Source organism: Equus asinus, unplaced genomic scaffold, assembly GCF_041296235.1.
Source record: "Equus asinus isolate D_3611 breed Donkey unplaced genomic scaffold, EquAss-T2T_v2 contig_307, whole genome shotgun sequence".
Lineage (NCBI taxonomy): Eukaryota > Metazoa > Chordata > Mammalia > Perissodactyla > Equidae > Equus > Equus asinus.
This window is the reverse complement of record NW_027224969.1, coordinates 240,559-384,737: the sequence shown is the minus strand read 5'-3', so window position 1 is coordinate 384,737 and position 144,179 is coordinate 240,559. Positions and strand designations below refer to the sequence as shown.

Here is a 144,179-nt window from a genome sequence, read left to right as displayed (position 1 = left end):
AGGACTCCATGGCTTTCCTGGTGAATTCTACCAAACATTTAAAGAAGAACTAATACCTATCCTTCTCAAACTCTTCCAAAAATTGAAGAGGAGGGGAACCTTCTCAACTCATTCTAAGAAGCCAACATCACCCTGATACCAAAACCAGACAAGGACAACACAAAAAAAGAAAATTACAGGACACTATCACTGATGAGCATCGATGCAAAAATCCTCAACAAAATACTAGCAAATCAAATACAGCAATACATTAAAAAGATCATACACCATGATCAAGTGGGATTTAGTCCAGGGATGCAGGGATGGTTCAACATGTGCAAGTCAATGTGATACACCACGCTTAACAAAATGAATAAAAATCATGTGATCATCTCAATAGACGCAGAGAATGCATTTGACAAGTTACAACATCCATTTATGATAAAAACTTTGAATAAAATGGGTATAAAAGGAAACTACTTCAATATAATAAAGGCCATGTATGACCAGCCCACAGCTAATATCATTCTCAATAGATAAAAGCTGAAATCTATCCCTCTAAGAACAGGAACCAGACAAGGATGTCCACTTTCACCCTCTTACTTAACATCATATTGGAAGACTTACCTAAGGCAATCAGGCAAGAAAAAGAAATCAAAGGGATCCACATTGGAAAGGAAGAAGTAAAACTGTCACTATTTGTTGGTGACATGATTTTTATATATAGAAAACCCTAAAGCACTCACTAAAAAACTTTCAGAAATAATAAATGAATATAATTTACAGGATATAAAATCAACAAAGAAAAATCGGTTGCAATTCTATACACTAACCATAAAGTAGCAGAAAGAGAAATTAAGAATATAATCCCATTTCCAATTATGACAAGAAGAATTAAATATCTAGGAACAAATTTAAGAAAAAGGGGAATGATCTGTACACTGAAAACTAGAAAACATTGTTGAAAGAAGTTGAAGAAGACACAAAGAAACGGAAAGATATTCCATGCTCTTGAATTGGAAGAATTAATATAGTTAAAATGTCCATACTTCCTAAAGCAATCTACTGATTCAATACAATCCCTATCAAAGTTCCAGCAACATTTTTCATAGAAATAGATCAAAGAATCCTAAAAGTTATATGGAACAACAAAAGACCCCAAAGCAATTGGAATCCTGAGAAAAAAAAGAACGAAGCTGGAAATATCACACTCCCTGATTTCAAAGTATACTCCAAAGCTCTAGTAACCAAAACAGCGTGGTACTGGCACAAACAGACACACAGATCAATGGAACAGAATCAGGAGATCATAAATATACCCAGACATCTATGGATTATATCAGCTAATTTTCAACAAGGGAGACAAGAACCTACAATGGAGAAAGGAAAGTCTAATAAACGATGTTGGGAAAACATGCAAAAGAATGAAACTAGACCACTATCTTAAACCATACACAGAAATCAACTCAAAATGGACTAAAGACTTGAACATAAGACCTGGAAATATTAAAATTCTGGAAAAAAACAGTCAGTATGCTCTTCAACATGGGTCTTAGAAGCATATTTTCAAGTATCATGCATGATCAGGCAAGGGAAACAATAGAAAAAATGAGCAAATGGGACTACATCAAACTAAAAAGCTTCTGAAAAGCAAAGAAGACCATCACCAAACAAAAAGACAACCTAACAACTGGGAGAAGATATTTGCAAACCATATATCTGATAAGGGGTTAATATCCAAAAAATATAAAGAATTCGTACATCTGAACAACAAAAAAACTATCAACCCAACTAAAAACTGGGCAAAAGATCTGAACAGACATTTCTCCAAAGAAAATATACAGATGGGCAACAGGCACATGAAAAGATGTTCAATATCATTAGCTATCAGGGAAATGCAAATCAAAACTACAAGATATCACCTTACTCCTGTCAGAATGGCTATAATTAACAAGACAGGAAACAAGTGTTGAAGAAGATATGGAGAGAAGGGGACCCTCATACACTGCTGGTGGGAGTGCAAACTGGTGCAGCCACTATGGAAAACAGTATGGAGATGCCTCAAAAAATTAAAACTATATCTACTATATGATCCAGCTATTCCACTGCTGGATATTTATCCAAAAACTTGAAAATACAAAGGCATAAAGATACACACACCCCTACGTTCATCACAGAATTATACACAACAGACAAGATTTGGAAGAAACCTAGTTGCCCATCAAGGGACGAATGGATAAAGAAGAGGTGGTATATATACAGAATGGAATACTACTCAGCCATAAGAAATGATGAAGTCCGGCCATTTGTGACAACATGGATGGACCTTGAGGGCATTATGCTGAGTGAAATATCAGAGGGAGAAATTCAAATACCATGTGATCTCACTTATAAGTACAAGATTTTAAAAAACGACAGACAAAAGCATAGAGACAGAGATTGGATTGGTGGTTACCAGAGGGAAAGTGGGGAAGGAGAAAGGCAAGTGGGGTCATTAGACACATGTGTGTGGTGATGAATTGTAATTACTCTTTGGGTGGTGAACATGATGTAATCTACACAGAAATAAAAATATATAACAACGTACACCTGAAATATGTATGATGCTATAAACCACTGTTACCACAATAAAATAAATAAATAAATAAATAATAAAAAAAAGAGAAGAATGTTCCTGCTGAACTCTGATTCCTGGTAGGTGTTAAAGGTTTTGTTTCTAGAAGAGATTTAAAATTTTCTTTTAAAATTGCCACTACAGCTGGGACACATTATCTGTAACATCCAGTACAGTGCTGAGAAAAAACTCCTGCTTATAGTTCTTTAGGATGATCTCATAGTGACTTTTGATAAGTTCCTGTTCAAGTTTACACACAGGCTCTCATTTTTATGTGAGGAAGAAAGACTATTGCTGAACTCAGCCTGCCAGGAGCAGGAAGTGAAATTTCCCAGGAGAGTTTTTTCTTTTTAAAGATTGGCACCTGAGCTAACAGCTGTTGTGTTGACAAAAATAATCCATAACCAATCTATAAGTAAAAATTTGACACAGTGTATTCTGAGCTGAAATCTGAGGACCATGGCCCGGGGCCTTTCTTCCCGAAGGAAGAAAGGGCACCAAAGAAGTGGGGTGCCCAGAGTGGTTATATACCCACAGAGAGGATGTTTCACATAGGATTGAAATGTCCCTTTTACAGTAGTCGCGAGACTGCTCTGTCCGCACAGCGATTGATGGAAACAGCAGGTAGGTCTGCTGTCTCAGTGAACGCAGCAGGGTGACAGTCTGTTGTCTGTAGCTGGGTTGTCACAGGTGAGCTGGTGGTCCAAGGTGAGTGCAGCAATCAGTTCCTAGCCTAAGGAAAGATGCTTATCCCTAAGGAAATGCCAATGTGGGGGGAAGTTGCACCTTTATCTCAAGGGCCTTTGTTCTTGCCACAGGAAATGTCTAAGCAGATATGCAATGCGTGCTCAACAGCCACAGTCAGGCCCTTTTGGAAAAAACAAGGTCAGGCCGAATTAGGTTTATACCAAATGGCTTGCTCATATACTCCAATATATCCTATTGCTTGCCATTTTTATTTGTCAGTTGCCAATCTTTTCTTTTTCTTCTGCTTTTTCTCCCCAAATCCTCCCAGTAAATAGCTGTATGTTTTAGTTGTGGGTCCTTCTAGTTGTGGCACATGGGACGCCGCCTCAATGTGGCCTGATTAGCAGTGCCATGTCTGCGTCCAGGATCCGAACCAACAAAACCCTGGGCCACCGTAGCAGAGCACGTGAACTTAACCACTCGGCCGCGGGGTTGGCGCTCCCAGGAGAGTTTTTAACCATTTCTCTACAGCTGGGAGAGAATATCTATAAGCTCCATTAGAGGAAAGTGCACTCTGCAGAATCGCCATGGCTTCTAGCTGCTTCAGATCGCCTAGGTAAGGCTCACACAGTGCAGTTCACCGCTTTCACTCAGGCTCTCCCATGTCATGGAAGCATCTCCCTGCTGATCTCAGTTGCCTGTAGCTGTGAGGGGACTTCTTCCAAGGAGAGATTTAAAAGCACTCACTGCCCCTGGGACAGATGAACTGTCTGTTCATTCAATGAGGGTACATGGTGGAGAAAATCTCCTGCTTGTGGCTTCTTAACATCTATTGAAAAGTGACTTCTAACACATTGCAGTTCAGTCTACGCACAGGCTGTCACTTGTATGTAGTGAAGGAAAACTGTTGAGAAGCTCAGCTTGCCAGGAGCTGGGATTGACATGTTCCTAGGAGAGCTACCAAAAGTTTCACTACAGCTGGGAGAGAATAGCTATCATATCCATTCAAGGAAAGGACACTGTGCAGAAAATCTCTGGCCTGTAGCTTTTTTGGATCACCTGGTTAAGTGCCTTCTCACACATGGAAGGACAGGGGCTTCACTCAGGCTCCCTCTCCTCTGTCATGAAAGCACGCTCCTGGTGAACTCAGCTTTCTGTAGCTGTGAAAAGTCTACTCCCAAGGAGAGGTTTAAAACCATTCACTACAGCTGAGACAGATTATCTGTATATTCATTCTATGAGGTCACATGGTCAAGGAACTCTCCTGCTTGTGGCTCTTTAGGATTTTCTTGATAAGTGACTTTTAATTCAGTGCCAAGCAGTTTACACCCAGGCTCAAGGACATGTGATGAATGAAAACTATTGCTGAGCTCAGCTTGCCAGGAGCTGGAAGGGACACTTTACTAGGAGAGCTTTTAAACATTTCACCAGAGGTGGGAGTGAATACCTATAACATCCATTCAAGGAAAGCACAGTGTGCAGAAACGCTCTGACCCGTAGCTGTTTAGGATCATCCTGGTACGCTCCTTTACACACATTGCACTTCACGGCCTTCACCCAGCCTGCCTCTCCCCTGTCACGAAATCATATACTGGCTGAACTCAGCAGCCATGTAGCTGTGAAGGGACTTCCAAGCAGATATACAATGCGTGCTCAACAGCCACAGTCAGGCCCTTTTGGAAAAAACAAAGTCAGGCCGAATTAGGTTTATACCAAACGGCTTCCTCGTTTACTCCAATATATCCTATTGCTTGCCATTTTTATTTGTCAACATTTTATCAATACAATGAAACACTACGTAGCCAGTAAAAAGAGTGATATAGCTCCTATGTGTACTTTAGAAAAGCATCCCAGATGTTTTATTAGCTGAAAGAAACCCAAGGTGCAGAATTGTATGCACGGTAGGGTCGTATTTGATATTTTCAAAGGACATTTATATGTCTTGATAAGCATACATGATTTCTGGAAAGATACACATAATATGCCTAGTTACTTTGGAGAGTTTGATAATGGATCAATCTTTTATTGTATAGCAGTCTCCCCTTATCCGTGGTTTTGCTGTCTGTGATTTCAGTTACTTAAGGTCTCTCACGATCTGAAAATATTAAATGGAAAATTCCAGAAATAAACAATTAATGAGTCTTAAATTGTATGCCATGCTGAGTGTTGTGATGAAATCTCACGCCATCCTGCTCTGTCCCTCCCCCCGAAAATGAGCCATCCCTTTGTCTAGCGGGTCCACACTGTACCCACCACCTGCCCACTAGTCACATTAGCAATCTTGGTTATCAGATCAGCTGTCAGTATTGCAGTGCTTGTGTTCAAGTAACCCTTATTTTGCTTAATAATAGCAAAAAAGTGCAAGAGTAATGATGCTGGCAATTTGGAAATGCCAAAGAGAAGCCATAAATTGTTTCCTTTAAGTGGAAAGGTGAAAGTTCTTTACTTAATAAGAAAAAAAGTCATATGCTGAGGTTGCTAAGGTCAATAGTAAGTTTCATTACAATATGTTGTTATCATTATTCTATTTTATTATTAATTATTGTTGTTAATTTCTTACTGTGCCTAACTTGTAAATTAAACTTTATCATAGGTATGTATGTATGGGAAAAATCATAGTATATTTAGGGTTTGGTACCATCCGTGATTTCAGGCATCCACTGGAGGTATTGGAATGTGTCCCCTGCAGATAAGGAGGGACTACAGTATACTATTTTATAATGATTAATATTTTAACTATGCAAATATTAAGTAGTTTCATTCAACTTAAAGAAACTAGTTAATAGAAAAAAACAATAAATATAAACGAGTTTGCTAGTTCAAGAAGTGTTTTGGTTAACAAACTGTGAGCTAGTATGGACTACAATTTTAGTTGCTAAACTGTGAAAATATTTGGCTATGTCTAATAGAATATAAGGTTAAAAAAAGTGTGTTTTAACTGGTTTTTTAAAAATAGTGGGAAAACTTTGCACATACTTAGCTGAAAGGAAGCAGCCTGAGAAGAGGAGGAAGGGATGTGCAGTTAATGAAAGAAAGTCTCTGATGACCCGAAAGGAATCTGTTCAAGAGCACAGAGGAGGATCAGCCTTCCACAACTGTGCTCATGGTTGTTGACATGGTTGTCTATGTTGTCATTGTAGCCACTCACGTTTACTGAAGATTTACTATGTGCCAGGCACTCTGTTATATGCTCTACATATGTTTTTTCACTTAATTTTCCAATTATGTTCATCAAGAAATATTTAATGAGCACGTACTATGTGCCAGATGTGATTTTAGGCTCAGGAGGCACCTGGTCAATAGAATAGAAAAGCACCTGCTCTCATAGAACTATGATTCTCTGAGGGCGATGGATAGTGCACAAATCTCTCTCTCTAGTCCTATCTCTATCTCTGTCTCTATCAGGTGGTGGTGAGAAGAGGAAAAGCCAGATCAGAGGAGAGAGAGAGTGATAAGGTGGAGGTGGGGTGAGGGTGATAGTTTCTTATGAAACACATTCTTGTGGGAAGAAGCAGACAATACAGAATAAACATGTAAGTAAAATAACATGATGAGAAGAGAGGCCACTTTAGATGGGGTATTCAAGAAAGGCTGAGGGAGGGGACCTTTGAGGTGAGACCTATATGATAAGAATTAGCCAAACTTAGCAGGTGGGAGAGAGGGCTTACCAGACAGAGGGACAAGTAAGTCAAAGAACCCAAGCTTGTAAGTTTGCCATGTGTCTGAGGCACTGAAGGAAGAAGGCCCCCATAGCTGGAACATTTTGGGCAGTGGAGAGAGGTAGATGGCGCCAGGTCCTGTGGGGCCTTGTGGGCCATGATGAAATGTTTGTATGTTATTCTATTGGTGAAGGGAAGCCTATGGAAGATTTTAAGCAAGGGAGTGAAAATGGATTCACTAATTCCTTCCAACAAGATTTTCCTTTCTATTTCACTATGAAAGTAGAAGCAGCCAGAAGAAACTTTGCACTGACTCCTGTCAGCCTGTCTACCCACCCACTTGTCTGTGCCCATTTCCCTCATCTTCTAGCTTGCAATAAGTTGAACAGCCGTCTTCCACTCTGACAGTCTCCCCACCGGTGCACTGGATCCTACCCCTTCCTGCATACTCTTCTCTCTCTTGCATCATCATTTCCCCTGTTCAATTAAACCAGTCACATCAGCAAACAGGTCTTAATTTCTCCCTTCTTGGATACCTAATAGATACTGTGAACTAAAAATGTCTGATACTAAATTCATGATCTTCCCCTCAAATCCACAGTTTTCCCCTGCTCAATCCACAGTTCTCTACATCTTAATTGATGGCAAGTCCAACCTTCTGGTTACCCAGGCCACAAACGATGGAGTCCTGTTGCTTAACTTCTTTCTCTCCAAGTTCACCTTCAAAGCACCTGAGAATTCTGTTGTGGCTACCTTGAGAATATTCCAGAATATGACCAGTTATCACAACTTCTGCTATCCATCTGATCTCAAACAGCATCATCTCTCTCTGAACTCACCTCCATGTTTCCATCTTTGCCCACCCCCACTGCCAGTCTATTCTCACCACACCAGTTTGAATGATCCTTTAACAATGAAAGTTAGGTCATGTTAATCCTCTCTCAAGATGCCCAGGACCACCCATCCCAATTTTTCTCAGAATAAACCCACAGTCTCACTGTCGCCCGAGCCTCACCATAACCCTGCCTCTTGTTACCCCCTGGCCTTACCTCCACTCTCCCTTTTGTTCTCTCCACTCCAGCCACATCAGGTCTCTTGGCACTTTCTTGAATACTAGTCAGTCTCCTTCTCTTTTTGCTGAGGAAGATTCACCCTGAACTAACATCTGTTGCCAATCTTCCTCTTTTTTTATATGAGCCACCGCCAAACATGGCCACTGACAGATGACTGGTGTGGTTCCACACCTAGGAACCGAACCCAGGCTGCTGAAGTGGAGCATGCTGAACTTTAACCACTAGGCCATCAGGGCTGGCCCGACAGGCTCCCTCTTAATTAAAGGATTTGCACTGGCTATTCTCTGCCTGTTAGGCCCTTACCTGAGATAGCCATAATTTTTTTCTTCCATTTAATTCTGGTATCTACTCAGATGTCACCTTCTCAGAACTCAGTACAAAATAGCAACTCTCTTGTCTGCCACTTCTGTTTTTTTACTCTTCTTTTTCTTTTAAAAAATTATAACTTTCAGACATAATATCTATGTATTTATTTGTGTATATATTATCTGTCTCCTCCCACTAGAGTGTCACCTGTATGAGGTTAAAGACATAGTTTTTGTTTACTCCTTATTCCATGCACTTAGAAAGACTCTTGGGGTATGGTAAACATTCAATTAAAAATTTTGCTTATTCAATCACTCAATAAATTTGTATTGATGTAATTTCTGGAAAGATACATAGAATACACCTAGTTTCCTTTGGAGAGGAGGACTGAGTTAGAAAATAGACCTACCCTTGGTGGTGGCACCTGTGACCCCAGCCCACTTGAAGTGGCGATGATGCCTGCAAACCCAGAACCCCCAGTAGTGGTGGTGCCAGCACCCCTAGAAAACCCAGGAACAGCAGTAGAGGCAGCACGAGTGACTCCAGCCCCCCTAGTCACAGTGGCACATGAATCTGCAAAGAGCCAGGTAGAAATGGCAGTGGAGCCTGTGACTCCAGTCCCCTCCAGCTAGAGCAGTGCCTGAACCCTGGCCCCTCACCTGTGGCAGTAGCACCTCTGGACCCAACAACTTCAGATGTGGCAGAAGTGCCCATGTCCCCAGCTCCTGCCTCATTCTCTCCCTGCCCCCATTGCAGGGGAGAACCCACAAACCAGGTAACACTGGAAGCAGCAGAGGGACACGCCAGCCTGGACCTTGGTGGTGATGCCTGCTACTGCTAAGACACCAGCAGCAGCAAGCCACCAGCAACATCGGAGGCACAAGCAGCACAACAAGGGCACCAAGGACACTGCTAACAGAGGCAGTGGAGGGTGAAAGTACCGGTTCTCAAATACAACCAGAAGCAGCTCAGAATCAAAGTGAACAAAGCATTACCTGAATAAGCAAGATACTCACTATTACAAATGCACCAGCAGAGGAAAAACTCCTCAAGCACCATGAAAAATTATGGTGACAAGTTATTACAAAAAGAAAATGACAATTCTCCAGAAAGCAAACTTGAAGTTATGGAAGATTGTAATTTAACCAACAGAGAATTCTGAATAGCTGTCATAAAGAAACTCAGTGAACTAGAAGAAAACTCAGAAAGACAGTTCAATGAACTCAGAAATAAAATTAATAAACAGAAGGAGTACTTCATCAAAGAGATTGAAATTCTAAAAAGGAACCAAGCAGAAATTCTGGAGTGGAAGAACTCAAAAAATGAGATGAAAAAGACAGTAGACAACACTGGAAATAGAGCAGACCATGTGGAAGGGAAAATTAGAGACGTTGAAAATAGAACTTAGAAATGATGCAGGTAGAAGAGGAGAGAGAACTAAGATTTTTTAAAAGTGAAGAAATTCTATGAGAAATATCCAACTCTATTAGAAAAAGCAACATAAGGATAAGGGGTATCCCAGAAGGAGAAGAGAGGGAGAAGGGAGCAGAAAGCCTACTTAAAGAAATAATAGCTGAAGGGCCAGCCCCATGGCTGAGTGGTTGTGTTCACGCACTCTGCTTCAGCAACCTGGGGTTTTGCTGGTTCGGATCCTGGGCACGGACATTGTGCCACACATTGGGCCACGCTGGGGCGACATCCCACATGCCACAGCTGGAAGGACCTACAACTAGAAATACACAACTATGTACCACGTGGCTTTGGAGAGAAAAAGGATAAAAAGTAAAACCTTTGAAAAAAAAAAAGAAGTAATAGCTGAGAACTTCCCAAACCTAGGGAAAGAACTGGATATATAAGTATGTGAAGCTAATAGAACACTTAAATATCTCAACACAAAAGGACTGTCTCCAAGACATGTTATATTAAAACTATCAAAAGACAGGGACAAAGAAAGAATTTTAAAGACAGCCAAGGAAAAGACAGTAACCTACAGAGGAACCCCCATTAGGCTATCAGATTTCTCAGCAGAAACTCTACAGGCCAAGAAAGAGTGGAACAATATATTCAAAATATTGAAAGATAAAAACTGTCAGCTAAGAATACTCTATCCAGAAAAATTATCCTTCAGGTATAAAGAAGAAATAAAGACTTTCCCAGACAAATGAAAGCTGAAAGAGTTCACCACCACTAGACCTGCCTTACAAGAACTGTTGAAAGGAGCTTTACTACCAGAAATGAAAAGGCAAAGGTAAAACTTTGAGTAAGGTGATAAATAGAGATAACCAGGTAATTTCAAAGCTATTACAGAATAGGGTGTTAAACACTTAATTGTAGCATAAAAGTTAAAGGAGAAAAAACCATTAAAAATAACTAAAGCAACTTCAATATGGTAATGAACTCACAACATAAAAAGAGATAATTTGAGACAACAAAAACATAAAAGGGGAGGAGGAAAACCTGTATAGGCAAATCAAGATATGATGTTATCAACAGATAAAAGACTATTTTATCTCTGAGACATTGTATACAACCTCATGGTAACCACAAAACAAAAATCTAGAGCAGAAACACAAATACAAACAAAAGGAGAAACTGAGAAACACATCACAAAAAAACCACCAAACTAAAATGGCAAGCAGAAACATAAGGGAAAAGAAACAATGGAAATATAGAACAACCAGAACACAAAAGATAAAATAGCAGTAGTAAGTCCTCATATAACAATAATCACCCTAAATGTAAATAGATTGAATTCACAATCAAAAGGCAAAGAGTGGCTAGATGGATTAAAAAACAAGACCCAACAATATGCTGCCTCCAGGAGACCCATCTCAGCTCTAAAGACAAGCATAAACTCAAAATGAAGGAATGGAAGAAGATACTCCAAGCAAATTGCAACCAAAAGAAAGCAGGTGTAGCCATACTTATTTCAGACAAAATAGACTTGAAGCTAAAAAAGGTAACAAGAGACAAAGATGGACATTACATAGTGATAAAGGAGACTCCTTCAAGAAGATATAACGTTAATTAATATTTATGCACTCAATGGGAGAGCACCAAAATATATAAAACAACTATTGACAGAACTAAAGGGAGAAATTGAAAGCAATATAATAGTAGGGTTCTTTAATACCCCACTAGCATCAATGGATAGGTCATCCAGGTAGCGAGTCAACAAGGAAACATTGGCCTTAAATGACACATTGGACCAGATAGACTTAATAAATATATACAGAACATTGCATCCAAAAGGAACAGAATATGCATCCTTCTCAAGTGCACATGGAAAATTCTCAAGGATAAAACATATGTTGGGAGACAAAACAAGTCTCAATAAATTTTAAAAGATTGAAATAATACCAAGCCACAGTTTTTCTGACCACAACAGTATGAAACTAGAAATCAACTACAAGAAGAAAACTGAAAAAAATCACAAAAATGAGGAGACCAAACATCCTACTGAACAACTATTGGGTCAATGATGAAATCAAAGGAGAAATAAAAAAATACAGAGAGACAAGTGAAAATGAAAATAAGACATACCAAATTTAAGGGATGCAGCAAAAGCAGTACTAAGAGGGTAGGTTACAGCAAAAAGGGACCTACCTCAAGAAACAAGAAAAATCTCAAATAAACAGTCTAACCTTACACCTAAAGGAAGTAGAAAAAGAAGAACAAGTCAAGTCCAAAATCAGCAGAAGGAAGGAAATAATAACAATCACAGGGGAAATAAATGAAATAGAGACTAAAAAAATCAGTGAAATTAAGAGTTGGTTCTCTGAAAATATAAACTAAACTGACAAACTTTTAGCTAGACTCACTAAGAAGAAAAGAAGACTCAAATACATAAAAACAGAAATAAGAGAAGCCGTAACTGATACCACAGAAATAGAAGTGATCATAAGAGACTACTACAAATGGCTATACACCAACAAATTAGAAAATCTAGAAGAAATGGATAAATTCTTGGACCATACAACCTTCTGTGACTGAACTATGAAAAAAATAGAAAATCTGAATAAACAGAACACCAGTAAGGAAACTGAAACGGTAATGAAAAACTTCACAAAAAATAAAAGTCCAGGACCAGATGGCTTCACTGGTAAATTCTACCAAACATTCATGGAAGATTTAATGCTTATCCTTCTCAAACTCTTCCAAAAAATTGAGGAGGAGGGAATGCTTCCTAACTCATTTTAAAGGCCAACATTACCCTGAAACCAAAACCAGACAGGGACACCACCAAAAAAGAATATTACAGGCCAGTATCTCTGATGAACATACATGCAAAAAAACTTACCAAAATATTAGCAAACTGAATACAACAATACATTAAAAGGATCATACAGCTCAATCAAGTGGGATTTATTCCAGGAATGCAGGGATGGTTCAAAATCTGCAGATCAATCAACATGAAAGACCACATTAATAAATTAAGGGATAAAAGTCCTTGATCATCTCAACAGATGCAGAGAAAACATTTGACAAGATTCAGCATCCATTTATGATAAAAAAAATTCTGAATAAAATGGGTACAGAAGGAAGTACCTCAACATAATAAAGACCATATATGACAAACCCACAGCTAACATCATACCCAATGGTGAAAACTGAAAGATATCCTTTTAAGAAAAGGAACAAGACAAGGATGCCCACTCTCACCACTTTTATTCTTTTTTATTGCGATAACATTGGTTTATAACATTGTATAGGTTTCAGGTGTACAACATAATAATTTCACATCTGTATATACTACAGCGTGCTCACCACCAAAAGTGTAGTTTCCATTCATCACCATATAATTGACCCCCTTTGCCCATTTTGCCCCCACATCCTTCCCCTCTGATAATCACTAATCTGTTGTCTGCTTCTAAGAGTTTGTTTCTGTGTCATTTGTTTTGTTTTGGTTAATCAGCTGTGGGCTAATATAGACAAATTTTTCATAGCTAAATTGTGAAGATACTATGCTGTATCTAATGAGATAATACAGAGTTCAGGAAGCTATACTTTAATTTAAATTGAGTGGTCAGGGAAGGCAAAGATATTTGTTAAAAGATAAACTGAGGCACATTAACATTTTTTAGTTTATTTGTGCAAAAATTGATTTGAATCCAGCATCATCTAATTTAGACTGGATTGCAATATCTTCAAGAGTTAAGGAGAGCTTCCTGAACATAGCCTCATTTGCACTTACTCCTAGCCAGGGGAGTAGAGATCTGCTGAAGGAAGTGAACTTTTTAAATCATGGATGCCTCCTGGCAATTCCAATTTTTGTCTGTGGCTCAGGACTGGAAAGTTGACAGCCATGGAGGTGAGTAAAACTTAAGGGACTGTAGACTGCATGGGTGGTTTTATTCTGGTTGCCTTTATCTTGTGTCCCTTTCTTTGTACAGAGCCTAGAAGCAAGGTCCCCTGGGTTTGGAGCTGTTAACCAGAAGCGGGGAAATGGACCCCCAGGTTTGGAGAGTCTGGCATGATAGAGAAAGGAGTCAGATTGTCCCGAGAAATGGAGGCATTGGAAATCAGGGAGAAGTTTGTGAGGGCAGGGTCAACACCACTGTGGCAAATCCAACAGCCATGTTGAGGTGGGAGTACCCTCCTCTGCAGTGGCCTGAGATGTGTGAACAATGATATTATTTTTCCAGGCCAGAGCAAGACAAAATGTGAACAACCGCAACAACAAAAATAAAGACATTCATGGTGTAAAAATTAGGAAAAGGAAGGTCAGAGAGGGGAGGAGGACTGGAAAGAGACGTTCTCGATCTGACATCTTGGGAGGAAGCATCTACCTCGATGTTGGCCACTGCTCTTCCTACTTAGTTTGATTTCGATGTCTCCAGCATTTGCACAGGACCAGATGTCAGGTGGAGCTTTCTTCGGTTGTGAAATGTGCACCCAAGTTTTGACACTTTGTAATTTGGCAGCAGAGTCATGGTCCAAGAGTACTTGGTAGGGTCCTTTCCATGAATCTTCCTTTTGCAAAAGCATTAGAGTAAAATAATATCTGTTTGGAAATGACAAAAGACTTAAAAATCCCCATGGTTAAAGATCTGATCAGAGTTCATTATAATGGAATTGACAAGGAAATTTTGTTATGTCTGTGACCTACGACATTTTAAGACAATTAGTGGAATTACAACTGATAACATTATACCAGGACATATCAGATTTTTAGGAATTTCATATGGCTTCTAGAACACATATTAATAACATGTGTCATACGAATATAATCCAAGAGTGTTTATCATCTGTTATTTGACAATGCTTCTGCTGTAATTTTTTTTTTTTAAAGATTTTATTATTTCCTTTTTCTCCCCAAAGCCCCCCGGTACATAGTTGTATATTCTTCGTTGTGGGTTCTTCTAGTTGTGGCATGTGGGACACTGCCTCAGCGTGGTCTGATGAGCAGTGCCATGTCCGCGCCCAGGATTCGAACCAACGAAACACTGGGCTGCCTGCAGCAGAGTGCGCGAACTTAACCACTCGGCCATGGGGCCAGCCCCTCTTCTGCTGTAATTTAACATACCAAATAAGCCTATTAGTTTAATATCTCTCTTTTACAAAGTGAAAGACAAATCTTTTGAGATTTTTCCAGGGGCCATCTGAGAAATTTCAAAGTTATGTTGCATTCAAAAAGATTCCACTTAGAGTCTGATTTGGGGAAGTTGTCAAAACATCTAAAAGTTTGAACCATTGACTTGGGATCACAAACCATTATGAAATAACACTTCATTATCCATTTAACCAAAGTGACAATAGAAAAATTTAAAGTCTAATACAGAAGGTTACATAGTTGTAAACAAAACTTAGCTTTTTTAATATTGAGAAGATTGGGTTTTCTTAAGTAATCAAAAACCTAATAAAGACAATGTGAAGCACAGTAAATCATTTTGGTAAGACACAAAATCTTTGCTTTCAAGCTTTCCAGTTAGATTTAACCAAAAGGTAAAACAAACAAACAAAAAAAACCCAAAAAACAAAAACTTTCACAACCTCTTATCAAGGGCAGACCATAGTCTAAGAAAACTTTGTTCTCTTAACAGAGTGAAACCAAATTCTAGTTTTGCACCAGTGCACTTTTGATATTAAAATTCATTGTTAAAAAACTTAAATAAATCCATGCTGAACACATAAAATTTCTTTCCCAAGATTCCTTTTTCTACAAACCTATAGCTTTTGATATCCATTCAGATTTTATCCTATGCTGTTTCCTCTTTCTCGTTCTGGAACAATCAGTCATTTTGCTTTCCTTACCTACTTTTCATATGCATTGTTTTCTTCCACTCTTGTTATTTCTAAATAGTTTTAATTAAATGTATTTATTAGAATTCTTGGCCCTTAGAATCCTTTATTCCTAGTGATAACTTAGAAGTAAGCAATTGTGGACTATTACACAAGCATTCTGTGAGTCGGCAAATTTGTAAACACATTTCATAATTTCTGGAAGTTTATCTTCCTCACAATGAATTTTTCAATGTGGCACAAAACATTGTGACACATTCCTTGCTAATAGACCACAATATCTTTAGTTACTTTGTAAAAGGAAGCCAAAAGTGGATAAACCTATGTTCAGTAATTAATGTTTCAGTATTTTATTTCATTTGGAAATGATCTAGACGTTCAATTAATACCCATTATTTAACATATTTCAGTATAACTTTAAGGTTTCAAGTTACCAAAAAAGATTTTGGAAACTATTTTTAAATAGATATACTATAAAGAATAATTATTGTTGAAAAGTTCACTTATAAACTTTTATCTTATTACATTTATTTAATTCATTTGCTTCCTAAAAATTATGCTTAGATTAGTCATTAAAACTTCACAAGATATTACACAGCTAATCATCATCTTAAGTTATCTTTCTTGCTGACAAATTCTGTAACAGAGAGCACATGAGCTTATTTGACTTTTGCTAAACCTAGGTAGAATAAAAGTTTTATATTTAATGCTGATAACTCTCAAGACATGCCTGTTTTAATTAAACCAAAAAACTTAAACTAGCTTTTATTTACTGAAGATTATTCTAGATCACATGAAATTGAAAAACATTTGGGTTAGTTTCTATATTTTTGAGAGTACACTTGATTTATATAAACTCTTGTTTGCCTTTAAGCCAACTAAATAGAGCTCTTTACAAATTAATTTTGGCAATACCGATGCGGGGTTGGTGAGCCGAGGAGTCGAAAGAAAGATTTCTTGGATTCTCAAGGTCTGGCAGTAGTGTTCTTTTATTTAGAGAATAGTGTGGAATAGCATGGGGACAGGATCCATGGGCAGTCAGAGCTGCTGTGTGGGGACAGGACCCATGGGCAAGAGGAGCTGCTGCTGCCACTTCTGCTACAAACATGGGTGGAGAGTAAGGCTAAATTTAAGGCATAGGTATGTGAGCCATCTCTTTACAAGACAAAGGAAAGAACATGTAAAAAAGTTAAAATGTTATCAGTGCAGGTGGGGTCTGGCCATTGGGTGGTCCCACAACTTTTAGATAAGAATCAAATCGGATTCAGTAAAGGCCAGAAGCCACCACCTTAAATCAGTTACATGAGGTTGTCAAACAGTAACCAACTTAAGTCCTTGCCTTCCCCATTAAGAGTTCCCAGAGATAAGGCCATCCTGCCTTCTTCCTGACACAGAGAGGAGGCATCTTTACAGATGGAGGTTTCCCTTACAAATGTAAATGTTTCCCAACAAAGGGCAAGCAAACTCCTCTCCTGCTCCTAGGAGCCTCCTTCTCATCTTCAGTTTTAAAATTAACCAGCCTAAAACCCTCATTAATACCATCTGGAGGTAGAAAAAAATACAGATTTATAACATACATACATAGACAAGCATAAACACGCAAACAGATCAAACAAAGATCTCCTAGCTTTTATCTTAAAATTTTAGCTGAGAGACAGGTATGGTAATGCAAGACTCACTAGTTTATAAAAAAATCAGTTTCATCCAAGTTGTGTTTCTGGCAGAGGGAGTAAATTAACTGCTCAGATGGCTAAAGCTTTTTACTATTATTTGTGGAAGAGATTTTCAATAAGCCTAGTTTTCAAAATTGCCTTTTCTTTTTCTTTCTTCTGATATGAATGACCTTGGTTCCTAGAGAAGACCAGGTAGAATATTTACATTTCAAAAGGCACAGAGAAAGAATACAAGTTCCACTTAGAAGGACTTTTGTTTCTGAAGCCCAGATCCTTTAGAATATCTGCAAGCCTTCTGAGATGAATATCGGAGGTTTTGGATTGGTAAAAAAGAGAGATGGGCTTTGAATTGTTTCTAGATCCACATTTCTGTTCTTGTAAAGACTCAATTTGTAAGACAAGTATGGTTGTTTTTAATTTCTCAGAGAATGGGATTGCAACCAGATTAATATCAAGGAGGGACCCCATCTACCAAGCACATTATCCTCAGTTTGCTTCTTTATATCAGGGAGAAGATCATCAACTAAGATGGAAAACAAAAGATCCCTATGTTCTAGAGTTAGAGCTGTGTGTCTTTGGAATATTTTAGTAAATTCTTCCACAAAGATTTCAGAATGTTCTTCTTTCCCTCTGGGTATATAGTTTCATTCTAGCTTAGGGGAGAAGGCCTAAAAAAATTGTTTTCTATCAGGCTCTAAATATCAGCTTCTTATTGGGCCAACTTTTGACCATAGAGATACTTAAAAAAATCCTTTTGAATATCTTGTCAGATTTCAGCCAGGGCAAATAGTAAATATTCCTGGCAGTACTGAACAACTCCATGGACACAAGAGGTGTCCTCAAAGAGGAAAAAAAGATACTACCTTCTCAGGATCCAGAGCCACTCTCCAAGATAATCAAAGCAAGAAAGAAATAATTCCCCTGAGAGCTGGCAACAGTGGGTAGAATCCCAGCTGCAAGTGGAGTGCAACCCACATTTCTGTCCAGCCATGTCCAGCTGCAGATGGGGTGCAACCCACATTTCTGTCCAGCCATATCTAGCTGCAGATGGGGTGCAACCCATATTTCTATCCAGCCATATCTAGCTGCAGATGGAGTGCAACCTACATTTCTGTCTTGCCTTATTGTAGGGGTCCACAACCCGGTGATTGCCAGGCCAATTTCTCTGGCCACTAAAGGAGACAAACAATAAGGCAATAGTTATCCCTAGGAGGGAAAGGATCAACAACCAATGGGTACCTGAAAGCAGATTCATACTTTCAGTCAAGATCTAATTCTTACAAATGTTTTGTCCTGCCAATCTGAGTTTGGAATAGAAGGAATAATGTGAAATTTTACCTTCCTCTCTCAACCAGGCACCACAGATAGAGATCTGGAGGGTGACTTTGGTAAGAATTCTCACCCTTTGGCAGCTTCTACCAGTTTTCCTGGATCCTGTCTGCAGGCTCTGGAGCGAGTGGGGTGTCCCAGCAGGCCTCATCCTGGTACCAGACACAGTAGAGGAGGAAAAATAATTTTCCCTCTTCGTGTTTTGTGTTTGGCTGAGACCCCTTTTTCACCAGGGCATCTTCTAAATGGATAATCTTAGCTAGGTTAAAAGTTCTCCACCATGGCCACTATAATTCAAGACTGTCTTTGGCAAGGTTAACTTACTTGCCCATCCTTGAAAGAAAATTTTATCCACTCAAGGCCTCACACTGGACCCAGTCCAGCTTAAGTCACGTCCAGTCCAGACCCAGACCCAGCCCAGGTTTTTTTTTTTTTAGATTTTATTTTCCCTTTTTCTTCCCAAAGCCCCCCGGTACATACTTGTATACCTTCAGCTGCAGGTCCCTCCAGCTGTGGCATGTGGGACGCCACCTCAGCATGGCCCTACCAGCAGTGCCACCGCCGTGCCCAGGATCAGAACCGAGAAACCCTGGGCTGCCAAAGCGGAGGCGTGAACCCAACCACTGGACAACAGGGCCAGCCACCCCCTCCCCCGCCCCTGTACCGCCCAGCTTGTAAGTCGGACCCAATCTGACTCCCGTCAGTTTCCAGACCCAGTCTGGAAAAAGAAATGTTCAAATAAAGTTTGAAAACTCATAATGCAAGAGCTGCAGAGCTAGGATCCCAGAAGGACTTAACAACCACCTCCAGAGGCAGCGAGAAAGCAGTGAGCTCAAGGGGCTCCACACACACCCACCTGGTTGCTCATTTCTCGGGGGCAGGCACCTTCAGGGTCTCCCTCAGTTCCCTCATTTAACACCAGGACTGTCAACAGGTACAGAACTGTTAAAAGACAAACTTAGGGATACTTAAAAATTTTAAGAGTTTATTTGAGCAAAAATCAATTTGAATTGGGCAGCATCCAATGTAGCAGATAGAAAGGAGCCCCGAGGGGCTGTACAAGATGAAAAACCTTTATAGGCTGAAGGGAGTGGGGACAAGGAAGTTATACTAGGCAAGCAAATTAGTTATTGAAAAGTCACTTTCCTTTAGAGGATGGAAGGGGCCTATCAGGCAGATTACCTAACTAGTGCTGGTGGGGTGATTCCTGGTTGACTGGTGTAAAGTTCCTTCTCTGGGAAAGCTGAACCTGTAATTAAGTTAAGTCTTGGTTTGATGACGTGGGGCTTAGTATAAGTGACTCCATTTTGGGCCTGTTGTCTTGTTTTGAACAGATTAAAGAACTTCAGTTATGGAACTTCTGGAGAGGGAGGCTTGAAATTTGGATGCAAGCTATTGCTCTAAGTGGTAATTAAAATTTTTGTTGATTAACTTTTTTCTTGCCTGAAAGATTAATACATGCATATGATAAAAAATTTAAGTAGTACAAGAAGAAGCACAGTGAAAAGTAAATATTCCCACATCTGATCCCTGAGTGCCAGTTTGTCTCGCCAAAGGCAACTGTGCCATTTCCTAGAGTGTTACCCTCAAATTAATCTGTAGATATGGACCTATATGTATCTTTTTCTGTATTGCATATCTTTTTATATAAATAGGTACCTGCTATACAGGCTGTAGTATACTTTGCTTAAAATATGATCTTTACATAAATATCTTCATTCAATTCAAGAAGGTAAAGTGAATTTCTGAGGCATGTTAATTGCACATACTTGCATGTTGGTGTTCTCATTATTTTTTCCCCCAAACTGTATTCATTTCTGCTAAAGCTGCAGAGGGCACCGTGGTCCTTCCAGAGGGAGGCATGGCCTCACATAGTGTTTGGCAGTTCTTGATTATGGTGCAAATTTTAGGGGTCAGAGAGCTCCTGGTATTACAAATATACATGAATTTGAAATACTTACCTGTGCTCACTTACTTTATGAATTTCATATAAAATTAATTGCAATGTATATTTATATCATTCCATCCCCTTCAACAGGAGTAATTTTTGTTTAATAGATAAACAGTGTTTAATTTCAAAAGCACAAGTCTTTAATCTTGCAACAATTATCTGCAATGATTACAGACATAGTGTCCCTTTCCTTTTAGTCATGGTTACACAGGAGTTCAGTGGCAGATGGAAACTGTACTGGCTTGGGTCAGTCCAACTCCACCATTTATAAGCTATGCCACACTAGAAAATCATTTATCTTGTAATTCACCATTGTCCCATCCACAAAATGAGAAAATTGTATGAGAATATTTCTAAGGTTCCTTTCAGCTTCAATAAGTCTATGACATCTTCATAAAAAAAGAAACTTGCTAAAATTGAGTATGGATGAGTGTCAAATAGAATACAGATGTATGAGAGGAAGGGAAAAGCAACCTAGGTTACAGAGAAAATCTAAGGTAGTCAGAGTGTTGCAGAGGCTGATGGCAGTCCACCAAAATCCACTCTCCTCTTTCCAACCAGAAAGCGAGACTACATTCCCAGCTTGTGTTTGACAAATAAAAATGGCAAGCAATAGGATATATTGGAGTATATGAGCAAGCCATTTGGTATAAACCTAATTCGGCCTGACCTTGTTTTTTCCAAAAGGGCCTGACTGTGGCTATTGAGCACGCATTGCATATCTGCTTAGACATTTCCTGTGGCAAGAACAAAGGCCCTCGAGATAAAGGTGCAACTTCCCCCCACATTGGCATTTCCTTAGGGATAAGCATCTTTCCTTAGGCTAGGAACTGATTGCTGCACTCACCTTTGACCACCCAGCTCACCTGTGACCACTCAGCTGGAGACAACAGACTGCCACCCTGCTGCGTTCACTGAGACAGAAGACCTACCTGCTGTTTCCATCAATCGCTGTGCGGACAGAGCAGTCTCGCGACTACGGTAAAAGGGACATTTCAATCCTATGTGAAACATCCTCTCTGGGGGTATATAACCACTCTGTGCACCCCACTTCTTTGGTGCCCTTTCTTCCTTTGGGAAGAAAGGCCCTGGGTTATAATCCTCAGATTTAAGCTCAGAATAAACTCACCCAAATTTTCATTTATAGATTGATTATGGATTATTTTCCTTGACAATGTCAACCACTTAACATATTTATTGGCATTTAATGTGTTTTCAGTCATTTGCTACTGTCAACAATGCTGCAACTGATAGCCTGATATACATGTCCTTGCACAGTCATTCAAATATATGTATACATTCTTAAAAGCAGAATTGCTCGCATAAAGGGTACATGCGCCTTCCAATTTTTGATATTGCCGAATTACCTTCCAAAATAGTTTTATTAAATCAATAGTGTTTTCTACTCCTAAACAACGAACAATTATTAGCAACTGCAGGTCATGTTTTTGGTGAGAGAAAGGAGATAATTCTTGATGCTTCTTAAATCAACTAAGAAAAGGACTGAAAGGAAATGAAATTGCCTAAAGAAAATGTTAATACTTTACTGGGATACATATTTAAAACAAAGGAAAACCAAGCACTATTTCTGGGAAAGAATTCAGAATCACATTTCCACTTTCGCTAATAAAAGTTTGAGCTCATTACTAAGTGAGTTTTTCCACTCTTCAATAATTCTTTTCCTAAGTCAACCTTTTAGGAACTTACAGCCAATGGGAACAGGAGTTCAAACAAAAAGAAAGAGGAAAAACCTAAAACTCACAGTTTCTAAGGAGCACAAGATTCTTTTGTTTCTGGGCTGGGTAGTAACTTTCAACTCTTGTCGTTTTAAGGGTTTTAGATTAAAACAGGAAAAAGTATGACTGCTTAAAGGTGGTAATTCTCTTTTGATTGTGGAAAAAATTTCTCTGCCGTGTTTTCCCACCGATTGCGAAGTCTTCAAGGATGGGCGACGGACGGCGTTCGTACCGGCTGCCCGCCCTCCAGAGGCTTCCAGCAGACGGCCGTCGTCTCCGCTGCCGCCAGGACAGCCGCCCTCCGCGCCCCGTGGCCGCCTCTGCTCCAGACGCTGGAAACGCGCCTCCCCCGCGGCGAGCGTCCGGGGACGCAGGGGACGACGCGTGACGCCACGGGGCCGCCGCCCAATCAGACGCGGCGTCGCGGAAATTTTGACCTTTAAGGCTGCGCCGGCGTCGAGCCGGCCGGCGCTCGGCGGGATGGAGGAGGAGGCGGCGGTGGCCGTGTGCGTGCGCCTGAGGCCGCTCAACAGCAGGTAGGCCGTCGGCAGCTCGGCCGCTCGCCCTTGGTGCGCTGTCCCGGCCCGGGCGAGAGACGGGCCGGCCGGGGCTTCTCTCGACGCTGCGCAGCCGGCTCCCTGCGCGCTGGCCGCTGGCCCGGCCGCCCGGTGTCCCGGGGCGCGAGGCCCAGGCTGCTCGCTGCGCCCAGGCTTCGCTCCGGCGGCGGCTGGCTCAGCGTTCAGGACGCTGCGAGCCTGATATTCGCCCATTTGGAATTCTTTCCTTTTGGTACAGTGTAGACACTACCGTCGTTGCCCCGTGGATCTTACATTCTAGAGGAGGAGACACAGAGGTCATGAACCCTATAGAGAGAGCAGGAAGGGCAAGAAATGATGTCTGTTTGCTTCTCTAGTCTCTGCCCCTCCCTCAGAATACTAACACATTTTTGCATTTGAGAAATATGTGTTAAATGTTACTGTGTTAAATAAAGGGGAATATCAAGACGAGGACTTCCCTCTTGTCTAGGAGCTCATTATCTAATGCGTTAGAAGACAGCTCCGGAACAAAACCATCACGACACTGTGACAGGTGCTGTGACGGGCAGGTGGGGAGTGTGCCGGAGGGGTCATTAGCCCCACAGCGAGATGACGGCGTGGGAGACGGGCAGGGCTGGTGTCAGGAAAGTCCTGACACTTTTCAGGGAGAAAGAATAGTTACGTTACTTGATGGAAACGGAAGTCGGGGTATTCCAGGCACAGAGGGATTAAATCTCTTCTCTTGGGGGAACCTTCAGATAGTTGATTTGTCTTGAGTTAGGGTGTATATAGGAAGTCAGAGGAAGCAAAGGTTGAAGAGAGAAATAAACATGATCGAAGTCTCACGTGCCGTGTGTTGAGGATTTCGGATGGTTTTGAAAGATGTTAAGCAAGAAGGATAATCGGAGTTGCGTTTGAATGTATCTTTTCAGCATACAGTGCTGGGTGGGGGAAGGGCGTGAAGACCTTCCCAGGGACGCTCCGGTGAGAGGGCAGGAGGTCAGGGAAGCCCCATTGAAGAGTGGTGACCCCTTAAAGGTGGACTTTCCACATTTCTCCCAATTATAGTATAGGTCATTACCATCCTTTAAAATATTCTTCAGAAGACGAAATCTTTTAAATTATCTTTCATATAACAGACTTCAAAACTAGTTATAAAATGCACTGTTTTTATTCTTTTAGAGAAGAAGCTCTTGGAGAAGATACGCAAGTTTACTGGAAAACTGACAATAATGCTATTTATCAAGTTGATGGAAGTAAATCCTTCAATTTTGGTAAGCTTATAATAGCATCAAAAGTAAACATATTATCCTTTTCCTTTTAAGAGTACAAAAGGCTTATCCAGAATACTGGATTTGACATTAAAGATAAGACTAAGCCGTCTGTAAACTGCTTCAGTGGAAGATTTGAAAAATTGCTCATCCATCCTTTATGATAAGTAAGATAATGAATTGATGTTTAAAACACAGTTATAGTCATAATGCCTTATGACTGAAACTAACATTTTTCCTCTTATTCATTAGTGTATTTGTGGCCTAAGACTCCGTAAGCCCAAAATATGTTGCTTAATGTCAAGTCATCTTTAAGATCTTTCAGTTAGGTATATTCTTTCCACAATTATTTTCAAGAAAACTCTTTAAAGAATAAATAGTGAAGATATTCCTTCTTGGCTAGAATACAGCGGGTACCTACTGCCCCTTTTGTGGAGCTTGTCATATGGTGGGAAGAAAGACTTTAGACTACTAATTACACTTATGATGACATGGCTTTGTGGGAGTTTCTAGCAGGGGATCTAACTAGCTTAGGTACCCGGCACCTGTAGGATGAGCGAGAGCTAGCTAGGGCAAAAGGACTTGGAGGCCCTCAAGGTTGGCCAGGCTGATTTGTGTATTGATTTAGCACATTCTGTATAGTGCTGACCATGTGCCGGACACTGTTCTAAGCACCTCATATATATTAACTCATTTAATCCTCCTAACAAGCCCATGTGATAGGTACCTTCCCATTTTAATGAGGAACTGAAACGCAAATCACACAGCCAGCAAATGGAGGAGTCAGATCTGTGTTCCAGCCACACTGCCATGCTGCCACGTAGGCACCACAAAGCACAGTAAGGTCCCCTCAACAACCTTAGGAGTGAGAGTGATTAGGTTGTTGACTTAGTGTTATGCTAGAAAGCCAATATCTAAGCCTTTAGAGTAAAGATGTATAGAATAGAAAATGATTCCTGGTAAAGGACTATTTGATAGTATCAACATAAATTTTTAAAAGGTAGAACAGTATGTTCCAGAGATGATAAAACCAAGAACAAGGGATACACAGGCATTCTGACTCAAGTGCTGCAGGTTCTCAGTAGCTGTGTATGCTCACAAGGGGTTTGGACTCACCTACCTGTCTGAAGCAGCTGGTATTAAGATTTGAATCATCCTGCCATCTCTCCTTGCCCTGAACTCCTGACCCCTGGCAGCATTCAGATGGCACTTTGGTTTCCCATAGGGTTCTACCTGCAAGTGCAGATGTTGGTCATGGTGCAAGCCGTGTGAGCACTGAATTTCTCAAGACAGTTGATACATTTCCCTCCTGACTGACAAATCCATTTCTTGGGGGCTTTCTAATGTGAGCCCATCACTGAGAGAGTGGTCCATTTTTGATGCACCAACAAAGGAGAGACCACATCCTGGACTGGTGGATTCATCATGGCAAGTGCTACCTAACCCCAGCCCTCAGCAGCCAGCCAACAAGCTGTTCTCTGTAACACTTCAGCTTGGCTCGGTGCTTTTCTTCCAATTGTCTGTGTTTCTTGGTTTAGTTTGAGCCAGGCCTTCTTGCTAGATATGTTATAAACACTAAAATTTCTCAAAGAATAGTAATAGTTTGCATTTCCTAAGTATTAACCATATGTTCACAGTAATTCTCTAAGGAAGATAATATATATTCACTTTACAGGTTAGGGAAGTGAGGCACAGAGACATCATCCACGTTGCCCGAGGTCACATAGCTTGTAAGTGACAGAACCAGGATTTGCAGGCAGTCTGATTCCAGATCCCCAGGTTCAGCCACTATGCCTCACTGCCTCTTGAAAGCACATAAGATAGCTGACTTGTGTTTTTTTGTGTGAGAACCAGCACATTTTACTTTATAGAGAAGTGTATTTTCAGAGGACCAATAAGTTGAAGAAAATATTGTGAGTTAAATATTTTATCATACCATATCCTGACAATTTTATTTCTTTGGGCAGCTACTAATTCAAAGTGAAAACACAGTTGATTTGTTTAGTTTAACTTGTGTGGTTTTTTTTTTAGATCGTGTCTTTGACAGTGATGAATCTACTAAAAATGTGTATGAGGAAATCGCAGTACCAATCATAGATTCTGCCATACAAGGCTACAATGGTTTGTATCCACTGCAGAAACGTTTTATTTAGTCTTGGGTGTGTGTTCAACAGTATTGATAGTTTTACATACTCTCGATGCTTTTTCAATCTTTGTGTGTGTGTGTTTTTGTGTCCCCAGGTACTGTATTTGCCTATGGGCAGACTGCTTCAGGAAAAACATATACCATGATGGGTTCAAAAGATTATTTGGGAGTAATACCCAGGGCAATTCATGACATTTTCCAAAAAATTAAGAAGGTAAATAGCCAAATTTCCGGTACATACGGGTAAAAGCAGTCACCTCTTGTCATGGTGGAAGGAAGCAGGTTTACAGTTCTCTTTCGATTATCCACGGGGAAGGAAGAAAGGCATAGCGTACATTTGCTTTCCCCACAGCCTTGCTTTAGAGCTTAGAGTCCTTTCATTCTTTCCCTTGAATCCTGAAGCAGTGCTGCTCCTGTCACAAAGCAGGCATTGAGGAACAAGAAATCTTAACCCTGCCTTTGAGGAGCTGTCCGTGATCGTTCAGGAGCAGGAGAGGGTAGATGTGGTGAGAAGACCAGGATAGGCAACCTAATCAGTTAAGGCGGGTTTTCAATTTGTTTTTTCCTTACTGTTTTAATGATTTTTAATGTTCTTATTTGAACATCTGTTTGTAGGGTTTTATTTTAAGCTTAGAGAGTTGGACTGGGCACCCTCTTCTTCGAATTTTATGATGCCATACTTTTCATTATTTCTGAAACAATGCTTTTATATTTCTTTTTTTTTTTTTAAAGATTTTATTTTTTCCTTTTTCTCCCCAAAGCCCCCCGGTACATAGTTGTGTATTCTTCGTTGTGGGTTCTTCTAGTTGTGGCATGTGGGATGCTGCCTCAGCGTGGTCTGATGAGCAGTGCCATGTCCGCGCCCAGGATTCGAACTAACGAAACACTGGGCCGCCTGCAGCGGAGCACGCGAACTTAACCACTCAGCCACGGGGCCAGCCCCAATGCTTTTATATTTTTGTGTTTACTTTTGTCAATATAGAACCATAGGATTTTTTTTGTTTGTTTTACAAAGATAACTTCTCAAAGAATATTTTAATGTTTATTATGAGCACATCAACATTCAGTATTAGGTTTTCATAACTGGGTGATCTCTGATGTTTTTACATATGTTTTCCCCTAGTTTCCTGATAGGGAATTTCTCTTACGTGTGTCCTACATGGAGATATACAATGAAACCATTACAGACTTACTCTGTGACACTCAAAAAATGAAGCCTTTGATAATTCGGGAAGACTTCAATGTGAGTAACAGTGGCTCAAACAATACAGTTACTTATTGGGATTATAGTTCATGAACATTAACCTTTACTTTCCATTATTTTTTAAAATGTCTCCTGTTTCTGTGATTTGTTTTTTGTTTTCTTTCTTAAATGTTTATGAGATCATCTTTTAAGTGATGTGTATCATTTTGAAATGTTGACAGTTGTAATATTTTTGTGTAAGGGCCTCAAAAGAACAAGATGGAAGTATCAGGTTAGAATTTGGTGTGCTTTGGTATAGGATATAAATTGTAAATATCATAGATTTACTTCTTATTTTTATACAGAGTAATATTCTCCATTTTCTACTTTTAACTTCTACAAATTAATTCTGTAATAGTTTGCACCTTCTCTTGAGATGCACACTTTTAAGTGACTTCTATTTCTCTACTCTTCCCATCATTAACCTTGTTTCAGAGGAATGTATATGTGGCTGATCTCACAGAAGAAGTTGTTTATACACCAGAAATGGCTTTGAAGTGGATCACAAAGGGAGAAAGTAAGACTTTATGCTGTATTTCCTCAAAACACTTGTAGAATAGTAAAAACTATTCACTTGAATGTATTTAGGCTTCAAATCACACTTTTCACTTTTAAGCTACAGTAAAAGTTAATGTTTTTCTTTGGATTTTAATATATGCCGCTGAAATATGACTCATTTTTACAGAGAACAGACACTATGGAATCACAAAGATGAATCAAAGGAGCAGTCGTTCTCATACCATTTTTAGGATGGTGGGTAATTCTCTCTCTACTTGGTCTTTCCAATTAAGAAGACACTAATTTTTCTACAAGTTGCCTTTTCTGTCTAGATTTTGGAAAGTAGAGAGAAAGGTGAACCCTCTAATTGTGAAGGATCTGTCAAGGTGTCCCATTTGGTGAGTATTGGTAAACCCTGCTAATGTACTCTATGGGCCAAAGCAAAATTTAATTCAGCTGCTGGATGTTTGGTTTCATAAGAACTGTTAACTAAATAGGGAAAAACATCTATAAATTGGTAGTTTATTCTTATCGGTAGCATGAGATAACTAGTTAAAATATAGGAAAAATTCGGGGGTCTTTCTTCCTGTTATGTTATGGCTGCCATCTCCTAAAATTTAGATGTAATGGTTGTAGGAGTTGAGGCCTTTCCTAACCAGTAACGAAAGAGGATTTGGGTTTTTTTTTCCAATCTACATTTAAAACTTAAAGTAATCTTGGAATTTGGTGATTTTTTTTTAACTTAGTCTCAGCCAGTAGAATTGAGACTTGTGAGATCAACAGAAACCTAGATGGGATGGTTAAAAAATAAATCACATATTCAAGTTCGTTCTTAAGTACAATAAAAAAATACGTTTTATATTATGAGCACAATGTTTTATGGTTTTTATTTTTTTTAATGAAAAAAAATTACATTTATTTAACCGATGGAAATGTTGCCACTGTTGACGATGTATTCAAAGTATGCATTCTGTAGATGGCACTCTCTTTGGTTTACAGCACAGGCCTTCCCATGCATCCTCCAAGTTGTGTTGGATCATATGCTGATTCACCCAGAGTTTCTTTTTGTTTTCAAATGGAGTGTTTCTTCCAATAAACTTTATTTTTCCCCCAAGGTAGTTTCTTTCTTTCTTTTTCTTTTTTCTTACTGTTCTGTTGGACATGCGTGTCAGTGAAAGCAAATTAAAATGAATTGAGGGGGTTTGCGGCATTCTACAGATCTGAAGAATTTATTGCAACAGGAGAAACCATTGTGGTCTTTCTTATCATTTAATTTTAACAGTCCGTAGATACTGGGACTTTTTGTTCCCCCTTAATTGCAATTTTTCTCCCAAATGGTGGGTTGAATTTATTTATTTATTTATTTATTTTTTATTGAGTTAATGATAGGTTACAATCTTGTGAAATTTCAGTTGTACATTACTGTTTGTCATTCGTGTTGTAGGTGCACCACTTCACCCTTTGTGCCCACCCCCCACCCCACCTTTCCCCTGGTGGCCACTAATCTGGTCTCTTTGTCTACATTTTTAAATTCCTCATGTGAGTGGAGTGAATCAGAGATTATCCTTCTCTAACTGGCTTATTTCACTTAACATAATTCCCTCAAGGTCCATCCATGTTGTTGCAAATGGGATGATTTTGTTCTGTTTTGCATCTGAGTAGTATTCCATTGTATATATATATACCACATCTTCTTTATCCATTCATCTGTTGATGGGCACTTAGGTTGCTTCCATATCTTGGCTATTGTAAATAATGCTGCAGTGAACATTGGGGTGCATAGGACTTTTGGAATTGCTGACTTCAAGCTCTTTGGATAGATATCCAGTAGTGGAATGGCTGGATCGTATGGTAGTTCTATTTTTAATTTTTTGAGGAATCTCCATACTGTTTTCCATAGTGGCTGCACTAGTTTGCATTCCCACCAGCAGTGTATGAGGGTTCCATTCTCTCCACAACCTCTCCAACATTTGTTAATATTAGATTTAGATATTTTTGTCATTCTAATGGGTGTAAGGTGATATCTTAGTGTAGTTTTGATTTGCATTTCCCTGATGATCAGTGATGATGAGCATCTTTTCATGTGCCTATTGGCCATCCGTATATCTTCTTTGGAGAAATGTCTGTTCATGTCTCCAGCCCATTTTTTGATCGGGTTGTTTGATTTTTTGTTGTTGAGTTGTGAGAGTTCTTTATATATTATGGATATTAAGCCTTTGTCAGGTATATGACTTGCAAATATTTTTTCCCAGTTAGTGGGTTGTTTTTTTGTTTCAATCCTGTTTTCATTTGCCTTGAAGAAGCTCTTTAGTCTAATGAAGTCCCATTTGTTTATTCTTTCTATTGTTTCCCTTCTCTGAGTAGACATGGTGTCCGAAAAGATCCTTTTAATACTGATGTCAAAGAGCGTACTGCCTACGTTTTCTTCCAGAAGCCTTCTGGTTTCAGGTGTCACCTTTAGGTCTTTGATCCATTTTGAGTTTATTTTGGTGAATGGTGAAAAAGAATGGTCAATTTTCATTCTTTTACATATGGCTTTCCAGTTTTCCCAGCACCATTTGTTGAAAAGACTTTCTTTTCTCCATTGTATGCACTCTGCTCCTTTGTCGAAGATAAGCTGTCCATAGGTGTATGGTTTTATTTCTGGGCTTTCAATTCTGTTCCATTGATCTGTGCACCTGTTTTTGTACCAGTACCATGCTGTTTTGATTACTGTAGCTTTGTGGTAAGTTTTGAAGTCAGGGATTGTAATGCCTCCCGTTTTGTTCTTTTTTCTCAGGATTGCTTGAGCAATTTGGGGTCTTTTGTTGCCCCATATAAATTTTAGGATTCTTTGTTCTAATTCTGTAAAGAATGTCATTGGGATTCTGATTGGGATGGTGTTGAATCTGTAGATTGCTTTAGGTAGAACGGACATTCTAACGATGTTTATTCTTCCAATCCATGTACATGGAATGTCTTTCCATCTCCTTATGTCGTCATCCAATTCTCTCAAAAAGGCCTTGTAATTTTCATTATATAGGTCCTTCACTTCCTTAGTTAAATTTACCCTAAGGTATTTTATTCTTTTTGTTGCTTTTGTGAATGGTATTGTGTTCTTGAGTTCTTTTTCTGTTAGTTCGTTGTTAGAATATGGAAATGCTACTGATTTATGCAAATTGGTTTTATACCCTGCAACTTTGCTGTAGTTGTTGATTACTTCTAAGAGTTTTCCAATGGATTCTTTGGGGTTTTCTATATATAAGATCATGTCATCTGCAAACAGCGAGAGTTTCACTTCTTCCCTCCCTATTTGGATTCCTTTTATTCCTTTGTCTTGCCTGATTGCTCTGGCCAGGACTTCCAGTACTGTGTTAAATAAGTGTGTACAGTACTGTGTTAAATAAGTGATGATACATGTCTTGGCCTGTTTTCATGGGGATGGTGCTCAGTTTTTGCCCATTGAGTATGATGTTGGCTGTGGGTTTGTCATATATGGCCTTTATTATGTTGAGATAGTTCCCTTCTATGCCCATTTTGTTCAGAGTTTTTATCATAAATGGCTGTTGGATCTTGTCAAATGCCTTCTCTGCATCTATTGAGATGATCATGTGGTTTTTATTCCTCAGTTTGTTGATGTGGTGTATCACGTTGATTGATTTGCGGATGTTGAACCATCCCTGTGTCCCTGGTATGAATCCCACCTGATCATGATGTATGATCCTTTTGATGAATTGCTGAATTCGGGTTGCCAAAATTTTGTTTAGAATTTTTGCATCTATGTTCATCAGTGATATTGGCCTGCAGTTCTCTTTTTTCGTGGTGTCCTTGTCAGGCTTTGGTATCAGCGTGATATTGGCCTCATAGAATGTGTTAGGAAGTGTTCCATCCTCCCTAATTTTTTGGAATAGCTTGAAAAGGATAGGTATTAAATCCTCTCTGAAAGTTTGGTAGAATTCCCCAGGAAAGCCATCTGGTCCTGGGGTTTTATTCTTTGGGATGTTTTTGATTGCTGTTTCAATCTCTTGCTTTGTGATTGGTCTGTTCAAATTGTCTGCTTCTTCTTGAGTGAGCTTTGGGAGATTGTAGGAGTCTAAGAATTTATCCATTTCCTCTAGGTTATCCATTCTGTTAGCATAGAGTTTTTCATAGTATTCTCTTATAATCCGTTGTATTTCTGCAGAGTCTGTTGTTATTTCTCCTCTTTCATTTCTGCTTTTGTTTATTTGAGCTTTCTCCCGTTTTTTATTTGTAAGTCTGGCTAGGGGTTTGTCAATTTTATTTATCTTCTCAAAGAACCAACTCTTTGTTTCGTTGATCCTTTCTACTGCCTTTTTTGTTTCAATAGTATTTATTTCTGCTCTGATTTTTATTATTTCTCTCCTTCTGCTGACTTTGGGCTTTGTTTGTTCTTCTTTCTCTAGTTCAGTTAGGTGTAGTTTAAGATTGCTTATTTGGGATTTTTCTTGTTTGTTAAGATGTGCCTGTATTGCAGTGAATTTTCCTCTTAACACAGCTTTTGCTGTATCCCATATGAGTTTGTATGGCATGTTATCATTTTCATTTGTTTCTAGGTATTTTTTCTTCTTTAATTTCTTCAACGATCCATTGCTTGTTCAGTAGTGTATTGTTTAGGCTCCACATCTTTGTGCCTTTCTCAGCTTTTTTCTTCTAATTAATTTCTAGCCTTATAGCATTATGATCGGAGAAGATGCTTGTTATTATTTCAATTTTTTTTAAATTTGTAGAGGCTTGCCTTGTTTGGCAACATATGGTCTATCCTTGAGAATATTCCATTTGCACTTGAGAAGAATGTGTATTCTGCTGTTTTAGGATGAAGTGATCTATATATGTCTATTAAGCCCAATTGTTTTTTCATTTAGCTCCACTATTTCCTTGTTGATTTTCTGTCTGGATGATCTGTCCATTGATGTGAGTGGGGTGTTGAGGTCCCCTACTATTATTGTGTTGTTTTTAACATCTTCCTTTAGGTCTGTTAATAGTTGCTTTATGAATCTTGGTGCTCCTGTGTTGGGTGCATAGATATTTATAAGTGTTATTTCTTCTTCATGAAGTGTCCCTTTGATCATTATATATTGTCCCTCTGTGTCTCTCTTTACCTGTCTTATTTTGAAATCTGCTTTGTCTGATATAGGAATTGCAACACCTGGTTTTTTTTTGCTTGCTATTAGCTTGAAGTATTGTCCTCCACCCTTTCACTCTGAACCTGTGTTTGTCCTTGAGGCTGAGGTGTGTTTCCTGGAGGCAACAAATTGTTGGATCTTGTTCTTTAATTCATTTTGCCACTCTGTGTCTTTTTATTGGAGAGTTCAGTCCATTTACATTGAGAGTGATTATTGATTCATGTGGACTTAATGCTGTCAATCTGTTGCTCGTTATCTGGTTTTCCTGTGTTTGTCTTCCTGTGTGCTTTAGCCTACCCATTTAATACTGCACTTTCTTATGCTGGGTTTCTTAGCTTTTTCCTTATTTATGTTTTGTGGCTTTGTTGTGTTTTTTAGTTTAGTGTCTACCCTGAAGTTTGTATTTTGAATCTCGTGTATAATATAGTCTATTCTCTGGTGGTCTCTTACTTACTTGGCCTAGACTAATTTAGTCCCTTTGCTCTTCCCCTCCTAAATTATTATTTTCATTTCTTTTTTTTTTAAGATTTTATTTTTTTCCTTTTTCTCCCCAAAGCCCCCCAGTACATAGTTGTATATTCTTCGTTGTGGGTCCTTCTAGTTGTGGCATGTGGGACGCTGCCTCAGCGTGATTTGATGAGCAGTGCCATGTCTGCGCCCAGAATTTGAACCAACAAAACACTGGGCCGCCTGCAGCAGAGCGCGCGAACTTAACCACTTGGCCATAGGGCCAGCCCCGTTATTTTCATTTCTTATTCCAACTCGTGTTATGAGTTTGTAGTTAGAGTGATAAGATCCACTTTGCTTTGGTAGTTTCCTTACCTTTGTCCTAATGCTATAGGTGAATATTTGCTATCCTATTCTGGTTCTATTTATCTGTCTCCCTACTCTGTGGATTGTGTCCCCTTTCTCCCTTTTTTCTTTTTTCAGGTATGAGAGCCTTCTTGAGGATTTCTTGTAGTGGAGGACTTTTGGTTACAAATTCCCTTAACTTTTGTTTGTCTGGAAAAGATTTAATTTCTCCCTCACATCTGAAGGATATTCTTGCTGGATAGAGTATTCTTGGCTAAAGATTTTTATCTTTTAAAGTTTTGAATATGTCACTCCATTCTCTCCTAGCTTGTAAAGTTTCTGCAGAGAAATCTGCTGAAAGTCTGATAGGAGTTCCTTTGTAGGTTATTTACTTCTGTCTTGCTGCCCTGAGTATTCTTTCTTTGTCTTTCATTTTTGCCATTTGTACTACTATATGCCTTGCAGTAGGTCTTTTCACATTGACAAATCTAGGAGATCTGAAAGCTTCCTCTACACACATTTCTCCCTCAATCCCTAGATTTGGGTAGTTCTCTTCTATAATTTCATTAAGAACACTTTCTGCTCCATTTTCCTTTTCCACGTTCTTGGGAATTCCTATTATCCATAAATTCTTTCTTCTCATTGAATCCGCTATCTCTCAGAGATTTTCCTCATTTTTTTTAACTCTTAGTTCTCTTTCTTCCTCTGTCTGGAGCCATTCGGCCTGTATATCTTCAATTATGCTAATTTGCTCCTCTCTGGTGTCTACACAGGCATTCAGGGAGTCCGTATTCTGTTTTATCTGGTCCATTGTGTTTTTCATCTCTAGTTATTCTGTTTGATTCTTCTTTATAATTTCAATCTCTTTTGTGAAGTAACTCCAGAACTCGTTGGCTTGTTTCTCTATCTTTCTCTCTATCTCATTGGGTTTTTTGATTATAGCTGCTCTGAACTCATTTTCACTTAGTTTACCTATTTCTAAGTTCTCAGGACTTAATTCTGTGTTTTTATTGTTTTCCTTCTGGTCTGGAGCTTTTATAAATTGCTGGATGGTAGAGGAGCGGTTTTTTCACATGGTGGTAGAATTGAGTTGCAGTTACAGCCTGTTGCCACTATATGGGGGTTGAGAGCCACGTGTTTTGAGCTCTCCGCCTTCGGACAAGATGGCAGCACCCAGCATTGTTTGCCAGGGGGAGGGGCTGTTTTTCTGGCTCGCCGATCTGGATTTGGATCAGTTCTGTTTTCTGGTCTCCTGAGGCCCTGGGTTTATGGGGTCCCCACACACGGAAGCTTTCCCCCATCAGCGGGTTTCCACTATACCGGCGGCAGGAGTCCTGGGCAATCCCCCGGTCACGTGGCCCCTCCCCGACTCCTTCCCTCACCTGCGGCAGTGATCCCAGACTCTAGGGGAGGGAGCGAAGTTCTCTCCTACCCTGTTCCAGCTCCTCTGAGGCCAGCAGCAGGGTCTCTGTCCTCCGTCTTTTTGATACTCTAGGTCTCTGATCTCCTGGCATTAGGTTTATTAGCTGAAATTCAGTTTTTTTTCAGTCCTTTGTTGTAGTTTGGAGGGGAGCGAGTCCCAGGTCACCTCACCCCGCCATTTTGCTCCACCCACCCCGTCCATGAGCACAATGTTTTAGACTGTAAATCGCTTGAAGGGAAGAGTAATGTCTAATTCATCTTTATAGCCCCAACACATCGTATGTAGTTTATATTCAATACCTGTTTGTTGAATGAGTGAACATAAGCATTATGCAAACACTCCTTACCACATAAGTAAACCTCCCATTTCCTTCTTGCTGCGCTGTATCAATTCTCTCTGTTTTTGTGCTTCCTTCCTATTCCTTACCATTATTACTTTATTCTCTGTCTTCAGGACCTAAATTCTTTAGCTTGATGTGGGATACGATTTAAGATTATTCTGTTTGGGAGCTGGCCCCGTGGCCAAGAGGTTGAGTTCTCATGCTGCTTTGGAGGCCTGGGGTTTCGCCACTTTGGATCCTGGGTGCGGACCCAGCACCGCTCATCAGGCCACGCTGAGGTGGTGTCCCACATAGCACAGCCAGAAGGACCTACTACAACTAGAATATACAACTGTGTGCTGGGGGGCTTTGGGGAAAAGAAGAAGTGGGGGGGAAGATTGGTAACAGATGTTAGCTCAGATGCCAATCTTTAAAAAATAAAGATTATTTTATTTGAAAACTTCAGGGAAAAAACGAGTAAATCTATAATATGTTTATTCACTTTGAGATTTTGAAAAATCACTCAAGTATCTAATTCTAGTTCACCCCAGTTATTTTACTACACAGTATAATGTCTATTATAATAGCCTATTCTTTCTTCAGTTTAACAATAAAAAACCCCACAAAACCTAACTTCTGTTTTGTTTTCCAAACCTGGCCTGTGATATTTCACTGCAATTTTTAACTTTTCTCTTAATAATGTAGCTTTAATACTCTTGACATATTCAGTGATCCATTTGGTGACTTTTCTTGTGTTCTTTGATGTTCTATTATCTGGCGACCTTAGATATCATCAAGTCCAGCCCTCCAGCCTCCCGCTCACTCTAAGTATCTTCTTGGAAAGAAGTCTTCCCCAGAGTCATTTTCTGGCTCTTTGGAGGGAGTCTCTGAGTGTCTCCTGGCCTTTCTGGGAGAATAATATCCAGGTTCTCTTAGCTCTGCTCCGTCTCTGTTCCCTTCTGTGGCTTCTTTTCCCTACCTTTCTAACAAAAACTCAGGCGTGTTCTGTGGCCTTTCTTACTTCCCCGTTGCCCTCTGACATTTGGTTCACATTTGTCTTTTGATGACAGCCATATATTTATTTTGTCTAGAGCTCTGAGTTCTAATTCATATCTTCCTAAAGATTGTTATAATGGTGTGTCTCACTGATATCTCAAATTTTAGTGTGTCTAAAACCAAGTTATTTCTTCCTACCATGGTGAATATTCCTTTTTTCCAGTATTATCAGTGTTATCCTGGTCACCTAGGCTGGAAACCCAAGTCAGTTTCACCTCATCTTTTTCTGCCTTCTCTTTTGTCCCGTCATCCCCGTTTTTTATTGATGCTACCCTTTAGCATTCCATGGGTGTCATACTCAAGTCCTCATCTCTTGAATTACTGTATCATTCCCCTGGACCTGGCCCCCATGACCTGGTTTTGCTTCTTCAGTCTGTTATGCAGATTTCTGATGTCACTAAGCTTGTGTCGTGTCACTTCCTTGGACAAGATCTGGCCACTCTTAACCAGTCTAACTTGACGTCCTTCTGCTCCATGTGCACTCCTCTCTTAAGGATAGGTTGGGCCACTTGGTATCTTTGAACACTAATGCTTATTCCCATCTTTATACCTAAGTTCATGCTGCCTTCACCACCACTTCACCCCTTTATTATGTATCTAGGCCATCTGTGGTAGATACTACACAGGAAAGGTGAGACTTCTTTGAATGTTTTAAAGAAAGAAGTATCTGAGACAGGACTCCAAAGCAGAAGTGTGTAATCACCTGCTCATCACTGGAGGTCTCCACAGAGACAAATAATTTAAATCTTTGACTTTCTTTTAATGCATTAAGAATATTTGCGGAGGCTTTACAGTGTTCTGAGCCCAGGACTGGGCTCTGAGATTACAAGAGTAAAGAAGACATCCCTCCATACTTACTGTCTCCATGGCAACCTCCCTAGTCCAGGCCGCCTTGTCTCCATTCACATTCCTGCCCCAGCCTCCTAACTGGGCTCCTGGCTACGGTCTTGCCCCTCTCCAATCTGTTTGCCCCCCAGGGGCCCAGGTGACCCTTGAGGAAGTTCAGTCAAGCATGTCACTCTTGTCAAAGCCGTCCAATGGCTTCCCATTGCATCCCAAAAACCCGCTTCTGTACCCTATCTTGTCCCATCTCTCCTTCACCAACTCTGCCACACTGCCCTTTCCATTTCTTGAACACACCAAGCTCATTTCTGCTTTGTGACTGGTGTGCTGGTTGTTCTTTAATCTGGAGTATGGTTCCCTTGGTCTTTGCAGGGCTGGCTCCCTCTTCTCCGTCCTTCCAGATCTTAGCTGAATTGGGGGACTTCCCCTGCCATCCTGCCCAAAGAGCCTGTCCTGTCCTTTCCTCTTCCCACTTCTAACACTCTGTTTAAATTGTCTGTATTACGCTTAACATGCTATGTTTCTTATTTGTTTGTCTTTTTCTCTCCTCTCACTAACTTCCTCCTCCCCGAGTCCCACCCTGTGCAGAACATAAGCTGAGAGCAGGGTCCTCATTTGCCTGTTGCGCTGCCATATCCCTAGCACCTAACGTGCTGCCTGCAGCACGACAGGCAGTCAGTTCTTTCCAACAATATTTGTGAAATGGAAGAGAGGCCCATGGTTTTAAAGATGCTACAGTGTGGTCAGAGACGCAAATAACTAGCTCAACACAGTAAGTGCTATAATAACCAGTCATATCTATAAAGACCTCTGGGTACACCGTTGAAAGGTCAATTCATTCACGGTATAGGGAAGGAAGGATCAAGTTGACAAAGCTACACTGGGAAGGTGGCAGTTGCCTTTGGTCGTGAAGGAAGAGTAGGGGCAGACTAGAACATCAGAATCAGCGAAACACAGGGAATGGCAAAGGGTAGCTGTGCATGGTGTGGAGGGCATAGTCCGTAGTTCAGCCAGAGTTAAGAGTAACTGATGGACAGAAATGAGGCTAGAGCAACACAAGTGCCGGATTATAAAGAATCGTATTCACCATGGTAAGATTTCGAACTTTGTGTAGGAAAGTGAACCTATTCTGGCAGCATTATGGAGGAGGTATTATAAAGAAGGAACAAGATGTTGAGCTCAGTTTGACTCAGACAAGGGAAGGCTTAAATAGTGAGGTGAGAAACAAGGAAACAGATGGGGTGTTCAGATAAACCATGGGTTAAAAATGTTCTTCCAGTACTTTGGATTTTATTATTTCAAGTTACACTTCCTAAAGGTTTATTTTCATCTCCTGCAGAATTTGGTTGATCTTGCAGGCAGTGAAAGAGCTGCTCAAACAGGTGCTGAAGGTAATGAAAACTCATGAAATATTTTGGTCTGAAAGTCCTCCTGTTCTTTAACAGAGTAAAAGTGCCACCATGCATTTTAGAGACTAATAAAGTAATGATAATTTTGTGATAAAAGTCTTTAACAGAAAAAGCAGCTTCCTTATCTGGCTTATTATCTGCTTTGTGCTGCTGTAGCGTTAGTTAAAAAGATGAAACTCTGTCGTTGACAGGATTTATAGTTGGAAAGCTCCTGAGAGTCCCATGAACACCATAATCAGTAAGGAAATTCAGAAAAGTGGCAGGATACAAAATTAATCTATAGACATGAGCACCTCCTAACACAACAGCCGGTTGGAATATTTAATGTACGAAAAGACCCCCTTTGCAATAATGACTTAAAAGGAATAATACCTAGGAAGAAACTCAACAAAAATTGTATAAGACCAAAATAAGGAAAACATTAAAACAGACCTGAAAGAGGTAACCAAACACTGAGACAAATGAAAACGCATACTTAGATGGGAAGTTTCAGAACCATAAAGATGTCAGGCCTCTCTCTGTGTTAGTTTCCTGCAGCCTGACATAGAGACACTCAGCTGAGTGTGGCCTGTACCCACCACACCAGTGGATCCTCAGACCTGTGAACAAGAAATAAATGCCTGTTGCTTTAAGCTGGCTTGTTAAACAGCAGTATTCCAGCAATAGCTGAATAACGCACCTGTGCAATAACTGCTGTTCAGAAGGATTTGTTGCAGTATTTTTTGTGTACATGGCAGATTGAACACCTGCATGTCCCTCAGCAGGGTGCTAGGTAAATAAATTCTGATACATCCATACAATGGAATTCTATGCTGTAAAAAAGAGTGAAAAAGACCAATGTTTACCAATAAGATAGATGATATATTGCCAAGTGAAAAAAGCAAAGTGCAAAATAGTGTGTATAGTATGTTACTATTTATGTAAAGAAGAAAGGGGAAAAATTAATACGTATGAACTTGTATTTCTAAAAATCTCTAGAAGAATAAACTAATAATAGTTCTTGGTTAGAGCGATAGGAACTGGTTGAAAGGAGAATAAAGTGAGAGAAACCTTTTTCAGTAGACTTCCGTTTAAGACATGTGAGCATATTAACAGTTTAAAAATAAGGACTTTTGGTTGTGAACCTCTAGGAACTAACTTGGTTGCACGTCATTAGTTGCCTGTATTGGAGGTTTGGAAAAATAGATTTGAATTGAGGAGTTCGAGGAGCTCTTTTAGGACGTGGTGCAGACATGGGCTTTCCTGCATTCTTATTCTTTTCTTAGTCGTCTTTTTCGAGCTGTTTCTCTTGGGTGAGAGCCTTTCTGCTTCACGTGATGGGTGGGAGGAAGGGAAGGGCGCCTGTCAGCAGTGGGAGGAAAGGTGGGCGCAGATCTAATTTGAAGCACAGACTGTAGCATCTGACCCTGCAATTTCTAATTTCTCCCATAAATTACTGATAAATAAGTTCATCATCTAGTACAGGGGCCAATTTGTTTTCTTATTTATTTAATAAATGCAGGTGTGCGACTCAAGGAAGGCTGTAATATAAATCGTAGCTTATTTATTTTGGGACAAGTGATCAAGAAACTTAGTGATGGACAAGTTGGGTAAGTTTGTCCCATTGTACATTTACCTATTAATGCTTACGTTTTTCATTAGGTTGAAAATTATGATATTTCAGTGACACTCAAATAAATGTACTGATACCCCTGTATGTTCAAAAGCTTCTGTGATTCTATGAGCATGCGTTGCTTCTTATATGTATGACCGTGACCTACTAAATTTACTTTATATTTTAAATATTTTCTAGTTAGTAGTTTTGCTCTGCCTCAAGTAACCAGTAAAGAATGAATTTTTTAAACTGTAGCAAATTTAAGGTTCTGCGTTAAAAATAAACCACTTTTGTTATATAAAAAGTTTTACTCTTTTTCTCCCCAAACTCATCTCTCACTAAGTGGTTTCATAAATTATCGAGATAGCAAATTAACACGAATTCTCCAGAATTCCTTGGGAGGAAATGCAAAAACACGCATTATCTGCACAATTACTCCAGTGTCTTTGGATGAAACCCTGACTACTCTCCAGGTGAGTTTGATTTTTATCTCGAATCAATATGGGGGAAATCATCTTTCAGAAGGAAAAATTAGCTACTAAAATTAGGTGTAATTTTTTGTAATTGACATAACATACCTGTTAAAATAAAATTGGTGTGTCTACTAAATAGCATTCCTTAATCTTCCCAAACTTCAATCATTCATATCCTGCCTCCCCAATTTTTGCCACATCCAACAATATTTTATTGAAATTGACTTGATTTTTTCTTAAATAACTCACTTTTTAAATTTAACTTATTATAAAAGGAAACTTTCTATCAGTCCCATAAATGAAAAACTGGTTATCACTTGGAACAAACAGAAGGTGACCCAAAAAATGGGTGTGCGTGTTTATAACAAAATAATTCTTAAGTTCCTGCTAACAAATTGTTGCCTGCCTTTGCTCTGAGCCTAAGGCCTGTATTTTCTGTTTTCAAAAGAAAAGAAGAATGAGAACTGTCAGTAGAATAGCTGTCTCAATGAAGGGTTCAGTGTTATTTAATGGGCACCCTCACGTACCCAGTTAAAGTTACTTTTGACACTCATGCTCTAAGAAACATCACTTTAAGTAGCTATTGAGCGCTGGATCAAGGTTCTGTCAGAGAAACAAAGGTAGGAGATAGCGTTCCTGGCTTCACAGAATTTATAGTCTTATAGTGAAGATAAGACCTGTCTTCCAGCGTGATTTCCTTGGATTAAAAGTTAAGTGGCTAATAAGTAGGACAGAGTTCAAAGGAAGGAGAGGTGCTTTTGACTGGAAGTGAAGCTTCAGCGCAGAGGGAGCATTTGCCCTGGACTTTGAGGAGTAGATGGATTCCAGTGAGCCAGGGTGTGTAGGCTCTCTGTTGGCATCTGTCTTCAAGATATTTCTCTGACCCTCCTGAAGACTAGTGGCAAAGGTAAGTTATGGACATTGTTACAGGGACGTAGAATGCTGTGTGTTCAGAAGCTGTAAGCCACCTGGGAAGCTTTTACTGATGTTTCTTTACAAAAGAAAATTACAAGAAACCTAAATATTAATTAAACTAATCTTTTGGTGTCAACGTTTAACACTCTTGTATTTTTTCCCAGTTTGCCAGCACTGCTAAATATATGAAGAATACTCCTTATGTCAATGAGGTGTCTAGTGATGAAGCTCTCCTGAAAAGATATAGAAAAGAAATAATGGATCTTAAAAAACAATTAGAGGAGGTATGTATGAACTGTGTATTTCAGTAAAGAATAGAGATGGATTTAGAATTGAGATCTGCCTACATGCCCAGAGACTCTTAAATCCTCAATATCTGAGTTCTACAATCTAAATTTAAAACAAATAGTTTTTAACTAAGGAGAAATCAACCCGTAAAAACTTTACTATAAACTGCAAGATTTGGTTTCTTGAAATTATTTTAGATTTTGTTTTTCATTTCCAAAGGGCAAAATTTGAGATTTTCAAATGGGCCAAGTAGAGATACGTTTTTTTAAGAGATAAAAACTGTCACAAATACAGAGAATTAGGTTAAAAAGAGAGACCATGAATAGTGTTTAAAACTACTTTGTTTCATTTTACATTATCTTGAATTCCTCTTCTAGCCCTAAGATAGCAATCTAATAAGATAGCATAATTGCTTGTCATTACCATTTGTTTGTTTAAACCATCATGGTCCCCAGTCTGTAAAAAACTTACATTTTACTGATCTTTTTAAAAATGACCTAAAATGTCAAATGGCGGTCTTAGAAGGATCTCTCTTCCTTTGCTATAGGTATTCAAGTCTCTGCTTTATGATTTCTCTGCCTATTTATATATTTTTAGTCAATTAATAGAATTGCTTTAACAGCATTGATATAATCTTATACATGGCATATAGAATAGTGACAGGAGAAATGTATATTTTACCCTATTATAAGTTTGAGAAATTATTGATTATGGTAACTGCATATTGGTGTTCTGCAGGTAGGGCATATTTTATTTCAATAAAATTAAAATTCTCAGGCCAGCCCTGTGGCCTAGTGGTTAAGTTTGTTGCACTCCACTTTGGCAGCCCGGGTTCAGTTGCCATCCGCAGACCTACACCACTTGGCGGCCATGCTGTCCTGTTGTCCCATGTACAAAATGGAGGAAGATAGGCACAGATGTTAGCTCAGGGCAAATCCCTTTCAAGCAGAAAGAGAAAGATAGGTACAGATGTTAGCTCAAGGTGAATCTTCTTCAACAAAAAAAAAAGAAAAGAAAAATTCTCAAAACTCACATACAAATTTATATTTTTTTAAACTATACTTTCAAGGTTTTAAAACCTACCTACATTTATTAACGTAACCCAATATTACATTCTTTAGGTTTCTTTAGAGACTCGGGCCCAGGCAATGGAAAAAGACCAATTGGCCCAACTTTTGGAAGAAAAAGATTTGCTTCAAAAAGTGCAGATTGAGAAAATTCAAAACTTAACACGAATGCTAGTGACCTCTTCTTCCCTCACATCACAACAGGAATTAAAAGTAAAATTTAAAAGACAACAGCTTCTTTTCTTCTTCTTTTTTATTATTGTTTTTTTTAATTGCAGTAACTTTGGTTTATAACAGTATATAAATTTCAGGTGTATATCGTTATATTTCAATTCCTATGTAGATTATATCATGCTGACCACCAAAAGACTAATTACCATCACCACACATGTGCCTAATCATGCCTTTCAACCTCTTCTCTCCCCCTTTCCCCTCTGGTAACCACCAATCCAATCTCTGTTGCTATGTGATTGTCTTTTGTTGTTTTTATCTTCTATTTGTGAGTGAGATCATACAATGTTTGACTTTCTCCCTCTGACTTTTTACTCTCAGCAGCAATACCCTCAAGGTCCATCCTTGTTGTCACAATTAGCCAGATTTCATCCTTTTTTATGGCTGAGTAGTATTCCCTTGTGTATATATACCACATCTTCTTCATCCATTCATCCCTTGACGGGCACCTAAGTTGCTTCCAAGTCTTGGCTATTGTGAATAAGCCTACAGTGAACATAGGAGTGCATGTATCTTTACGCATTCACGTTTTGACGTTCTTTGGATAAATATCCAAGAGTGGAATAGCTGGATCATATGGTAGGTCTAGTCTTAATTTTTTGAGCCATCTCCACACTGTTTTCCATAGTGACTGCACCAGTTTGCACTCCCACCAGCAGTGTATGAGGGTTCCCTTCTCTCTACATCCTCTCCAACACTTATTGTTTCCAGTCTTTTTAATTATAGCCATTCTGACAAGAGTGAGGTGATATCTCATTATAGCTTTGATTTGCATTTCTCTGATAGTGATGTTGAACATCTTTTCATGTGCCTGTTGGCCATCCGTATATCTTCTTTGGAGAAATCTCCATTCAGATCTTTTGCACATTTTTGAACTGGGTTTTTGGTTTTTTTGTTGTTGAGATGTATGAGTTCTTTGTATATTTTGGATATTCACCCCTTTTTTGATATATGGTTTACAAACATCTTCTCCCAATTGTTAGGCTGTCTTTTCCTTTTCTTGATGGCTTCCTTTGCTGTGCAGAAGCTTTTTAGTTTGATGTAGTCCCATTTGTTTATTTTTTATATTGTTTCTCTTGCCCAGTCAGGCATGGTATTTGAAAATATGCTGCTAAGACCGATGTCAAAGAGTGTACTGCCTATGTTTTCTACTAGAAGTTTCGTGGTTTCAGGTCTTAGATTCAAGTCTTAAATCCATTTTGAGTTGATTTTTGTGCATGGTGTAAGGTAATGGTCTACTTTCATTCTTGGGCATGTGGCTGTCCAGGTTTCCCAACACCATTTATTGAAGAGACTCTACTTTCTCCATTGTATGCTCTTGGCTCCCCTGTCAAAAATTAGCTGTCCATAGATGTGTGGGTTGATTTCTGGACTCCTGGACTCTGGATTCTGTTCCATTGATCTGTGTGTCTGTTTTTATGCCATACCATGCTGTTTTGGTTACTATAGCTTTGTAGTATATTTTGAAATCAGGGAGTGTGACGCCTCCAGCTTTGTTCTTTTTTCTCAGGGTTCCTTTGGCTATTCTGCGTCTTTTGTTGTTCCATATAAATTGTAGGATTCTTTGTTCTATTTCTGTGAAAAATGTTGTTGGAAATTTGATTGGGATTGCACTGAATCTGTAGATTACTTTAGGAAGTATGGACATTTTAACTATGTTTATTCTTCCAATCCAAGAGCATGGAATAGCCTTCCATTTCTTTACATCTTCTTCAATTTCTTTCAACAATGTTTTATAGTTTTCAGTGTACAAACCTTTCACCTCCTTGGTTAAGTTTATTCCTAGATATTTTATTCTTTTTTGTTGCAACTGTAAATGGGATTATATTCTTAATTTCTCTTTCTGCCACTTCCTTGTTAGTGTATAGAAACGCAACTGATTTTTGTATGTTGATTTTGCATCCTGAAACTTTGCCGTATTTGTTTATTAGTTCGAGAAGTTTTTGGTGGGTTCTTAAGGGTCTTCTATATATAAAATCATGTCATCTGCAGCTAGTGACAGTTTCACTTCTTCCTTTCCAATCTGACCGCTGTTTATTTCGTTTTCTTTCCTGATTGCTCTGGCTAGGACTTCCAATACTATGTTAAATAAGAGTGGTGACAGTGGGCATCCTTGTCTGGTTTCTGTTCTTAGAGGGATAGCTTTCAGTTTTTCTCCATTGAGAATGATATTAGCTGTGGGTTTGTCATATATCAGCTTTATTATGTTGAGGTACTTTCCTTCTATACCCAATTTATTTAGAGTTTTTATCATAAATGGATGCTATATCTTGTCAAACGCTGTCTCTGCATCTATTGAGATGATCATGGGATTTTTATTTTTCATTTTTGTTAATGTGGTGTATCACGTTAATAGATTTGCATATGTTGAACCATCCCTGCATCCCTGGAATAAATCCCACTTGATCATGGTGTATGAAATTTTTAATGTATTGTTGTAGTTGATTTGCTAGTATTTTGTTGAGGATTTTTGCATCGATGTTCATCAGTGATATGAGCCTGTAATTTTCTTCTTTTGTGTTGTCCTTGTCTGCTTTTGGTATCAGGATGATGTTGACTTCGTAAAATGAATTTGGAAGCTTCCTCTCTTCTTCAATTTTTTGGAAGAGTTTGAGAAGGATAGGATTAAGTCTTTGAATGTTTGGTATAATTCACCAGGGAAGCCGTCTGGTCCTGGACTTTTATCTTTTGGGAGGTTTTTGATAACTGTTTCAATCTCCTTACTGGTGATCGGTCTATTCACATTCTCTACTTCTTCTTGATTCAGTTTTGGAAGGTTGTATTAGTCTAAGAATTTATCCATTTCTTCTAGATTATCCAGTTTGTTAGCGTATAGCTTTTCATAGTATTCTTTTATAATCTTTTGTATTTCTGAGGTATCTGTTGTAATTTCTCCTCTTTGATTTCTGATTTTATTTATCTGAGCCTTCTCTTTTTTTCTTGGTGAGTCTAGCTAAAGGTTCGTCGATGTTGTTTATCTTTTCAAAGAATCAGCGCTGAGTTTCATTGATTTTTTTTCCTGGTTTTTTTTAGTCTCTATTTCATTTATTTCTGCTCTGATTTTTATTACTTCCTTCCTTCTACTGATTTTGGGCTTTGTTCTTCTTTTTCCAGTTCCTTTAGGTGCACTGTTAGACTGTTTATTTGGGATTTTTCTTCTTTGTTGAGGTAGGCCTGTATTGATATAAACTTCCCTCTTAAAACCGCTTTTGCTGTATCACATAGACTTTGGCCTGTCGTAGTTTCATTTTCATTTGTCTCCAGATATTCTTGATTTCTCATTTGATTTCTTCTTTGACTCAATTGTTGTTCAATAGCATTTTGTTTAAGCTCCATCCATTTGTGGCTTTTCTGATTTTCTTCCTGTAGTTGATTTCTAGTTTCATACCATTGTGGTCAGAAAAGATGCTGGGTATTTTTTCAGTCTTCTTAAATTTATTGAGACTTGTTTTGTGGTCTAATATGTGATCTGTCCTGGAGAATGTTCCATGTCCGTTTGAAAAGAATGTGTATTCTGCAGGTTTGGGATGGAATGTTCTATACATGTGTACTAAGTCCATCTGGTCTAATATGTCATTTAAGGCCAACGTTTCCTTATTGATCTTTTGTTTTGATGATCTCTCCTTTGGTGTAAGTGGATTGTTAAAGTCCTCTACTATTATTGTGTTGCTATTTCTCCTTTTATGTCTGTTAATAATTGCTTTATATGTCGAGGTGCTGTTATGTTGGGTGCATAGATATTTGTAAATGTTAAATATTCTTGTTGGATCATTCCCTTTATCATTATGTAGTGCGCTTTGTCTGTTGTTACAGTTTTTATTTTAAAGTCTATGTTTTCTGATATGAATATTGCTACCTCAGCTTTCTTTTCATTGCCATTTTCATGGAGTATCTTTTTCCATTCCTTCTCTTTCAGTTTGTGAGTGTCTTTAAGTCTGAAATGCATCTCTTGTATGCAGCACATATATGGGTCTTATTTTTTTTATGAAAGATGACAGCTTAAACTTGATATATAGGGAATAGAATTGGTATTCTTATATGCTTATTATATAGCTATGTGTTTCTTATCCTTTGATACAGTATATTTTAGGAAAGAACCTTTTGTGTATTTGCCTATACCTCAACAACACCTAGAACGTTCATTAAAAATACTTAACCCTGATTCCCATATGAAGAGATCCTAATTCAGAAAGTCTGGGATGTAGTCAAGGAATCTATTTGCACTATACTTCTTATGAAATTCTAATGAAATTGATTAGGTGATTGGAAACCACAGGTGTCTAGAGTATGTGGTAATATTTTCTATTTAATGAAACAGAAATAGTAATCTCAGGAAAATTTATCTAGACTATAAATCAACATAGTAATCAAAATTCTGGCTTCCAGTCTGTGTGCTTTTGTTTTTACCAGAGTAGGGGTTTATTTATCCAGCAGATGTTTTGGGGAGTGATAGTGTCATGGTTAAGAGAATGGCCTCTGGAGCTGGACTTTCTGGATTTGAATCCCAGTTCTGTCAATTCCTAACTCTCGACCTTGGGCCCTTTCTTAAATACTTTTTGCTGCAGTTTCCTTATCTGTGAGAAAGCTTGATCCTCACCTCATAGGACTGATGTGACAATTAAGTGAAGTGATATATAGAATGTGCTTAACACTATACTCTCCATACAGCAAATCCTCAATAAGTGTATGCTGTTAAGATTATTATTAATAGACGCTACCTTTAAGTCCACCATACCAGGTAAATGGAAGGCATCAAAACCATCTGTTGGCTCAGCCATGAGTAGGAAACAGCCCAAGGAAAGGGGTAGGGAAAAGTATGCCGGTTAGACATCTACATGTACAAAAGCTTGGAGTCGTGAGAAAACATATTTCTTGGACTTAAAATATTCTGGTGGCAGGGGCATTTAAACCACATTGTAGGATTCGAACATTGCATTATGCTAAGGATATGGGAAAGCCTTGTAGGTAACATGATTGGAATTGCTGTTTAGAAAGATGTGGCTACTGTGTACCTACAATTGATTGGGCCTCCACAAGGCTTGTGGCTCTGGAGATGGAAAAAAAATGGGTAAATTGGAGAGCTATTTGGGAGACAGACTCGACAGAACTTTGTGATTGTTTCAACATGGGGACATGGAAAGGGAGAAGGAAGCATCTAGAATGACATGCACACATTACTGGGCTTGCTGGATAGCTGGTAGCAGTATTTGTTGAGTTAAGGAACATTGAGTGAAGAGCAGTGGAGCTGTCCAGTGTTTTATTTGGGTCAGCTCTAGTTTAAGGTGTCAGGCAGTTGAAAATGCAAATATATGAAAATCAAGTGAAAGATCTGGGATGGAGATATCAATTTGGGCATTAACTACTGCAAATCCAAATTAAAGTCGTGAGAATGGATGAGCTTGCTCTGGGAGCATGTTGAGAATGAAAAGAACAGAGGGCCAAAGATAAGATCCTCCCAAACAACTTTTTAGGTAAAAGCAAAAAAGAGGAATGCCTAAAGGAGCCCAGGTTTAGCTCTAGAGTTAAGAAAGAAACCAGGTGAACGTGGTAAACTAAAAGAAGAGAATGTTGCATAGAGAGGTCACATTCTATGTCAGTGATGTCACGTTCTGCTGAGAAGTTAAATAAGACAAATATAGACTAAAACTTTTTGGATTTAGAAACAAGAAGCTCCTTTGCAAAAACAATTTGAGTTATGTATTGGGAATGAAAGCCACCTTGCAGTAGGCTGAGATGGCCCAAAGGCGTAGGATCTTGAATACAGTAGAAGGGTCTGGCCTTAGATAGAAGGAGAAACACTCCTTCATTATAACAAGGACAGAGGAAAAGGGTAGGAATCAATGCAAGTAATGCTTTTGTAAGTTTAGGCTTGTATTTTCTTTGTGAAATAGGAGGTTTAATTTTTCTTCTGTGGTGGCTGGAGATGGTAGAGACACAGTTTGTAGACCTGCTAAGGGTTTGAAATAGTCTCGCCTTTGTAGGGAATGGAAAAGAAAGCCAACGAGGGGGCAAGGAGTCTTGCCAGGCAGCCTTAAGGGCCCAGGTGATGTTGGTAGCCAGTCTTCTGGCTGTCCACACAGTGTTCAGGAGGCTAATAAAAGCTCAGATGGCAGTGTAATTCATCTGAGTGTACATTGTGATAGGATAGGTGTGGGGAACACAGAATGGGTCTAATAGTTTGAGACCATTGACCCCAAAATGTGATTGAACTGGTGATCTATAGAATCTAAGATGATGGGATGAGAGCCCAAAGGTAGCTGGCAGAAAGAAAACAGTGGATCAAGAGACTAGATGTCCCTCTTAAGCTAACTAGCTATAATGGGATTAACTGAATCACTGGGGTGGAAGGAGTTCTAGGTTTATGAGTTTCAGATGACAGGGTCCAGTGGCTTTGGGAGCGAATGGAGTTGAGCTGAAGGTCATGGGAATCAAGGATTTATATATGAATGTGCTTTTGCAGAGCAGGCTGTGGAAAGGGCTGGCCATTTCAAGCAGAAGCCATATATTCTGGGGACAACAGATAATCTTGACAGGCAACGCAGTGGAATGGGTGGTGGATAAGGTCTGAAGTTACAAGCATGGGCTCAGCCACCAATTGGCTGTATGACTGTACACAACTCATGTAAACTTTTTGGACACTCAGGCATCTATAAAGTGGATGTAGTAAGAGAGGATTGTTGAGAGGATCAAAAAAGATGAGATAATGCTTGTTCTAGTAAAGGGACAAGAGAGGAATATACCTGTAAAATATGGAAAAACACTTAGGCGGTAGTCAGAGAAAGAGAAAGCAGTAAAGCCAAGTGAGTGATGAGGACAGCTAGCTGGGTGGGACAAGAACCAGGAGACAGAGGTATCCCAGGAGGGATGAGGAAGAAGTAGAGAGACGAGGAAGAAGAGAACATAGAAACTAAAAGAAAATGTTGGCTAGAGAGAAGGAAGGAGTGAAGGGTTTGTTTTTGAAAAAATCAAAAGCAGAAAACAGAGGCTTGAGCATTCTTAAAGCCCAGTGGAAGAAGGTAGTGAAGACGACAGATGAACAGATACCTGAGGGAACAGAGTCCCAAGGGAGAACGGAAGGAACAAGATTAGGAGCGCTGGTTGGATCGTGAGCTTTATAAACTGGCAAAGAATTGGCATGGGAATGGCCCTGTGGAAGATTTACTTGCTGAGGGAAGTTCAAATGGGCTGCCTGTCTGTTCCTTCCCAGTTAAGGCTGGGTTCCCAGAAGTGCTTTTGGTCACTATGTTGGTGGCTGTGCTGTCTTCTGTAACACCAGATTACTTGAAGGATTGATACTTAACTAATTCCTTTCAGTAAATTTGCAGAAATTCTTGTAAGTAAGCCTTCAAATACAAAATGAAATTTAAATAATAGTTTCATCAAATTTATTATGAAGTTAACACTAATTTGAAAAGTTTGAATATGTTTTCTTATCTCAGGATGTCCTTAGACTGATAAGATATTAAACTAGGCTGAATAAGAATTCTACCAAGTCAATGGTTGTTAAAAATGGAAACTAGTTCCCTTGTTTTATGATGTTTGAGCCAGATGTGTGTGAGGTAATTTTGATTTCTTCTTCTTTAGGCTAAAAAAAAACGAAGAGTCACTTGGTGTGTTGGCAAAATTAACAAAATGAAGGATTCAAACTATGTAAATGAGTTTAATGTACCAGAGAATGTAACAACAAAGACACATAAGTCTGCTCTAACTTTAGGAGGAGAAATTGATGAATGTGAGTTCTTCTTCAACTACTTTTAATTATAAAAGTATCCCCATAAAGAGAGACTTTATTTATAACTCAGTTAATGTGATAAACACAGTTAAATAAAATGTATGTATTTTAGATGTGATTACGATGATAAAAATAAGTAATTTTAAGAAAGTGAACATTGATGAAGTTCTCTATTTTTTCCAGATCTCTTAAGAATGATGTGCTGTAGTTGAAACATTTGAGACAGATATTTTTATTTTTTGTTTTTGTTTTAATCACTGCTCATTAAGTTAGTACCCATATAATGTCTGGCTTAAACTTTGCTAATCTTGAAAGGGTAGCATTTACACAGGAATCTGTTGCAAAGTTTGTCTCTAACATTATAAGTATTTTTTAGGGGCATTTAAAAATCTGCTTACAATGATTAAATCTCAAATTTAGAATTTGTCCTTTTAACCTATACAGTCGCACGTTGATTAATGATGGGACGTGTTCTGAGAAGTGCATCTTTAGGCAATTTTGTTGTTGTGTGAACATCACAGAGTGCACTTACACAAACCTAGGTGGTACAGCCTGCTACACACCTGGGCTCTGTGGTACTAATCTTGTGGGACGCCTGTTGTATATGCAGTCCGTCCTTGACTGAAACGTCCTTATGCCGTGCATGAATGTGTTGTACTAAGGATCCTACATTTTATCACTAATTCTAACCAGTGATCTTAATTCGCACGAGTATATAAATGATCACATCTGTTTATATATTCTTGGCATTCATACTGTGAGCACATATTAACTAATTTGAGCTTATTACCTCAGATCAGAATTTTTTTAATCTTTAATTTGAGTTTTAGGAAACTTAATAACATGTTTATGGATAAATTTCTTTTCCCCCTAATTATAGCTCTCTATTCAGAGTCTGATATTTTCAGTAACACTCTTGATACATTAACTGAGACAGAGTGGAATCCAGCAACAAAACTACTAAGTCAGGTAACTTAAATGTATTTTACAGAACATTATCCTTTTACTCTTCTTTAAATTCATTTGTTATTGATGTTTGCTGTTGTGGCACATTTCTAGCTCTGACTGTTTCAGTAGTAGTTGAGGTTCTTATTAAGGCTTCCCCAACTTGTTACACTCCTCGTTGGTAACTGTGGCATACAGAGAGAGGCTAAACATTTCCTAAAGTATGGTAATAGGTAAACCTTTGCTTCTAGTTTTTACCAGCAGATCTTGGTATCTATGATTTTTTGGTAAGTTTCTGTTTTGCCTTGGGCCATCCCTTGAAGGTAAAAAGGGCTGATTTTAAAAGTATCAAAATTCTCAGGCATAAAGTAGAATGGTGTATCAGGGAAGGGTAATATTGCCAAATAATGCTGAAAAATGAAAGTAAATAAAATTATATAGTCTTATGAAAACTTTAAGAAATAAGGAATACTGTAGTGAATACTTTAGTATGTTTAGATTCCATGTTTGCTTTCTAGGCTGCTAATATTCAAAGAAATATAACATAGTCATATAAATGTATTTGTTAAAGAAAATTTCATTTTAATTTTGAAATAAAATTGCAGTGATTCTTGGGAATTGTTATTATCATTAGCTAACCATTATAATTAGTTGTAATGGTTCTTATAATTAATTATTATGGGGAATTATATGCTTTTGTGTCCCTAAAACACTCTGGAAGGTTTGTTGTTTTTTTCAAATCCCTAGTGTTGGTTTAGTTTCTTTTAACTCATGGCTTACTCTTCCTCATGATGGAACAGAAAGCAGAAACAGGCCTCTGCTCAGCACGGTGAGGCCTGGCAGCCGTTGGAGTTTTAGAAGTCAATAAATAATGGCTCCATGTCACTTCCTAAATTCAGAGCTGTCTGAGAAATTAAACAGGAGTCAAGCAGGTGGAGAATTACATTATTAGCTTTATTACCAAGGAGCTTAAGGATCTGTGGTCAGATGACTTCCCATTATGTGCCCTACTCCTACTCCCGACTGAATTTTAAGTCAGGCACAGGCAGAGCATTTGTTTATATGATCTTTCTTTCTTTCTTTCTTTCTTTCTTTCTTTCTTTTTTAATTCTATCTCTTTGAAAATAGTCTTCCTCTATTCTATGTTAGCTAGTTTACCAAAAGGCAGACCTTCTGTTATGCTGTGGATCAAGCTAGACCATTGGGAAGATATTGGAGAATGGCCCAAACTACCAAATGATTCAAGGTTAAATGAATTATTTGACTAATCCAGATTTTAGTTAACAAAACAAAGAACTTGAATCCTCTCTGACTTGAAAATCTGGTTTTGTTTATAATAGGAAAACTTAGAAAGTGAGTTGAATTCACTTCGTGCTAACTATGATAGTCTGGTACTAGACTATGAACAACTAAGAAGAGAAAATGAAGAAATGGAATCGAAATTAAAAGAAAAGAATGGTTTGCATGAATTTGAGGCTCTAGAAAGAAAAGCAGAAAAAGATCAAGAGGTAAAAGATGAAAAGATGTGGAAACACAAAACTAAACTAAAACTACACTTTGTGTGTGTGTGAGGAAGATTGGCCCTGAGCTAACATCTGCTGCTAATCTTCCTCTTTTTTTTGCTTGAGGAAGATTGTCCCTGAGCTAACATCTGTGCTGGTCTCCCTCTATTTTGTATGTGGGACACCATCACAGCATGGCTTGATGAGTGCTATGTAGGTCTGCACCTGGCATCCAAACCCATGGAGTGCACAAACTTAACCACTACACCACCAGGCTGGACCCTAAAACCACACTTTTAAAAGTATCATTTTCTTAAAGATGTTTATTTCTAAGGTTGATATATTGAAAACCCAACCATTTTCCATTTGTACACACAATTTAGAGAATTTAAGAAATAATCAGTTCATTTATATTGCTTTAAAAATAGTTAAATCATAATTGTTTCACTTGTGCTTGTGTGCAAGAAGAGGAAGGAATCAAAAACATCTTTGAGCAGGTTTGGTGAATCTGCCTATTGATGAATTAATCTTGAAGAAATTATTTCCTGATAATTTGTATGTTATCAATAATTTATTGAGTATACCAGAATTGCTGCCTAGAGCATAGCTGTTTCCTTCTGAGACCAATATGAATTTTAATATCTAGTGAATGTTTTATGTATGGATACTACATATTAATGGACTTCATTTTCTTTAGAAAGTATGTACCTAAGTAGTTAGAACATTATTAGAATAGCTGGGAAAGCTGATTTTGCATGTTTCTTTTTCCATAAGAGAGTTATTGTAAAAATTAGTATAACTAATATGAAGTAGTTTTAATGGAATTTTTAGAAATGAAACAGATTAGTTAAATTTTCTCAGTGTATAATGTTAGGCTACATGTTAAGAGAACCTAATCCCCAAATCATCAGACTTTGGAGACAGAAATTGTCCAAAAGATTCAAGAGATTTCTTAGTGCAGAGAGTCGTTAACTTAGAGTTTATAGACACGATGAAATTATTTTGCAGAAGTTTTGAACTCACTCATTTTTTGGGAACGAGAATCCATAGCTGTTATCATACTTGTGAAGTGATCTGTGATTCCCTCCAAAATTAAGAGCCAGTGTTTGGTGTGGTTAAAGTATGAGTTAATTTGCAGCTGCTTCTCAGATTTCTGTATGAATAGCCCAAAGGGACACAATCATTTTTCCTCTGTGTCATTGTTTAGTTTCTCACCCTCTTTTCCTTTTTAAAAGGAAAAAAAGAATCCTGTGCCAAATATGTTATTTCCATTCTACCTACAAATTAGTTAATCCTACATTTCATAGGTATTATATCCTAAGACGCAAAAGTTTGTAAGTTCTCCAGAGTTTCATTTACCTTTTTTAATATTCTCATATTGACAAAATGCAAAATGTCATGAAAAAAACAGTGGACTTCAGTCAGTAAAACTGGATTTTATTGAGAGGAGGTGGTCTGGCGTCGTGGTTAAGAACAGGTTCTCTGGGGCCAGACTCCATGGATTTAAGCCCCAGTTTTGCTGCTCCCGACCTCACTGCGGATTCAAGCCTGGCACGCATTATTGACAAGGCCTTGAGCAAGCACCGAATTTCATAGGGCTTCCTTCCTGCGTGTCTCCACCCCTGAGGTTAGATCAGGTGCTTGCCAAGGCCCCTTCGAACTCCAAAATTTCATCTAAGTTTTTGTGTATTTCTTATTATAAATAATATGATGTAAAATTAACTTCGGGCATAAGTGTAGCAGTAATTTCTCTAATTTTTTATTACGTCATTTATATGTTCAATTAGTAAAAACTGAAGCTCACTGAATTGTCACACTCAAAAAGATTACAAAATAACAGAATGTATGACTTGAATCTCACATCTGGATTTTTTTTTCTTTTTTAACCACAGTCAAAGGGGAAAATAATCCTATTCTCTTCAGTTTTTCTTGGACATAAATTGAAATTCTAGGTTCTGTAAGGTAACATAAAAGATTAAGTAATAAAAACTTATTCTTTTCAAAGACAGTTTTACAATATCCATTCCATTTTAAACTGAAAATATTGTAAGTTTATGTGTATGCAGTAAAATATGTTCCAAAACATATATTTTGGGGAAAAGTTTAACCAAAAAAGAGTAAAAGTCAAATTATGGCTTTAGGACCTATGTCATTGCTCTGGTTTGCCAAAGGGTTTCACCAAAAATCACCAAAGCTGTGGATAATTCTCAAGTGGGAATATCATAATATAGGATGTTTAAATAGTGATTTTAGAGGGAGAAATAAGGTCAGTATCATCAAGCTCAGGGAACAAGAGAAATTACAGTCCTGCTGCTTAAGAAAACAATGCAGATTTCAGCTCTAAGTTTCAGCAGGTGAAATGAAATACTTAAGTTCTTAAGACAAAAACTTGATTTATTTAATTTTATAATTTTCACAACTTGGAGATTTTTGTCTTAAGAACTTAAGTATTTCATTTCACCTGCGGAAAATTACAGCTGAAATCTACATTGTTTTCTTAAGCAGCAACAGATTAACTTTTGATCGTATTGTACACTTTATGCTCAGCATCTTAAACAATATGTTATTGGAAGGTTACACTCAGATCTTTACAAAAGTTGCTTCATCTTTTTCTGTTTATGAGAACCAATACTTCAAATGAAGTGCTATTTCAAATGAGAAGTGGGAGAATTTTTCCTTCTAAATCTTTATTTTCTAAATATTTTCCAAAATTAAGAATGATCATTTAGTTCTTTCTTTTTGGTAAATGTGCTTTTCTTGCACAAAAATTAGAAATAGGCAGCTTTCTTGCACGAAAGTTAGAAACAGAGAAGAAGAGGTAAAAGATGAAGCCAGTTTAAATTACAACCTATACAAATGTCTAAAACTTTGCCAAACAATTGGGCAGCCACTCACCACATGTGGCAGCTGGGCACTTGAATTGGGGCCAGTCTGAATTGACTTCAGTATGAAAAAAGAATGTAAAATATTTCATTTTTTTTATATTGATTACATGAAGAAATGACAATATTTTGGATATATTAGGTTAAATAAAATGTATTATTAAAATTAATTCTACCTGTTTTATTTTTTAATGTGGCTACTAGTAAATTTTAAATTACAAATTTGGCTCACATTATATTTCTGTTGGATGATACTGCCCTAAAATAAGAACGTCAACACTAGTCTGAAATCTGAAACTAGTTTAGGATGGAAACAGCCAGTCGCTTGCATTCTACTAGAATTTGCTTTTACTCTTTAAGGACTCATCTGATTATTAAGATTAAATAATTCTAAGGAAAAATATGTTTATCTTAGGAAATTGTAGTTTACTTGTTTTGAACACAAAAGTTTATGGTACTGAGATAGTTAATGCTATAGCTATTTTGATAGAAAGGAAACTTTAATAGAAATACTTATATCTTTAAGTATTCCTTATACTTTTAGACAGTTGGACAATGTAAAGCGATAACATCATCTTTCCAATATTCCCTGTGGAATAAACCAACAGGGTAGATAGTTGGTAATGCTGTGCATACCTCTGTAGCTTTGGTGAGCACCACATGGAACCAGCCTAATCCAAACCTGCATTCCAGATCACAACGCATTAACAAGCACGCCAGTGTAAAGCTAAATGGCTAATTCATGGGAAGAAAAAATCTTACGGGGTAAATACATTTATGCATTTAACTTACCCAAAACAAAAATCTATTCAGAGAATGTTTTTTAAAAGTTTGATTACAGTTCATCTCCTCCAAGTGATGCCTACTAATGTACTTTTGATGTTATTGTAACTTTATTAACAGATGATGTAACTGTTATTTGGGTTATGCTGAGGTTTTCTTCTTTGTTTTGTGGGGTTTTGGGATTTTTCGTTTGGTTAGTTGGGTTTGGTCTTTTGGGAGAGTTTTTGTATTTTTAAATAATGAGGTGCTCTGCTGCAGTAGCTTGAACAGTTATCTCTCAGCCCTTCTTACTGTGTTAGGTGATTCTGAAGCAGTGAATGAATGCTGTCTTTTTTTTTTTTTTGCTCTGTTTAACTATTGGTTTGCTCTGTTGCCTGTTCACATGCTCTTACAGATGCAACTAATTCATGAAATTTCCAACTTAAATAAAGAATTTAGTTAAGCATGCAGAAGTGTATAATCAAGATCTTGAGGTGAGCTTTTAGGTTGATATTTCTGTTGATAAGGGACTAGAGCTATAAAATATACATCATATGTAATTGAACATGATTTCAGAAAAGAGAAGGAATTATATTTAAGTATCAACTTTTAAATTTTACTGTCTAAACTATTAAATGTAAATTCTTTTTAATCCCTTAGAATTTAGATCCAATTAAATTGTGTTTCACTCTCCTTTGATTCTTTTAGAATGAACTAAGTTCAAAAGTAGAGCTGCTTAGAGAAAAGGAAGACCAGATTAAAAAGCTACAGAAATACATAGACACTCAAAAATCAGAAAATGTGAACATGGACTTGTCATACTCATCGGTAAAAATCAGGTTTATTTTGTTGTGTAATCATGTTGGCATTTATAGTGTACCATCACCATCATCATAGCAAATGCTTACGTTGAGCCTACTGTGTGCCGAGCATTGTTGTAGTTGTTTTACATTTAGTATTTTATTTAATCCTATCACTAACCCTATGGGAAAGGGACTGTTGGTATCATTGCCATTCTACAGATAAAGAATCGCTCAGAGAGTTGAGGACATCATTCTTTGAGTGCATGTAAGTAAGTTAGGAGTGAGCTTCCATTAAAAACCAGTAATTCAAAAAACATTTTAATTTTTTTCAATTGTTTTATACAAATGCATGAAGAAGTATGTAGTTGATCTCAGCCAAGATATCAGATCTTGGCATTAAGTAACATTTGAATCTCATGGTGAAATTGTTAAATTTTTTTATTTGCTTTCAATCCACCTGATTACTTCAAGAAAGTATCTGTTTGATTCTAGTTTTTAACACCCTTTTTTAAAAGGCAACAGTTTCTAGCTAGAATTTTTTTATTTTTTTAAAGATTGGCACTTGAGCTCACATCTGTTGCCACTCGTCGTCATCATTTTTTTTTTCTTCTTCTTCTCCCCAAAGCCCCCTAGTACATAGTTGTATGTTCTAGTTGTGGGTCCTTCTGTCTGTGGCATGTGTGATGCTGCCTCAGCATGGCCTGATGAGTGATGCCATGTCCGCACCCAGGGTCCGAACCAGCAAAACCCCGGGCCACTGAAGTGGAGCTCGTGAACTTAACCACTCGGCCACAGGGCTGTCCACTAGCTAGAATTTTTTTAATCTTAGTTTCTGTTGTTCTTTTGTTTTCATTTGAACTTGTCAGAGTACTTTTTGTTACCTTCTATTAATCACAAATGATTCTTTTTAAAAGTGTTGTTACTGTTTGGAGGCCCTGGGAAGAAAGGTACTTTCATATAATCTTCGAGTGTCTACTGACAGAGTGGCAAGCAGAATTGCCCACTTTTTAAAAGTTGTTCTTTATTTCTTTCTCTTTATTCATTCATTCATTCATTCATGCATTAATGTTTTCCCAAGGACATATGGTTGAATTCATGTCAGCTAAAGTCATGTTAAAATGCTACTTCTCTTTAAAAATGACACAGTGGATCTTTTTATGTATTTATCAGTTATATTTTCTCTTCTGTGAGTTGCCTGTTCGTATCTTTTCTCTCTTTTTCTTTTGGATTGTTTGTCTTTTTTTTTTCAGTTTGTGATTTAATATTCTTAATTTTAACTATTAATTGCTCACCTGTCATGTTTTGGAGAGAATAATTTAAAAATACGTAGGAAACTTTAACAGGCTAGCTGAGCAACAATTGTGTTAATCTTTTTTAAACAATAACAGATTTCTTAAATTACAGTACTTCTATATATATAGTGCTTTTATAATTTGGAAAAAGATAACCAGAATTTTTAAAAATATTTTTATTTTCGAAAATGTCATTTCTTTTCATCTATCCTAAAAAAAATTTGGTGATTAACGTATTTTCACCATTTTTGATTTGTTAGGAATGACATCTGTGTGTGTGTTCTCTAAAGTCTTTTCCAACTCTAAGAAAGTTAGCTTTCAGGAAATCCTTTTTGTTGTGTGTATAGGAAAACATTCAAGACCTCAAACAGATGAAACAGACTCTGTTCGATGCTGAGGCTGTAGCCCTCGATGCCAAGAGAGAAGCAGCCTGTCTCAGGAGTGAAAATCTGGAGCTGAAAGAGAAAATGGTAAGTGATTTTTGTTATATTTATAATAAAGCAGTTGTAATGATCACTACATTTTTGTGAATTTGTATTGTTTCTCTCATAGAAAGAACTTGCAAGTGCATGCAAGCAAATGGAAAATGATATTCAGTTATATCAAAGGCAGTTGGAGGCAAAGAAGAAAATGCAAGTTGATCTGGAGAAAGAATTACAATCTTCTTTTAATGAAATAGCAAAACTCACCTGCCTTATAGATGGAAAAGTTCCAAAAGGTATTTTATAATTTCAGACTTACCTCTTTGCAAATCCAACTGCCTAAAGGATTTTGCACCTCCATTCCAATGATTAAAAGTCCATTGTTCTCTGATGTTTGTAAGTAGCCTAATATTAAATTTCAATATCATTTGGTGTCAGTATTTATAAGTGTTTCCATGGACTTCAAATTATAAAGGTTTAAGAATTATTTTTCAAATGAATTGGACCCGATCTTGAAAAAGGCGATTCAAGAACTTTTAACAATTGGATTACCTGTTGACCAACACTGGTTCTTTCTTTAATAAATTTTATATAATCTGATTAAGTAATCTAAGTTTGTATGTAATTTAAATTGTCCCAATAACTGCAAACTGTTTAATTTACCAAAAATATCCTAGATTTGCTCTGTAATTTGGAATCAGGAAGAAAGATTACTGATCTCCAGAAAGAACTGAATAAAGAAGTTGAAGAAAATGAAGCTTTGCATAAAGAAGTTAATTTGCTCTCAGAGTTGAAATCTTTACCCTCAGAAGTAGAAATGCTAAGGAAAGAGGTAAATATGTTTTTAAGCAAATAACTCTTACTTTGAAATAAAAACCCTTGCAATATTGCCTTAAATATTTTGCCATAGTTTGTTTTAAAGTAACAGTGAAGAGACTGTAAACATTTGACCCTGCTTGTTAGGAACATTTTCAAAGAATATGTAACAGTATACTTAGTAATGAGATCCATGTAGGGGCCATTTCTATAGTCCTCAGATGTAGTGCTTTTCAACAGAGATTGATGGCCCACCCTTAGTCTTTATCTTTTTTGGTGCTGTTGCTGTGGTCATATCACTATGTTGAATAAAGGAGAGTAAGGAGGTAAAGAGGGTGGCATTGATGAAGTTTTAGAGGTTGACGTAAATATTGCAGCCTAGTGAGCAATTCCGGAAACCTTCTGCCAGCCTTTCCTTTTTCTGCCTTTCTGAAAGAAATAAAAAGGACAAGAATTTGAGTACTTACTACATGGTGAGCATCATGCTAAACAACTTTAGCAACGTTATTTAGTCATCCTAAAAACTCTTTAAAGTACATGCTGTTTTTTAGCCCAACACATAGTTATGGATCTAAAAGCTGAGTTACACAGACCTGCCTCCTACCCTGAGCCTGTGGTTACAAGAGCTCTACTGTCTCGCTCCCTCTCCTTTGTCTCAACTTTGGCTCTCCTCTCTTTTTCCCACTTCCTTCTCCTTTATCTTTCACAATGATTAAACTATTTATAAGCTGGATATTGTTGGTTTAAATTAATTACTTAAATAATAGTTTCAATTTAAGTTATTTAAAATTTAAATTATTCATGGATTAAGTTTTTGGAAATCTGAGCTGCATTCAAAGCCTTTAGAAAGAAAATAATAAGTCAAATTCTAAGAAAAACCATAAGATGCCTGAAACACCATAAAGTTAGAAAACACTTTAGAATGATAGATAAGGAAATAAAGACATCCTAATTAAGTGTTTCTTCTCCACTCAATCCTTACTAGAACCCAAACAAAACTTTGATGGTAAAGTTAAGCAGGATAATATATTGTTATAAAGATGTGACAATAAAAATATTACCTTTCCTCAGTCAAATCTGTGCTTAATTTCAATGTCTTTTTTCTTTTTTGCAGATAAAGCTTTTCTTTTCCTGATAACTGCTGTAGTGGATCTTATATTGCTAACATAGCTAAATTTTATTTCTTTTCCGTAGATAAATGACAAATCTGAAGAGCTCTGTAAAATAACATCAGAAAAAGACAAATTGTTTTCTGAAGTAGTTCATAAAGAGAGTAGAATTCAAGATTTACTTGAAGAAGTTGGGAAAACTAAAAGTGACCTAGCAGCTAGCCAGTTGAATTATAAAAGAACTGATCAAGAATTCCAAGATTTTAAAAATCAACATGTTGAAACTGAGCAAAAGTATAAGATGGTCCTTGAGGAGAATGCAAGAATGAGTCAGAACATAGGAAATCTCTCTAAAGAAGCTCAAACACTTGGTTTAAGCTTGGATGCTTTGAACATGGAGGTTGGTACAACACACCCTCTATGGAAATGGTCTTTAGTTTTCTGGGGTTTGGCTTCTATATAGATGCCACAGAATGCTCTGCTTCTCACAGTAACTTTTTCTTATTTTAAAGCTTTCTTACAAAACCCAGGAACTTCAGCAGAAAACAGCTGAGAGTCAAGAAAGGTTAAATGAAGTGAAAGAGCTGAAGCAACAATTAGAAAGTAGAGATTCTAGGCTGCAAACTGTCGAAAGGGAGAAAGCACTGATTACTGAGAAACTTCAACAAACCTTAGCAGAAGTAAGAACCTTAACCCAAGAAAAAGATGGCCTGAAACAGCTCCAAGAGAGCCTGCAGATTGAGAGGGACCAGCTCAGAAGTGACATTCAGGACACCGTGACCATGGTGAGGCTTTGACAGAGTAAACTGAAAACTCAGAGCCTCTTCAAGACGTTCAGGAGCCATCAGTTATTATTTATGATCAAGCAGTAACTATAAAGTTATTTTCATTGTTTCACATTATTCTAATTGAAATTGTGTTCCCTTTCTCTGACAAAGAACATAGATACCCAAGAACAATTACAAAATGCTCTTGAGTCTTTAAAACAACACCAAGAAACAGTTAACACACTGAAAATGAAAATTTCTGAGGAAACTTCCAGGAATTTGCGTATAGAGGAAAACATAGGAGAAAATTCGGATGAATTTCAGGAAAAGGTAAAGGGTATTTCTGTTCGAGTTTTCATATACTATATGTGAGCTTTCTCCTTAACTTCAGACACTTAAGTACATAATGGTGACCTCAATCTTATTGATTATTCACAGTGAATAACTAACAACAGTTTACAAGATTAGCCCTAGTGTCTTTGAAATAACTTCAGATATAACTGCTTACAATCAGTTGGAAAAGGAAAAGGCAAAAATGTTAGTTCAAACTTTGAGCTGATATTTTCCGAGGCCTGGTGTATTTTAAACATCTTTAAAAGCCCCTCTGAATTCTAAGAATGTAAGAAAGATTGAGTGCTTATTATTACTTATGGGTAAAATATTTGTTTTATATCAGATTTTGTGTACTAGTTGAGAGTTCACTATCGATGTGTGTGTCGTGTTCATGTCTGTTTCTAGAGCTGTGCTGTGCTTAAATCTCAGCTTATTCTAGGCAGCATGGTTCGTTTTGTCCTGAAACCTGGGGAGAAGAGCTGCTTTGTTATTTAATTATATACAAGAAAGGCTAGGATGCTAATGATGATTTTTTAAAAGGGAGGTATATTAGTCTGCCATCACAAAATATCATAGACTAAGTAGCTTAAACAACAGAAATTTACTTTTTCCCAGTTGTAGAAGCTAGAGGTCCAAGGTTAAGGAGCTAGAAAATTCAGTTTCTTGTGAGCCCTCTTCCTATCATGCAGATGGCACCTCTCCTCACATGGCCCTTCTGTGTGTGAGCCGAGAGAGCTCTGGTTCTCTTCTGCTTCTGGAGTGGACACCAGTTCTATGGGGTTAGGGCCCCAGCCATATGATCTCATTTAACCCTAATTACTCTCCTTAAAGGCCCTCTCTCCAAATACAGTCATTTTGGGGCTTAGAGCTTCAACATGTGGATTTTGGGAGGACATAATTCAGTCCATAACGGGATTGCCTGTAATTTTATATAACTGATTTATTTACAATGCATTTCTACTTTTCAAAAATGCCTTTTATATGTCAGAATTTTTTATACTATTTTTCATTGTTATTATACTTAATACTATTTAATCCAGAATAATTACTACTGGGAATTTAAAACGTTCACCAATAGGAGAATGGTGAAATAATCTTTCATACATCCATAGCTTGGAGTAGTAGTCATTCATATATATATATATATATATATACGTATAAATTTATTTTTGTTTGTTTTGTATCTTTAATTGTGGTAAAATATACATAGCATAAAATTTACCATCTTTATCATTTTTAAGCAAACAGTTCAGTAGTGTTAGGTACGTTCACGTTGTTGTGCCACCAATCTCCAGAATTCTTTTTATCTTGTGAAGCTGAAACTCTATACCCACTAAACAATTCCTCATTCCCTCCCTCCTCTAGCCCCTAGCAACCACTTTTCCACTTTCTATCTCTCTTAATTTGGCTACTCTAGGTACCTCACATAAGCGGAATCATGCAGTATGTTGTCTTTTTTTGACTGGCTTATTTCATTTAGCATAGCGTCCTCAAGGTTCCTCTATGTTGCAGCATACATCAGAAATTCCTTCCTTTTTAGGGCTGAATAATATTCCATTGTATGTATATACTACATTTTGTTTAACCATTCACCCATTAATGGGCAGTGAAGATTGCTTTCACCTTTTTGCTGTTGGGAATAATGCTGCTATGAACATGGTGTACAAATATCTCTCTGAGTCCCTGCTTTCAATTCTTTTGGATGTCAGATTTACTGGATCATGTTTTTTATCTTTTGAGGAACTGTCATACTGTTTTCCATCATGGCTGTACCATTTTACATTCCCACCAGCAGTGCATAAGGGTTCCAATTTCTCCAAGTTCTCACCAACACGTATTATTTTCTCCTTTTTTCACAGTAGCTATCCTAATAAGTGTGAGATGATATCTCATTGTGGTTTTTATTTGCATTTCCCTAATGACTAGTAATGTTGAGCATCTTTTCATGTGCTTGTAGGCTATTTGTATATCTTTACAGAAATGTCTGTTCAAGTCTTTACTCATTTTTAAATTGGATTGTTTGGTTTTTGTTGTTGAATTTTAGACATTCTTTATATAGTCTGGATATTAACCCTTTATCAATTGTGTGACTTGCATATATTTTCTCCCATTCCTAGGTTGCCTTTTCACTCTGTTGATTGTGTCCTTTGGTGCACAGAAATTTGTAGTTTTTATGTAGTCCAGTTTATCTCTTTTTGCTTTTGTTGTCTGTGCTTTTGGTGTCATATCCAAGAAATCATTGGCAAGATCCACTTTATGAAGTTTTTCTCCCATGTTTTCTTCTAAGCATCTTACAGTTTTAGTTCTTATGGTTAGGTCTTTGATCTACTTTGAGTTAACTTTTTTATATGATGTAAAGTAAGGGCCCAACTTCTTTCTTCTGCATGAGATATCCAGTTTTCCCAACACCATTTGTTGAAGATACCATCCTTTATGATTGAATGGTCTTGACATCCTTGTTAAAGATCATTTGACCATATGCAAAGGTTTATTTCTGGGCTCTGTTTTCTATTTCATTGGTCTATATATCTGTCTTTATGCCAGTACTGAGCTGTTTTGATTACTATAACTTTGTAGTAAGTTTTGAAATCAGGGTGTGTGAGACCCTCAGCTCTGTTCTTTTTTCAAGATTGTTTTGCCTGTTTGGAGTCCCTTGAGATTCCATATGAATTTCAGGGTGGATTTTTCTATTTCTGCAAAACACTATTAGGATTTTATAGGGATTGCATTAAATTTGTAGATCGCTTTGGGTAGCATTGACTTCTTAACAATATTAAGTCTTCCAATCTGTGAACATGAGACGTCTTTCCATTTATTTGTGTCTTTAATGTATTTCAGATACATTTTGTAGTTTTCATTGTACAAGCCTTTGCCATCTTGGTTAAGTTTATTCCTTAATATTTTATTCTTTTTGATGCTTTTGTAAATGGATTGTTTTCTCTATTTCCTTTTTTAATTGTTTATTGTTAATGTATAGAAATGTAATAGAGTTTTGTATAGTCATGGAATTTCTTTAAAGTAGACATTATCTACAATTGGAAAATTTCCAGGATACATTATTAAATAAAAACAGATACATACTAAAGAACAATTCAGTAAGATCCAACTTATGTAAAGAAACCTCTATATACCTTTATATACTATTACTCTATATAATGAGCTTCTTTTTTCCCATTTACTCTGGGGTACAATATTCCTGCCTTGGAAAAGGAGCTTTCTCTTCCTCTCTCCCTATGCTTCAGTCATTCTTTCCTAGAAAGCATTTTCACTTGCTCTGTATCTTGTATTCTCAGTTTATCTATATTTTGGGTCAACTATGGGCCAAAGGCACTTGACCTTGATTTAAAATTTATGACTTCCACTTTTATAAGGGGAAAGGTTTTTCAATAGTTTTTTGAAAATAAATGCACAGTCAGTAGCCGCTTTTAAACAAATGCAAAATGCAGTCACAGGGCCCCATGAGAAGGAGCAGTAGAGGCGGAGTGAGGGAAAAGGAGAGTTACACTCACCGGACCAGCCAGTCTGTGGTATTAAGTTCATGCTGGAATCATCTGTGTTGATAAAAGGGTCTAACTGGAAATTCTCCTGGGCCATTCTGTTCATCAGGGTTTCTGAAATCTGGGATGCAATGCTGAGGTGAGCTTGGTCTTGTGAAATCGTGTTCATGCTGGAATCACCCATGAGGATAAAGCAGTGGGTCTAGGGATTTCCAGATAAACCTGTTTATCAGAGCACCAGAGGGCAGCCTATGATAGCCTAGTAGGTCTATCATGAAGCCTCTAGGAGTGCCCGTTTTCAATCCTGCTTGATGTGTCTCTCTCTGGAAATGAGTTTCTCTAGTGTGTCTCAACAGAAATTTTAAACTTTGTGATTAGTAGGCTTATTCTCATATAAAGGACACAATTTTTTTCCTTATTTAATAATTAGACCTATTAGATTTGCTCATAACCATGGTAGCTGGAATACTTTCTAGGCTGAGTTCAGTTTTGCACTTTGTCTCAATCTGCTTTGTTTTGTGTACATTTCCATATTTAGGAGTAAAGATGCAAGATTCTGAATTATAGTAGCTGACTGACTAATCCCAAAGACTCTGTGTTCCTGCCTTAATTTCTCCTGTAGTTGTAGTTAGCTCTCTGCTCATCCTTGTAGAAGCTCATGCAGATTGCCAAAAAGAAGGGGCTAACCAAATGAAATATGGTTTGTCTGTATCCACTCTAGAGAATTGAGCAACTACTAAAAATTATAATTTGGAGATTATGTAACAGCATGGGAAAATGCATATCATCTAATCTAAGTGGGAAAGAAAAACTAAAAAGGATCTTATATGTAAAGTAGTCATAATTGCAATGTTAAAAAAATTCTTTTAATAGAAGAAACTCTGGAAGGAAATATTCCCAAATTCTAATAGTGGTTGTGTGAAGTTGGTGTCATTGGATGATTTTTTTTCTTTTTCTTTTTTTTCTAATTAAATATAGATTATTATAAAAACTTTTTAAACATCTGTGACCAATATTCAGCTGAGTGTTTTTACTGGGCTAGTATAGGATTATATGGTGATACCCTAATTTCATACTGGTAACATCAATCTTTGTCTCCTTTTACCAAGGAGTCCATGTATCAGGTTACCTTTGGTTAAGACTTATTTATGGATAAATGGATTTATATAACATGCTTTTCTTAAGCAGTATATGAAAAATATGAAAAGGTGAATTATGCTACTATAATATGAAATATGTTTCTAACAAAACTCTTTTGCCCTCTTATCTATAATAAAACTCTGAAAATAAAGATTTGTTAGTAGTAGGGCATAAGTTATGGTTTCCAGCTTTTGAAGGAAAGAAATAAAGAGGGAGAGTTTAAGCTGGCTTACTCCTTCATAAAGCCAGGTTAACCCATCGTACATGAAGATAGTTGTGAATTATCTATAGCTGTCCACATAGCTCTTACCAGTGAACAGGCACAAGAGCACGAGCTCTGGAACCAGACCACTTGGATTCAAAGTCTGATAACTTCTCTGAGTGACCTTGGGCAAGTGACCTACCCTCTCTGGGATTCAGTTTCCTTGCCTGTCAAACGGAGATAGTAATAGTGCCTACCTTGTAAGGTTATGGGGAAGATTAAATGTGTCACTGTGTGAAAATAGTGCCTGGTACATAATAAGTAATAGAAGTTTGGCTATTTTTATTATTAAAACTGTTACTAAGAAATTCTTCTCTAATGTATTAATATTTTAGATGGTTGGCATAGATAAAAAGCAGAGTTTGGAAGCCAAAAAAACCCAAGTGCTGATTGCAGATGTTGATAATGAGCTAACTGAACAACAGAGAAAGATATTTTCTTTAATACAGGAGAAAACAGCACTGCGACAAATGTTAGAGAGGGTTACTGCAGAAAAGGAGCAACTGAAGACTGACCTGAGGGACAGTATTGGAATGGTGAGATTCAGCAATGTGTTTTTGTCTTTGTATGTTTTAGATTTTTACAACTTTATTGAGGTATAATTTACATGCAATAAATGTATCTGATGTGAGTGTCCAGTGTGATGACTTTTGACAAATGTCTCTACTTGTGTTCTCTCCACCCCAGCAAGTTCCCTCCCACCTCCACCCAGGCAATCCTGATCTCATCCTCTGCCCCACATAGTCACTGTCCTGATGTTTTCCACCTCAGCTCACTGTCTCTTCTAGAACTTCACACAAATAGAATCACACTGCATGTGCTCTTTTGTCTCACTTCTTTCTACACTCCTTTTTACTGCTTGGTAGTCTTCCGGTGTATGAATAGGCCACAATTTGTTTAGCCTTTCTCCTATATTGATGGAAATTTGAGTTATCTCTACTATTTGGGTATTTTGAATAAAGCTGCTATAAACATTCTCATACAAATGTTTTTATGAACATATATTTTTTATTTCTCTAGAGTATGGATCTAAGTGAAATAGCTGGGTCATAGGGAGATGTATGTTTAGCTTGGTAAGAATTTACTAGGCTGATTTCCAAAGTATAGTTGCACCGTTTTACATTCTCATCAGCACATTAAGAGAATTCTGATGGCTCCACATCCCCACCAACACTTCATATTATTGGTGTTTTTAATTTTAGCCATTTCTATTGGGTGTAACCTTGTTTTGATTTGCCTTTCCCTAATGACTAAAGATGTTGAGCATCTTTTTATGTGCTTATTGTGTATCTTTCTATAAACTGTTCTCTCAGTGATGTGTTGTATAGATTTCAATGTACAGATCTTGGACATATTTTGTTAATTGGTTCCTAAGTGTTTCTATTTTATTTATGCTGTTGTAATTTTTCTTAAATTTCATGTTTAATTGTTGTTAATGTTTGCCAATATTTTCAAACCTACTTTAGTTTTTGTTTCTATATGTGGGGGCAATCTAATGTGTAATAGATTGAAATTAATATTTTCAGAAGTTTGCTATGGATCACAGTAGACCCTGACCTTTTGTGTAATTTTCCATGTTTCTTAGGATTGTCTGTTTGGTCAAAGAGCTGAATGTAAATAAGAGTACAGACAAAAGTTGTATTTTCTTCTCGGTATCTGTCTTGTAATGTTTTTTGGTCTTGATACTTGAGAATGTCACTCTTTAAGCATAATAACTAAGATTAGTCCAATTCATGCTAGCAAAGGACGGCTGCTGTTTTGAGCTTGCTCAAAATCAAAGCCATCCCAGCATATGAAAAGCCTATAACCTGCAGTCTCATCGTCTATCGATGAAAGCTTAGAAACAGTCTCTTTTGGCTTCAGGGTAGAAAACAAGCAAACCTCTTATGATGGAATACTAAATCCAGTTCTAATTCTCGTGGTAGGAATGTAAGTTGAGCAATAAAGAAACAGCATAAGAAAGCAGATTCTTGGCATTTACATGATCAAAATAGACTCACTTTCTTTTTAAGTTAGTCTTTTCCAATATAGTTTGCCATGATTTCTCCATTTTCAGGCTGAGGTAAATGCTGATTTTTACCTGATTTCCTAAATGTAAGCTAGTGTCATTTAATCTCAACTTTTTAAAAATTCTAGACCATTGAAAACCAGGAAGAATTAAGAATTCTTAGAGGTGAACTTAAAAAGCAACAAGAGATAGTTGCACAAGAAAAGAACTGTACCATAAAGAAAGAGAAAGAGCTTTCTAGGACCTGTGAGAAACTGGCAGAAGTTGAAGAAAAGCTAAAGGAAAAGGTGAATTTTTAAAGTTATCTTCCTGGCCATATTTCCTGACTAAACTTTTTTTTTTTGGTGATAAATTTTGGTTCTAATAGACCTAAATTCCAGAAATAGAATGTACCTCCCAAATGAACAGCTCTCAATGCTAATATTTTGGACAGTTTGAACTCACACTAGGATCTTAGCTAACCTCTTTTGTGTGTATTATATTATCCTAGAGTCTTTCAATGAGAGGGGGCCTTGGTTCATCTAAACTACTCATGATGTATTCATTCATTCATCAAATATTTATTGAGCATTACCGTGGGCCAGGCACTGTTCTGGGCACTTGATATACATTAGTCAGTAAAACAAAGCTCCTGCCCTTATATAGAGCTATATTAGTCATTCTCTAAACTCTAAGATTTGTCACTATTACCATCTCTTAGATGTTTGCAAGTTCCTGAATTATTTCTTTTTTAGAAGTAAGGTGCTGTTGTAATATAATTGTGTAAGAGCTAAGACTGTTAGAACAATTGTACTGCTCTAGTAATTCTAAAATGGACCCACTGATATCTTTCTGTTTATCCTAAGAACAGTGCTACATGCATTATAAATAGCGTAGTGTTTCCATTGTGCTTCTGTGGAATGTTTTTTTCCTAATATATGTTCTCTTAATTCTCATCCCTTTCACTATAACCTAATTGAATTTACTAAAACCTCCTGTCTATTTCATACTCCTCCCAAAGAGGTGATATCAATAGGCTTATGTAAAAGTTAATGCCTCAGTGTTTGTGTGGGCCATCCCCTAAAGACCTTATTGGAACTAAAAATAAATTATCCAAAAAGGTTTTAAGAGATGAGGAATTACAGTTTATTTGCCAGGTACATCTATATATTTAGTCAGTCTCTTTTCTTTTTAAATTTTTCGCATTTTTACTTTGCCTCCTTGATTAACCAAGTGACACTATGTTAGTTTCTTAGGACTTCTGTGTCAAATTATCATAAACTTGCTGGCATAAAAACAATGGAAATTTATTCTGTCACATTTCTAGATTCTCGAATTCCAAAATCATGGTGTCGGAGGACCATGCTTCTTCTGAAGGCTCTAGAGAAGAGTCCTTCCTTGCCTTGTGCTATCCGTGGCTCCCGCTGTCCTCGATAGTCCTTGTTCTGTAGCTGCATCACTTCAATCTCTGTCTCCATCTTCACAGGATCTTCTCTGTGTCTCTGTGCGTCCTTTCCCGTCTCTTATGAGGACATTCTCATTGGATTTAGGGCCCAACCCTAGTCCAGTAGGGTATCTTCTCAATCCTTAACTAATTACATCTGCAAAAACCCTCTTTCCAAATCGGATCACATTGAGGTTCTGGGTAGACTTGAATTTTGGGTGGGACCCTCTTCAGACCAGTACAGACACTATGCCTAGAAGCTGCTTTACTTTCAGTGCTGCTTGTCTGTTTCCACTAGGGTAGTGTGCAGGGCTGTGATAATGATTCTCTCAGTTTGGCAAAGTACATTTTACATAAGAATTTTAAGATAATATGGCAAAATGGTAATAATAAAAACTTTATTTCTTAAGAGCCAACAACTCCAAGAAAAACAGCAACAACTTCTTAGTGTACAAGAAGAGATGAGTAAGATGCAGGAAAAGATGAATGACGTGGAGAATATAAAGAATGAATTAAGGAACCGAGAATTAACGTTGGAACGTATGAAAATGGAGAGGCTAGAGTTGGCTCAGAAACTCCGTGAAAATTATGAGGACATAAAATCCATAACCAAAGAAAGAAATGATCTACAGAAATTACAAGAGTCCTTTGAAGTAGAGAGAGAGAAACTTAAAGAATACATAAGAAGAATTGAAGTTAAGGTCAGTTAGACCCTTTTCTTCATCTGTTGTGTTTCCTTAAAACTGAGCCAATTGGGAAGGGGGGCAGTGTTGAGATGATGTTGTTAAAATATTCTTTAAACTTCACATGCTAATAAAGGGTCTGGAAACAAAAGAAGAACTCAAAATTGCTCACATGCATCTGAAAGAACACCAAGAAACTATTGATAAACTCAGAGAAGTTGTTTCAGAGAAGACAGATGAAATATTAAATATGCAAATACATTTAGAAAACACAAATACTGCCTTAAAAGCACAGGTATTTTTTTAAAGTTGTTATCTGAGTAGCTGAGAGTTTGAATCAGGTCTTTTGTGTAAAGAAACAAGATATGAGTTAGCCTAAAATTGGAGACAAGTAAAGATTTGCCTATTAATTTAGAAACTATTATTTAGCTTTTTATCAAATCTATCTATATCATAATTTATTGTATGCTTATCTCAAGATCCAAGAACTTCAGGAGAAAGAACATCAACTTCTTAAGGCAAAAAATGATCTCAAGGAAAATATGCATCAAACAGAGCAATTGAAGAAGCAATTAGAGGCCCAGAATTCAACTCTGGAAACTATAGAAACAGAGAAGTTCAAATTGACTCAGAAACATCTTGAGAACCTTGAAGAAATAAAACTTGTTGCTAAGGAAAGAGATGGCCTCAGAAGAGTGGAGGAAACCCTCAGAACGGAGCGAGAGCAGCTCAGGGAAAGCCTGCGAGAGACGGAAGCTACAGTAAGCGATACTCCTTCCCTCCCTCGTGAGGAAGCGTGGGCTTTGCTGACAGCAGTGAGCCCTGCTTTCACATGATGGTGCTGCTGGTGTGAGTGAACTGATAGAAACTTTTAGGCACGTAACTTGGTATTGTTCTTGAAAATTGTAAATTCTGTAAGCAATATTTTCTTCATAGACTTTATCCTACATGTATACTTAATCAATTGTTAAGATAAAGAAATATATATATATACATACACATATATACACCACAGTGTTGTTCATTGTAGCAATTTGTAATAAAAAATGGGATACAATCTGAATGTCCATCAGAAGGAAACTGGGTAAACAAGAGCAATATGTCAGAATACTATGCAACACCTAATAAAAAAATGGAATAGATTTGACCGTCCTAATATGGAAAGCCCAGAATGACTCTTAGGAGGAAAAGCAAGCTGTAGAATAGTGCACATATAACATGTTTGCCTCTGGAAAGTGGGAGCAGGCTGTGGGAGGTGGGGACGGGGAGGAAAAGCTTATCACTTTCTAACAACAAAAATACAGAGTAAGAAGTAATAGTTTTATTATTTTTACTAAGAAAATATGTTATTTTCATTAAAAAAATACTAACATTTTAACATTAAGATATGTCACTGTTCTCAAAATTTCTCTAATGATGAAGAATCTGGAAAAACAAGAGGAACTAAGAATTGCTCACATGCATCTGAAGGAGCACCAGGAAATTATTGATAAACTCAGAGGGATTGTTTCTGAGAAGACAGATGAAATATCAAATATGCAGATGGATTTAGAAAATTCAAACACTAAATTACAAGAAAAGGTATGGGGGGAGGGGAGGGTTATTTGATTGGCTGTCTGACTTATTTGTGCCTATAATCCTCTGGGGATATGAAATAGTTTAGCCACATTGGAAGACACGTTGGCAGTGTTTACTGACACTGAACATGTACATGCCTGTGGCCCAGCGATTATAGGTATGTACCTGAGAGAAAAGAACGCATACTTCCACATAAAGATATGTACAAGAATGTTCATAGCAGCTCTAATCATAATAGTGAAAAACTGAAAACAACTCAGATGCCTTTCACTGGGAGAATGGATTTACACCTTGTGGTTTATAAGTTCAAAAACAGGCAAAGTCACCTAAGATGACCAAGGTCATGATAGTGGTTGGCTGTAGTAAGGGGGCACACAGGAACTTTTTGGGGTGCTAGAAATGTTCTATATTTTAATCTGGGTTGTTATTACATAGATGTAAACATATGTCAAGAATAATTGAACTATACACTTAAGATTAGTGCACTTATGTGTATATGTACATGAGTGCATCTATATACATGTGTATATATGCACAAGTATATATATGTATCTATATGTACACTTGTGTGTATATGTACATATGTACACACTTGTGTGTATATTATATATACACTTACGTATATAATCTCAAAAGAAAATAAATTCTGTGTGGAATTATGCAGAATATTAATGAGTGACATTAGAAGCCTATTGTCTTAATCAATTTAGAAACTATTCTTTATACTTGTCTTAAAAACCATCTGTATCCTGACATGTTATTTTATGATTATCTTGATAAGATCCAAGAACTTAAGGCAAATGAACATCAGCTTTTTAAGTTAAAAGAAGATGTCAGTGAGACACAGAAAAAAATGTCCGAGATAGAGCGATTGAAGAAACAATTCAAGGCCCAAAGTTTAACTCTGGATAAAATAGAAACGGAAAACTTAAACTTGGCTCAGAAACTTCATGAAAATCTTGAAGAAATGAAATCTGTAATGAAAGAAAGAGATAATCTAAGAAAAGTGGAAGAGGCACTCAAACTGGAGAGAGACCAACTGAAGGCAAACCTACAAGAAACCATAGCTAGAGTGAGTTATACTCTTTCTTCCTGTCCAGCACACATATTTTTAATACAAGAAGCTTCCTTCTCTTTTAAATAAATGATACTGTTGGTGAAAAAGTAAATGTTAGAGCCTTTTAGGGAGACAGTTTGACAATATCTTATTAAAAATTTATCAGCATATACGTTTGTTACAGCAATTCCATTCCTAGGAATTTATCCAACCAATACATTCACACATTTGGGCAGAAATACAACAGCATTCACTGCAGCATTGTTTGTGGTAAACAAAAGCTAAAAGCAATCCAAGTGTCCGCCATAAGGCACTGGCTAAGTGGGGTTTGTCTGTATAAGGGAACACTAAGCATAAGAATGGGACACTTTTTCTGTGACGTTGATCTAGAAGGGTGTCCAAGGGGTCTGAAAGGAGAAGAGCAAGCAGCCAGTTCAACAAGGAGCAGGACTAGGATGGGCGAGGTGAGGGACAGGGTCTGTACTCTCTATCCTTCCATACTGTTCTGATTTGGGGGTGGTGTGTTGGTGGTTTTTAACTGTGAGAATGCATTTTTTTACTTTAACTAGTTCATCATTAAGAAAAGATAATGTGCCTTTATATTATCATATTTCTCAATTTCTTCTAATAATAAAGGATCTGGAAACACAACAAGAACTGAAAATTGCTCGTATGCATTTGAAAGAACACCAGGAAACTATTGATAAATTCAGAGAGAGAGTTTCAGAAAAGACAACCCAGATTTCAAATATTCAAAAGGATTTAAATAAGGCAAAAGATGAATTACAGGAAAAGGTATTGTTGTTTTATTCTTTTGGGAGTAGTTGTGTCCAAAATTATTTGTAGACTCAGCAAGGAGATAGAAATAGATATATAGACATAGATATGTGCTTGTATGTAACAAATAGACTATTTTCCGTCCTTGAAGGAGTTCTGTTTGCATTCTAACTTGTTTTATAATTATCTCAAGATCCGAGAACTTCAGAAAAAAGAGCTTCAACTTCTTAAAGTGAAAGAAGATGTCAGTAAAACTCATTAAAAAATGAATGAAACGGAAGGATTGAAGAAGCAGTTTGAGGCCCAAAATTTATCTATGCAAAATGTGGAAATGGATAACTTACACTTGACTAAGAAACTTTATGAAAGCCTTGAAGAAATAAGAATTGTAGCTGAGGAGAGAGATGAGCTAAGGAGCATAAAAGTCTCTCAAAAATGGAAAGAGACCAATTCAGAGAAACCTTAAGAGAAATGATAGCTAGAGCGAGTTCAGAATCTACCCCTATCTAGTAACTATTTATAAGAAACAAGCTTTTTTGAAAAGGGTAGCAATGTTTTTACTTTTTTTTTCCGGGAAATTTCTACAAACGGAGGATAATGGGAAAACTATTACTATAACTTTTCACACAAACAGGCAAGTACAGTTTTAAAAGAAGCTAAAATCTATTTCAGAAAATACCATTTTAATTCTTTATTTTTAAGAAAAAATTTGTTAAATAAGCAGACTATTTTCTTTAATGAAATTTTAAAAGAGTTTTTAAACCAAGAAATAGCATTATTCTCAATGGAGAAATAGTTGAAGGATTCGATTTACAAAAGATTAAATAGCCCATCTCTCTATCTCTACCTGATAGGGTTAGACGTGGGCTCTTGTTAGTGACATTAGAAGGGAAGAAGGCAAGATGAATACAAAAAAAGAAATTGAACTGAATCCTCTAAAAAGTAATGTAAACTTCAGATCAATAAGAAAGTTTATGAAATCTATAAAAATCTTTTTCATTCTCATATTTCAATAGTGAAGAAAGAATAAAGTGGAAAACAGTATCATTTGCAATCTCAATAGAAACATCAGACACTTGGGAATCATATTTATGTGGACCCTAACTAAATTTATAAAGAGATTTAATTCATTCAACAAATATTCATTGAACAATTAGTCTTCTGGGTACTGCAGTAAATAAGATAAACAAATGGGAGAAAATGTTTTGTTTTGTACTTGTAGTCAGAAATACAAAATGTAGGCAGGGTATGAATTTTCTGGTCCAAGGTGCTGGGAAGAATATATGAATGGAGCTTGGAGCACCATGGACAGTACAGACAGTCGTGCTAGCATGTTTAGTTGGCAATAATTATTCTACTGCAGAGATCTGGAAGAGTAGGAACCAGAGATAAATCTAAAACCTAATTTGCAGCTATGAACGTTACAGGAACAGATTCTGTCTCCAAAAAATATGTGGTTCTCCCACTTTTTTCCCCAATGAGTTGAGGTTACTCACTAAAAGACTTCATGATACTATTATTCATTTTCTGACCATTTTTTACATTTTTTTGTGTTACAAGTATAATATTTGATTCCATTATTGAAATAATGTACAATGTGTAATTGAAAAAGTAAATGATTAGACATTATATATGAATGGAGTTATAGCTGAAGCCTTGTTTATTTCTTTCCATCCAAGCAGGACCAACAGAACATCAAAGAGGTATTAAAATATGAAAAAATGTTGCTATGTGATGGAAAACAGCACCTTACAGAAAGCCTGAGAGAAAAGTGCTTTAGGATAAAAGTAAGTGCCCCTGTTCAAATTACAAATAAATATTGGGGCCCTTCCAAAGGCCTGAGGAGTCACAGGCACCTCTATGGAATGAATAGATAATGCTCAGTATTCTTCTAAACTTCATAATCTAGTACAGATATGTGTGTGCATACATGCATACATACACAAACAAAACAGTGGGGTTTGGGGCCGGCCCTGGGGCCAAGTGGTTAAGTTTCTGCTCCCGCTTCGGCAGCCCAGGGTTTCCCCAGTTCAGATCCTGGGCACAGACATGGCACCGCTTGTCAGGCCACGCTGAGGCAGCATCCCACATAGCAAAACCAGAGGCACTCACAACTAGAATATACAATTATGTACTGGGGAGGCTTTGGGGAGAAGAAGAAAAAAGATTGGCAACAGATGTTAGCTCAGGTGCCAATCTTTGAAAAAAAACAGTAGGGTTTATGATTTTGAGGCTTCACTGGAAAGGTGGTATTTCAGCAGATACCTGAAAGGAGTCAATGGTTGAGACATACAGGTATCTGGTGGAGAGCAGAACAGGCAGGGAGAACAGCAAGGACAGAGCTCCTGAAGCAGAAGCTGCCTAGTGGGCTCCAGCAACATCAACAAGGGGGAAAGCTAATGAGAAACGAGGTCAGAGTTAACAGGAGGAAGCAGGCTGTGGGGCTTTTAAAAGACTTTGGGTTTTACTCTGAACGAGATGTGGATCCACTGGAGAGTTTTGACCACAAGAGAGACATGGTCTGACTTACATTTTAAAGGGATAGCTCTGATTGTTGTGTTGAAAATTAAGTGATAGCAGGAAGACTATTTGAAAGACTAATTTCAGTAATCATGCGAAGATGGTGATGGCTTGGCCCAGAGAGGTAGTAGTGGAAGCAGTGAGAAGTGTGTGGATTCTGAACATGTAGTGAGGGTAAAGCCAACAGGATTTACTGTCACCCCTATTAGAACACAAGATCCCTAAAGACTTCTGTGTGTTGTTTATGGCTGCATCACTTAGCACAGTCCTGACAGAAGTCAGCCTTCAATATGTATTTATTAAAAGTACAAATGAATGACTAGACAGTGCTGCTCCAACCATAAGGTGATTCCTCCTAAGACCAAAGGCAAGAATCCCCTCTCCAACATCCCAGATTAATGAACATCTATCTAGGTTTTCCTTAAATTATTAAAAGGAGAGCTCATTATTGTCAGAAGCCCCTTACTCTATTGTTTAGCACCCTGAACTAAATATGTTAATACCCGATTGAATGTAAAGTGTTCTTCCACCTGTGCCCTGACCAGCTTGTCACCTGTCTGGTCTCTAGAAAGTTGAGCTGCTGGGCCTAGGCCTAATGGGTGTCTGCCATACACAAGGCACTAGACTGGGTGCTTTACCTCATGAGACAGAGTTTATTGTTCCATTTATAAACAAAGAAATTGAGGCCCAGGAGGAAGTTTAGTCATTGCCCAAGGTCACACAGCTGGTAAATTGGTAAAATTAGGATTTGAAACCAAGTCTAAGTTTAAAACTTGGGTATAGAAGCATTTCTACAAATGTAATTTTATTTCCTTTAATTTATAGTGTCTGTATGTATTTTATAGGTTATATTTAGATATTATCTAACATTTTACTTAATTCCCTAGAAAACTTTGTGGAAATTATTGTACTCTTCATTTTGTAGTTGGGAGAATGGCTCAAGGATTTCCCCAGTCAGGAAGTGACAGGGCTAGAACCTGAACTCTAACTCTGATAAAAGGTGAGAAATCTCAGATTCTAGGCAGATAATAGAACGTAGGTCATGTGATTTGTTGTCACTCGTTTTGATGCTGGCTCAGTGAGCTGAGGAGTCGAAAGAAACATTTCTTGGACTCTCAAGGTCTGGCAGTAGTGCTCTTTTATTCAGGAAGTAGCATGGAGTAGCATGGGGACAGGACCTATGGGCAGTGAAGAGCTGCAAACATGGGTTGAGGGTAGGGCTAAATTTATAAGGCATAAGTATGTGAGTTGCTTCTTTACAAGACAAAGGAAAAATTAGGTAAAAAAAGTATCAGTGCAGGTGGAGTCTGGTTATCAGGTGGTCTTATAACTTTGGGTAAGAATCAGATTGAATGAGGTCAGGATGTCCCATGCTTCTGTGAGGATGATATAGATTGGTATGTAGGCCAGGAAGCCTTGGGCTTTTCTCCCTGAGGCATCCTTGATCCTCATCAGTTTTATCTGCTCACTCACACCACCTATTGTCAACAGAAGCTAGCATTCAGCCTTGAGCTACAATACATACTAGATTGAATTCATGCAAATTTCTCTTCCAACTTTGTAAATGTTCATTCAAATCATGGATGTTTAGAAGACTAAAAGAAAATGTATCAAAATGATAACAATGGTTGTTTCTGGTTTTCTTTGTTATAGCTGTTTTATAGAGGATTAGAATTGGCCACCCCAAGATATATCTCTTTGGCATGAAGATTATTTTGGGCTGGTTACTTTCAAAAACTGCAGACATGAGAGAAACTCTGAAAAGTAGAAGTTACCCTTTGTAAGAGACATTTCCATTTGTAAGGGAAATCTCCATCTGTAAAGATGTCTCCCTCTCTGTACCAGGAAGAAGGGGGATGACCTTACCTCTAGAAACTCTTATCAATGCGGAAGGCAAGGACTTAAATCTGCATAATAACCTTACTCTTGTTTACTGTACTTGTCTGGTAACCTCCCATACTGACTCCCCCTACCCACAACATCCTCCTTTGTCTTTAGCTGAAGATGATATTTAAGGTGAGAGCTTCCGCCATTTTGGTGAGTTGCTCAGTTTTCCTGGGTCTCTCCCATGTATACATGTTATAAAGCTTTGTTTAATTTTCTCCTGTTATTCTGTCTCATGTGAATTTAATTTGCTGTCCAGCCAGAAGGACCTAGAGCGTGTAGAGGAAATATCTTCCTCCCCTACAGTTTAAACTTCTTAAATTTCCACAATGATTATAATTATTTCTATAATCCAAAATCGACAATAACATTTTCTTTTTGTTTTTTATACACAAAAGTCTCAATTTATTTCTGCCCTATAGAAAGTGTTAAAGCATAAATTTTGTTACAATTCCAGAGCTAGGACTACTTATTGTTAAAGTAGAATGAATTATTAAATTGAATGAATTCTCACTGCCTTTAGGAGCTTCTGAAGAGATACACAGAGATGGATAGTCATTATGAGTGCTTAAATGGACTCTGTCTTGACTTGGAGAGGGAAATTGAAACCCAAAGAGAGCTTTCAATTAGAGTAAAAGCAAACCTCTCACTTCCACATCCACAAACCAGACAGATTCAGAAACTTCTCACTGCCAACCAGAGATGTTCCATGGAGTTCCACAGAGTCATGAAGAAACTCAAGGTACCACCTGTTTTAGTAATATCTTTGTAAATATTGCCATTAATTTCAGTTACAAACCAGTATATTTAAGTCCTGCTTTGGGAGTTGGTGTATTTGCTAATTAGTACATTTGCTACTGAATTAAAGATGGCATGGGTCTGAGAATAGCATGTGCAGGATCCTCAGTGCATCTAGGACCTGCTCATTCAACAAAACCTGAGCTCTGCCTTTGGCCTTAACAATGTGTCAGGGTGCTGGGGAGACAGAGATGAGCAAGCGCTAAATCTCTCCTAGTCCAGTGGGTGAGGCAGACATTTGAACAGGTGAGAAGTGCAGTAGTGGACAATGTCCTGGAGAACAAGTTGGACAAGACTGGACTGGAAGCTGGGCTCAAGCAGTAAAGCTTAGAGTTCATTTTAGAGATGAGGAGGGGTCACTGGACAGTTATTTTAAGTGGTGGCAGTAATGTGATCGGGTTGCCATTGTAGAGACTTCACTACAGACAAAGAAGAAATGAGTCTGCAGGGGATGATAAGCCTGGTGGCAGAGAGAAGAGACAAGAGGCAGTTACAATTGTCCTGATGAGATGTGATGGGTGACAGTACTATGGGGGAAGGATTCATAGGGATGGAAAGGATGAAAGAAGTTAAAGAAATATTTGGCAGTTTACAATAGTAGGTCCATGTGCTTGACAGTGGAGGGAGGGGAGGGAAGTTCAGACTGAGCCCCAGGATTTGGGCTTAGCCGGGTTTGTGGATAGTGGTGCCATTAACTGATAGAAAGAAAAAACGAAAGGGAGAAGGCAGGTGAGGCAGGAGGAGAGATCTGGTGTTTAATTTGAGATGTTTTGAGATAGAAATACCTATAATGGAACATCCAGGAAGAGAAACCAAGTAGGCTTTTAGTTGTGAATCTGAGGTTTGTCAGGAGAAAAATCAGGACCACAGATAAAGATGTGGGATCCATCAGCATTTGGTGATAGATAGTACAACAGGTGTGAATGAGGCCACCCAGAAGTATAATAGAGTGAAGATAAAAGAGAACTCTGGAAAAGATCAGTTCTCAAGAGGCAGTAGCAGAAAAGAGAGCAACACATGAGTTTGAGGTTGGAAAAGTCAGAGAGATAAGAGAGAACTGAGCAAAAGTGCCATTGGTCAAGTCAGTGGTGGAGAGTGTGTCAAAGATGAAGTGGTCAAGAGTGTCAGATGCTTCAGACAGCCAGAACATGAATGAAGAGATCCCCTCAATTGTTGACAATAGAGCTTACTGGTGACCTTTGTCAGAGCAGTTTTAGTTGAGTGGTTAGGAAAGAGGCCAGATTGTAAATTGTTAAGGAATTGTGGAAGTTGAGGAAGTAGGAAGCGGTATCTTCCCTACCTAGGTAGATTGCCCCTCAGGCTCTAATAGTCTTCAAAAGCCTAACAATCAGATATCCAGAACTTATTCATGAGGTCCATAGAACCAGGGCATTCAAATTCTTGTCCCCTTTAAGCCACACTTGACAGGTAAGTCCTGAGGCAGGGCACACTCACGTTGGCCACCCAGCTGACATAGGCAGGAGAGGATGTTGAAATGAATCTCACTGGGAAAACTGCGTGATATAATTAACCAAAAGGAGGCAATAGAAAAAGGTGGGTTTATAGGGAAAGGCATCATGTTACATTGTAAACATATTGAATCTGAGGTAACTGTAGGACATCCCTGAGGTAGCTCCAGAAGGAAGTCAGAAATAAGAAACTAGAGGTCTGGAAGTCACTCTCTGAAGACGCTGAGAGTAGAAACTTGGGAATAGAGAGAGGTTCTTCCCTTCTTCCTCACTCCTCAGAGGATAGAGACAAACAAGACAAGCCGCCCCACCTCTTAGTCTTGAGAGTTTAGAACTTCCTCTAAACGTGATAAAAGTTTCATTTCCCAATTTGTTTCATGTTTTCCTGCAAGTATGTGTTAAGCCATGTTACAAAGATAAAGGAAGAACAACATGAATCCATCAGTAAACTTGAAATGGTTTTTATTGATGAAGTGGAAAAGCAAAATGAACTGCTAAGTAAAATGCAGCATCTTCAACAAGATGATGATGTACCATCCAGAGAATTAGGGGACCTCCAGTTGAGCCAGAAAATGGATCTACATATTGAGGTATGATTTATTTAAAATGGATTTAATTAGATTTTAAGTCTTTTTATCAAATAGAAAGGTACCTCTTCATGTGCTTAGAGTCATTTTCATTTATGAAATTAAAAACAGCTTGCAGAGGGGCCAGCCTGGTGGCGTAGCAAGTGGGTTCCTGTGCTCTGCTTTGGCAGCATGGGGTTCGCTGATTCAGATCCTAGGTGTGGACCTGGCACTGCTCATCAGGCCATGCTGTGGCAGTGTCCCACAGAGAAGAACCAGAAGGACCTAGAACTAGGATATACAACTATGTACTACTGGGGCTTTGGGGAGAAAAAAAATAGGTTGCAGAATGACAGCTGGCCAGATGTAAAGAGTGCCAAGTCATAGACTAGCCTCCTTTCAGAACTACACAGATATAGAAAAGTAGACTTAATATCAGCAAGTAGGATTTCTTGGAAGGCCAGAATAAGTTTCCAAATGCCTTCTAAAACTTCCTAGATCTGTGACTGGGAGTCACAGACATTTGTATTGTAGCAACCCCACATGGAGTGTCCTGCTCTCACCCAGCAGTGTGAGGCCCCTGCAGTTCCCAGTATGCATGCAAGGCCTGCTGTATGCACAGAAAAGCTGCATCCAGAAGCACTTCAGACACTGTCACAGATTCATTGTTTCGAACAGGTTTTAAAAATGCCAAAAGGCAGAATTTGTAGATGTGCCTCTGTTACATAGCCTATACTGCCAAAATTTTATTATTTAAATTAGAATTATATTTCTAATATAATGAGGATAAATTAGAATTATGTTTACTTCAAAATATTAGAAGTGAAAGTTCAGTAAGGTTATTTTCCCCTTTTTATGATATTTGTCTGATATTTAGATAAAAACTTTCCTAAGATTCAGGAGATTCAATGCTTATTTTTCACACAGGAAATTCTCAAAGATTTTTCGGAATGTGACTTCCACAGCGTAAAGATGGAATTTCAACAAGTACTGAGTAATAGGAAAGAAATGACCCAGTTTTTGGAAGAGTGGTTGAATACTCATTTTGATATAGAAAAGCTTAAAAATGGCATCCAGAAAGAAAATGATAGGATTTGTGAAGTGAATATCTTTTATAATAAAAAGATAATTGTAAGTAGTACTTTTTTTGTGCTCATTCTTTTTTTTTGTTTGCTTTAATTTTTCTGCCTCATTCTTAAAAAGACTTAGAGCAACTTAATTTTAAGTATATTTTCTTTCATTTATTTGTATATGCTTCTTTATTTTTTTATTTGAAAAAGAGTGACTGTAAATGTGTTCTTCCTCTAACACATTTTGCTTCCTTAAGGTAATTAAATATATCAACTTGTAAAGAAGATAATAAAATGTTGCAGTATAACAATCCATTTCCACTGGTGAAACCTCAAATCTTGCCATTTTCCTCTGTCCTTTCTCGCTTCCGTAAGACCTGAGCCTTTTCCCCCAAGTATCCTCAAACAAGGTGAGATGCTAGCCTGTTTCAGGGCTGTGGGCAGCACCTGTGGTCAAGCCAAAGACAGCTCTAGTCCACTAATTAGTGAGGCCTTGTGCTTCTCACCTCGGTGCTGTTGCTATCATACGTGCTGATCCTTCAACTGTGAGGTTCAAACATGTGGTTTGTATCATTGTTCCCAAGGTGACCAGCCCTTGTGGACAGATTCATATGAACCAATATTGCTTGAGATCAGTTTTATTAATTTGTTTTACTTTCCACTGATGAGAAGATTCATTCGGCTTTCTGAAGTAATCTCTACCTCATACACCTGGTAAAATTGTCATTAATCAGAAAGTTGCTTGTTATATAGGCAGTTGGAGCAAAGGGAGCTAGATTAATATTATAGCTCCTAAGACTGGTTTTATATTTCATTTGTTTGGGTAGTTCTTTCCTGACACTTTAATTTCATCTGGAAACTATACTTAAATCACATTGAAATGTAGATAACATTTTTAAAAAAAGGTTTTCCTGTGGATAGTGAATCCCATTTGTCGAATACCCCAAGCTAGCAAAACAGTAAATGAGCTTTTAAAATAAAAAAAAATGGTCCACAATCAATGAAGAAAAGCATAAAACCAGTGTTTGGGATAAGATAATTTCCATATAATTCAGTGTTTTTCTCATAATATTGAGGGCTCACTTGTGGTTAGAAAGTAGAGATTTCTGCTCTGTGGATCAGCATGGATATGTGGCTTCTTCCACCATCTGAGCATAGCAATTGATAACTTGGTGTGGTGTGGGGTCAGTAGTCCAGAACCAAGGAGAGTCCAGGGTGCCAGCAAGAACAACTAATTTAGGATCCGCATCTCACAGAACTACCATAAAGCCACAAAGAAAGATACAGGTAAGGCCAAGAAGGCATTCATGATGAGAGCAAAAAGTACATCCCATAGGAATAGGAAGTAAAAAGATGATAGAAGCAATTTCAGAGTGAGTCAGCCTTTGATGTAATGAGGGTATGGATTGGCTGTTACTCCCTGCACGGAAATAGAAGATTTTCAGATTACGAAAAGTCAGTAAATTTTTTTCCTTATAAACACTGAGGTTTGAAATGAAAGAGGAAAATAGATTGTTATTAAGTTTACTGGGTATGCTCTGCTATTAGATGTCAGTTAATGTTTATATATGACATTATATATGTCATAACATACATAATGATTTTAACCTGACCAGTTCTTCAGATTCCTCTTCATATGTCAGTGCTGATCTAATAGAATGAGATTATCATCTTGCAGATCAATATGAATCCTCTCTAGTCCTTTTTCTTCTTTTATTCTCATAATCAATATCCAGCGTCTTCTGAAATGTCAGGAACTGGTGCAAGCCACAAAGAATGTTCACATTCTTTTAAAGTACTATTCTAGAATGTTCTGAATAATGAATTTCAACATATGCCTTGTCCTAGAACTCTAGTATTTTCCATAGTGGTTTTTTTAATACGTAATTCATTTTAGAAGCTATAGTGTTGTCTTTACTACTCAATAGGCTATAATGAATGAATCAACAGAGTTTGAGGAAAGAAATGTGACCATCACCAAAGAATGGGAACATGACCTGAAATCAGTGAAAGAGAAAAATGAAAAACTGTTGAAAAACTATCAAACTTTGAAGATCTCTCGAACATCTGGTGCCCTTGTTAATCCTACTACACAAGGCGATAAGAATCTTCATGTCACATCAAGAGCTACACAACTAACCACAGAGGTATGAGATTTCTTATAAGATGTTTTTCAATTTGCAGCTTCATTGTAGAGTTAAAGATGTATCATATGTAACATTTCAGAGCAAAATCACAGTATTGAAGGTATTAGGGAACATGCATGATGGACTTGTTTTTTAAATATAGTTCTATTGGGGCGCTCACTCAACTAATTATAAAGCTACATGTTACATAAGATCTTACCTTTGAATTATAAAATAGAAGTAACTCATGCCTTAATTTGATTAATAGGTATGTATACCACTTAAGGTGTTATTACCATACATTATAAGTTTTCTAAATCATGTGACTTTCTATTAAATTATAATCTATGTCTATAGTACCAAACTAGTTTAGAGAGAAAGAGCAATTTAGCTTTTCTCTAATTATCATCAGTGTCTTTAATATTGGTTAATGTGATCAAAACAAAAATGGAAGAGGCTAAAAGTATAATAAATTTCTTATACAGATTAACCTGTGCCCAAGAATCAGTACATTATTTGAATAATCCAATAACTGTATTAACTGCCCTTACTTGGGAATCTGTACAGCAAACATGCTGTTTTATTTTGTTAGCACACACGTCTTAGTGGGGAACCCGAGTGAATTACAACTTAGCATTTTTACCAAAATAAATATTTATAATAAAACATCAACTGCCAGTTTAATAATTATTACTAGTGGAAACTAGAAGATCACTAATATAGAGTTTATTGATTTGCTGATCACTACAGACCTCAGTCAGCTGTAGAGGTAAAAATAGTGGAAATATGAAACCCATCTTCCAAAGCAATAAGATAAACAAGCACAAGGAAATCCCATTTTCAATGACCCCAGGAAATACCCCATCAGATAATAAATCGTATGTTATTAGTTTGATAATTAGGCCAAATCAGAGTAGCACAGAGCAGGTCAGTGATGTGGAGGTAGAGCAGTGGGGCAGGCAGAGAGTTGGGCAGTCCACCCAAACAAGTAGGAGAATTCAGTGCATGACAGTAGGAGCAGTCAACTCGGGGGAAAGATAGTCTGCTTAATGTTTGAATCAGAACAACCAACTAGCCATCTTAGAAGAATAAGTCTGGACTCCTACCTCATTCATTAAACAAAAGTAAATTCCAGGTGGACCAAAAAGAAACATTTTCCAGGAAAACCTGCATGTGTGTATATGTGAACAGTCTTATATTATGAACAAATTAAGATATTTTTGTATTTATAAAAAACTGGAAATAACCTAAATGTTCATTAGTAGGTGACAGGTTAACTAGTTTATAGTACCTCCATGAAATAGGATATATTTACCCATGAAAACAAAAATGCGAGAGATCTATGTGTTGATAATGAAAAGATCTGGAAAATATATTATCAAGTGAAAATAAAATTTTTAATTTTTTAAAAAGCAGGAGGCTAGCCCCATGGCATAGTGGTTAAGTTTGCATGCTCTACTTTGGCGGCCCAGTTCATGGTTCAGATCCCAGGCACGGACCTACACCACTCATTGGCAGCCATGATGTGGCAGCAATCCACATATAAAATGGAGGAAGATTGACATAGATATTAGCTCAGGGCTCATCTTCCTCAGCAATAAAAACCCACAAAAAACCAGAAGTATATATTTATTGTTGTTATGTGCTGTAGAGTCAGCTCTGATTCCTGGCAACTCTATGAATGAGTGATGTCCAATATCCTGTCCTCAAGAGCCCTACTCAGCTCCTGTAGACTCACGCCTATGGCTTCCTTTCTGGAATTACTCCATCTCGTATTTCGTCTTCCTCTTTTCCTGCTGCCTTTTACTTTTCATCATGTCCCCAAGGTAGGATAGTCTCAGTTTTACAGTTTTTGCCTCCAGAGATAGGTCAGGCTTAATTTGCTCTTGGACCCACTTGTTCATTTTTCTGGCAGTCCAGGGTATCTGTAGAGCTCTCCTCCAACACCATATCTCAAATGAGTCCATTTTTTCCTGTCAGCCTTCTTCACTGTCCAGCTTTCGCACCCACACATAGTAATTGGGAATGCGAGGATGTTGATAATCTTGGCCTTGGTCTCTAATGATACTCCCTTACTGTTGATGATCTTTCCTGATTCTTCCATCGCTGCCCTTCTGAGTCACAGTCTTCTCTTGATTTCTTGGCTGCGGTCTCCATTTAAACTGATGACTGAACCAAGGGAAACAAAACCTTTAACAATTTCAGTGTCTTCATGGTCTACATTAAAGTTGTATAGTTCTTCTGTAGTCATATCTGTCTTCTTCATGTTTGAATGCAGTCCTGCTTTGGCTCTTTCTTCTTTCACGCTATTCTGTGTGAACTTTCTTCTTACACACTATTGTGTGTGTGACTTACTGTTTTTGTAAACTGTATATTCACATGCGTAGATACATATAGAAAATTTCTAGAAGGATACACTTGAAAGAGTTTAGTAGTCATCGCTTTAGAGTCAGTGGGGGTTCTGAGATGGGGGAACTTAATCTTAATTATATGCCTTTGGATTTTTCCACATACTTGTATTTTTCAGCATAAAAACTAGGTAATAAAAATAAAGGGAAAGATATGTTACATGTATTCCTCTAAAGTGTCAATTAACAAATATACTTTCTGTAATTAGTGTTAATTTAAAATGTAAGTGCCTATTTAATATGCTTAGCACCATGCTAACTAGTAAATAAAATAAGTACTAACCTTATATAAAATCTGGGCCTCTTTTAGTCCTAAATGATCAGCTTCTAAATGAAAAAAATAATACATGTATAAATTGAGTGACATTTGGAGTCTCCATCTATCCTATGTTGATGCAATCTGAAAGATTAATGCCTATATATGATCTTTGTTTCATATAAACTGTGATTCTGTCTTCAAGGCACACCTTATATATGTGTGTTTTTTTTAATAGAAGATTCAAGAGCTGGAAACTTCACTACGTGAAGCTAAAGAAACTGCCATGCAAAAGGAAGACAAGATTATAAAGATACAGAAAGAGCTTGAGATGACTAATGATATAATAGCAAAACTTCAATCACAAGTTAATGAATCAAATAAATGCCTTGAAAAAACAAAAGAAATGATCCAAGTACTTCAGGTAACTTAAAACTCATTTTATAAATAAAGGCATAATTTTATAAATTATGCATAATAAATATAAATAAATGCATACGTTTATTTTCATGCCAAATAATGATTGTTTTCATCTTCCTGTAAAAATTATTTTTAAAAAACATAAATATTCTTGACAGTTTAAAATATATCTTATTTTTTTAATTTTTTTTAATTTTTTTACTTTTCAAAGTAAGGAAATTTTTTATTTTCACTTTAATTTCTGAATGCCAAAAATGTAGAGGATGTATGTTTGTATATCTCTAGTAGTATATTGCAACATTTTTTCATAAATATGTTTTTTTTAAATTTTTTATTATTGCAGTAACATTGGATTATAACATTATATAACTTTCAGGTGTACATCATAATATATTTCGAATTCTGTGTAGATTACATCATGTTCACCCCACAAAGACCAATTATCCATCACCACACGTGTGTCTAATCACCCCTTTTGCCCTTCCCCCTCCTCCCTTCCCTTCTGGTAACCACCAATCCAGTCTCTCTTGCTCTGTGTTTGTTTGTCATTTTTATCTTCTACTTATGAGTGAGATCATATGGTATTTGACTTTCTCCCTCTGACTTATTTCACTTAGCATAATACACTCAAGGTCCATCTATGTTGTCACAAATGGCCAGATTTCATCATTTCTTATGGCTGAGTAGTATTCCATTGTGTATATATACCACATCTTCCATTCGTCCCTTGATGGGCACCTAGGTTGTTTACAAGCCTTGGCTATTGTGAATAATGATGTGATGAACATAGGGGTGCATATATCTTTTATGCCTTTGTGTTTTCAAGTTCTTTGGATAAATACCCAGCAGTGGGATAGCTGGATCATATGGTAGATCTATTCTTAATTTTCTGAGGCATCTCCATACTGTTTTCCATAGTGGCTTCACCACTTTGCACTCCCACCAGCAATGTTTGAGGGTTCCTTTCTCTCCACATCCTCTCCAACACTTGTTGTTTCCTGTCTTGTTAATTATAGCCATTCTGACCAGAGGGAGGTGATATCTCATTGTAGTTTTGATTTGCATTTCCCTGATAGCTAATGATGTTGAACATCTTTTCATGAGCCTGTTGGCCATCCATATATCTTCTTTGCAGAAATCTCTGTTCAGATCCTTTGCCCACTTTTTAATTGAGTTGTTGGTTTTTTTCTTGTTGAGACTTTCTTTTTATTTTTCAAAAAAATATGCTTCTTATCTAAATATTTAATACTCTGTTAGATAAGTACATTTTAAAATTATATTTTTTTCTACTTAATCCCCTGTTATTGAGTCCCACCTGGTAGCCTATGGGCTTAATCTAACCTGTTTTCTCTAGAAAGAGCAGAGTTGAAATGTTTTTGAGCTTGAATGCCGTTACACAAGTCGCACCCTCCTTCATCACAGCCTTCCTTCCTCGTCTGAGCCACAGCTACTTCTCACTCTTCTGCTACTTGGGTCGGATCCTAATAGGCATTTTGTTCACTGTTCCTGCTCCAGTGTCTCTTCTCTTCATTCCAAAATTAGAAACAAGCCAAGAATGCCTACTCTTTTCATTATTTAACATTGTTCTAAAAATTCTGGTTCTTTCAATGAGACATGAAACAGAGAGGCAAGAGAAAATAATCTTAATTTTGTTTTTAGAAATTGTTAGTATAGCTAAAAACCAAGAAAATCAACTGTAAAGCTTTAAAATCCTTGAGAGTAATTTTTTAATACTTTAAATAACTAAATGATCACATTTTTATTCATTCAGCAAGTATTTGTTGAATACCTACTATGTGTTGGTCATTGTTCTAGATGCCATGTGTACTGCAATGGAAAAAAAATAAAGCCTCCTTGAAGAGGCTTACATTCTGCTTCATGAAGTCAGAAAATAAACAAGTATATATGTTTGTTAAATGGTGAGAAGTGCAATGGAAAAATATTAAGCCAGACAGAGGTATATAGGTGCAGGGTGAGAGTGGGTGTGAGTAGGAGTGTGATTTTGTAAGGGGAGTTGAGGAGAGCCGCACAATTAAGATGACGAAGTGATGGTGTGAGCTGTCTGGTAGGGAAGGGCCTTCTAGGCAAAAGAAGTAGCAAATGCGAAGGCCACAACACAGAAGTAGTTGAGATGTATTCAAGGAAACAGCAAGAAAGCCAGCGTCTCCTGAGCAGCGTGGGCAAGGATAGAAGGGGAAATAGGTGAGAAGTAGCAGAGAGCCAAATCATAAAGCATCTTGAAAGCTATTTGTAAGCACTTTGGGTTTTATTCTGGATGAGATGGGAAGTCATCAGAGGATTTTGGCAAAATGATATAGTCTGACTTAAATTTTTAAAGGCTGCCCTTTGAAAATAGAATCCAGGAAGGCGTGTTTGTTAGTGACGTGCCAGCTCCTACAACAAAGGGAACCACAAAATGCAATGGCTCAAACAAAACAGAAGCTTATTTCACACGTAAAAGTGTGGGTTCCAGCTTGGCAAGTGGCTCCTTTCCACATGGTCATTCAGAGGCCCCCGTTTCTCCCATCTTGTTTCTCCAGCACTTCCTTGGTGCTGTTTTCATCTGCATGGTTAAAGCCCAGTTGTAAGCTGTCCGTGCTCAGGCTCACAGAAAAGGGACAAGATGGAGAAGCTAAAAATTGTCTTAAAATCTGTACTCATAAAGGCTCTGGCCCAGAAGTGGCACATGTCTCTTCCTCTCATATTTCTTTTTTTTTGCAAAATATTTAGATTCAATTTATCAAAGAGAAAGCCAAACACGTACCTCTCGTATTTCTTGGAGTCAGAGATGATTCCAAAGTTTTTGGCCTGAGCAGCCAAGAAGATAGAGTTGCTACATACGGAAATGGGAAAGACTGCCAGAAGAGGAAGTTTGAAACCAGGAAAGTTCAGTTTTGGACATGCTGAATTGGAAATGCCCACTGGGGACACCCAAGTTGAGATATGACTTAGGCAATTGAATATCTGAGTCTGAGCAAGATATAGGCGAGAGGTTTAAGTTTGGGGAATCATCAGCGTATAAAAATCATGAGACTGGACGAGGGCATAAGCATAATGGAGAGGAGATGTGGAGTAACCAAATGATACTGAGATGGAGCAGCCAGTGAGTGAAAAAGAAAAGGGGGTCTGGGCAACAGAGTGGTTCCAGTTTCTTCATATAAGTGAAGCTAGTGTTTCAAGAAAAAGGGAGTAAGCGACAAATTTCTCCACACTCAGTATAGATTGGTACAGGTGTCTATGGAGAGAGGAATATCTTTCCTGCATACTAAAAGTAACCATTTAGATAATATAATAGAGTATGCCATTGTACAGCATCCATGAGGAAAGAAAGCAAAGTATAGGGTATCCATAAAATCTTTATACAGTTTGAATTTTTAAGAATCTGTTTCTGTATTTTATATAAATATTCTATAAAATGCAACAGTATATTTAACTCGAGATTTGGCATAGTAAAATGCAAAGATATTAACTTTTAACCTATTCACCACTATTTTAATTCACCTGGATATAGCTGTCCAATATAATGTAGGGTTTATTAAGTGAATATAGAAGAAAGTAATTTGAACAAATGACTCATTAACAGTTTTGTTTAAATCTTGATACATTTCCTCTGTTGTATCTTTACAAATTATTTATATCAAGTAGCAGTAAATTTGTTAAAAATTCAAACTGTGCTAGTACTTTAGGGACATCCTGCACAGTGGGAAAAAAAGATCTTATTTATAACTGGCACAAAATATAAAATGCTCAAGTGACTAACCTTAACAAAAAATGAGGCAACATATATGAAAAGAACAACAAAACTCTAAAAGGAAATATAGGAGAGCATGTGGTTTAAAATAAGAAATATGCTATTTCCTAGGTTGTAACCTAAATACTGTACAACCATCAGTTTTTCCCAAATTAATTTCTAAAGTTAATGTAATTCAAATCAGAATCTCAAAGGAATTCTTTTTCTGGTAGAGCAAAGAAAGTTTCTCAGCAGACTCCATCTAAAATAGGATGAGCAGGTGCTGTTCACTGAGAACACAGGCGCTCAGACTCCTCAGGCGGCTAGAGGATGTTTAAGGCTGTCAGCGCTTCTGAGTGCAGCTTGGGCACACGTCATGTGTTTGAAATAAGGAATTCTCACTGTCTTTCATTTCTAAGAGAGTATTTCCAATTTCAATTTCTTTTACTCAAGAATTGTTTTAAAACTGTTATATATGACTAATTTATTTCATTATATTGTGGCAAAAAAATTACTGCAATTTCTCCATTTTTAGAATATATTGAAATTTTCTTTTAGGTGTCATAAATGAATAAATATTTTTAGAGTTCTTTGAACTTTTAAATCAAAATGTATACAAATAGATCAATGGAACAAAATAGAGAGCCCAGAAATATATACACACAAATATAGTCAGTTCATCTTTGACAAAAGAGCAAAGGCAATTCAATGGAAAAGGGTAGTCTTATCAACTAGCGGTGCTGAACAACTGGGCACCTTTCACAAAAATTAACTCAATTGATTGTAACCTAAATCTAAAACACAAAACTAGAAAATGCCTAGAAGATAACGTAGGAGAAAATCGAGGTGACCTTGGGTTTGGCATTGACATTTTTTTACATACAACACCAAAAGCATAATCTATGAAGGAAAAAAATTGATAAACTGGACTTCATTTAAATTAAAAATGTTTGCCCTATGAAAGACAAGCCACAGACTGGAAGAAAATCTTTGCAAAACACATATCTTTCAAGAACTGTTATCCAAAATATACAAAGAACTCTTAAAACTCAATAATTAGAAAGCAAACAGCCTGATTTAAAAATAGGCAATGGATCTGAACAGACACTTCACCAGAGAAGATACACACATGGCAAATAAGCATATGAAAAGATGCTCCACATCATATGTCATTAGAAAATTGCAAATTAAAAAACAATGAGATACCACTGTACATCCACTGTATCTCAAAATATAATGGCCAAAATCCGGAACACTGACTACACTAAATGCTGGCAAGGAGTGGGGCCAGGAGCTCTTGCTCACTGCTGGTGGGAATGCAAGTGGTACAGTAGCCACTTTAGAAGAGAGTTTGGCAGTTTCTTACAAAACTGACACCACTCCAGCCAGTCATATGCTCAAGGAGTCCCTGATATCAGCATCTGGTCCAGAAAGCCAGGGTATTTTACTGGTGCCATGACTGAGCAAATACTGGGCTCCTCCCAGAATGGGCTTATCTGACCTAGTCAGCAACCTCCTTAAGCTGAGCATCTCAGCTATGGAAGCTTGCATCTTTTTAGTCTTTGCTAACTACGTGTGTGTGCAAATGTTTTTATAGGCACTGGGGGTAACGCCTAGAGGAATGAAGAGCTCTCTGGGTCCCTATTTAGATGGGTTTATTTTTGTATTCAATATATAATAGTAATCCATAGTATGGCTGTGGTAACAGCAATAAAAGAAATGAATGATTTATTCAGCAATAATAAGAAATGAGCCATCAAGCCACAAAAGACATGGAGGAACCTTAAATGCACATTGCTAATTTTAAAAAGCCCATCTAAAAACACTGCATACTGTATGACATTCTGGAAGAGGCAAAACTAGGCGAACAGGAAAAGATCAATGATTACTAAGGGTTCTGGGGGAGGGTGGAGGGATGGATAAGTGGAGCACAGGAGATTTTTAGGGCAGTGAAACTATTCTGCATGATACAGTGATGATGAACACGTGTCATACATTTGTCAAAACCCATGGACTATACAATGCAAACAATAGACTCTAATGTAAACTGTGAACGTCAGTTAATAATGTATCGATATTGGCTCATCATTTGTAACAATCATACCACACTAAGATGTTAATAATAGGAGAAACTAGGGGAGGACACGGGTATTACCGGGACTCTATGTACTCTGCTCAATTTGTCTATAAACCTAAAATTGCTCTAAAAAGTTAAACCTATTTATTAAAAAAGATTTTTGTATATGTTTGTATGTATATATGACTGATTTTTTTTCTGAGTCGAAGTAGATGTATGGCTAGATTGAACCAACCTTGAGTACAGAATATCCCCAATAATGTTATATAATATTTTGTGCCTTGAATTCAGTTCTACTTTGATATTTATATTACTGTTCATCTCTTGTCTTATTTTCCTGATTTACCTTTATCTACCCATTTCATTCGTTTCAACCTTTCTGTTTCATTTTGTTTAAGTATATTGTTTTTTAATTGGGAAAAATATTTGTTTTAAGAAATAGAAGTCATAGGTTTTCTAATTACACATTAGCTTCCAATAGCTTCACATGTACTTCACATCAAATATCTATTTGTTACTCATTTTAGGGTTAAAATTTGTGCCTTTCCTCCTTTTCATATGTTTGGAGTTTGCTGTTTTAAAATGTTCCTACTATATTAGGTAGTTAACAAGTCTTTGAAACTGCTCTAAAATTACTTTATTTCTCTTTTCTCTAAAACCTTTAGGACAAAGTTGCTTTAGGAGCTAAGCCCTATAAAGAAGAAATTGAAGAGCTCAAAACAAAGCTGGTGAAAATAGACCTAGAGAAGATGAGAAATGCCAAGGAGTTTGAAAAGGAGTATGTCTTTGTCTTAATTGAATATGACTTTAGTAGCTTAAACTTCCTTTCTAAACTGTATAAATTTAAAATATATTAAGATATTGTTATTGCTTTTTATAAAATAAATACAAACATCTACAGATTTTAAAGTTATTAAATTCTCATTATGTATGCAAAGGTTTTGAAAACAAGCACAATTCTGATCAATTACTGACATACTATGTCTTTGGATACTTCTTGTTCAATCATATAGGAACAGCTTAAAAATGGCCTTTTTTGTTTGAAAGTGAATATTAAGAACGTGTGTGTGTTTTTAGCAGTTTGTCTAAGGTTTCTGTTGGTTCTCTTAATTTCATTTGTTCTTCCTATTGTATTTTTGTGTAAGGTTTTATTTCCTTTTAAATTGTAGTACTTAGTGCCCAAGAGCATATTCCCTTTTTATTGATTTATTTATGTATAGTACCATATACAATAGCATGCCTAAAGTTCTTTGTGGTATAGCATAATGAAAAGAACATTAAACAGAGAGTCAAGGAAACTGAATTAGAAATATAATGTTGCCACTTATTAATATGTCACCTCTGACTCCTCACACTTTTTATTCTTCCTGTAAATGTTTAATAAATGTTTAATGATGATATCTAATTTTGCCCAAAAAGTCGCACTCTGAATCTTCATGCATTCTAACCAGCCTTCTATTGATAGGACTGTTGGTTTTAGTGGAGCATCATTAAAAAGGCAATTTTAGTGGCCAGCCCAGTGGCACGGTGGTTAAGTTTGCACATTCCGCTTCGGTGGCCCAGGGTTCACCATCCTAGGTGTGGACCTACACATCACCTGTCAAGCCATGCTGTGGTAGGCATCCCACATATAAAGTAGAGGAAGATGGGCACCGATGTTAGCTCAGGGCCAGTCCTCCTCAGCAAAAAGAGGATTGGTGGCAGATGTTAGCTCAGGGCTAGCTAATCTTCCTCAAAAGAAAAAAAATTTTTTAAATAAATGCAAAGCAATTTTATATAGAATAGAATCAGCAGATACTTTCAGTCTCTAAGAAAGGCAGAAAGTCTCATAATTTAGCATTGCCAATTAACACTCAAGCAAATAATTAACAGAATGTCTTTTTCTCCTGGGTGCAATGAGCAGACTGTGACCTCTGACTGTGTCACCTCAGATCAGAGCTGCAGTCGAGTGTGCTTTCCTTACAGTATATACAGGAAGGTGCTTTTGGTTTTACGCTTTGGTAATTGTTGTACCTTCAAGAGGTTTCTAGGACCTCATGATAACAACCCAATTATTTGTTTTATGGTGCCCCTGAATGTAATTTTGCTCAATATCCAGTTAATGATACCTATTGGGCTTTCAGAAATTTTAAAAGAATTGGTTTCTCAATGTTAAAAAAAAATTGCCCCTGCAGCCAAACAGAACACTTCCAATTTGATGGTGTTATTTATGGCTATAAAGTGCATGATACCAGGGGGTATCGTGAGGGCTTACCTACTGCTGCTTATGCATATCATATCAATGTGATGTATCTTATCAGAAAATTCTTGACAGCAGTTCTGTTTATTCTTCCATTAAAAATTAGTTGCTGGCCTTTTACATATTTCTGTTGTTATTCTTAATAGAATTACTTGTACAAAAGCCACTGTAGAACATCAAAAAGAAGTTATAAGGCTATTGAGAGAAAATCTTAGACGAAATCAGCAGGCCCAAGATACTTCAAGTAAGTAGAAAATGCTGATATTTCCAGATCTTTTTCCATCTTACTTCTCAGTATACTTACACATTTTGAAGACTGCTACTATATATATGACAGTCAAGAATAAACCTGTTAATCACTAATTTATAAAGAACTATTTTTAAAATGAATTCATTGAGATCATATTTATCCTGTGATACCTCCTTAAGTTTCCTGTAATCTCAACTATTTATCCATTATAGATTCTTAAAAACTATGAATGTAACCTGTGCACTATCAGATCTTTACATATTAGTGAAGATACCTTCAGTAGTATACAAGAATGACTTACCTGTCAAGGTAGACATACCCTTCCCAATAAAACACAAGCATATCTTAATAGATTTTAACCATGTGCACTGTAAAAACATAGTCAGTATACAGTAAATATTATCCTACTTGTTGTTGGTACTGAAAATACAGACTTGATGCTTACTGGCAAACTCTTTGAAACTTATCTTAGATACAGTTTTCAAATCTAATCATCAAATTTCTGCATATACATTCCTCAAACTGTATCTTTTCCCATATTTCTGTCTCTTATGTTTCATTTGAAAAGAGAGAATGCTGAACAGTACTTGGGGCAGCTTTGTGTAGTGGGTCCAGCATCGAAATAACGTCACGAACAGTTCTCTAAGCTGACTGCCCTCACTTAACAGCCTGTGAAATCATGAGGAGAACGCCTGACCTTCTAGATTGGATATAGACTTGTAAGGATCAGGCTAAAAGTTGTGTGTGAAAGCACACTGAAAATTCTAAATGTCAGGCAAATGCAAGATGATGTTTGTGTGTATTATTGTCCACGCATTGTCTGGTGCTTGTTTAGTTTGAACTGCCCTAGTGTCCATTGCAGGATAATTGCAGCTCCTACCTGGAAAACTTCAAGGGGTAAAAATAGAACTTTTGTTGTTAGAGAAGGGTCAGGATGATTCCTTCTAATTTGTGACTTTCAGGTACGTGTTGTACCTGAATTCAGAATAATTCAAAAGGAAATGGACATTGAGTGTCTTCCCCACACTCATCTTGCCCCTCCCTTGTAAACAGTCAGTGACCCAGTGGATCATTCCACTTTCTAAGCACCTCACACTTTTATGCAATTTTACCTAAAATTTACAAAACAGTTCTTTACATTACTTGTACACATATGGTGTAAAATACTGGATAGTATATTCTTTAATAGCAGTCTAAGGTTTATTTAGTTAACAAATACGTGTTGAGTATTGGGAGCACATTGACTGCCTTGGGGTGGACCCCACACACGCTGTGTGGTGGAAGCAGCCCTCCAGGGGACCCCACTGGCGTCGAGAGTAGACAGTGAAGGGCAGCTCCGACTGCTGCCGTCACCGTGAGTGATCCTAGCAGGGGGTGGTGGTGGAGATAGTGGGTGGAGAGAAGCAGGGGTTCCGCAGATACTTAGAATCCATGATGGAATTGGCATAGGAGGTGAGGGAAGAGGAGGAAGTCAAGGGTGACGTTCAGGGAGATGGTGCTGAGATGTTTTGTTTTTTATAGTGATTTATTGAACTTACTAATGTTTCCTTTATTGTGAACTTTGGAGATAATTAAAATTATCACCTGTCTGTGTGTTTGCCTCCCACAGTGATATCAGAACATACTGATTCTCAGCCTTCAAGGAAACCCTTAACCTGTGGGGGTGGCAGCGGCATTGTACAAAGCACAAAAGCTCTTATTTTGAAAAGTGAATATATACGGCTAGAAAAGGAAATTTCTAAGTTAAAGCAGCAAAATGAACAGTTAACAAAGCAAAGGAATGAAATGTTAAGGTAAGATCTGCTTACCTGATACAGGAATTATGCTTATGGTGGTATGTGTGGGAGAGGATGATGCCTACACATGCATATATATTTTTTGCAGTGGGCAACCCCTCACACATATAGGGGAAGTAAATTTTAGAGCTCATGTAATGTGTCTTTTTGAAAAGGAATGAGAATATGGTAGCACCATTCCAGAGGTTTGCTATCCATCAACTGACCTTTTTTTTTTCCTGAGGAAGATTCGCCCTGAGCTAACATGCCAATCTTCCTCTATTTTTAGTATGTGGGCTGCCAGCACAGCATGGCCACTAACAGAGTGATGTGGGTCCACACTCGAGAACCAAACCCAGGCTGCCAAAGTGGAGTGCCCGGAACTTAACCACTAGGCCACAGGGCTGGCCCATCAACTGATTTTAGCTAAGCCTGTTTTTAACTAAGCCAAGAACCAAAAAGTAAACCAAGATCTTTGAGGGGAGCTTAAATATGCCACAAATATGCCCAAGTCAGTGAGGCTTTACTCAAAGGAGAATCCCTCAGGTCCATTATTGTAGCCCATTAACCTTTATAAACAGTTGTAAAAAATTTAATTAATTGGCTTCTACCAAAGATTAGAATCTTGTGCTAATCTTTACTAATGATGCAATAGAAGAAAAATAGGCATTAAATAAATATGCAAATAGCTACTGTTCTGTGTGAGGCTATTAAACAACAAAAAAAGCAAACAGGACATTATGAAAGGGTCCAACAGAGGGATCAGACCTTATCTAGATGTGGGGAGGGGCGGTGATCAAGAAACTAATATGTAAGAGTAGATCTGAAAATGAGTAGCAGTTAGGCTTGATGACAGTAGAGATGGCTAAGCCTTCTAGGCTGAGGGAACAGCATGTGCACAGGCTTTGAGTCAAAGAGGAAAGTGGAACAGAAAGACATGCAGTGTGGCCAGAGCATACAGAATGAGGCAGAGTAAGTGCAAGATGCGATGCCAGAGGCCACTGGTCCAGATTACACATTGCAGGTCATTCTGAGGCAGCTGGGGTGGTCTCCTAAATGTAACGGGAGGATTACCACCACTGGAGGATTTTAAGCTGGGGCCTAATGAGCTCATACGGCGTCTCTAGCTGCTAGAGCAGAATGGGGGGGAACCCAAAAGTGTGAGGTTGTATCAACACACTTGGCTGACTGATCAAAGAAAGGAGAGCAGGGCCTAGGATTGCTTCCCAGGCTTCTCTGAAGGAGTGAATAAATGCAGGCAGCATTTCCTGTGGGAAGCAACACTATAAGTAATCCAGAAAAGCACAGTGTAATATATCTTTTAAAATAACAAAGGTACATTAAAGATTCATCCATCCAGAAGACTAACTTATCAAATTATTGCCACAGAGTATCAGTAGATAAACCATGCTGGACGACATCACTGATTCATTTGAAACCTAATATCATACTTTTCAAGATTCTGTGATCACGGAGATTTAGTACAATTTTTCAATTTATATTGACCTCATTTCATTTTCTGAACTGTGGAAATAATCCAAACTTAGGAAGCATTAGGTTGAAATTAAAATGTAAATATGATAAAATGGTAAATTATATGTCACATATATTTTACCACAATTAAGAAAAAAAATTTTATGTAAATATGAATATATTTCTGGAATTGAGCAGTCTTACAGTCTCTTTTATTTTTCCCCACATTTAAGCAATAATCATCATCTTTCCAATGAGGTCAAAATGTGGAAGGAGAGAACTCTTAAAAGAGAAGCTCACAAAGAAGTGACTTGTGAGAATTCTCCAAAGTCTCCTAAAGCGACCGGACCAGCTTCTCAAGAGAGACAGCATACGCCTTCTCAATGCAAGGAACGGAATTTACAAGATCCTGTGCCAAAGGACTCACCGAAATCTTGGTTTTTTGATGGCCGATCAAAGTCTTTCCCAGCACCTCACCCAGTTCGCTATTTTGATAACTCAAGTCTAGGCCTCCGCCCAGGTGGGTAAATATACTGGTTACTTGGGGATCGGGGATAACGGTTGGAACTCATTTGTCCCCTGTGGCCCCAAAGGGCAAGTTTAGACAAGAGAAGATGTCATGGAGAAGCTGCACTGCAGAGATGTCATTTGCTGTCTCTGTGAGAAGTTTCTCCAAAGCACAGCACTGAAGTGAAATCACTTTTTACCCCGAGGGAAGTCTTATTCTGCCTCCTGAACCTTCAACTTTTCCCTCAGATAGACAAGCAGCTCTCGAGGACACAGAGAGACACCATCCTACAAACATAACTACTTTTACTGCAAAAGACCTTCTTATCAATTCAATGGGCCAGTATTTCCAGTAGCATTATATTCATTTTACACAAGCCAGATCATAGACTTATATCATTTACATATTCATTCAATGAACAGAAATTTTTGGTCTCCACCTATGTGTCACATATTGCACCCTGATGGTACATTGATAACCAAACCAGATATGGCCCCTGCCTTCCTGGAGTTCACAGTCTAGTGGGTATAGACGGTGATCAAGTAGTCAAAAAAGGTACAGTTCTAGAGTTCAAAAGCCTATGAGTTTTTAATAGGTTGTTTTAGGAACATAAGGAAGTCTTCCTTGAAGAAGGGGACTGAGATCTAACAGGTTAAGGTGAGTTAGCTTAACAAAGAGGGGAGGGGAAGGCGATTCAGGCAGAGGGAACAGGGTCGGCCCAGCTGGGAGAGACCGTAACCAGGGGAAGGGTTGGAAAACCACGTGTGGCCAGAGCGCAGTGCACACAGGTTCCTCTGGGTGAAGTCGGTGAAGCCAGAGAGAGAAGAGCCAGATGCGCAGGACTTTGTGGGTTGTGGAGAGGAATTTTTACTTCATCCTGGGAGCATGCTAGAGGAAGCCGTTGAAAGATGTTAAAGAACAGCAGGAGAACATAATGGGTTATCAATTTGAAAACATTACCTCAGCTGTAAGGTAAACTGTATATAAGCTGTATGTTGTGTTGCAACCAAACGTGTTTTTTAATAAGATGACTTTTGCTTTCTATTTTTTTCTCAGAAGAACAAACTGCTGGAGCAGAGAGTGTGGATCCTCAGCCAGGCCCTTGGCACGCCTCCTCAGGACAAGCTGTGCCCGAGTGCAAGACTCAGTAAACTCTGCTGTCACTTTTCTAGGGGCCTAGTGTTCCTTATTTAGAAATGACTGTATTTGTTACTTTATTTTTCTATCCCTGGCAATGATGTCACAGTCCAACTTAATTTCAATTCAGTTTGCACTTTGCCATTAGAAATTGAGGCATTCCAGTCATTTAGAATGGTGATAGACTGCCTTCTTCCTGAATGTGATAATACTTTAGAAGTTGAATTGTTTTATTTATTTATATATTTTGTGAAGAATAAAGTTATTGAAGGAAATTTCCAGTCTTTCCGTGTATACATAAAATGTATACATTTTCATTAATCTCGTTATCCACATGTGACTTAGATAATACATAAATTAAAGCATCATTTAATTAACAAAATTCCTAAACCTGGGCTCCCCGCAACACATAAAGCATCTATGGATGGGCTTCACACAATCTGTAAAACCTCTGAAATTTTATCTTTTGTGTGTGGATTCAGTTTTCTAGGATACTAGGGTCCCTACTTTCTTATAACATACTCTCTGAGAGGTCTGTTACTCTATAAGAGGTTAAGAACTGTGGTTTTAGAGAGTATCTGATAGTACTTTTATATCATATGACTTTGAAAAACCATATAAAACAGCAAGTTGCATAAGGTTTAGAACAGAGTTAGTGATTTCAAGGCATTCTTGGCTCTTTGGTAAGAAGACTTATTCAAAGGGAGAGATTATTAATTATATCATAGCCATCACTGTTAAAGTCTATGAATTGGTTATTTCCCTTACCTTAACACACTGTCACAGGTTCACTAGGGTGAAGTGAAACTGTGCCTTCCTATAACGCTGTCCCTCAGGCCTGTCCCTTGGGAGTTTGGTTTCTCCTCTGCACCCAAACCAGACATGATTACAGAGCTGCAGGTTGATTCTCTACGATGTTCACTCCTCCACTGAATAAGAGTATTGCAAAGTAGTAGGTATGTTCACCTGGGTAATAAAACGACTTTAAGGCCATTAAAAATATAATCAGTCTTAAAAATAGATGATGACATAAAGAGATGGAAAGAGATTCCACGCACATGGATTGGAAGAATAAACACGGTTAAAATGTCCATACTACCCAAAGCAATCTACAGATGTAATGCAATCCCAATCAGAATCCCAATGACATTCTTCATGGAAACAGAACAGAGAATCCTAAAATTCATATGGGGCAACCAAAGACCCCAAATTGCTAAAGCAATCCTGAGAAAAAAGAACAAAGCTGGAGGTACCACCATCCCTGACTTCAAAGTGTACTACAAAGCCATAGTGATCAAAATGACATGGTACTGGTACAAAAACAGACACACAGATCAGTGGAACAGAACTGAAAGCCCAGAAGGAAAACCACACATCTATGGACAGCTAATCTTTGACAAAGGAGCTGGGAACATACAATGGAGAAAGGAAAGTATTTTCAACAAATGGTGTTGGGAAAACTGGACAGCCACATGCAAAAGAATGAAAGTAGACCATTATCTCATGCCATACACAAAAATAAAATGGATCAATGACTTGAAGATAAGTCCTGAAACCATAAAACTCCTAGAAGAAAATATAGGTAGTAGACTCACTGACATCAAACTTAAAAGGATCTTTTTGAATACCAGGTCTTCTCAGACAAGGGAAACAGAAGAAAAAAAGTGGGACTTCATCAGACTAAAGAGCTTCTGCAAGGCAAAAGAAACTAGGATCAAAACAAAAAGACAGCCCACCAAGTGGGAGAAAATATTTGCAAATCATATATCTGACAAGGAGTTAATCTCCATAATATATAAGGAATTCACACAACTGAACAACAAAAAGACAGCACAATCAAAAAATGAGCAGGGGATATGAACATTTTTCCAAAGAAGATATACAGATGGCCAAGAAACACATGAAAAGATGTTCAACATCACTAATCATCAGGGAAATGCAAATCAAAACTACACTAAGATACCACCTTACACCTGTTTAAATGGCTATAATCACTAAGACTAAAAATAACAAAAGTTGGAGAGGGTGTGGAGAAAAGGGAACCCTCATACACTGCTGGTGGGACTGCAAACTGGTATAGCCACTATGGAAAACAAGATGGAGGTTCCTCAGAAAACTAAAAATAGAAATACCATATCCAGTTATTCCATTACTGGGTATCTACCTAAACAACTTGCAATCAATAATCCAAAGAACATATGCACCCCTGTGTTGATAGCAGCACTATCCACAATAGCCAAGACCTGGAAGCAACCCAAGTGCCCATTGACCAATGATTGGATAAAGATGATGTGGTATATATACAATGGAATACTACTCAGCCATTAAAAGAAGACGGATCCATCCCATTTGCAACAACATGGAAGGACCTGGAGGGAATTATGCTTAGGGAAGTAAGACTGAAAAAGACAAACACCAGATGATTTCACTCACATGTGGAATATAAACAAACACATGGACAAAGAAAACAGTTCAGTGGTTACCAGGGGAAGGGGGGTGAGGGGTGGGCATAGGGGGTGAAGGAGAACACTTACGTGGTGACAGACAAGAAACAATGTACAACTGAAATTTCACAATGATGTCAACTCTTATGAACTCAATAGAAATTATATATATATATAAGATCAGTCTTCAGATATCCAGTCTAGTAGAATGTTGCTTAACTCTTGAATTTGGATATCTTTCATTCCTCAGATTTGGGAAGTTTTTGGCCATTATTTCCTCAAATAAATCTTTTGTCCCTTTCTCTTTCCTTCTGGAAGTTCCATGATGCATATATTGGTCCACTTGCTGATGTCCCATAAGTACCTTAGGCTCTCTTCACTTTTCTTTATTCTTTTTTCTTTTTTCTTCTCTAACTGAGTAATTTCATATGACCTGGTTTCAACTTATTGATTCTTCTGCTTGATCAAGTCTGCTATTGAACCCCTCTGTGAATTTTTCATTTTAGTTATTTGTATTCTTCAGCTCCAGAATTTCTGTTTGGTCCTTTTTTATAGTTTCCATCTCTTTAATATTCTCATTTTGTTTGTGCATCATTTTCCTGATTTCATTTAGCTGTCTATTGGTGTTCTCTTGTAGATCATTGAGCTTCCTTAAAACTATTATTTTCAAGTGTTTGTCAGGTATTCATAGGTCACCATTTCTTTGGAGTTGGTTTCTGGAGATTTAGTTTGTTTCTTTGATTGCATCGTGTTTCTCTGTTTCTTTGTGTGCCTTTTGATTTTTTTGCTGACTTTTATGCATTTGAAAAATAGCCACCTCTTCCAGTCTTTATGGGCTGCTTCATACAGGGGAAGACCTTCATCAGTCAGCCCAGTTATAGATTGTGGGCCCTCTGAAAGCTTTTGGGCAGATGTGACTCTCTAGGCTTGTGTGTGTGATTTGCCAATTAGAGAGGTTTGCCAGTTTCTTTTTCAGGAGCTCATAATCTCTTGCTCCCTCTAATATCTGTCTGTAGTACTGCAGCTTCTTTGGTGCTGCAGCAGGAAGCCACCCCACTCTCCTTTGTTCTCATTGGCCCCCAGGCATCCAAATTACGTCAGCTCCCATCAGCACCCCAAATCAGGTGAGATAGAAACCAGTCCCAATGGCAGCCCTCCAAAACGCTGGCACATAAGACACACGCTCTGTTCTCCTCCCTCCCTCCCTCCCGAGGATGAAGCTTCGAGTTGGGCACCTACTCCTGATGGTGCTGAGCCACGCTAGTCTCTGTCTGGTGCCAGACCATGCCAGTTCCATCAGCAGTTCGGGTCAAGTGAGACAGAAACCAGTCCTTCAGGCAGCTCTCCAAAAAGACGGAACTGTGAATGAATTTTCCTCTCTTTTCTTTCCCCTGCTCCTCACGATGGAGGAGCTGTAAGCAGGGGTGAGCTGTGCTGGCTTGGGGGAGAGGTGGTCGCAGGGAAAATGAAAGGGCTCTTCTGCCTAGTTTCAGGGTGGAAGTTGTTAGCTTTGCCCTTACCCAGGGGACTGCAACTTCTTACCTGGCTTCTGAAGTTCTCACAAAGATACTTTGGTCCATGTATTGCTGTTAAGACAGTGTCTCTGTCAGGGAAGAAGAGCTGGGACTTTGTATTCCTCCATCTTGCTGATGTCTCCCTCAGAATGTTGCTTAACTCTTATGACCTGAGTTTCAGTGTCATGATGAAAGATTGTGAAGGAACAATGATGAAAGTTAGCAATGGAAACTTGCGAGAATGTTAAAAAGCAGTAAGATGGTCAGACGACGCTAAAATCTGAAAAGTCAAGTCAGGACCAGAGAAGACAAAATACAGTATTGTTCATAGGAAACATTTTCTTGAGAGCCTAGCAGAATCATGTTCAGGAAACTTATTGAGAGCCTGCCATTCATACTCAAATATTTAACTACCTTCTACTGTGTGCTGATCACTGGTCTAGGCACCGAAAGGCACTGACTTTGTGGGACTCATGTAGCTGGAAAACAAATAACTCATACTTTTAATATGAGCTGATCACAATGTAAGGGTGAAAAAGATATGGTCCCTAACCTTAAACAAATTTAGTCCACTGACTATACAGAGGGGTAAGCAAATATCTGCAATACCATGTGACTTAGGCGGTCGTAGAGTAAGCATAATTGTTGAAGATCTGTGAATAAAGGGAGGCTGAAGACAGCTGCATCGAGAAAGAGGTACCTGAGTTGGCCTTGATTAGGGAACTCTCATATTCATAAAAAGTCTATTCCAAAATCCTCAAAAGTCAAAGGAAAGGTATTGGCGCTGGCCCCATGGCCAAGTGGTTAAGTTCGCATGTTCTGCTTTGGTGGCGTGGGGTTCACTGGTTCAGATCCTGAGTGTGGACCTACCACCGCTCATCAAGCCATGCTGTAGCAGTGTCTCACATAGAAGAGCTAAAATGACCTACAACTAGGATATACACCTATGTACTGGAGCTTTGGGGAGGAAAAAAAAAAAAGGAAGATTGGTAACATGTTAACTCAGGGCCAGTCTTCCTCACCAAAAAAAAAGCATAAAAAAAAAAGAAAGGAAAGATGTTGTTAGGAACACAAGGAGCACAGCTGCGTGTGATTACAGTCATTAGACCCAGTGTTAGAAGCTACAGTGGGGCAATGAGAGACAGTTTTACCAAAGACCTTATGTGAACACAAGCAGAAACTAGGGCAGGGTTTTAAAAAATCTTTAAGGGTAATTTTTACCATCCATTATAATTGAATTTCTAATAATCATTCACATTTTTAAGTACAAATGTAACAACTATTGTACATGCCAAGTCCTTCCTCCTCACAACATCCCTGAGGTAGGTGCTATGCCTACCTTCATTTTACAGATGTGAAACAGGTTTGGTCAGCTGGGTAACTTACTCACTTAGCTGGTGAGGGAAAGATGTGGGACTTACCTGCATCTTTCTGACTCCACAGTCTGTTCTTAACCACTGTGACTGTTACGGATACACTTAGCTCCAGGAACAAAAAACCTGAAAAGTGACTAAAGTTTATTTTTCTCACATAAGAAGTCCAGAGGAGTTACTTTAGGGATTTTGTCTTAAGCCTGTCTTCAAGGAACTAGGTTCCTTTTCTTCCCTATTGTCCTTAGTGTGTGCCTCTGACCTCAGACCAAGTCACAAAATGGCTGCTAGGTCCCAAGGCATCATATCCACGTTCCAGGACTGCCCCCCCCCAAAAAAGGAAGGAGCAAAAGCCAAAGGCCTTTCTATCCAAGAAGAAAGGCCTCCTCAGAAACTCCAGCCCACATTTCATTGGCCAACCCTAGCAGCAAAGGAAGCTGGCAATTTGAGAGTTTTGTTTTCAGCCCCTTGACACAAATAATCCACATCAATCTACAAATCAAAATTGGGGTGAATTTATTATGAGTCAGGTCTGAGGACTAGCCTGGGGCCTTCCTCCCCCAAGGAAGGAAGGGCACCAAAGAAGTGGGGTGTACCGAGTGGTTATACACAGTCTTGGAACAAAGAGCATCCATCATATATGGCAGGAATATCCCTTTTACAATTATCGTGAGATGCTTTGCTGGCCCAGCAGGTCAGAGGTCAGTAGGTCAGTGGTCACAAGGTGGGTGGTCACACAGTGAGCACAGCAGGTCCATAATTAATCCTTAGTTTAGGGAGAGATGCATATTAAAGGAAATGCCGATGTGGGGGGAAGCTACCTCCTTATCTTTAAGGGCATTGTTCTTGTCTTTGGGACATTGTAAGCGTTTAAAGCAGATGTACAATGCATGCTCAACAGACCTTTCTGGAAAAACAAGGTCAGGTCAAATTAGTTTCAAACCAAATGGCTTCCTCATATCCTCCAATATAGCCTACTGCTTGTCACTTATTTATCACCCTTACAGTGTAGGAGGCAGGGGAAAGTGAGTTGGGTGGGTGCTGAGTGAACCCACTTAAACAGCACGTGCACAAACAACCTACACACTCACTCTGCTCAGTTACCTGCCTGAGAAAGTTGGAGTTACGAAGCCTAGTGTAGAGGGCTCACGTGACCCAGTCCTTTCTTTTCCTTCTTGTGTCTCTGTTCTCTTCAGCCAGACTTGGCTTTTTGCTCTTACCCAGCATGTTCTTTCCTTGAAGCCTCCACACTCCCACTGAGGCTCAACCTGCTCCCTGACGCCACCGCCAGTGCAGTCAGGACGCCTGCATTCCGCCACTAAGCGTGTATTAGTGTTAGAAGAGACGGCGCGTCACAAGAGAACCACAACCATACCTTCAACGCGAGAGAACGTGTGCTGCCCTCTCAGCAATCATGTCAAGGGCCAGGAGAGAAGGCTCTAGTATCTTCAGTGACCTGGGCTCCTTCTGTTTCGCGGCTCTGCCGTCTTCCACATGCGACTTCTGCCTCATTCCATCTTGAACACCGCAGAACGGCACGTAGTAGACACAAACGACAGGGACTGAGAGGGGTCAAAGCCAAGGGAGTGGTTTCCAGTCCTGAGCATGCTGCGGGGGCTTTTTCCGCTTTTCACCGTTTACTCGGAGTTAGCAGTTCGACCTGAGCTCCACTAGACGGCAGCACGTACACACATTGAGTATACCAATGTGCGAATCCTTAAAAACTCAAGGAAACAGAACCAGCAAACTCGGAAGAAACCTGAACTACACATCCCAGCATTCATCATTAAGCGCCTGACTTGTCTGCACGAAGGTCGGTCTCCGTTTGCCGCTCGCGCAGTGACCTGGAGGACGCCATCCACCTGCTGCTACTCTAAAGTAAGATTTCCTGGTATTTTTTCAATGAAACTTTAAATGGACTGGGAAAAGGAAATGTTTAATTTTTATGTGTTGCTTTGCTCTGCACGTTACTTATTTCAGGAAATCTTAGCAGTTAGATCAGGATTAGGGTGCATTTGGAAGTCTGGTATCTTAAGTTTTTCAAAATAACCAAAGAAGAGAGGATTTTTCAGTGAACATTTTTCTTCCGGGTTCATGAAGACAGAATTCCCGAAAATGCTCTGCCTCTGATAACGAAAAATTAACACTTTGATTCCAGTGTTTACAGTAAGAAAGCCATCACGTTTGCTTTTCATGTTGGAATTTACCATTTCAGGCCATGTTTGCAACTCATTTTCCCAAAAACTCTGTTTTAGCGTGGCAGTGCAGTTGACCTAACAGTAAACCTTCGGCTCCAAACTCCGGGCCCAGAAAGGCGGGGAGGCCGCCCGGAGCCCGGCGCCCAGAGCCGCAGGGCGCACGGGCTCAAGTCACAGCGTTTGATCCGCACGCTCAGGACTGGGGGTGGGTAAAGGTTCCTGGAGTCTCTCATTCCTAAAGTACATATTGAAAATATCTCAACTCTCCCCAAGTTTAAAGTGAGTATGAACCTCTCGTGTAAGAAGGGGGAAAACCAGTGAAAATTTCGTTGCCTCAGAGTGGCTGGGCTTCTTGGTGGCTGGCGAGGTCGGCCGCGGTCGGAGCGCCTCGGGCAGCGGCGAGCTGGTCCCGGAGTCGGGCGCCGGCAGCTCGGGGCAGCGCTGGGAGCAGAGGGAGCGAGCGCCCGGGCAGGGGCGGGGACGGCGGGGCACCCCCTGGAACGCCCGCCTCCTGTCCGCGCGTGGACGCCGCGGGCCCCGGGCGGCCGAGGGCTGGACGGCAGGGGTCCGGGCGACACGAGGCCCGCTGGACCGGCTGGTGGGAGGCCCGGGTGCGACGCCGGCTGGGACGCGGGAAGGAGCGCGCGAGACCGGGCCACACCTCGGGCCTTCGCCCCGCGCCCCGCCTCCCCCGGCGCGCCCGCCCCCGCCTGCCTGACGCCCCCCGGCGCGCCCGCCCCCGCCTGCCCGACGCCCCCCCACCCCGCCCCGCCCCCCCCCGGGCGCGCCCGCCCCCGCCTGCCTGACGCCCCCCCGCCCCGCCCCCCTGGTGCGCCCGCCCCCGCCTGCCTGACACCCCCCGCCCCCGCTTGCCTGACGCCTGCCCGCGTGAGCGCCCCCGGCGGGCGGAGCCGCGCGTGGCTGAGGAGCACGGAGTGGGGCTCAGGAGGAAAGGGCTTAGGGGCCCAGGCCGGAGAAGCCGCCTGCGCCTTCTCGGGCGCGGTGTGTGTGCGCGCGTGCTGCTTGAGTGCGTTCGCTCAACGCCCTCCCAGCTCGTTTCCCTGCCTTTCCCATCCTGAGGGGGGAAGACGGCGCCCCCACATGCCGGCCCCCGCGGCTGCTAGGGCTGGCGGGTGAAACGTGGGCCGGGGTTCTGAGCAGGCCTTCCTTCTTGGGTAGAAAGACCTTTGGCTTTTGCTCCTTCCCTTGGTGTTTTTTGGGGCGGATGCAGATATGGTGCCTTGGGACATAGCAGCCATGTTGTGACTTGGCGCGAGGTCAGAGGCACACGTTGAGAACAGCAGGATGGGGGAGAGAGCCTGGCTCCTTGAAGACCACCTCATTTGATCATCGTTTGACTCCTCGCCACCCCGACCTCAGCGCTAGCCGTTCCGCGCGCCCTGCAGTCGGCACTGGTCAGACCTGATGCACGCCACCTTTCCCCCGGTCACAGTGTCTCAGTCCTGCCTGTCAGAAGTGACTGACTGTGGCTGTTAAAGCGTTAACTCCCGCCGGCTTAAGCTTGAGAAGAGGATCGGCAGCGTTATGGGGAGGCCTGCGTTTCGTCTGTCTCTCTCACCTGGACCAGGCCACATCAGTTTCCTCATCTGTAAAATGGGGGTATTGGACATGATTTGATTTTCCGGTTCTTTTGTTCAGTGACTTTCTGAGGCCGATGGTGAAATCTTTCCAAGGGACAAGGAAAAACCACAGATGAGAGCCAGCCCTGATGGCTTAGTGGTTAAAGTTTGGTGCACTCCACTTCAGCCTCCTGGTTCAATGTTAGCTTAGGGCGAATCTTCCCCTGCAAAAATAAGAATATAAATAAACAAACTAGAAATGATTGATGGTGCAAACCCAACGGAAGTTTACAGGACAGAAAGCAGGAAGGACATGCCCAGTGGCATAGCAGTGCGTGCGGGCACAGCGGGGAGGATGGGGAGGGGAGGACTCCACCCCTTCTGGATCAGCATTGGGTTCTCAAAAAACCGAAAGGTGGGTCAAGTCCAATGTCTGTCTCTTACTGAGTATCAGTTGAGTGGGCTGTGCCAAATGGTTTTGATGTACAAAGCTAGGTATCTAGAGTGGGCGCTCTTGGAGAATTCTCATGGTGGGAATATTTGTGCTGAGGTGCCATCTTCAGGTTCTTAAAGGAGTACATTGAACCATTCATTCTAGATGTTACTGCATAGGACCATGTCTACAGTGCATGCCATTAAATACACGTGTCTGTAGATTAAACCGCAGGTTCCGTTATGGGTCGACTTGATGGGAAGGTCATCGTCCTGACAGCTGCTGCTCAGGGGATCGGCCGGGCCACTGCCATAGTAAGTTACTATCTCTGTTTGCTTCCTGCCTTTGGAGGTGTTGAATCACGTGGACAGATCCCATGGCTGTTTAATTCTGCTCTACTTCTTTTTTTTATTGGCTTTTGTGCTTCTGTTGTCTTAAGTTACAAAAATAAAAGTTGCTACTCTTGATCCCAGGCAGATGAAGCAAGGCTTACCTCACATATTTATTATGTGACGTCTCATAACTTTTGACGCTGAGAATTTATTTCTTTGCCTCAGTTTCTCTGCACTGTAATAAATTTGTTACAGCGGGCCTAAAGGAGTACATAGCCCTCTGAAATCACCTCAGTTCAGACATAGGACTCCAGAGTTCTAAGACTATCAGGTTACCTTTACCTTGTAATTTATAGCAGCTTCTTGCACATTATAGTCCTCACTTGAGCTAATAATGCAGCTTAACTGTAACGGTAGGATTAGTTTGATATTTGTAAATACACTAGTATACTCTTAGGAGGAAAAGTGTTGAAATAACCCATTTTTCTCATTATTTTGGGTTTAGTCACCTGCTCAGAAATGGAATAAAGGCTGTCAAATCACAGAATAGTAGTATTTTGAGAGGTGTTAATAACAGAATCCTAGTTTTTTAAAAACACGATTGTATTTGATGTTACTAAAAGGGATAAAGTCAGATGACAAGCACAATGTATGTCATGTTGTACTAATTAATGATAAAAATAACAATGGGAAGGGCTAAGTGAGACTAGATAGTTTGAAATTCCACCCATGTATAAGGAAAACAATGAAAATAAGATAAAGGGAGAAAAGGCTAAAGGATTTTCTATTCATGAGAGCAGCTTAACCAAGTAAACAAAGGATTCATTTGTGTGTTGTCTTCCAGGCTTTTGCAAGAGAAGGTGCCCAAGTCATAGCCACAGATATCAATGAGTCCAAACTTCAAGAACTGGAAAAGTACCCGGGTAAGCAACTCAGCAGCTTGAACTTGGGATTCAGAGTCCATAAGGTATTATAAAAAACAGTACTCGTCTGCTGAAAGAAAATTACTTGGCTGGTCAGCTCCACCGGCCTTCTTCTTAGAGCCTGATTCTTTGATATCAAATCTATATTCTGTGAACCTACAGACAAAAATCTGTAAACTTAAATATATAAAAGTTGTATACTTAAAATTTTTTTTATCCAGCATGTTGAAGGATTTTGTACCTAATTACAAAGTTGTATGTGAAATTTAACAGTTGTTGCGTTAACTTTTAATGACAACTTTCACTTCTGTGCCCTACTCAGCACAGTGCTGTCCAGTAGGAAAATGATGTGAACCACGTGTGTGATTTAAATTTCCTGTGGCTACATTTAAAAAGTAAAAAGAAACAGATGAAAATTAATTTTAGTAATGTATTTTATTTAACTAAATATATCTAAAATACCATTTTAACATACTCAATATAAAAAAAATTTATGGAATATTTTACATTCTTTTTTCATACTAAATCTTTTAAATTCACGTGTGTTGTACACTTACAGCGCATTTCAGTTCTGACTAGCTGCATTTCAAGTGCTTAGTAGCCACATGTGCCTGGTGGCTACCATATTGGAGACAGCTCAGCCCTAAAGTCACATATGATCAGAAACCCTAAGAGAGTATGCAAATTATTTCGCTGTGTATCACCCCTTACTGCACCACACTGAACTCAACTCCAGCATCAAAGGACTTCAACTAGAGTTCCTCTGAAAGAAATCAGAACAGACAGCTCATTTGAAAGTTAATTCTTCCAGCAAAATAGAACAGGTTATATAATCAAATGCAAATTAGCACATTGAATTCATGAACGGAATTAGACTATGCTATTTTAATTATTGGATTGTTTATTTATTATTGGAAAATTATTTAATTTTAATAATAGGGAATTTTAACTCCAAGTCAGAAAAACGCTGTTGTACTGAAAAAGTATTGAAAAAGTACTAAGGGAAGAAAGTCCTCCCAAAACTTTCTCCCCTTTCTCTCCTTTTCTATGTTTATAATCTTTTCTTTCTATATCTATAAAAGAATAATAAACCATATTTTTTTTAAAAACATTAAAATAGTGACTTTCTTTTATTAGAGAATGTTTGGGGTTTTTTAGTAACTATTACAGTGTGTCTCTGAGATCCAATGCTGGATCTCTCATGTCTAGCTTTCAAGTGTTTCATCCCTTCTCCTGGCCCCTCATTTCTTCTCCTCGCAATTTAGTGCAGAAATAAGTGATTATACCCTTGACTGACAAAGTTGTTTCCAATAAATAATGGAATTGACATGAAGGTAAAGTGCACAAATGGAAGCAGTCTCCTGTCTCACTGCCCTGCCCTTCCCTACCCCTCACTCAGATAGGATTCAGTGTTCCTGGGGCAGTGACTCGCCTCTGGGGAAAGAGCAAGCCTGCGCTCTGTTATTACTGCTGGCTCACTGAGAAGCATCTAATATAGATCATTCATACTTCACTGTAAAGTCTTTTCTCAGAAAAGGCCTTTAGTATTCAATTTAGAGAGTGAAGAGAAAGGGAGGGAAAGAGAGGTGTGTTATTGGGAGTTCAGGATGGGGAGGATTTTAAGATTTTTATTAATGAGATTCTTAAGATTCTTAAGACCCTACCAATGGTCAACAATCCTATGAAGGCAAAATGGACAGATACTGTAATCTTTGTACTTCAAAGCAGCTACATCTACAAGACTAAACATTTTTTATGGGTATAAGTAAATAGTTTCCCTTGTTTTATGTTTCAGGTATTCAGACTCGAGTCCTGGATGTCACAAAAAAAAAAACAAATTGATGAGTTTGCCAATGAAATTGAGAGAGTTGACATTCTCTTTAATGTTGCTGGGTAATTCATAACTTTTTAATTTCATTCTCCTCACAGAAAGTTTTCTATGTCTTTTATTAAAAGAAATTTGATAATATGGCCAAATTATTCTTTGTGAACCCTAATATATTCCTTAGGAAATAAAGCTGGATTTTGGACAGAATTTTTGTTACAAGTAAGATTCAGCAAGTAAAACAGCCATAGAAGTTGACATGTGCTTGGGGCCTAAAGGCACTTAAGGATACTCAAGACAACTGCTACCAATCCAACGCTGTTGATCTACCTAAGGCTGGGGACAGGCTCACACCAGTGGACTTGTCACTGATGTTCCACTAAGACTTATAAAATAAAATTAAAAACTGTTTTCCAGGAGTGTCTTTAAGGCAAAGTATATCTGCCAAAAACTGAGTACTCAGTTTATTGAAATGCGAATGTTCCCCATTTGTTGGCACAACATTCTGGCAAGTTCTTTCTACCTCCCAAGCGCAGCATTTCTTATTAGGGCAATTAATCCCAGCAAAAGAAGTTTCACTCTGTTGCTTTATATACAGCACAAAGAGAATGGCTTAATTGAACTTGATAGAGTAGTACCAAACTTGCTGAACCATGCTTGAAGGATGAGAGACTGGAGCTGGAGCAGCCCCATGTGGAGCAGCTAGTGCTTGTGCTCACTCTCCCTTTTCAGGCATGACAGTAGAGATGAGGACAGTTGAGGCTTACGCAGGACTAAGTAGATAGAGTCTGATGTTCCACTTTTCTTGTGTGGTGTTAACGTTTATACTGTGGCATTGATAGAAAAATCCTAGAGCCTTCTTATGTATTTTTATGATTCTTCCTAATCATGTTTCAGTATGAAAAAAGTCTGTCTATTCATAGTTTATCATGTGTTACAATGTATGGAAATTAAAGCAACAATTTATGATTATCTATTTTATAAATAATCTGCTCATCTTTCATAGAAGAATATATTCAGAACCATGAAAAAATCAACTAGCAAAATTATTTTTTGAGCATCTATTAAATTTTCAGCAAAGTAAGGGATATAGAAATATAGCATGTGGTTCTTGCTGTCATTTGATTGAACTGGAAGTACAGTGGTACATGGGAATCACAACTGACAATATTTTATAAGTAATTACATAATTTTGGTCCAGGGGACAGTGAAATCAATTAGGACCCCATTGTTATAAAGCTTCCTTGAGGAAATGTGACTTGGAAAATAGCAAAGGCTATTTTGAGGGTTTTCTTTTGTTCTGCTTTGTTTACTCAGTATGTCAGAACTGTACAGTAGCGATATTACTTTGCTGCCCTGAGATGGTGAGATACTTGTTTTCCCTGCAACTTTGATTTCCCTTGAGAATGATAAGTTCTTGCCACCTGAGGGCACTGCTGCTCTTGAAATCAGAGTCCACTGGGGCAAGTGTCCTCAGTTGTTTGTAATGGCGTTGATATTTCCTGTGCATTTGGTATAGAGCTTCTTATGTTTGGGGGCTCCAGACACTTGCCGCCTTCTTTTAAAAGAAGGATCTTGTTTTCAAATAACAAATTTTTTACCTTAAGTTGTTGAGACACTTACTTACCTAATGTACCAAGTGATACTATGTTTGAATTGTTAAAAGTCTTGGTTAGGGAAGGGACAATGGTCTAAGTCAATAAATGAAAATAAAAATGAAAAGGAAGTGGAATAGAAATCGTTTTTAATGATAATTTTTCCCCATTGTTTAATTACTCTTCCAGTTTTGTTCATCATGGAACCATCCTGGACTGTGAGGAGAAAGACTGGGACTTCTCAATGAATCTTAACGTCCGCAGCATGTACCTGATGATCAAGGCCTTTCTTCCTAAAGTAAGGTGACCACCACCAGGATGACCACCACGTTAGTCTCCAGGTCTCCATCCTGGGCATCCAGAAAGAATCCTCACATGTGCTGAAGAGTAATGGTAGTTAACGTAATGACTAACATGTAGTGAACATAAATACCAAGGCATTTAGTATAAATTAATTCGTCTGACCTTCCAGTTCATCCATTCAAAGAATATTTATTAAGCACTTTCTACATGCCAGGCTCCATTCTAGGTGCAGAAGACAAATCAGAGAACTAAACAAAGTCCCTTCTGTCAGGGAACTTCCATTTTGGAGAGGTGAGACAGGATAATATGTAATCAAATAAACATATAACATGTGAGGTAGTTATAAGTACTATGAAGAGAAAAAAAGCTCAGTTATTAGAGAGGTCCCAGAGGGCCTCACTGATAAGGTGAGATTTTCATAGAGGCTGAATGGAGCAACGGAGCTAACCATTCAGGTGTTTGGGGAGAAGCTTCCAGGGAGAGGGACAGCAGGAGGCCTGTGGGACCAGAACAATCCGATGAGGTAGGTACTACTTTGTCCCATTCACTGTACAGAGAAAGAAACTAGGAGGTTAAGTAACTTGCCCAAATCACATAACTAGCAAGTGGTTAGAGCTAAGACTAGGCACACGCTCTCAGGATGGATGTACCCCACTGCTTTTCTGTACCTTGAGTACCCTCCTTACTCTCCTGTCTTTAGCTGAGCCACTGAAGTTCCAGAGAGGTGAGAGACAGCATGTGCTGAAGAGAGAGTATTCCTCCTGAGTCTGCCACCCTTGAATTCTCCAGCCTTCACACAGCTCATCAATGTTTTTCATTTTGTTATACAAATAAGCTTTAAGTACCTTTTGATACAAAGCACCACACCAGGTGCTCTAGGGGAGACAGGTGTAAATATGAAAAATGTTGACTTCAAATGAGCTTGTAAGCCAGCAGTGGCAGACAGCACGGGCTCAGACAATGGACGGGTTGACTGAGTACAGAACCAGCTCAGTTCAAGGTTGTAAATTAAATCCTAGTGAAATGCAGAAGAGCCATTCTTTCCATCCATCCCTGCTGGATGAGATGACTGGAGTACTGAATGCTGCCCTGTGCGGGGCAGGAGAAGAGCTTTTTAATGGCGCAGCAGGACTGATACTTTGCTCTGAACATTCAACCTAATGTCAAGAAGGATGCAGATGAATGCTAAAAGGAAAGTTAGAGAAATTGACTTAGTAACAAAGGAATTTGTTTTTAATCTATTTGTTTAGTGCCTAGAAGGGATCTTTGGGTGGGCCCACAGATTGTTGAACTAGCAAATTTTTTAAAAATATAAATTGCCTTTTTTACCTATCTGGAGGTGATGAAAATCTGTTATTTGGAACTTGGATGCATTTTTTGAAGGCTGGTCCTTAACACAGGATTTGGGGAGAAGCAAAGGCTGTGGTAAAAGGGGAGAGCGTCCGTCACAGCTGGTGAGACGTGTGAGACTCATTTGTAAAATGAGCTTGTTCGTGTCTGCAGTGCTTCACGAGTATCAGTGAGGAACGTAGGTGTGAGGCACAGTGGAGCTGAAATTTACACTTGTAAGTGTTAACTTTTAAAATATCGAACAATAACTTGCAAATTAGTGAGTTTGCCTGTGATTTAAAGCACCTTAACAATAATCCATATGAAACAATGACACTCGTTTGTAAAAAACGAAAAGAAAAAAATCCCCCAAAATATTAACCAGTGGGATGGGGAATCAAAAGGAGTCAGTGCCACTTGTTAAGGTGACCCTAACCAACCTGACCCCAAGGTCAGACTCTGGTGTCAAAAAACCTTCGGCACAGCCTGAGCTCTGCCCCTAATTCGCCAGGTGCCCTAGGAGATGGTACTTAGGCTCTCTCAGCATGTGTTTCTTCTATTTATTTATTTACTTTTTTTTTTTCTAAGATTTTATTTTTACTTTTTCTCCTCAAAGCCCCCCGGTACATAGTTGTGTACTTTTAGTTGTGGGTCCTTCTAGTTGTGGCATGTGGGATGCCACCTCAGCGTGACTTGATGAGCAGTGCCATGTCCACACCCAGGATTCAAACCAGCAAAAGCCTGGGCCACCGAAGCGGAATGCGCAAACTTAACCACTCAACCGCAGGGCCAGCCCCATGTTTCTTCTGTTTAAAATGAGGGTGATAGATTACACAATCCCTTCCAGCAGTAATTGTCTAGGATCCTCTTGTGTTCGTTAACCATGACACACATATACCCAGTTAGAACTTTCCAGAGGAAGCCAGGATTTGGAGTCCAAGCAGATCTGCAAGGTCAGGTGGTCAAAATATAGGAACACTTGTAGGAAATTTCTGTTCATGGATAGACATTCCAAGACTGAAAGATCGGTCAAAAGGCAGAGGACAAATTGAAGATTCTGTAAGAGGTCAGTGCAGAATCCAAGGTCCACTAGAAAAGAAGATCCATTACGACAAGGATCTGGGGAGGGCTTGGATGTTTGGGGATTTTTCCTCCTTTGCTGTATTGTAGAAGAGTCCCTAGCACACGGAAGTGCTTAGCAAATGTTGGTTGAATGAGTAAGTGAATCTAGGTTATCAGTCCAGGTTGGGGTCAGGCATGGAATCACTGAAGACCCAAGGAGCCAAGGTCTGCCAAGTTTAGGAGCTGAGTTCTGGTTGATGGGGACAGAAGAGCTGAGTCAGAGTGGGACTGACTAGATACAGCTAGAGGAGATCTTTAGAGACCTTTGTAGCCCTGCCTGAGCTTCTGGAAGATCAGTCCTATGTGGCCTTACTATGTACAGACACTCCACTTTATGGGCCACAGAGGGCTGCTGCTTGGCAGGCAGAGGGAGCATCACACGGGACAGCAGGTTCTGAGCTGGGGGTAGGAAGGCAGCATGGAGGGAGGCAAGGACTTTGGGCTGGAGAATCAGCAGACAGGCCCAGCCGAATGTATGGTACCAGTGTTGGGGCAGCAGTAGCATCTCTAGGCGCGAAATTCTAGTTTGCCTGAGAGATTATTGCATTTCAGAAGATTGGAGACTGAACTCACTTAATAGCCCATTTTTATATATTAAGTTGGGCTGTATGTATTAAAAATGGATTATGTATGTTAATTATATTTCAATAAAACTGGAACAATAAAGTAAAATGGGTTATTTGCTAAAATGGATAAGAAAGAATAATTTTAAGGCTTAGTTTTCAACACCATTCTACTCTACTAATTTTCCTAGTGTTTTTTATGAGGACCCCATTTCATTATGATTCTCTTTATTTTATAGACACACAAGTTGAGTTAAATATATTCTCCCCTCCATCTTCCTTGACTTGGTGGGTCACCTCAGCCTCTCCCGGTGTCCTTCGCTGTCTCCAGCACCATGCCATAGGCTGGTTTCAGACTCTCTGCTTTTAGTATGATTGGTAGCTAAGTATCAAAACGGAAAGTAGGAAGATGACCATAAAGAGATGTATAATCTTGGCAGCCTCATCCCTGATCCATTCGATCATTCACCGTCTCCATTCCTGCCTCTGTCTGAAAGCTACTGGAGAAACTCACCCCAACGGAAGTGACTTTTTTCTCTAGACCCTTTACACTGCCTCTCAAGACTCTGCTCTTTTAGAAACTTCACTTGATTTTCATGATAGAGTATATCCTGGTTTTCCTTCCTCTGTTCTCTAGTTGATATTCTCCCTTTTCCTCCCGGCAGTTATTTGAACTCTTCCCCACTCTCTCGTGGCCACCATCTCCCCTTGTTCTCTATAGTCATCCTCCCAGCCTCTGACTTCCATGAAAAGTTAGTGCCCATTAGGCCCATTCTCTCAACCTCTTGCTTCTTCCTCCAAAACGTTTATGAGTACCCATGCCCTTGCATGTACATAATATTATCTTGAAAACATACGTATATGTTATAATTAATAAAGTGTAAGTTCATTGAAAACAAAACATTTTTTAAGTCATAGCAGCCTGTTTCATTATATATTCTTTTAGGTCTGGGGCAGGGCCCAGTAATCTGCACTTTAAACTAGCACCTCAGGAGATCTTAATTCATCAAAACGTATTGACCGCCTACTGTGCCCCTTGTCTAGGAGGACAACACAGCCCCAGACCCTCCTCTCTCAAAGTTCACAATTGAGTGGGGAAATCCTGCAGGACGTATTTTTAGGAAACACTGCCCTTGACAGGAGGCTGCCATCAGTGCATGTGGCCATGGACTGAGCTCTGCCTGCTGTGTCTGCTTTTACCACTCCTTTCCCGAACCACTACTGCAGCTTCCAGTCGTCTCCAGCATAGGCTGCCAGAGGAACCTGTAATCCCCGGATCTAGACATACCGCTCCTCCTCTGCACTAAGGCCTGCCTTATCTTCAGGGGAAATCCCAAATTCCTAAATTTAGTCCCTGTTGGCCTCTAAGGCCTCTTTCCTCCCAGGGCCTGCCTTCCAGCCAGACCCATCCCTTCCCCCCAGTTCCATAATAGAACCTTTATTCCTATGGTTCTCATTCCTTAAAACACGCTTCTCTTTTGTTTTTCTGACTGTTACTCCACAAAAATGGGGTTCTCCTACCCAATGCACGTAGAAAAAAAACAATTAATTACAGCATCAGATTTGGGGAAAGAAAAAAGCTTTATTGCTAGCTTGATCTGCAAAGAGACAGGAGGCGTATTCTCTCAGATCTGTCTCCCTGATCAAGGACTTGGGGCAAAATTTATGGGATGAAGGGCAGGGTGGTCTGAAGGGTGGAGACGGATACTTGGAGGTGAGAAATGAGGTGAGTGATGATCTGTGCAAGTGCAGTCAGCTCCATGGCTCTTCATAGGACGCATATTCACAGAATGGTGATGTTGGCATGATCTGAGGGTGGAGTTTTCAGCCCTTTGATGTCAAAAAGATTACTTAACAGGCATTTGCGCAGGCCCACTTGATGGAATGGTGGTCTTACCTGGCCTGAACTGGACAAGGGGGGACTCTCAGTTCCTGAAAACCCACTCTTATTACTCTGTTGGTAAGACGGGGTCAGTTGAACTGGTCCTGGAGGGCCCACGGTTACACTAATACTCTAGTTTTCAAAAACCGACCCACATATTTCCTCCTAGGAGCCCTCCTCTGAGTGTCCAACAGTGGATTGGCCCCTTCCTACCACCCACCACCTGTTCTCTGTGAAGGCCCATGCTGTCTCTGGATGCTGATTATGTCAGCCACCCAGTCAGACTGGCAGCTCTCCATAGGCAGGGACTGTGTCACTTATCTTTGAATCTCCTGGACCTACACAATACCCAGCCACTGTAGGTATTCATCAAATAATGTGTTCACTGGAGTAAGAGTTTTCTAACATCAGGAACACAGTAAATATGAACATTCATTTGCACTGGCTTAGAGTTCATCCTCGGTCTTGCTGATACTCTTGTGACAGGGAAGGTGGTAGTCCCCCTGGGAGATGTTCTTGCCAGTGAGAGTGTACTCTGCCATCAGTTCCCAGCAGTGATGAGGAGGTTGTTAAGACTGCTTAATAGTACTTCATGTTAACAGCTAATAAGATGGTTCTGCAAACCCAGAGTAAATGCAGATCTTTTAAAGAGGTAGTATTTTTAGCCTGCAGAGTGGCATTTTTTTTTTTATTATTTGTTTTATTTTGGCAGATGCTTGCTCACAAATCTGGCAATATTATCAACATGTCCTCTGTGGCTTCCAGCATCAAAGGTAAGTCTGTTTTCCTCTGGGGGTTGTGATGAACATACTCATAATCTTCACAAGCTAAGGGTTTTGGAAACAAGCATAGCAGATATGATAAAACTTACCCATAACTTCAAAACTGCTCTTTTAAAATTAGTATTAAGTTCCTTGTCTACCAGTCCTTTCACCTTACATGTGATCCAGTGACATTAAATGAAAGTTTGTTTTTTGTGCTCTCCCGTTTAGTTCTTCTAATGGATATGGCAGTGGAGATCAAAGTGGGAGAAGGAAACATTTATTCATTTGATTAATCAAAAATGTATTGAACACCTACTGTGTGCCCCTGCCCCCAGAGAGTTCACAGTCCAAAACGGGGAGCGGGGAGAGGCTCAGGCAAACACACGTCTTCCACCATGTGATAGTTCCACTAAAGCGGAACACGCGCACTTAACCACTGAGCCACCAGGCTGGCCCCAGCTATTTCATTTTAAACTTGAAAATCCATGTGTGCCAGACTGTGCCCTTATCTCCATCTTGCACTGCAATCCTGGCCCTTCAACTTGACTTCTCGTTTAGGGCCCAGATCAACTGTCTTTGTGAAGCACCCCCCCAAGCCCACAGGCAGAGTTACTTCCCGTATTGTCACAGCACTTCATACAAAGCTCTGTTACAAAAAAAAAACAAAAAAAGAAATAGCCACTGCTGAGAGAACATTCCTTCTCTTTGCGAGGATACACACATTAAGCCTGCATGAGACAGAAATGCAAAGAAATGCCTAAGCTTCTTGGTCTTTTGTTTTGCTTTGCTTTACCCTAATTTTCTTTTCTTTTCTTTCTTTTTTTTTTTTTGAGGAAGATTAGCCCTCAGCTAACATCTGCCGCCAATCCTCCTCTTTTTGCTGAGGAAAGCTGGCCCTGAGCTAACATCCATGTCCATCTTCCTCTACTTTATATGTGGGACACCTGCCACAGCATGGCTTGATAAGCGGTGCTGTGTCCGCACCCGGGATCCAAACCGGCGAACCCCAGGCTGCCAAAGCAGAACGTGCAAACTTAACCACTGCGCCAGTTTTCTTTTTTTATCTTTTTTATTTTATTGAGGTCATAATAGTTTATAACACTGTGAAGTTTCAGTTGTGCATTATTATTTTTCAGTCACCATATGTTGCCCGCAGCCGCAAAGGGCAAGGAATGACAGGCACCGCCAAGGCTATTTGGTTGTTTCAGCAATCAAAGGTTTTGGATAAAGGGAAACAGAACAAGGAGTGGGCATAAGGGAGAACAACAAATCGGTACTTACAACATCCACACCACAATCAGCTGGGGAAGTCCCAATAGTTTGTACGGCGGGTGGGAGTGCCGATTGTCCGGGTCTGAGGCAAGGTGTCCTTTCCTCAGTGAGACTCCCAATTGTTCTATGCCTGTGACTCCCTTTTACCCTAAGGTTTCTCTGGGTTCTGACTCAGGGTTTTAGACATTTGGATATTTTGAGTTATTTCTTCTTGTTCCCACAGATGGGGTGCTTCTATCTTTTTCGTTCCCATGGATAGGATGTTTCTAAAGTCCTGTCAGGTGCCCGTCAGGGTGGCCAGCCCAGACAAGGAACATGACACAGGACTCATTCTTTGTAACTTGTGCCTTAGAGTCAGGGCCGAAGTGGCCCTGAGCCCAGACACATTCCTTTGTGTAGGGCCCAGGCCCAGTATCCTTGGAAGGTGGGGAGGTCAATGAACTCTGTGCACCTTATAAATGGTGCCTCTTCACCCCTTGTGCCCACACCCTAACCCCCTTCCCCCTGGTAACCACTAAACTGTTTTCTTTGTCCATGTGTTAGTTTTTCTTCCACATATGAGTGAAATCATATGGTGTTTGTCTTTCTCTATCTGGCCTATTTTGCTTAGCATATTACCCTCCAGGTCCATCCATGTTGTGGTGAATGGGACAATTTTGTCTTTTTTATGGCTGAGTAGTATTCCGTTGTATATATACCACATCTTTATCCATTCATCAGTCGGTGGACTCTTGGGTTGCTTCCACATCTTGGCTATTGTGAATAATGCTGCAGTGAACATAGGGGTGCATATATCTTTACACATTCATGTTTTCATGATCTTTGGATAAATACTCAGTAGTGGAATAGGTGGGTGGTATGGTTATTTCTATTTTTAACTTTCTGAGGAATCTCCATACTGTTTTCCATGGTGGCTACACCAGTTTGCATTCCCACCAGCAGTGGATGAGGCTTCCCTTTTCTCCACATCCTCTGCAACATTTTTTGGTTTTTCTCTTGGTAATTATAGCCATTTTAACAGGTAAAAGGTGATATCTCATTGTATTTTTGATTTGCATTTCCCTAATAATTAGTGATGTTGAACATCTTTTCATGTGCCTGTTGGCCATCTATATATCTTCTTTGGAAAAATGTCTGTTCGTGTCCTCTGCCCATTTTTGGATCAGCTTGTTTGTTGTTGAGATGTATGAGTTCTTTGTCTATTTTGGAAATTAACACCTTGTTGGATTTATGATTTGCAAATATTTTCTCTCAGTTGGTGGGTTGTCTTTTTGTTTTGTTCCTGGTTTCCTTTGCCTTGCAGAAGCTCTTTAGTCCAATGAAGTCCCATTTGTTTATTTTTTTCTTTTGTTTCCCTTGTCCAAGTAAAAATGGTATTCGAAAAGATACTGCTAAGACTGATATCCAAGAGTGTACTGCTTATATTTTCTTCTGGGAGTTTTATGGTTTCACATCTTAGCTTCAAGTCTTTAATCTGTTTTGAGTTAATTTTTGTGTGTGGCAAAAGATAATGGTCTAACTTCATTCTTTTGCATATTTCTGTCCAGTTTTCCCAGCACCATTTATTGAAGAGACTTTCCGTTCTCCATTGTATGTTCTTGCCTCCTTTGTCGAAGATTAACTGTCCGTAGATGTGTGGGTTTATTTCTGGGCTTTCAGTGCTGTTCCATTGATCTGTGTGCTTGTTCTTGTACCAGTACCATGTTGTTTTGATTACTACAGCTTTGTAGTATATTTTGAAGTCAGGGATTGTGATGTGTCCAGCTTCATTCTTTTTTCTCAAGATTGTTTTGGCTATTCGGGGCCTTTTGTTGCCCCATGTAAATTTTAGGATTCTTTGTTCTATTTCCACATCATTGGGATTCTGATTGGGATTGCATTGAATCTGTAGGTTGCTTTAGGTAGTATGCAAGTTTTAACTATGTTTATTCTTCCAGTCCATGAGCCTGGAATATCTTTCCATTTCTTTATGTCATCATCAATTTCTTTCATTTAACGTCTTAAAGTTTTCATTGTGTAAGTCTTTCACCTCCTTGGTTAAATTTATTCCTAGATATTTTATTCTTTTTGTTGGGATTGTATATGGGATTGTATTCTTAAGTTCTCTTTCTGTTAGTTTGTTATTAGAGTATAGAAATGCAACTGACTTTTGTAAGCTGACTTTGTACCCTGCAACTTTGCTGTAGTTGTTGCTTGTTTCTAATAGTTTTCCTATGGATTCTTTAGGGTTTTATATATATAAAATCATATCATCTGAAAACAGCAAGAGTTTGACTTCTTCCTTGCCAATTTGGATTCCTTTTCTTTCTTTCTCTTGCCTAATTGCTCTGGCCAAAACCTCCAGGACTACGTGGAATAAGAGTGGTGAGAGTGGGCACCATTGTCTCGTTCCTGTTCTCAGAGGAATGTCTTTCAGTTTTTCCCCATTGAGTATGATGTTGGCTGTGGGTTTGTCATATATGGCCTTTATTATGTTGAGGTACTTTCCTTCACTACCCATTTTATTGAGAGTTTTTATCATAAATGGATGTTGGCTCTAGTTAAATGCTTTCTCTGCATCTCTTGAGATGATCATGTGGTTTTTATTCCTCATTTTGTTAATGTGTATCATATTGATTGATTTGCAGGTGTTGAACCATCCCTGCATCCCTGGAATAAATCCCACTTGATCATGTTGTATTATCCTTTTAATGTGATGCTGTATTTGGTTTACCAATGTTTTGTTGAGGATTCTTCGTCTATGTTCATCAGCAATATTGGCCTGTAATTTTCCTTCTTTGTGTTGTCTTTGTCTGGCTTTGGGATCAGGGTGATATTGGCCTCATAAAATGTGTTAGGAAGTATTTCATCATCTTCAATTTTTTGGAATAGTTTGAGAAGGATAGGTATTAAATCTTCTTTGAGTGTTTGGTAGAATTCTCCAGAGAAGCCATCTGGTCCTGGACTTTTATTTTTTGGAAGACTTTTGATTACTGTTTCAATCTCTTTACTTGTGATTGGTATATTCAGATTCTCTGTTTCTTCTTGGTTCAGTTTGGGAGGTTGTATGAGTCTAAGAATTTATCCATTTCTTCCAGATTGTCCAATTTGTTGGCATATGGTTTTTCATAGTATTCTCTTATAATTCTTTGTATTTCTGTGGTATCCATTGTAATTTCTCCTCTTTCACTTCTAATTTTATTTGAGCCTTCTCTCTTTTTTTTAAATTAGTGAGTCTGGCCAAGGGTTTGTCAATTTTGTTTTTCTTCTCAAAGAACTAGGTCTTAGTTTCATTGATCCTGTCTACTGTTTTTTTGGTTTCAATTCATTTATTTCTGCTCTAATTTTTATTATTTCCCTCCTTTTGCTGACTTTGGGCCTTTTTTGTTCTTCTTTTTCTAATTCTGTTAGGCGTAATTTGATTGCTTATTTGAGATTTTTCTTATTGGTTAAGGTGGGCCTATATTGCCATGAATTTCCCTCTCAGGACCACTTTTGCTGCATTCCATGTGAGTTGGTATCGTGTATTTTCATTTTTATTTGTCTCCAGTTGTTTTTTGATTTCTCCTTTAATTTCTTCAATGATCCATTGGTTGCTCAGTAGGTTGTTGTTTAGTCTCTGCATGTTTATCTCTTTCCCAGCTTTTTTCTTGTAGTTGATTTCTAGTTTTATAGTATTATGGTTGGAAAAGATGCTTGATATGATTTCGATCTTCTTAAATTTATTGAGGCTTGCCTTATTTCCCAACATGTGGTCCTTCTTTGAGAATGTTCCACGTGCACCTGAGAAGAATGTGTATTCTGCTGGCTTTTGGGTGGAGTGTTCTATATATATCTATTAAGTCTGTCTGGTCTGTAATTCATTTAGTTCCACTATTTCCTTGTTGAGCTTCTCTCTGGATGGTCTATCCATTGATGAAAGTGGGGTGTTAACATCACCTGCTATTACTGTGTTGCTGTTAATGTCTCCTTTTAGGTCAGTTAATAGGTGCTTTATGTACTTTGGTGCTCCTGGGTTACATACACATATGTGTTAAATCCTTTTGGTGGAGTGTCCCTTTTGTTGTTATATACTGCCCTTCTTTGTCTCCCATTGCCTTTTTTTTTTTTTTGGGTGAGGAAGATTGGCCCTGAGCTAATGTCCATGCCAGTCTTCCTCTTTTGTATATGGGATGCCACCATATCATGGCTTGATGGGCAATGTGTAGGTCCACGCCCAAGATCTGAACCCATGAACCCTAGGCCTCCAAATCAGAGCACGTGAACTTAACCACTACATTACCAGGCTGGCCCCATCTCATTGTCTTTTTTATCTTGAAGTCTACTTTGTCTGCTGTAAATATGGCAACACCTGCTTTCTTTTGTTTGCCATTGGTTTGGAGTATTGTCTTCCATCCTTTTACTCTAAGCTTGTTTGTCTTTAGAACTGAGACGTGTTTCCTGGAGGCAGCATATTGTTGGGTCTTGTTTTCTAATTCATCCAGCTATTCTATGTCTTTTGATTGGGGAATTTAATCCATTTGCATTTAGAGTGATTACTGATATATGAGGGCTTAATGCTGCCATTTTATCACTTGTTTCCCAGTTGTTCTGTATTTCCCTTTTTCTTATCCCGTGTATTTCAGACGGATGATTCAGTTTGGTGGCTCTCTATGATGGTTTTCTCAGTTTTCTGCTTATTTATCATTTGTGTCTCAGTTGTGATTTTTTTAGTGGTTAACCTGCACTTTGTGTACAAGATCTCATAGATGAGATAGTCCATTTCTGATAGACTCTTATCTCTTTTGACTAAGCAGTTTCCATCCCTTTCCCCTTCGCCTTCTGCATTATTGTTGTCACAACTTGTTCCATTTTGTGTTGTGAGTTTGTGGTTAAAATGATGAGACTATATTTATTCTTGATATTTTCCTTCCCTTCATCTTTAATGTTATGCTAATCTGTTCTGATAAAGAGTTGCAATTTTCTGATTTTGTCTGCCTGTTTATCTCCTTGCTGAAGGCTGTGTAAACCCTTTCTTCTTCTTTTCAGGTATGAAGGCCTTCTTGATCAAATCTTGTAGGGGGCCTTGTGGCAATGAACTCCCTGAGCTTTTGTTTATCTGGGAAAGATTTTATTTCTCCATGATATCTGAAGGATATGTTTGCTGGATAGAGTATTCTTGGCTTAGAGTTTTTGTCTTTCAGAATTTTTAATATATCATTCCAGTCTCTCCTAGCCTGTAAGGTTTCTGCTGAGAAATCCAATTAAAGCCTGGTGGGGTTTCCTTTGTAGGTGATTTTCTTCTGCTTTACTGTCCTTAGTATTTTTTCCGTGCCATTAAGTTTTGCCAGTTTTACTAATCCATGCCTTGGAGAAAGTCTTTTTACATTGATGCAATTAGGAGTTCTCTTAGCTTCTTTTACTTCTAATTCCAGCTCTTTCCCCAGGGTTGGGAAGTTTTCAGCTATTATTTCTTTGAACAAGTTTTGTGCTCCATTCTCCTTCTCTTCTCCCTCTGGAATACCTGTATTTCTGTTCACTAAATTGCTAATTTTATCCTCCGTAATATCAGCTCTGTCATTCAAGGTCTCCAAATTTTTCTTTATCTCATTTATTGTGTTTTCATCTCCAACATTTCTGATCGTTTTTTTCTTTATAGTTTCAATCTCTTTTGTGAAGAATTCTCTCCGTTCATTAATTTTGTTCCTGATTTCATTGAACGGTCTTTCTGAGTTCTCATAACTTATTGAGTATTTTATGATGGCCATTTTGAATTCTCTGTCATTTAGATTGTAGACTTCTGTGCCTTCAGGATTGCTTTCTGAGTATTTGTCTTTTTCCTTCTGGTCAGGAGTATTAATATACTTCATACCATTCAATGGGGTGGATTTGTGCATTTGCATACTGATAGTATCTGGTCATACATTCCACCTGCCACCACTGGAGAGGGGGCAGCACCTGTGTAATCTGAGCCCACCGTGATCCCTGTCAGCCCTGCTTGTCCGAGCCTGGGCCACTTGTTGGGACTGCAGAGGCCCTGTGGGCTCTCCCACCAGACAAGAAAGTGATTATGCAGGAGCTCAGGGCTGCTGCCTGCTCCCACAGTCCCACTGAGTTGCAGTCCACCCCTTGGGGCTGCAGTGGTACTATGGGCATTCAAGGCAGCTGGGAATTTGTTTGCCTGGGTGCACAGCTCCACTGCCATCTGCTCCTAGGTCACACCAGCCATTAGTGCTTTGTGGGCAGGGCCTCCCCACTGGGTCTGAGCCTAGCCATTCCCTGGGACTGCAGTGGCTCTGGGCTCTCCCACCAGACGAGAAAGCGATCGTGCGGGGGCTCAGGGCTGCCATCACCTGTTCCTGTGGTCACGCCGAGGCACGCTCCCACCCTTGGGGCTGCAGCAGTACTATGGGCCTCCAGCTGGGAGAGCAGCTGCATGCGTGTACAGGTCTGCTGGGGGACCAGAAGAGTACTCACCTATCTCCACCACCTCTCCAGGGGTAGTCCATCCCCCTTCAAATGTATAGCTGCGCAGGTCTCTCAGGCATCCTGAGGTGCTGTGTGGGTATCTTCTGCTGATCAATGAATGACCATTTAGTTGTAGTTCGAAGAGGGAGAGACAAAGGGAACAGCTCACTCCACCATGATGCCGATGTCACTCCTAATTTTCTTTTGGAATCTGCCTAAGGTTTCTCCCAGCTGATGATGAAAAACTAAAACCACTTGTCATTTAAGTGCAGCATCTCAACACCTGAGTCTCAGTTGAGTTGTGCCGATAATGATACTATTTTCCTAAATTCAGAAACTCACCCTATTAAGGGAGAAAACCTGATATCAATTTTTAAAAAACAGTGGGGTGAGAGGAAGCATGACACTGGTTACTGGGGACACTAATTTGTGTTCCCTTTCTAGAGGAGACTGTGTTTTTCATTCCTTCACTTGTCGAACCTTCTCTTCATCCTCAGGAGTTGTGAACAGATGTGTCTACAGCACAACCAAGGCAGCCGTGATTGGCCTCACAAAGTCCGTGGCTGCAGACTTCATCCAGCAGGGGATCAGGTGCAACTGTGTGTGTCCAGGTGAGTTAGGCTCCACAGGGCTATGAAATTGTCCTTTGTGACATCCCACTTGCCACTGTGAGAGAGATCTCCATAAGCTTGTTTACTACCTGTTACTGTGGCCTGTCATTGGGACAAGTTCAAAAGGGAAAGAGTCCCATCCTGTTAAGGTAACAGTCTAACAGTCAGTTGGGAGAGAGATCCTAAGTCATCAGGAATAAGCCACTGAGGCAAACAGTTTACATGCTGCTCATGCACGTGGCGGCAATTCTAAACCACTGGGTTAAGAGACATGAGTCACCAGGGCTTACTGTTTTGGAAGCAGACCAGGGATGACTGTGTCGGGGGGAAGATGAAAAGTAGCCCATGCTCACAGGACAGCGGAAGAAAGTAAGAGGAGCCTCCCAGAACACAGGGGCTCTGCCGTGGAAATCACCTGGGTTGGCCCAGGGATAAAAAGGAGGGATTAATACCTTCCTTGATGCTATACAAAGTGAGTCAGCAAACTATGGCCTGCAGGCCAAATCCAGCCCACCGCCTATTTTGTAAATATAGTTTTATTGGAACACATCCACACCCAGTTTGCTTCTTGTATTGGCAATGACTGCTTTCATCCTACAACAGCAGAGTTGAAAACAAATGGTTCTTAACACCAAGAATATTTACTGTTTGGCTCTTCACCCAAATGTGCTGACCGCTCATAAAAGAAAGGAGAAAAGCAGAACTTATTAGTAGCAAGGACATTCAATGTGTCCAAACTAAAGCATTCAATAACCTATTTCTTAGGAATGACTTCTCATTTTCTTAATATCTGTAGGTGTGTCTATTAATTAGATATGCCCTTTCACCTGGTTCCACTGACCAAAATGAATATAGGCTACCTAAGAAGAATTACTAACTTCCTCTCTGGAAAGAAATGAAATGAACATCCAGGATCCAGGTTTTTCTCAGTAGTTCACAGCTGGTGTGGGGATTGAGGAGGGGAAGCATTGCAGTTCCCTGTGGGACCTTTCACGACCTGGAGGGTATGCTAGGATCTGGGGGGGAGTTGACGGGGAATAGGCTGGACAGCCCCACAGGAGATTCTGATGTAATCCAGCCTGGTCTCCCCTCAGGTTGAAAACCACTGATTTATTAAAGAGGGAAGACGACTATATACCTTTTGTTGACACAGAATAACCAATAACCATTTTATAGATAAGAAAGATAAGGTGCGTTTTACTTGAATCAGGCAGTCTCTACAAAGGAAGAAAGCGTTCCAGAGAGGCATGGTTTTCAGTACAGTTTTATACCTTTTTAGAACACAGAACATCCATAAAACACACCCAGGATACATATTCATCAAAGTTTCAGAGAGATACTCAGTTGCAAATTAGCAAGCAGGTCAACATGACCCTGATGTCAGGAAGGGGAACTTATCTTTAAAGAGTTCTGATACTGGTGGGCACAGGAGGGGAAGTGTGCATCCTTATCTTCAAAGAGTGCCTTCTTTTACTTTGAGATAATGCATAATGCCCTCTTTAATGGTTAAGGCAGATGTTTGATAGGCTATAAGTCAGGTGTCTTTAGTTCAAGCCAAATCAGTTTTAAACCAAAATAGCTACCCCATATACCTCAATATGTGAAAATTTCTTGTCACTTTCAAGCTACAGCATTCCCCTTATGGAGGTGTTGTGTATAATTTTTCTTGGACTAAAAAGGTAAACATCGGTAGCACTAAGAAACAGGAGGATACAGAAGAGACAGTTTCACTTGGTTTTAACATACAAACTGGTGATACCTGAGCCTAGCTGTTCTTGGTACCATTTACCCGGTGGAATAAATGGCAAAATGATTTGGAAAATGTGATTGTTTTAGCAGCTAGCCTTTTCAGAAGATTGGAAAATATGTTATCAAATTCTCTGGGACAAGGAACTAGCTGTGACTCACTGAGCCAGTCCCAGAAGGAAACATGATGGGGAATGAGTGTGTGTGGGATGGTGCTGATGGCTGTAGAGTCACAGCTGGTCAGCACGACTTGGGTAGACAGTAGCATGGTGTGTCAGCCTGTGCCATGGACACAGCAGAGTCAGGTGACAGTGGAATGAAGCAGAAGGCATAGGCTTGATCCACAGCTCTCATTTAATGGCCATTCATACTGGCCACATGTAAGATGTGACGCTCATTTTCCTCAGTGGGAGGAAGCTGTAGAAGCTGTAAGGATTTTGAGGAGAGTGTTAGAGAAGCTCAAGGCATCTTGAGCACACTGCTGGTGAAATTTTGGACTTTAAGGAGGCTGTTGATGAGAGAAGTAAGCAAAATGTTGTCTGAGGGGCTGGCCCCGTGGCCGAGTGGTTAAGTTCGCGAGCTCCGCTGCAGGCGGCCCAGTGTTTCGTTGGTTCGAATCCTGGGCACGGACATGGCACTGCTCATCAGACCACGCTGAGGCAGCGTCCCACATACCACAACTAGAAGGACCCACAACGAAGAATATACAACTATGTACCGGGGGGCTTTGGGGAGAAAAAGGAAAAAAATAAAATCTTTAAAAAAAAAAAATGTTGTCTGAAACTGGATACAAGGGGGTCTTTGTTATGTGGTTTCAGAAATTTTATCAGCACTATTGGCTGCAGTGACATGGAAGGTATAAAATGTTTCTAATGAACCAGGCAATGTAGCGAAGGCAATTTCCTCCCAGAGTGGGGAGAGTGCCGCCCCTCCGAGTAAAATGTGAGAGGAGAAAGAAGCTAAAGAAAGGGTTCTTAGACAGAAAAGTGTCAGAAAGTGCAAATTTTGAAGCTTCCCAGCCTCTCCAGAGAAATGGCAAATGGTCATAAAATTAAGGAATTATTTCTGAGCAGACCTCAAATCTGCAGTGCTGTGAGGAGCCCGCTCTAAAGATGGACCTGAAGGATGACTGCAGATCATTTTCCGTGACCGTAGGAAGACCGTGTGGCCTCCTGGAGTACTGTCAGTCAGAAAGAGGCTTCCTGAGAATTTACAGGTTACATACGTTAACAAAAAAAGTCTGGGGAACTTGCTCTGTAGGAAGGTGAACTAAGTGGGGTTGTAAAAATTTTAGTGTCATTCTTATTTTTCTTTTTTTAAGTAAAATATTGTAAATTATATTTTTCAATGAAAAACATGAAACAATGTTAAAATAGGAATTTGAAGCCAATGAAAACTGGCAAGATAATGAGGAAAATTTAGAACCAAGGACTGTGACAAGCATGGAGCTGTCCCTGAGGATTCAGAGTGAACGTGACAGCAAAGAATGGTTTTGAGATCATTGAGACAATGTGGGTCCTTGTACTGGTAAAGAATTGTGTGATATTACCTAGCCCTCAGGGTTGTTGTGAGGATTACTGAGATAATACCTGTAAAACTGCATACAGTCCATAAAGTATCATGTCAGTGTAATGCGACTAAAATGCTGGTGTTTCACTCAGAGTCCCTGCCTAGTGTCATAGTGAATTGTAGTCTGTGCTTTTAAAAATCATGGAAATGCTGTTAAAGAAGTTATAAGCCTATGAAATAAAAGGGCAGGCAGAAGAGGTGAAATTGCTGTTCCAAGTTATGGACAGGATTTCTCTGGTACCTGTATCCTACGGAAAGGAAGTTTAAAGTTGAGTTGCCAATTTCTTTTTCAGTCTAAGTAAGTAACCAAGCTGAATGTCACCCTTTGATTTAGGAACCGTTGATACCCCATCTCTGCAAGAAAGAATACAAGCCAGACCAAACCCTGAAGAGGTATGTCTCCTATTTTAAATGTGTTTAAATCTTTTAGTTAAAAAAAATGCCCTCTTCCTTACGCAGAGTAGACAAATGCATAGAGACAGAAAGTAGAAGGGTAGTAGCCGGGCCTGGGGGAGGGGCCTGGGGAGTTAGTGTTTAGTAGGCATAGAGTTTCAGCTTTGCAAGATGAAGAGACTTCTGGAGATTGGTTGCACAACAGTGTGAATGCACTTCATGCTACTGAACTGTACACTTAAAAATGGTTAAGATGATAAATTTTATATTATGTATATTTCACCACATTTTCAGAAAAATTTAAAAACCCTCTACTTTAAGATTAACTTCCTGATCTGTCACAGTGTCTGTAGGTTTTAGTATAACACAAATAGTTTGAGCAGCGTAGGAGTCACCATAGTCCTGCGTGGCCCACAGTTAATAATATTAATGATACTCTCATGTATCATGCGTGAATAATCGAGGCAGCAGGCCAGTGGCCTCTGTAGATCTCTCTTGCTTTGCCTCCTGAAGGAGCTGCCAGTGAGTTCATACTTTAGCTCACACCACTGATGTCTGGTGTGGTGTCTGGTCACAGGCACGGAGCGACTTCCTGAAGAGACAGAGGACGGGAAGATTTGCAACCGCAGAAGAAATAGCCCTGCTCTGCGTGTACCTGGCTTCTGATGAAGTAAGCGCTATTCTTCCCAGGGAGGTCATTATTCTCAATCACATTGGCCCGCTATTTTTGCTCATCAAGTAATGTCATTTTACAGAGTTACAGCATATGATCGTTAAGTTGCTGCATTTACGAGGTAGGGATAAGTTCTGATTTAATTTGCTCAAAGAAAGACCACTTTGATCTGAGCCACTAACTCTTCCTCATTCAAGTTTATATGTCACCAAATCTTGTAGCAAATAAAATGGAGGATGGAAAAAAATTAAATCACTCAATTTTATGAGAAACAGTTACTTTCAAAAATTACAGTTGGGGAAGCCTTGATTAAGTGTAAATCAAACGAACCTCCAAAATCATGAGAGCTTCAGGTGAAATGGGGAGAGAGTTAACCAGATATAATTGTGTCCAGGAGACACAGAATTGGCATCTGGTGTTCTTAGTTTTACTGGAAACTTATTTAGAAGAATCCCACTGACTCTTTTCCTATGAATTTTTACTGTTTGTCATCATATATGGAAATTCCTAATTCTGTCTCTTTCCACTTTGCATCTATTTAGTAACCAGTTTCTTCCTTTTTTTTTTTTTTGAGGAAGATTAGCCCTGAGCTAACTACTGCCAGTCCTTCTGTTTTTTGCTGAGGAAGCCTGGCCCTGAGCTAACATCCGTGCCCATCTTCCTCTACTTTATATATGTGGGACACCTGCCACAGCATGGCATGCCAAGCGGTACCATGTCCACACCCAGGATTCAAACCAGCGAATCCCGGGCCACTGAGAAGCGGAATGTGCGAACTTAACCACTGCGCCACTGGGCCAGCCCCCCAGTTTCTTCCTTAATGGCTATTGTATATTTTTAAATGGCTTACAACTGTGAAGGCAGAAACTACATTTATAAGGAATAGAGCACAAGAATATCCCCCTATGTTATGTCTTGAAATGTTACATGCCCTGGAAACTAACGTGTGAGCAGAAAGAAGGAAAAGGGAGCAGGCAGGAGAGAGGTGTGTCACTGGCCACTTAGCTCCTCTTTACAGTGATTTGGTGCACATGAGGTGGTTGATGAATGTGGCAGATAGAAGGGTTGAAATGTTTTAGTGACAGAGCAGTTACTACTTGTCAGAACTATTACAACAGCTGTTAATTAATAGCTGGGGAAATTGCTAGGCATTTGATTAATGGAGCATACATTGGCTTTTGTGATTTCTCTGAATCTATATCTTCAGAAGAGCTCACTTGATTTTGAGGTACTGCTGATAAGCTAAATTGTCCTTGTTTAGCCAGAACTTAAGTTACCAAATATTTAGAAATGTTCTGGCTTGAAATGTGCAACAAAAGGACCATTGGCCTTTTAGAGGAGACCAGAGGAGTCCATATATAAAACAGAGAACTTGCCTTTTTAAAAAAACTTGAGGGAATTGGGGTTGTTTCTTGATAAACTGATTTATCTGCTTTATATGATCCGTTTTCATATATTGAACTTGGGGCCAGCCTGGTGGCGCAGCAGTTAAGTTTGCAGTCTGCACTTTGGTGGCTAGGGGTTCACTGGTTTGGATCCCAGGTGTGGACCTATGCACCGCTTGTCAAGCCATGCTATGGCAGGCATCCCATATATAAAGTAGAAGAAGATGGGCATGGATGTTAGCTCAGGGCCAGTCTTCCTCAGCAAAAAAAAAAAAAAAAAGAGGACGATTGGCAGTAGATCTTAGCACAGGGCTACTCTTCCTAAAAAAAAAAAATTTCTGTTCTTCTATTATGATGTCTTTCCTTCTTGCCTCTTCCATTGTCTCAGGCTTTAGATGAGTTTAAAACTAAGAACACAAATTAGAGTCTTTATTATCCATGTTTAAGTTAAAAGACTGTTAAACCTCTACCACAAGGATCACTTCACCTTGAATTATTTAGAAAATGAAAAATTCTGTGGGGAAAAAACAGTAATATTTTTAACTCCTTTAGTTTTACACAGATTTAGATGTCTGAAGTTAGTATAGAATATTTTTTTGTAGTTCAATAGATAATTATTAGTATTCACATAAATTTTAAAAACACATTTAGCATGCTCCAGTTCGTGGAATTACCTGTGTATGTTGACCAACTAAATATACACCATCTTTTAAAACAATTCTATTTGTAAATTGACACCACCACTTTATGACTGACACACTTGATTATGTTCAAAAGTTTATTAGTGGCATAAAACTCAGCTAGTTTAGAATAGTTCTGAGTCTCAAAATTAAAGTGTACTATTTTAGCCTCGACTTTATCCTAATTTGGAGAATGGGTATATATCACCAAACTGCTTAATTTTCTGATTCTGAGACCAAATACCTAATAGCCCCTGCGTAGAATGTGATACATGCTCAAACACCAGCTAGAGGCCACTTAGCTCTGGATCACAAGAACACTCAGAAGTTTTAAATCACCCGAAACTTAATTCTAATTTTCCTAAATTCTGTTTGTTAAGTGAAGTTTCCTGTTACCAGGAGAGTAAATTGTTTAGTTATCTCAGTCATACAAAAATTGAAGAAACACAACCTGTGTTAAACCTGGCTAATTGTTGGGTCTCCTTGTGTTTATCACTACAGTCTGCCTACATCACAGGTAATCCTGTCATCATTGATGGAGGCTGGAGCTTGTGATTCAGGATCTCCTTGCTGGGAAGGCAGGCCCTTCCTATACACTGTAAACCCGGCTATGAAGAAAACTCACTCATCATCTCTTTCGTATTAATGGAATATTAATGAAAACAAGCCCTTTTTAAGGATGTCATTGTTCACAAGAATTTGATTCTTTAAATATATTAATCTCTTTTGAAATCATTGTAGCTTAATAACATCACAGCAAAAGAATAGTTTTTAAAATAAGCCTCAATTTGTAAGCATATAAAATTAAAATATGAAGGAAAAAAGTAAGTTTTTTAAAAGAAAAGTGTATTCATTTCTATTTCCCAATATTCAGATGTTTTTGTTCAGGTCTGCATTGGTCTGTATGTGGATACTAATTTAAAATTTTTACACCGTTATAAATGAACAGCAAAGGTAGGAAGGAGTTTGGCTTCACTAACTTATGTTAAAAGAACTATAGACTATTCAGAACTATATGTTGGTCTGTTATATAAAATAAAAATAATCATCAGGTGTTTATACTTAATGGATGTTATCACTTGTAATTAAGTACTATTTTCTTAGTCTAACTAAAAGATCTTTATTAAAATAAACAATGACATTTGACATGAGCCTAAGAAACATAATAGTTAACTAACGCAGTGATGCAGTCTTGGCGAGCCGAGGAGTCAAAAGAAAGATTTCTTGGACTCTCGAGGTCTGGCAGTAGTGCTCTTTTATTAAGAGAATAGCATGGAGTAGCATGGGGACAGGACCCATGGACAGTGAAGAGCTGCAGGCATGGGGACAGGACCCAGGGGCGGTGAAGAGCTGCAGCATGGGGACAGGACCCAGGGGAGGTGAAGGGCTGCAATGGGTTGACGGTAGGGCTAAATTTATAAGGCATAGGTATGTGAGTTATTTCTTTACAAGACAAAGGAAAGATCATGAAAAAAATGTTAAAATGGTGTCTTTGCAGGTGGCTCTGGTTATTGGGTGGTCCTAGAACTTTGGGTAAGAATCAGATCAATGAGGTCAGGATGTCCTGTGCTTCCCGGAGGATGATGTAGATGGGTATGTAGGCCAGGACGCCTTGGGCTTCTCTCCAGCGGGCAGCCTTGATCTGCATCAGCAGTATCATCAGTTTGAGGGATATTTTTTAGATTAAGTATAGATTTCTTCACCAAATTCCAGGATAACAGACAGGAGGATATAAAACTTAGAAATAGTCTCTGGATAAATAAATATAAATGAATCATATAACAGGAAACAAAACTAAAGAAAATAAAAGTTCCAAGAAAAAGTTCAAGTAAATTCATGTATGAGAGAGTACTAGGAAGTTTTTTCTTGTTCTTTTAGTTTTAGCGTTTTGTGTTTGTTTTTTATTTGTAGCTACCTCAAAAGACCAAATGGTATGATGCACATATAGATAATAAATGAGCAGTCTTTTCTCTTAGAATGTTAATTAATATTAACAAGGAAATTTTTAATGGACAATGAAAGGATAACATTTTGTTATAATAATTGCAGTGGATTCTAACATTAACACATGACCCTCAGGGTCAGTTCTCTCAGAGCTAACTGTGAACTATAAAACAGTGTCAACAATAAAAGTAAACTGGAGCCCAAAAGTTCATGTTCTCTAAAGTAAGGTTAATTAATCAGGTTGATGGATCAATGAGGAGCATATGACTGAAAGAAAAGGAAAAATACATTTCACTCCTGTGGTAAGAGGAAGCTGGATGTCACCAGAAGCCTTTCAAGCTTTAGGGAGGAAGAGTCAGTGTAGGAAAATAACCATTGTAGACGGCCTGAGCCAGGTCATGGGACGGGACTTGGGTTCCTCCATCCTGTCCACAAAGGAGCACCTGAGAGACGAGGAGGAGCGGCTCCTGTCTGCTGGGGACGGTCCTGGACACTGTCTGTCTCGCCTGAACAGCGGTGATTAAAACTGGCAGTTGCTTAAAGGAGTAAAAAACAGGTAAGAAATTCTTTATTTCTGAAGGACATGGAAATGCCCCGGAAGGGGCGCGCGCCCAGGCTCACACTCGGGTGGCGGGGTCGATCAGGGAAGGCAGACCCGAAGCAGAAGGGAGGGGAGGGGAGGGGAGGGACGCGGGCTGCCGCCGGCACCGCAGCATCCACGCGGGCCAGCGGGAGGCTCGAGCCAACACGCGGCCGAGGGGACGAGCCGCCCGCCACGCCGCTCGCTGCAAGGGTCCTGTTCTCGCGGCGCCTCGGAGAAGACGCGCCGCGGTGCGCCCGGAGCGCGCGACGGCCCGGCCCGGGAACCGGGCTCCCCGCCGCGGGCTGCCGGCCCGCCCTCCCCGCGCGGCCTCGCCCGACCCTTCCCGCCGGCTCCCCGCCCGCACAGCGCCTAAGGCCGCCAGCGCCGCGCCGCCGAGCCCCGGACCCGTGGAGGCCGCGGGCCCGCCCGGGTCTCCCGCGCCGAGAGGGCGGGGCGCCGCCTGGGGCGATGCGTGCGGGCGCCCGCCCGGCCGTCCCTGGGCCGCGGCGCAGCCGGGTCCCCCGCGGGCCCGCCCGTCCCTGAGCCGCGGCGCAGCCGGGCCCCCCGCGGGCCGCGAGCTGGGCCCCCGAGACGCCAGGGTAAGCGGAACCGGCGGGGCCTCAGGGCTTGCGGGCCGGGGGCGCGGAGGCGGGCGCGGCCCTGGGGTGCGTGGCTGTGTGCGCGCTCACTTGTTAGTTGTTGCTGCCGTGGGTTTCTCTCGTTTATTTTAGTTCTTAAAACAACCGGAGGGTGTGGCTCCTGTGGGCCGAGGTGCCGCTGCGCCCAGACGCCGCCGCTGGAGCCGGCACCACTGTCGAGTTGGGGGCGGCCGTGCTGCCCGGGCCTCCCGCGGGGGCGTCAGCGGCCCTGCAGCCGGCGGTGCGGGCTCTGCCGCCGGGGCTGCGTGCGCGCTGCGGGGCGCGGAGAGATGCTCCTCTGCCTTCCGGCTCTTCTGGCCGCTCTATGATCAGATCGCCACGAGAGACTCTAACGGGAGAAGGAAAGCCTAATAGCGTGTGTACACGAGAGAAACCCAGGAAAACAAGTAACTTGCCAAAATGGCCGAGGCCCTCGCCTTAAATGCCATCCTCAGCTGAAGACAAAAGATGTTGGGGGTGGGGAGAGCCAGGGGCTTCAGAGGGTAGGAAGGCAGTTCACAGGTAGGAGAAAAGGAGCAAACATTTGGAAAACAAGTGTTTGGCCACGCAGAAACAGAAGACAGAGGGGAGCCCAGCAAACAGGCTTTTCTAGGCTCCTCCCGCTCTACTGCCTCGTTCTTGTCACACCAAGGTGACATAGCTCGCTTCCTGAGACAGGTTTTTGTATCACTTTTAGGCGCTTAAAGTGAAGGTAACAAGAAAAACCTCTGAGTCTTTTTTTTCTTACAAATAATCCTAAAATAATGTTCATGTTGAAAGAACACATTTTGGGGTCACACATTTTGTTCCGCTTCAGTACACTCTGATGCTTGCACAACAAAATTGCCCGAGAACGCATTTCTCAGAACTATCAACATGTCAAGTGACTGTACTTCCCAGGCAGCAGCCTGTTATCTCACCCTAGAAGCTGGTGTACTTGTTGCCCTAGAAGATTAACAGCAGGAAGCCACATTTCCTTTAGCCTCCGGTCAAGAAATGGATAACATGAGTGGATAGAGAGAGGCAGATACCCTACTGAGACAAGTCAACCTCTGTTTCCACTGAAAGACTAAAAGCCCTTTTCAACCCCACTCCATCTCTCTAATGGGGCCTCCGCCTGAAGTTATTGCTGCTACAAAGTGCTCTCGTGAAATTCTAGTTTACTGTTTCTCTCCAAGTCAAGAATGTAACGTTTCAATTCAGCAAGTACCCGTGTGTCTTCTCTGGGCCACGCAGGCATGGGGACAGGAGATACAAATATGAATTAAATAAAGTTTCTGCCATTCAGTAACTCAAAATCCAATGGATCAGAATATACCTAACAAAAAATTAGGTAGTGGATTCATGGTATGCTAATGATGTGAGCAAAGTGACTGAATCGCATAATATATTTTCCAGCATATTTTGCCTGTATTTTTATTTTTTAATTTTTTCCTTTTTTTAGGATTTCCCTAGAAGGCATTGTAGAATAAGTGGGAAAAGGTCGATGATGTAGGTCTGAGCCCTGGGGCCTACACCAAAAGTTGCTATCCTGGATGTGGAAGTTTGGCCCTCACATCCATTCCTGCTTGCTTCTTGTATGCCTCTTTGTACAGGCGAAACTGGAAAGCTAAAGTATTTCCTAGACTCCCTCGCAGGTAGAGTTCTGGATGTAAAATTAGCGTCTGGCAAGTAGATGACTTGCCTGAGATTTCGAAGGCAGGGATGAGGCAGAGGCATCTCCCTGCTATTTTTGGCGAATTTCTGTTGACAAGGACGGTGCAGGAGATGCGAGTGTCCAGTCTCCAGAACTGTGGGTGTTGGGAGGGCCTTACAGCAGCAGGGACAGCCAGGTCAGCGTTGTCGTGTTGAAGCACCAGCTCTCTGGCTGTCCGGAGGTGGTTGAGGGAGGTGGGAAACATCTTCTGTGTTCTCTGTCCAGGCAGCTTCCAGATCCCAGCCTCTCTGGGTCTCAGCTACAGTGTTGTTCTTGAACGCTGTAGTCCCTGTGGGGTCTCCTGATTGAGGCAAAAATAGTACATTCCCCAGTGGTTCAGTTACTAGTGTTCTAGAAGTCCTTCCTGGAGGCCCAGCGTAGACCCTGCTCTCTAGCCCTTTCAACAGTTCACTCAATTCCCTGTAGAATCTCTTTCTGCTTAAAATACCTGGAGTGGTTTCTATTTTCTGCGCTGACTCATTAATATGTTTGCTCTGTAGCCTCCAAGAGTCATCTAAACCTAATCTCTTCAGTTTCTTTTGATGGGAAGTGAAGACATGAGATGAGGCCCAGGGGTCTGCAGTGATCTGATGCCTTCAGCTGGGCTGTGCCCTCACCGGGTGCTGCAGACCCCACATTGAGTTTATCCCTGAAGGTATTTGAGTTTGTTACGCATAGACTAGATTATCTCTGACATCTCTTGCTGTACAAATATAATGTAAACGCCTTCTTCATTTAAAACATTTACAGAATGTATTCTGTAACAAGAAATTGTTGAGTATCTGGTTCATGCCCAACTGTTTCCTAGTCCTATTGATAATTGATAGGCTGCTCACAGACCCCAATGATAGAACAGATGTTTCCTCTAGGGGAAAGGATTTACATCTTTTGCACACAAAGCCTAGGAACACAGTATGTGGGGAATGGAGCTGCCTGTATATACACTTGTGTGAGGCGGTGGTGTTCTCAGTGTTTTTAGAGTCATGTATCCTGCATGTTAAAGAAAGCACAATTATGATAAGTTCTAAAGAGTTTTTAACAGCTTTCTAAAGTTATTAAAGATATCTTGTTGATATCATAAAAGCTCTTTGCCTTTTTCGAAATCCATTCCTTTATTTTTCTGTGCTTTACATGAAGGACTGAAAGGTTTGAATTTACCAGTGTCCCTTCAGCACATGTATGCTTTCTTCTCAGGGAAAATCCTATAAAAGGAGGAGAAAGCATTGAGGGGACTATTTTGGGACTGCATGATGTACTTAGTACTTTTTTAAGATTTTCTGTGACATAGGCATTTTCACCATTTTACTGATGAAGAAACTTATCTGTACTGGTTAAGTAACTTGCCCCAAATGGCCCAACTAGGAGGCAGTGACACAGGATTTACAGTAAGGATTAATCCCATTGTCCTCTAACCACTCCGCATCTTGCCGTTTATGGTGTAGTTGATGCAGATATACACAGAGTTCCCTACAGACACATTCTCTTTCACCTCTCATCCTTTAATCCTGTGGTTTCTCTGCCTGTACTGGTCTTTATTTTCTTCACAAGAGTGGGTCCTCTTTCAAGGCTTGACCCCAGCCAAGTAGGCAATACCTCCTTTCTCCGTTTAACTATGTGACTGTACTTCTCACATCACAATTAAATTACCTTGAGGTAACACTAGCTGCTATAACAGATAAACTCAAGATCTCAGTAACAACACAGAGGCAGCTTATTTCTCCCTCATGGAAAGTTCAATCAGGTGTTCAGCTAGTGGCCTTCTACTCAGTGATTCAGGAACCCACACTCTTTTTATATTATGGCTGTGCCATCCCCTAAGACCGTCGAGTCCTTAGTTTCCAGGCAATGGACAGGAAAAGAGAGGGTATGTGGAAGACTGCATGAGAGGTTTCTTACAAGTGAAGAGTAGAAGTAGCAGACATTGTTCATGCCCACGTCCTGTGGCCAGAGCTCAGTAACATGCCACACTGACTTGCAAGAGAGGCTAGGAAATGTCAAATACCTGTGTGCGCAGGCAGCAGGGGAAACTGGTTTGATGAACACATATCAGTCTCTGTGCCTCCCTTAAAGAATAGAGACTGCATCTCAGTCATCTTGGTATCTTATCCAGTGAAAGTCTGATGAACGTCACTGATTTTGAAGTGATGGGGTTGCTGTCTTATGTGCCCCAAATTGAAACTTACTACATTCTATTATGGTTGCTTAAGGAATGATCTGTCATTCTCTGATTAGGTTTTAACCTCTGAGTAGAGGAACTATGTCAGACTGTTTACTTTTGAATCCCCAGCACAAGGACTAGAACATAGCAAGAGCTTAATAGATGTTTGTCAAATAAGTGAGTGAGTCCTCAGAGAGAAGAAAGAGGGACAGAGCTAGTCTATGTGGAGTTAGGAAATACTAATTGACAAGGTGAC

At 39.2% G+C, this 144,179-nt stretch overlaps 1 protein-coding gene, 1 long non-coding RNA gene and 1 pseudogene across 5 annotated transcripts; 2 read left to right on the top strand and 1 right to left on the bottom strand.

The window, feature by feature from the left end:
• The first annotated feature begins 22,663 nt into the window (after window positions 1–22,663).
• Window positions 22,664–102,433, top strand: LOC139043621 (centromere-associated protein E-like). Of its 2 annotated transcripts, XM_070503595.1 has the most exons (42): window positions 22,664–22,785; window positions 23,968–24,059; window positions 26,088–26,177; window positions 26,298–26,416; window positions 27,326–27,445; window positions 27,881–27,962; window positions 28,131–28,198; window positions 28,276–28,341; window positions 38,839–38,890; window positions 40,410–40,497; window positions 40,846–40,975; window positions 42,055–42,174; window positions 43,300–43,458; window positions 51,061–51,208; window positions 52,089–52,177; window positions 53,494–53,661; window positions 58,008–58,127; window positions 59,742–59,864; window positions 59,947–60,112; window positions 60,494–60,648; window positions 61,827–62,141; window positions 62,254–62,526; window positions 62,680–62,838; window positions 68,076–68,276; window positions 69,877–70,035; window positions 71,582–71,872; window positions 71,991–72,149; window positions 72,334–72,615; window positions 73,277–73,435; window positions 74,214–74,504; window positions 75,126–75,284; window positions 76,949–77,053; window positions 80,194–80,412; window positions 82,330–82,527; window positions 83,431–83,634; window positions 85,502–85,720; window positions 88,602–88,787; window positions 95,256–95,368; window positions 96,976–97,073; window positions 98,689–98,872; window positions 100,561–100,847; window positions 101,892–102,433. In XM_070503595.1, exons 1-42 carry the CDS (start codon window positions 22,730–22,732, stop codon window positions 101,984–101,986), a joined length of 6,567 nt encoding a protein of 2,188 aa, XP_070359696.1. In that variant the 5' UTR covers window positions 22,664–22,729; the 3' UTR covers window positions 101,987–102,433. The 2 variants fall into 2 exon arrangements, with proteins under 2 accessions (XP_070359696.1, XP_070359697.1); XM_070503596.1 differs by lacking the exons at window positions 43,300–43,458; window positions 71,991–72,149.
• On the bottom strand, window positions 59,561–110,182 carry LOC139043624 (uncharacterized). Of its 3 annotated transcripts, XR_011500696.1 has the most exons (6): window positions 108,405–110,182; window positions 107,352–107,429; window positions 88,391–88,434; window positions 61,694–61,849; window positions 60,888–61,061; window positions 59,712–59,849 (listed from the first exon to the last, which is right to left on the bottom strand). It is a non-coding gene; the product is annotated as an uncharacterized lncRNA (long non-coding RNA). The 3 variants fall into 3 exon arrangements; XR_011500698.1 differs by lacking the exons at window positions 88,391–88,434; window positions 107,352–107,429 and having other exon boundaries at window positions 59,561–59,849; window positions 108,676–108,931; XR_011500697.1 differs by lacking the exons at window positions 88,391–88,434; window positions 107,352–107,429 and having other exon boundaries at window positions 108,409–110,140.
• LOC139043623 (dehydrogenase/reductase SDR family member 6-like) lies at window positions 108,581–138,726 on the top strand (annotated as a pseudogene).
• Window positions 138,727–144,179: the final 5,453 nt, after the last annotated feature.

Excerpts from the sequence above, each read along its gene's own strand:
- LOC139043621 (XM_070503595.1), top strand. The coding sequence starts at position 22,730 with ATGGAGGAGGAGGCGGCGGTGGCCGTGTGCGTGCGCCTGAGGCCGCTC. Across the intron at positions 28,342-38,838 it reads CTGTCAAGGTGTCCCATTTG|AATTTGGTTGATCTTGCAGG; the intron begins GTGAGTATTGGT and ends CATCTCCTGCAG. Across the intron at positions 52,178-53,493 it reads CAACAAAACTACTAAGTCAG|GAAAACTTAGAAAGTGAGTT; the intron begins GTAACTTAAATG and ends TGTTTATAATAG.